This window comes from Rhinolophus hipposideros (assembly GCF_964194185.1).
Source record: "Rhinolophus hipposideros genome assembly, chromosome: 9".
Taxonomy (NCBI): domain Eukaryota; kingdom Metazoa; phylum Chordata; class Mammalia; order Chiroptera; family Rhinolophidae; genus Rhinolophus; species Rhinolophus hipposideros.
In genome coordinates this window covers 29050731-29157872 of record NC_138055.1, presented here as the reverse complement: position 1 = coordinate 29157872, position 107142 = coordinate 29050731, and the positions used below count along the sequence as shown (strand labels likewise).

The 107142-nt window shown below is 38.6% G+C and overlaps 2 protein-coding genes across 2 annotated transcripts; one reads left to right on the top strand and one right to left on the bottom strand.

Annotated features, from left to right (window-relative positions):
- Window positions 1-3372: 3372 nt before the first annotated feature.
- On the bottom strand, window positions 3373-5806 carry H2AJ (H2A.J histone). Its single transcript, XM_081060881.1, has one exon. It carries the CDS (start codon window positions 3930-3932, stop codon window positions 3543-3545), a length of 390 nt encoding a protein of 129 aa, XP_080917007.1. The 5' UTR covers window positions 3933-5806; the 3' UTR covers window positions 3373-3542.
- A 30094-nt stretch (window positions 5807-35900) lies between these two features.
- On the top strand, window positions 35901-106186 carry GUCY2C (guanylate cyclase 2C; the record flags this gene model as incomplete). Its single annotated transcript, XM_081059543.1, has 27 exons — window positions 35901-36120; window positions 41599-41711; window positions 43071-43135; window positions 47630-47845; window positions 48954-49075; window positions 50527-50623; window positions 52823-52940; window positions 54643-54778; window positions 65908-65993; window positions 68106-68217; window positions 74509-74590; window positions 77508-77613; window positions 80842-80904; window positions 81533-81604; window positions 82072-82176; window positions 84635-84721; window positions 85799-85931; window positions 88013-88150; window positions 88897-88985; window positions 91204-91295; window positions 93653-93811; window positions 97209-97401; window positions 98975-99149; window positions 101562-101660; window positions 103121-103215; window positions 104824-104900; window positions 106012-106186. The coding sequence occupies 27 exons, from the start codon at window positions 35901-35903 to the stop codon at window positions 106184-106186; spliced, it is 3225 nt and encodes a 1074-aa protein (XP_080915669.1).
- Window positions 106187-107142: the final 956 nt, after the last annotated feature.

Genomic DNA, 107142 nt, shown 5'->3' with positions numbered 1-107142 from the left:
ATTTGCTCTTATACCTAAACCTATTATCAGGTGCCATTCTTCCCACCAGGCTGAGGGACACAGGTAACTTTATTTGGTTACCGTAATACCCAGGATATCTCCCTTTCTTTACATGTAATCTGCTAGATTATAACCACCTTTTTTTATTATAATCATTTTTCTTGGCAGTGATTATCAATCATAGGTATAACACATAATATATCCTCAATAAATTGCGGAACAAACAGGTTCCATTTTTAATCTGCATGGGTGTACTTAACAAACCATCAATTCCAAACTAGATTGGCTTGGGGGAGAAGTGCAAATTACAGTTCATAAGCATTAACAATTTATTACTCCCTTTTATTATAGATTGAATTGTGGATGTCCTGTAATTAGTAAAACAGCCACTAAATTTGTTTTTATGATTTTCTACCAGAAAAGTCACAGGATTTTTAGAATGCCGTATGTTTAGCTATTTCAATAGGTCCCATAACTACTGATACTTACTCTAAATCCAGTTTCACATAGAAATAAGAATAGTTACTGTTCACTAAGCATGTACCTATATGGGAAACTTAGTGCCGTCATTCACATTATCTCATTGACTCCTCCCCAAAACCCACTGAGGTAAACTCTATTATTATGTCCACTTAATAGATGAAACTGAGGTTGAAAGAGATTTTAGCAACAGTTCCAAAATCACTCAACTAGTAAGGAACAGAGTGGATTTGAACCTGTCTCAGGTTCCAGAGAGCCTGAGTTCTTAAACACCATGGTACATGACCTTTCAACTATTGGAAGGGGATTTGTGAAGAGTTTGCATAAAGTAGACCAGTCATCACCAATTACGAGGCCAGACGAAACCTTTTCATTCCAGGCAGACAAAACTAACCAGCCCAGTTCTCAGAGACACAAAGGCAAGACTGGCCCTGCAGAAAAAAAACCAAAGAATAAATCCTGCCCGAGTGACAGCCGGCCACACTCAATGGCTTATCTCTGCAGGAAAGAATATGCATGTCATAAATACAACTATGGATTATAAATCTATTAAAAATCAGAATTCAGGTCCCACCAATTTTTGTACTGTCTTCTGCCATATGGCTTTGTACTTGAAATATTGGCCTTTTAAATGAACAACCATACACTGACAAGACCGTTTGTCAAGGATCACAGGCTAAATTGATTTTGTAGGAAGGATGCATTTTTCACTGTCACGAATTATTCAGGTTAAAAAAAAAAAACAACCCTCAGAAACAAAAATGGTGAGGGACTATTTGAACCTTGCAGCAGGGGAAGTATCTGAGGGGATACTAAGAACCCCAGGGCAGTGGCTGTGGAGGTGGGGTGGTAATGGGGGCAATCACTGCACTTTTGTGTCCTGTCTGTCTTACCATTCAGGTAACGGGGTTAGATTCTCGTGAATATCAGAGGGAAAAGAAAAAATTTTTTTCTTATAAATGTCTTAATGGCCCTGGTCCTCATTTCTTGACCATTTTGGTAATAAGCCTTAAATCTTTTACGAAAGTAAGACTTAAATGTCAAAACCAACACTTGATATGTAGTTTTTTGGGATTTTTTTTGCTCCACTGCCCACCATGTCCCCAAAGTAGTAACACTGAGAACAATCTTAACAATTTGGCATTAAAAAAAAAAAATCCTATTATTTATTGTTACCTATGCCTTAATCTATAAGGGTAAGCCATATCCTGCAGGAAATACTTCTTTTAATTTATTGAGTGCTTAATATATGTCTAATATGTGTAGTAAATGAACAGTCTCAGTCCTCAAAAGGGGCATTATGACTATTTTATATACGAGGAAGTCTTCTGGATGAAAGGTGAGGACTGGAGTAGAGGAACATCCTGGAACCTGCCCACGGTAATTTTGGGATCTATTCTCTTCAGAAACTAGGGGCAACTATCTGCTTAACAGAGGTGGGTGGGGCCTGACCTTTGTACACCACAAAGATGACCACATGGGCAAAGTAATCCCAACACTCATTCCACAAGCAGCAGACACACAAGTACTAACAGAAACTGAAGGGGAATCTTTTCTCTGATATTACTTTATTTATTTGTTCATTGTCCTGTCTTCAGTCACCAAGAAAAGAAAGTGAGCTCCAAGAGTGAAAATCTAGTTGGCCATATTCATAGCTGCATTCCCAACACCAATCACCTGCTACTGAGTATGGCATATGGAAATGCTCAATAAATACTGAAGAAATAAAGTCTATGTGGGAAAATGGACCAACCACTAACTATTAAGGGTGAAGAATAGCCTATTTCTTTTTTCCAGGAAGCCTTCAAGTCTGACTCACAGGAAAGATGAATTCAAAGACATAAAATCTAAACTAGGATATTTTGGGGGGCCCTTTGGGCCAAGATAAAGCTTGTGGAAAAGGGTGAAGTGGAAGGGTCAAGCCAGGACAGAACAGGATTACTAGTGTTCAACTTTATAATGTGATTCCTGATCTGAAATGTGTTCTTTGCTGCACTTACCTTTTCTTATATCTCACATATTTATTATAGCATTGCTGTGCCATAAAGCAATGTAACCCCTACAGACATTGTTGGAATGAGGTCATTATGGTACTTCAGGCCAGTGGAAGAACATAATGGACATAAAGCTGGTTATTTGTTTGTTGTCATAAAGTAAAATCAAATCTATTACATTTCCACAGGGATATTATGATGAAGACAAGATCATTATGACACTAGAAACTTGAGAAAATCATTTTAAAATCTCATAAACATGCTCATATGTAACTCATGACTAAAGGCACTGCACTGTTATGCAACATGAATGTCTGGAACAAATTTCCAACCTCATGACTCATGCTTCTGTATTACACGTATTACTGGGTGTTTCCTTCATTTTAAAGAAATGTGAACATAAGTGTGTATATAAAACTATCTGATATCCAAAACATGAAAACACAACAGCGATTAGGCTAAGAAAAATTTAAGTTGACACAGTGTCATCAGAGCCACTCCTCCAAGACAGAAAGTTACTCCACCTTTTGAAAAGTACGTCCGGAGAGACAACTTCCTGGCCGAGACCAGCTCGATCCCACCGTCTCTTTCCTAGAACTGGTTCCTGAACCGCCCAGACAGGGCAGGAGAGCTAAGGCCCTGGGAACAGGCCGTAAAAGTAATTCCTGCCGCCGCACCTATTACTGCCTCTCCTTTACCTAAAGGCGAGCAGGGAACGCTCCCAACTCCGCCCACCTCCACGCCAGTGGGTCCCTCGTGGTTTCCCTCATCCGCGCGTAACTCCTCGAGGGTGACCTGCGGACCAAAGCAGCCCAGACAGTAGCTCAAGCCGACCCACCAGTACCTGCTCTAGAGGTCTCCGACAGACCCCCGCGACTACACAGCTCTCTCGACCACACGATTTTCACCGACTTTATTGGCCCCCGACCCCGGTGGCTCCCTCGCAGCCCACCTCCCCACTAGATCGCGCCGGCTCTCCAAGACATCTAGCATAATCAAAAACACTGCGGAGTGGCTATGAAAAGAGCCTTTGCTTGAGAAGCCAGCTCCTCGGTGACGGCGTCAGGGTCACTTGCTCTTTGCCTTCTGGCTCTCCGTCTTTTTGGGCAGCAGCACGGCCTGGATGTTGGGCAGGACGCCGCCCTGAGCGATGGTCACTTTTCCCAGCAGCTTGTTCAGCTCCTCGTCGTTGCGGATGGCGAGCTGCAGGTGGCGAGGAATTATCCTGGTCTTCTTGTTGTCACGCGCTGCGTTGCCAGCCAACTCCAGGATCTCGGCGGTCAGGTACTCCAACACCGCCGCCAGGTACACCGGCGCCCCAGCGCCTACTCGCTCCGCGTAGTTACCTTTGCGCAACAGTCTGTGCACGCGGCCCACCGGGAACTGCAGGCCTGCGCGGGAGGACCGGGACTTGGCCTTTGCTCGCACTTTGCCGCCCTGCTTTCCCCGACCAGACATGTTCACCTCTCGCCCAAAACTCTAGCGAGAGAAACAGAACGCAGCGATTCCGACTCAGGTACAGTATGAGAACGTTGCAACGCACCACACCGGAACTGCCTCTACCAACTTTGCTGCCACTTTGCAGCGCCTTCCCATTGGACGCCGCAACATCCTCTGTCTGAGTAACCAATGATAGGCAGCCTCTCCTCCCAATTAGAGCGCAGGCAGAGGGACCGCCTTCTTCAGCTTTCTCCAATCAAAAAGCAAACTGTTACTTTTCATTTGCATATCTGCCGGTACCAGTTCTCGGCGTTTGGAACTCCTTTGAGTTTATTGGATCCTGAGGTTTCAGCGTCCACGCCGGGTCCCAGGAAAATAAAGTCTTAAGCATGAAGGAACCGTGGTTAGAAACAGAAAGATCCGGAAGAGGAGCTACTCCGTCTCCATAAATACGAACAGCTCAAATCAAGGAAGCAATGGCCCTTGAGGTCGCGGAGGAGGATTTCTTCACGTCGTACAGCCAGGTAGTTCCCTAACTCCAGAGCCCAAGCCTGTGGGCAACACTGCTCCTCCAACGACATCACAAACTCACACCGAATTCTGCCTGCGCAGCACAGAGTACGTTGCCTGTTCTTTGTAGCAAGTGCCTTGCCTCCTGCAAACCTCGAGGCTCCTGCTGATTACCCAACGGTGAAGAGCTGGCTACCAGTGAGCCTTCTCCCATGGAGCTGGCGATCCGAACTTGACCTAGACCAGATGGCGGTGGACTCCCCGCACAGCTCTGCGGCTCACAGGCTGCCGGTCTTGGCTCCTAAGGGACGTGGAACTAGAGTGCTAGACTAGACGTGCATGCTTTCTTCACACAGGGCAGGAATGAGCTGACTCAGCCAAAACTTCACATCTTGTGTCTCTGAGGTTATGAGCCTGAAAAGAGGCTCTAGATTCCAGAAGAGCCGGCAGGCTGAGTTCAGTTGCTGCGGCCGTCTTAGCCTGGGCTTTTAGCCTAGTTGGCCACTGGGCGTCTAGGATCACGTTCTCCACGAAGACTATGAGAGCCTCCTTCTGGACGATCCCAGAGGTGGATAAGGTCTGTAAGACATTCCGGTGTCGCTCAGAGGTCATGAAAAGACTAAAAGGAGAAAGAACGGCAGCAATTTTCCTTGCAGGGCCACAGCATTTGGAACAAAAATAATTTTATTGAAGTAGAAATTTCTACTAATTCAGTGAAATAATTTCATTTACCTCAACATTTTCTATAATTATAAAATTACATGGCTACATGATATGTTAAATACTTATTAAAATAAACAATACTTTATATGGACCGTAGTTTCCACTTAAATGTGAAACAAATTGATCCTCTCGCCATTCTAATGATTTAATTTTACTGAAGTAATGTTTTCAACCGTTTATGTATATGTCCTTACTGCTTAGCATTGTGATTAACCTCGCTATCCTCGGGACTCAATAAATATCTTTGGATCTGAGAAGCAGTATATTGTCATGATTATGGTGGGCATCCCGGATCCAGACTGCTGGGTCCAAATCCTGGCTCTACCGTTTACCAGCTGACCTTGGATGAGTTATCTAACCCCTGTACCTATCCCAAAGTGTTATGAAGATGAAACATATTAGTAAGCATTCAATAACTGTTAGATAAACTGAATAAATGGACATCCAAATCTCTGATGCAGTTTTTAATAAGATGTTCCTGGAAAGTGTTCTGTAACTTTAGCTTAAATGTTTGCCTATATCATGGGAAATTTTAACAGATTATTATTGGCACTGTTTTTCTTTTTATTCTTGTAAGCAAGAGAGATTTCTAACTTGAAAGTGTCCAAATCTTGATTTCTTATAGTAAATATAAATAAAAATAAACCAACCTATTTTACCATTATAAGAATCCTGACTCTTCAAGATTTCATAGACTTTTTTTCTTTCACTGAGTCAAGAATTAAAATCATATAGTACTATTTGACTATTGTCGCGTCCAGCACAACACGTGCAGTGAGGGTGCCAGAAGGGGCGGCTTTGGATTAAGTTTTTAAGAAAGAAACAAACAGAGACTTAATGTAATTAAATCTCTCCGAAGACCAGGGGGCTTCACAGTCTCAGAGGACTGGAGCCCCTAATTGAACTGACTAGAGGCTTTTATTGATACTCATACAAGTAACATTGTTTCTTACACGGTCTGTGAGACTCATACATCATAGCAGAAAATGTTTATTCCAATCACCCTTTGTCTGTAAACAGCCCCGAAGCACAAGGTCCCATGATGTCTTAATTACAGTATGTACCCTCTCAGGGTCAAGTCTCTCATATTGTAACAGTTCTGTTCAGATAAGTGGAGAGAGCTGATCTTTTTTGTCCTCATGACTTCTCTCACAAACAGGTGCGAGAGAAAAGCCAGAGCCAGCTTTTCCTGAGTGGCTTTTCCTAGGCAGGGGGAGGGGAGGCAAAGCCCCTTCCCATATTTTTCTAAGGCATCATGTCGGGGGTCTCCACTCGGTTCCACCTGACTTGGGTTGTATCTCCCGTGAGATATCTTACCCGTCTTTGGCTGCAAACCATCTTTTGGAGACCAGATAGAGAGACATAAGGTGTAAACACAAGGATGGAACAGAGTCCCAGAAAAGCACAGTCTCACAGACTCTTCTTTCCGTAAGGAAAAACACTGGGGGACAGTTGGCTAGGCTGTTGTGTGACTACAGACTATTCAGGATTTTTTTTTTCCAGCCATCTGGTGTTCCAAGGGCTTTTAAAATTCATTTTTAACAACAACAACAAAAAAGTACTTTTTGTGTTACGGTGATGGGTAAATTATAAGCATTTAGATATATAATAAATATTTACCATAAAGCTTTCATGCTAGAAAGGTAGGGACAGCGAGCACAATTTACTCAAGATGTTAAGTACTTGGGAAAGAGTTTTAAATCATCCTCTAAATACTGCCTTTTTTCGCAGTAAAACCTTTTGGGAAGACAGAGTTCTGTCTTCTAGAGCAGTGACACTACCAAGTTTCATCTTCGTTCAGGGATTCTCAAGGAAATGATAGAGAACCTCCTAATTGGGGATTTGTAGTATAAACCGCTGTTTAAAGCCACATCATGGCATCCATTATTTTATAAGAACTTTGAATTTTTAAATGGAAATCAAAACCACAGATTTCAGTGAAATAAGAAATTTACAGTATTTCAACTAAATAACCATAGAAATAGATATTTGATGGAAAAGCATATAGGCACTTGGGGTGAGAGGGAATAGAGGAGGCAGGAAAATCTGCCAATCATGCAGCTAAAGCTGCAAGAGAAAAGTCTGGAGAGGGCCAGAGGGGGAAGTTTAGACCTTTTGAAAGAATTTTAATTCTCCATGGGGCCACAAAAGAGAACCATTTAAAAATTTCCTCTTTCCCCACTAGTGACTTGAAAAGATCCACAGGTGAAAAGCTGTAAAGCAATTGCTTTGAAAGCTAACAAGATGTAAAGCATTGCTAGTTACTATTGATTTTCACATTAGCCTGGGAATGGTTATTATAAGAGTAAGCATTCCATTTGAAAAATAGAATTAAAATTCAAGGGCGATCGGGGCAGTGGGGGACAGAGAGAAGGAAGGAGGGAGGGAAACCAAGCGCGCAAAGGATCTGGCCTACGTTGTTTTAAGTGTTGAGAAATAGCAATATAAATTCTATTGAATTTTATGGCAAAAATAACAAAAAAGTTTCCCCCAAAATGCAAACAAACAAAAAAATCGGTCTAGTTCTGCTTACTGCTTACTCGACTCACTATTGCAGGGAGGGGGTTAAAGTCGCCTAGAGCCTAGAGCTCTGCCCACTTTCTGGATGTTTTAGAATCTGTCGGCTCCAAGGAACTACAAGCCCTGGTCTAATCCCACGGAACAGCTGCTAGCTGTTTGCTATTTTGTTCAGGTGAGACACTGCCACAACAATGTATGGTCCAGGTAAAGGTGGCAAAGGGCTGGGTAAGGGAGGCACCAAGCCTGACCGGAAGGTCTTACTGGAAAACATCCAGGGCATTAGGTAGCCTGCCATTCGCCATCTAGCCTGCGGAGGTGCTGTGAAGCGCATCTCTGGGCTCATCTGTGAGGAAGAGTCTCGGGGAGTGCTCAACGTGTTTGGAGAATGTGATCCACGACGCGGTGACCTACACGGAGCACGCCGAGAGCGAGCGGGGCATGGCGATGTGTGCGTATCCTCTGTAATGCCACGGCTGCAGCCGGGATGGCTTCGCCCGCTGAGCTGGCCCTGCGGCTTACTACCTCCAGATTTTAAAAGGTCCTTTTTACGATCCTCCAAAATCATCAAGAAAAGAGTTGTTAATACTATTTACTGTGTGAATGTTAGATCTAAATGCAGATAGGTCCTCTTTTATATACTTTGTTTTATTAGTTTCAGGTGCACAAGACAAAGTAATACTTAGATGTTTATCTTTTATATCCCTCACACTGTGTGAAACCCCTCCCCCCATGCACTAACCCTCTGACATCACACAGAGCCATTACATTTCCACTGTCTCTATTCCTAATGCTGTACTCCGCTTCTTGTAAGTATACATACATATATATACACACATACATATACATACAAACTTGTAGTTGACATTCATTATTGTTCAGCTTCAGCTTCAGGTGTACAGTGCAGTGATCAGACATCTACATCATCCCTGAGGTGGTCTCCCTAATGAGACAAGTGTCCATCGGATACTCTATAAAATATTTACAACATTATTGATTACATTCCCCAAATTAATTTTCAGAACCCTGTGGCCATCTTGTGGTTACTGACTGTTTTCTAATCCCCTCACCTTCCCCCTTATCCCTACCCCCCCCCATCTAGCAACCCTCAGTTTTTCCTCTATGTCTCCAAAACAATTTCTGATTAATTCATTCACTTATTCTTTTCTTTAGATTCCACATATAAATGAGATCATATGGTATTTGTCTTTCTCTGTCTGACTTATTTCACTTAACATAATGTTCTTTATGTCCATCCATGTTTTTGCAAATGGTCCATCCATGTTTTTGCAAATCTTTCTTCTTTATGGCTACGTAATACTCCATTGTATAAATGTACTACAGTTTCTTAATCCAGTCATCTCCCAATAGGCATTTCGGTTGTTTCCATGTTTTGGCTATTGTGTATAGTACTGCAATAAACATAGGAGTGCATAAAGATTTTTGAATTAGAGTTTTGGGTTTCTCTGGATAGATACCTAGGAGTGGAATTGCTGGATCATAAGGTAGTTCCATTTTCAGATTTTTGAGATACCTCCATATTGTTTTCCATAGTGGCTGCACCAGTCTGCAATCCCACCAACAGTGCACAAGGGTTCCCTTTTCTCCACGTCTGCGCCAACACTTGTTTGTTGATTTATTGATGATAGCCATTTTGACTGGGGTAAGGTGGTATCTCTTTGTGGGTTTTATTTGCATTTCTCTGATGGTTAGTGAGGTTGAGCATTTTTTCATATATCTGTTTGCCATCTGTATGTCCTTTTTAGAAAAATGTCTCTTCATGTCGTCTGCCCATTTTTTAATTGGGTTGTTTGATTTTTGGAGTTGAGTTGAGTGAATTTTTTTATAGATTTGTGATATTAACCCCATATCAGATATATCATTGGCAAATATCTTTTTCCATTCAGTAGGGTCCCTTTTTGTTTTATTGATGGTTTCCTTTGCCGTGAAAAAACTTTTTAGTTTGATGTAATCCCACATGTTTATTTTTTCTCTTACTTCCCTTGCGTGAGGAGACATATCAGTAAAAATCTTACTCGGAATAATGTCTGCGAAGTTTCTTCCTATATTTTCTTCTAGGAATTTTATGGTTTCAGTTCTTACATTTAAGTCTTTAAGCCATTTTGAATTTATTTTTGTATATGGTGTAAGGAGGTTGTGCAGCTTCATTTTTTTGCATGTGTCTGTCCAGGTCTCTCAGCACCATTTATTGAATAGACTATCTTCACCCCACCATACATTCTTGCTTCTATTGTCATAGATTAAATGGCCATATAAGCATGGATCTATTTCTGGACTCTCTATTCTGTTCCATTGATCTATGTGTCTGTTTTTATGCCAGTACCATGCTGTTTTGATTACTGTAGCCTTGTAGTATAATTTGATATCAGGTATTGTTATACCTCCCACTTTGTTCTTATTTCTCAAGATTGCTAAGGCTATCAGGGGTCTTTTATGGTCCCATATAAATTTTAGGATTATATGTTCTATTTCTGTGAAAAATGTCATTGGTAGTTTGATAGGAATTGCGTTGAATATGTATATTGCCTTAGGCAGTATGGATATTTTAACTATATTAATTCTTCCTATCCATGAACATGGTATGTGTTTCCATCTATTTGTATCTTCTTTCATTTCTGTCTTCAGTGTCTTATAATTTTCTGAGTACAGATCTTTTACTTCTTTCGTTAAATTTATTCCCAGGTATTTTATAGTCTTTGAAGCAATTGTAAATGGGATTGTTTTTTTTAATTTCTCCTTCTGACGTTGTATTATGGGTATATACAAATGCAACTGATTTCTGAATATTAATTTTGTATCCTGCTACTTTACTAAATTCATCTATCAGCTCTAATAGTTTCTTGGTGGAGTCTTTAGGGTTCTCTATATATGGTATCATGTTATCTGCATATAATGACAATTTTACTTCCTCCTTACCGACTTGGATGCCTTTTATTTCTTTTTCTTGTCTGATTGCTGTGACTAGAACTTCCAGCACTATGTTGAATAGAAGTGGAGAACGTGGGCAATCTTGCCTTGATCAGGCAATCTTGCCTGATCTTAGGGGGAATGGTTTTAGCTTTTCCCCATTCAGTATGATGTTAGCTGTGGGTTTATCACATAGGGTCTTTATTATGTTGAGATATGATCCCTCTAGTCCCACTTTCTTAAGGGTTTTTATCGTAAATGACTGCTGGACTTTATCAAATGCTTTTTCTGCATCTATCGATATGATCATGTGATTTTTATTTTTCATTTTGTTAATGTGGTGTATCACATTAATTGATTTGCAGATGTTGAACCACCCTTGCATACCAGGGATGAATCCCACTTGATCATGGTGTATGATCTTTTCAATGTATTGCTGAATTCTGTTCAGCAATATTTTGTTGAGGATTTTTGCATCTATGTTCATTAGAGACATCGACCTGTAGTTTTCTTTTTTCATGGTGTCTTTGTCTGATTTTGGGATCAGGGTGATAGTGGCTTCATAAAAAGTGTTTGGGAGTCTTCCCTCCTTCTGGATTTTTTGGAAGAGCTTGTGGAGAATAGGTGATAATTCTTTTTTGAACATTTTGTAAAATTCACCTGTAAATCCATCTGGTCCAGGGCTTTTATTTGTTGGGAGATTGTTGATTACTGATTCAATTTCCCTGGTGGTAATCAGTCTATTCAGATTTTCTGTTTCTTCTTGAGTTAACCTTGGAAGGTTGTACTCCTTTAGAAAATTGTCCATTCTTCCAGATTGTCAAATCTGTTGGCATATAGTTGCTCATAGAAGTTTCTTAAATTTTTTTGTATTTCTGCAGTGTCTTTTGTCACTTCTCCTCTTTCATTTCTGATTTTATTAATTTGGGTCCTCTCTCTTTTTCAGTGAGTCTGGCTAAGGGTTTGTCAATTTTGTTTATCTTCTCTAAGAACCAACTCTTGGATTCATTGATCTTTTGTATTGTTTTTCTGGTTTCTATTTCATTTATTTCCACTCTGATCTTTATTATCTCTTTCTTTGTACTCCCTTTGGGCCTATTTTGCTGTTCTTTTTCCAGATCCCTTAAGTGTGAAGATAAACTGTTGATTAGTGATTTTTCTTGTTTCTTTAGGTAGGCCTGCAATGCTATGAATTTCCCTCTTAGGACTGCTTTCGCGGCATCCCAAAGATTTTGTGTCGTCGTGTTTGCATTTTCGTTTTTCTCGAGATATCTTTTGATTTCTTCCTTGATCTCCTGGTTGACGCATTCATTATTTAGTAACATGTTATTCAGCCTCCACGAATTGGTGTGTTTTCCCGTTTTGGGTTTTTTTTAGATTTTTATTTTTTTTTTTATTGGGAAAGAGAACAGGACTTTATTGGGGAACAGTGTGTACTTCCAGGACTTTTTTTTTTTTTCCAAGTCAAGTTGTTGTCTTTTGAATCTTAGTTGTGGAGGGTGCTGTTCATCTTCAAGTTGTTGTCCTTTCAGTCTTAGTTGTGGAGGGAGCAGTTCAGCTCCAGGTCCAGTTGCCGTTGCTAGTTGCAGGGGGCGCAGACCACCATCCCTTGTGGGAATCGAGGAATTGAACTGGCAACCTTGTGGTTGAGAGCCCACTGGCCCATGTGGGAATTGAACCAGCAGCCTTCGGAGTTAGGAGCATGGAGCTCTAACAGCCTGAGCCACCGGGCCAGCACTGTGTCTTCCAGTTTTTTTTCTGTAGTTCATTTCTAATTTCATAGCACTGTGGTCAGAGAAGACAATTCAATTTTCAATTTCATGATTTCAATTATGATTTCAATTTTCTTAAATTTATCAAGACTTGTTTTGTGGCCTAACATATGGTCTATCTTGGAAAATGTTCCATGTTCGCTAGAGAAGAACGTGTATTCTGTAACATTGGGGTGAAACTCTCTGAAAATATCGATTAAATCCAAGTGTTCCAATGTGTTATTTAAGGCCGTTGTTTCCATATTGATTTTCTGTCTGGAAGACCTGTCCCTTGTTGTGAGAAGTGTGTTGAAGTCCCCTACTGTGATAGTGTTACTGTTGATCTCTGTCTTTATGTCAGTCAATATCTGTTTTATATATTTAGGTGCTCCTATGTTGGGTGCATAGATGTTTACTAGGGTTATGTCCTCTTGTTGGATCAATCCCTTTATTATTATATAGTGCCCATCTTTGTCTTTTAATATGTTCTTAATTTTTAAGTCTATTTTGTCAGATATAAGTATTGCAACTCCATCTTTTTTCTCATTTCCATTTGCATGAAATATCTTACTCCAACCCTTCACTTTCAGCCTGTGTGTGTCTTTTGATCTGAGGTGAGTCTCTTGTATACAACATATACAAGGGTCTTGCTTTCCTATCCACTCAGCCACCCTATGTCTCTTGATTGGAGCATTTAATCCGTTTACACTTAAAGTGATTATTGATAGGCACATAGTTATTGCCATTTTTAAATTTGCCGTTAGATTGTTTTCACCTTTCTTCTATTTACAGAAGTCCTTTTAGTATTTCTTGCAATGCTGGCTTGGTGGTAATAAATTCCTTTAGCTTATTCTTTTCTGGGAAGCTCTTAATCTCTCCATCAACTTTAAAAGATAGCCTTGCTGGATAAAGCAATCTAGGTTGTAGGCCTTTGTTTTCCATCATTTTGAGTATCTCCTGCCACTCCCTCCTGGCCTTCAATGTTTCTGTAGAAAAGATTTGATAGTCTTATAGGAGTTCCCTTGTATGTAACCCTCTGTCTTTCTCTTGCTGCTTTTAGGATTCTCTCTTTGTCTTTAAGCTTTGCCATTTTAACTGTAATGTGTCTTGGTGTGGACCTGTTTGGGTTTATCCTGGTTGGAACTCTCTGCACTTCCTGGGCTTGTATGTTGGTTTCCTTTATCAGGTTAGGGAAGTTTTCGGACATTATTACTTCAAATATGTTCTCAATACTTTGCTTCCTCTCTTCACCTTCTGGTATTCCTATGATGTGCATGTTGTTGTGCTTGATGTTATCCCAGAGGTCTCTTAAACCATCTTCATTGTGGGTGACCTCTGCTAACTTGTCTTCTAAGTCGCTGATTTGATCCTCTGCTTCATCTAACCTGCTGGTAATTCCTTCAAGTGAGTTCTTTATTTCAGTACTTGTGGTTTTTAGTTCTAACTGGTTGTTCATCATGATTTCTCTATCCTTTTTTATGTCATCCCTAAGTTCCTTAAACATTCTTATCATCAGTGTTCTGAACTCTCTCTGATATGTTGGTTACCTCTGTTTCATTTGGTTTCATTTCTGGAGGTTACTTCTGTTCTTTTATTTGGGACATGTTTCTTTGTTTCCCCATTCTGGCTGACTCTCTGTGTTTGCTTCAATGTATTAGGTAGATCCCCTAGCGTTCTTGTTCTTGCTGGGTTATCTTATGTAGTGTGTGTCCTTTATATTTGATTTGCACTACTTCCTTCTTCTCCTCTGTGTGTGCTCCAAAGGTGACTCCTGTGTTGTGTATATTGTCCTGTTAAAGATCTTAATTGCTTTTCGCTTGTGAGTATTTGGGGTTAACTCCTAGGCTGACTAGTTGTGAGATTTGGCTCTGCCCACCACAGGGTGTTCTGCTGCGTGAGGATGGACCACTTAAATGTGGTTTGGCCCCTATGGGCTCTTGTGCCTGTAGAGAATTCCCTCTGGGTGTGTCACTTGTAGGTCAAACCCGGTAGTACTCTGGTTTGGTCCGGAGTTGGCCTCTGGGTGTGTTGAATCTTGTGCCTCTTAAGCTGGCCCCTGGTAGGGCAATTTCAGAACAAAGCAAATCACCAAGCACAACAACAACAACAACAAAAAAAATCAAATACATTCACATGTAAAAACAACCCACAACCCACTCTCAACACAGGCAAATATATCAAAGATATACAGACGCAACAAAACAAAAAACAAAACACAAAAAAAACAAAAAACAAAACAAAAAAAGCAGTGCAAGTCTTGGCTTAAGCCCACCAAGTAATCTCCAGGTTGTCCTCTGCTGTACCAAAGAGTCCTTTGTGTATTGTGCAGGCAGAGCCGATCACCTGGTGCCCAGACTGACGTTGGGACTGCAGATTTAGATGCAAGGGGGTGAGGGGTCTGGGTGATAGTTTCTACAAAGTCAGTGCAATTTCTGCCTTTGCCTGCACCTATGTGCATTGAGAGTAGCACCACCAGCCCTGTGTCCAGTTCTCCTGAGTCTTAGGGCACTTCTTCTGTGTGTATGTGTGTGTGTGTGTGTGTGTGTGTGTGTGTGTGTGTGTGTGTTTGTGTGGCGGGCGGGAGATTTCTGAGTAGCTGAAAGCCCAGAGCTGCGTCTGCCACCTACTGCTGATCCCTGGGTGTGCCTCCACAGTTGTAATTGCCCTGCCCTAGGCAGGCCAGAAAAGGTGGTGGCTGGGGGGTGGAGGAGTCTCTTCCCTCTTAGCCCAGCAAAAATCACACTCTCCCCAGCCTCTTCCCTGGGTCAGAGCTGCACACTGGTCTTCCCAGAGCCTGAGCACTAAGGCTCCTCTGTAATCTGACACTACTCCTCAGCTCAGGGGCCAGTTTAAATCTCTGGAAGGGCAAGGATAGGATTGGAAGAGCGGGAGGAGGGGCCCAGGTATGGAGTTTGTGTCCTTTTTCCGACCTAGGGCCCAACTGGCTGCCCCCTCATCGGGAGAGATCAGCTGTGGGTCGCAGGGAAAGAGCCCACCTCCTGGCTTTTGTGTTCTCTGTTCAGTCCTGGGATCCCCTGCGTCTCTGCAGCTGCAGATGCCGTCAGCGTTGCCACCGCCGCAGATGCGGGATCCAGATAAGTCCTTTTGATGAAGCGTTCCAGATGCCATTAAACGTAGTTAACTTGACATCGCAGCAACGACTCAGGGGGATGGCTCCCCGTTATACGCTTAATATTTGGGGCTTGGGTGGAGGAGAGGTGTGAGCAATCGAGCTCTGAATGGCTAACCCAGCACTACCTGAGATGCCTTATTTCTTTGGACTCTGTTTGGGAGAAGGAAGCTTCTCTACAAAATCCAAGTTTTAGCAGTGGTAGAGGGCTTCTAAGCAGCCCAGGCCTCTGGCTCTGAACTTTACAAAGAGTGGATTCTATGTAAATCAGGGCTAGAGGATTTGCCTCCTCCAATTGGATGGGAGGGCCATGAATCAGAGGCGGCGGTTCTGCACCAGTGCAGCACCCAGGTCTGGCCTCCTAGAGCTGGGGATGTCTCAGCCTGCAGTAGGAAAGCGCCACTGCAGGCAAGTCAGTCAGCGCTAAGTGCAACCCTAGTGTGGCGCACTGGAGCCTTGCTGGATGTGAATATTTTATTTCTTCGCTGACATTTTGAATTAGAGGTGACCAAATTCAGATTCTGAATGCAAGGCAAAGTGCAGGCAAAGACCAAGGCAGGGCCAAGCTCACAGCCCTGCACTATCCGTGGACCATCCACAAAAGCTCCCTGCGCGGAGCGGGTGAGCGTCGGGATCCCAGAGTGCCCGGCAGCGGTGCTCGGACCCCTGACCGTGGTAATGCAGGAGGTAGCCCACTGGGAGGCCAGGGGCGTGGGGCAATGTCCTGCCTAACATCTAGGCCCAGTTTTTGCTCAGAAGACTGTCGTGTGATCTGGTATCAGCCTGGAGACCGAGTATAGGCCCTTTACAGAGCGATCCGCTGGGCTGTGGAAGGGCGATGGGCGGCAGGTTGGCCATCTAGTAAATTTGGTGAAAATGGTGTGTGCGAGGGAGCTGTATAGTCGCGGGGTCCTACCTAGTGACTCCGCTGTGGACCAGACAAAGCACAGCGCAGGGGCGCCCTGTTTGAGGACGTTTTCCAGGGGCAACTGTAGGGGCTGGCGAAGGGGACCCACCTACGGTGGAGGCAGGACTGAACTCAGTTTGATGGCCTTGCTCTGTTCCTGGCTTTGTCACTCACTAGTCTGTTTACGTGCGGATTAGGGAAGGGGCTTAGAACCTCCAAAGGCGGTGTGATCTCATGCAGCTGTGGTAAGCTCATAGCACAAGGCATAGCTCAGGTGTTTGTGGTGATACAGCCGCAAATAAACCTATTGTGCTGCCAGTCATGTAGAAGTATAGGTAGCACGTATCGTTATGTATAGTACATAATACTTGATAACGGTAATAAATGACTCACTGGTTTATATATTTACTATACTATAATTTTTATCATTATTTTAGAATGTACTCTTTCTTACAATGTCTTCTGATTGCATCATTTCTCTTGTGCTTGACGTGACCTCCTGTTGTTTTGTACAGTAACATGCTCCATAGATTTGCAGTCTAGGAAAAAAGGCTGTACCATGTAGCCTAGGTGTGTAATAGGCCATACCACCTAGGTTTGCGTAAGCACGCTGATGTTTGCACAAGGACAAAATTGCCTAAGGATAGATTTCTCAGTGAATGACTATTATTAATTACCATTTTACAGATGAGGAAACTCCTGGGGTGGGGGGGTGAAAGAACTGGAGTCAGGATTTGAACCCAATGCTGTTGGATACCTCACACTTTGACCTTAACCTTTATGTGCCACTGCTTCTGCTGTGGAGGCCCCTGTCTCTATTTGCTGGCATTTTACATCCAAGTACTTTTTCCTATTCCATAAAGACTCAAGTGTATTTATGATGCTGGTGTTAATTAAATTTCTAGGGCAGTGAGACAGTCCCAGAAGCTCAATTTTCTTTAATGCAAGTGGAAAAAAAAAACACAAAAAATGAGTTACTTAAAAGGAACAGCAAAGTCTGGCACACTACTGTGCCTTTATATTTGTTAAGTGTGAATGGGTGAATTTGAGTAGGTGGATAATGTACCTGTTAAATCCCCAATTTGGCATAAATCAAATTATTGAGGATGAAAGATGAAGGTTAGGACCCCAATAGAACATAGAAATAAGTATTCTTATGGCAATTTAAAATGTCTGTTCCTTAAATATTGAAATTACCTGGAATTTAAAAAAAAATTTTTGTTTGTGTTTTTGGTAATGGCCTCAATTCTTTGTACCTGTGTAACCGAACTTATATTCACTCTTACAGCATAGCTTATTTTGTTCATGCCTGATGCTCTTTAAGAAACATAACCAAATTATTTGAGCAAGGAAATATTTATTTTTGTCTGATTATGAGTCCCCAGGTAGTACCTAGTCTTGAAGTAATCATATTTTCCAAACAAAAATTGAGTCACAACAGAATGTCTGAAATTGGAAATGATATTTTCTGGGGTTGACTAATAAAATGCCTTACTACAAAAGTTTGTTAATAAAGAACTTAATTTATAGCTTCTCTATAATGCCTCTTTTACAACGTGAATAGAAGGCTGATGAAATCATTATGGATCCTGTAGCAAAGTCAGCTCTTCTGAATTTTGAATATTTAATGTCTCTTTTGGTCCAAATACTGTTAACTTTTGAAGATTCAGAAAAAAAGCACAGTTCCTGCTATCAATAAGCATCTATTTTCCAAGTAAAGAGAGAGGGAGGGAAAATATATCTATGTAGTTGTACACATGTGATTTGCTCTAATAGAATGGTATGAAGGAAATGCTATTGGTACACAGAACAGATTTTGTCAGGCTTAGGGATATCTTCAAAGATTAGGTAACATTTCTTCTGAGCTAAAGACTAGTTAGAGAAGAAGAAGGCCACACCAGGCTTTGGGAACAAACAGCATAAACAAATGCCAGAATAGTTTCCAGTGTTTGGGGAACCTCCTAATGTTGGCTTTTTAATTTGTCCTGTTGCCCAAGTATAATGCAATACTAGGTAAAGAGTTGGATAAAAATGGAAACCTACTTCAAAGAAGCCAAAAGACAGTGGGAAAATATGGCCAATAAGCATAAGAAGAGATTTTCAGTTTGATTCATCAGGGAATTACTAATCAAGACCACAATGAAATATAATTTTTTACTCTCTAAATTGGTAAGAATTTAAAAGCGACATTAGCAAATGTTGCACAAAATTGCTTACATTGCGGATACGAATATATATTGGTTCAACTGTTTTTGAAACAAAGGCTGTCATTATCTTGTGAGCTTGAAAATAGATTCACATGTATGCTGAACCAGCAATTCCACTCCTGAGTATTTGTCCAAAGGAAATTATAGTACTTATGTACCAGGACACATGATCACTAAAGATCATGGTAGAACAGTTCACAGTAGCAAAAACAAAGAAACCAAAAGCACATTGACAAGAGAGTGGATGAATAAATTATGGTGAAATGTATTTGGCAGTCAGAATGCACTGACATTTGTGAGTTCATGGCAGTCCACATCTAGTGTTCAGTTTCGTTCTTCTGTTGACGTATGTGAAGACTTGTGGCTTCATGTATCTGGCAGATTTTTATTCTAAACTAATATATGGTTGATGACCATCTGTGTGAGTCCTGAGGAGCTAGACTGAGCATGCTGCCCTCCAGAGAAAATTAGCATTTGCTTCTCCCTTGGGCCAGCGGCTATCAAATTGTGACCTCTTCATCCTCTTTTGAGTGGCCCAGCCTGGTGAAAAAGTCTCAGATTCTACATCTTTGCCTCCTTACAGGAGGCCCAAGACTTATTCTCTGTTGCAAACCTAGAGTTGATGCTTGCTTATCCTTCACCCTCAGTTGTTACTTTACTGTCCTTTTATTTTTTATTTTTTGCCCTGTGAAGATTTGCCTTATTTTCTTGTGACCACAGTAATGCAGCATTTGTGCTAGAAGATTCATTCAGATTGTGTAGTTTGCCATATTGCCAGAAGTGGATTTCACCAACTGTATAACATTTGATTTTATATGTCTTCCCTGAGTAGTCTGTGAACTCCTTAAAAGCAAGAATCTGATTCATATTTGTACCCCTAGAACCTCTGACCTATAATTTTGAATACACCTAGGCACTTGTTAATATTTTGGGAAAATTATCTATTTATTTGATAATATGGTAAGATATCTTACTAAAATACATTGAGGTATTTTCCATGTATTTTTATTATCTGAAAAGATTATATACCATGACAATGAAAAAAAGCCACTCCCCAAAGGACACGTACTGTATATTTCCATATATATTACATTTTGGAAATAGCAAATATATAGAAATTGAGAACATATTAGTGGTTGCTAGAGGTTAGCATGGGGTAGGGGTGAGGTGGCAGAAGGGAAGTGGGTATGGCTATAAAAGGGCAGCATAAGATCCTTGTGATAAAAATGTTCTGTATCTTGACTGTATCAGTGTCAATATTCTGGTTGTGATATGTACTATAGTTTTGCAAGATATTACCATTGGGTAAACTGTGTAAAGGGTACGTAGTATCTCTCTCTATTATTTCTTACAACTACATGTGAATCCTCAATTATCTCAAAGTAAATAGTCTAATTTAAAAAAATAAAGTAAGAACATTAAAAATGTTCCAGATTAGTAGTGCCCCTAAGACACCAGGCGCAAAACAATCTCTAGGTTAACACTCTTCATATGTAAGCCTCAAAAAGTCACAGAGATATATTCCTCATGCCCAACCGAAATCAAAGATACCAATAACAAATCACTAACCACACAAGCATACAAACATCATAAACAAGTGTCAGAAGAAACAAATGGCAGAATCAGGCCACAAAGTTTGCAGATACTGGATTTAGCAATTATAGAGCATGCAATAAGTGAATTTGTTACGTTTAAAAAATAAAAGAGAGGTTTAAAGACATAATGAAAAATAAACTACCAAAACTTATTTGGCAGATTAGAAAAAAGCATAAACTTATGGAAACTAAAAATACACTCCTAAATTTCAACTCTTAATGAACAGGTTAAGCATCTTCTTTGGCACAGCTGAAAAAAGAGTAGGGAAGCTGAAAGATAGATCTAAGAAATTTTCCAGAATGCAGCAAAGATAGGGAAAAATAAAACAATATGAAAGAAATACTAAGAAATGTAGAGGATAGAGTAAGAGGGTATACCTGTGTTTAATAGAAGTTTCAAAAAGAAAGACTAGAATGAGAATGAGGCAATATTTGAAGAACTGGTAATTGGCACTATCGAGAAATGATGAAACCAATGCTTATAATCAGAATTATCAGTGAGTCCCAAGGGGAATAAATAAAAATAAATATTAACCTAGAAACTTTGTGGTCGAGCTGTAGAATCCAAAAGACAAAAAGACGACTTTAAAAACAGAAAACACAAAGGAGTCATGATTAGAAAGATGACTTCTTAACAGGAACAATGGAAGCCAGAAGACAGCAGAATACATCTTTCTAAACCATCATCCTAAAATTTTAATACCATCATCCTAAAATTGTATAGTTAATGAAAATTGTCTTTAAACTTATAAAAAGATTCTTAATACAACTCTTAATAAGAGCAATGTAATTAGAACTCCACTGAAATATGATTTCTCACCTCTTAACCAAAAGTCTAAAAGCTTAACAAGACATTCCACATGAGGGACTATAAAGAACCAGGTATTCTTACACATTATAGGTGGGAGTGCCTCAATGCCTCACAGGAAAGGCCAAAATGGGTAATCGAGCAATATCCACTAAAACTATAGCCTGCATTTACTCTTTGATCCAGATATCTCCCTTCTGGGACTCTATTTCTCAGATACACTTATACAGCTGTAATATAACATGTACAAGTTTATTCACTGTAGCAATATTTAGTAGCCCAAAATGGGGAAAATCCATGTTCATAAAATAAGAGACTGTTGAAATAAAATAATTTTAAAAATCTATAAGATTAAATGCTATGCAGCTAGAATGAAGAAGATCTGTAGTTACAAATAAGGAAATATTTCTAAGATTTTTACCATTAAGTGATAACAGTAGATAAGAAGGTGAGATAAGAATAGATTTTCATCTATGCATTTAAAAACTGGAATGATTAAAATGAAATTAATAAAATTATTACCTATATAGGGTAGCTAGAACAATGATTAAAATAAAATTATATAGATCATTTTTTTAAATTACGTTATTGATCTATCAAATTTCACCCTTACACCGGACCCGCCACTGGGCTTGCTGGGACCACCCAGGCAAGTCACGGGACCAGACAGGGAGAGGGAGGGCCGAGGGGGGAGAGAGGTGGGAGGGGGGCGCAGGGGCGGGGGGAGGCAGGGGTCAGGGGGCCTGTCCCACCCAGGCGGGTCCAAGGAACAGCTACCTCCGTTGCCCAGGACTCCCTGGGTGGGTCCCAAGGACCACCCGGTGGTGCCTGGGCCAAACACAGAGCCGGAAAGCCCAGGTTCTACCTGGCAGGGACACATGATGGGGGACGTGAGTCCTGGGCCCCAGGAGTAAGCCCCAAAGTGGGGACGGGAGCCCCAGCTCTCCCTAAAGGGAGAGGGTTCCTCCTCCCCCTCAAGGGGAACAAAGGGCTACCCCCTCAAGAGGGGGGGTACCATCTTTCCCTAGAGATGAGGTCATTTTATTACATGGAAGGGGGAGTGAGCCCCAGTGCTGGACCCCGGTTTGGTCCCGGTGTTACCGAACTTGGGTTCGGTGCCCCTTGCCGCACAAGAGTCCAAAAATCTAGAGCAACAAGGATTGGTGAGGAGAATAGGGTCCTTTATTCTAGATGCCAGCAGCTAGGGAAGATGGCTGATCTACCACTTTCCTATGTAGATCATTTTTATATTTGATTGTTCTTATTGATTTGTAGATGTTTTAAAGTAATCTGCAAATACTAGTCCTTTTAAATAAAGGACTAAATAAATACTGGGCAATTATGCATACTACAATTATTTCTTAGTTATATTTTCACTCTGTATAATGTGCTTCAGGAACAGAACTTCTTAACTCTAATGTAGGAGGGAAAGAAACTTTCCCTTTGTGATGTTTACATTTCTGTGTTTGTTTAAAAAAACATACCACCCTAAACATTCAAGAACAGATAATTCCAATCTCATACAAACTCTTCCAAAGAACAGAAAAAGAAATAACATTCCCCAACTCATGTTATGAGATTAGTACAACCTTGACACCAAAACCTGACAAAGGCAGTTCTTTCTTATATTATAAAGGTAAATTAAAGACCAATAATCACTCAAGACATAAAGGCAAGAAACCAAATGAAATATCAGCAAACCAAATCTAGCAATGTATAAATAAGAAAATATTATGACCAAATGGGGTTTATTCCAGGAATGCAAGTATTTCAGGAATAGTTCAACATGATAAAATATGCTGATGTAATTTGCTTATTAAAAGTAAAAGAAAAAGCATTTGATTATCTCAATAGATGCAGAAAAACAACACAAAGCATAGTTTTACGATTAAAACTTGGAAAACTAGAAATAGAAGAAAATATCACGAATATGATTAAAGAATCTAAAAACATAAAAACTAAATCCTCGCAGTAAGCATCATACTTAAAGGTGAAATATTTTTTTAAAAATATTACCTTTAAAATAAGAAACAAAAGATATATACTGTTAGGTGCAAATAGTGGATAAGAAAAGAGAAGAAATAAGAATACAAAAATTGTCTTACCTTACACCTAGGCAAATTAAGATGCACAATGTTCTCACTCCTATTTAAAATAAAACAATAAAAAGTGGAAAAAAAGAAAAAAATCATTTAGTAAATGATATGTTTTCATTTACAGAAAACTTCTTTTATCTATAAATTATTACTATGTAATAAAAGGGGCTGGCAATGTTGCCAGATACAAAATCAATATAAAAAGTATCGAATTTCTATCCATAAACAATAAGGGATTTTAAAAATACAACCTACAGTTACTTACAAACATACTTAACAAACATATGTAGATATAAATAAATAGTTTTTGTAATTTTCATAAATAACGAACAATATACTTATGTAGATAATAGAAAACTTCATTTAGATACACATTAATGAAGGGATAGACCTACCATGTTCCTGAGTGAGAAGCTCAATATAATAAAGATGTCAACTATCTCCAAATTGATCATGTTCGTAGCTTTTAACTTTTACACTATCCTCTAAAGACGCTATATAAGAAATTATTATTTTTTCACAAGTAAGGAGGATAATATTAACTGCCTTTCTAGCTTCTTCATCTATATCTTAAAACATTCTGCATACCATCCAAGTGTAATAACAAGAAGGGGAAAATAGAAGAATACAGATTCTATATTATTGTGGCGAGAATATTAGTCTATTTATAATAAGGTGAAAAATGGGAAAACAATAGTCAGGAACTAATGGTCATTGGGAGATTAATATTGAAAATTATAATAAGCCACCTTATAAATCTTTGTATTTTTCAAACGACTGCCACATCACCTTTTCTTCTAATTCCTCAAAGTCCTTTTACAAATGTATTTATTCAATAACTATTTATTAAATTTTGAGTGCATTGTTCTTCTAGTAGGAGATGGAGATAGAGAAATGAATAAAAGTTCAATTCCTTGAAATCATAGAGATTAAATTCTAATTGGGGGAGGCAAATTAATTAATAAACAAGATAATATCAAATGATAACTTTCATGAAAAAATAAAGCAGGGTAATCTAACATAACGACTAGTGCAAAGAGGTGTTCCTTAAAGTGCATGATCACAAGAAATGCCTGTAGGAGGTGCCATTTGAGCTGAAATCTCATAACAATGAAGACATAAAGTGGCAGAGTTGCAGGCTGAGAGAACAGCTGAGGCAAATGCCCTTACGTGGGTGGAACTGTGTGAGCAAGGCAGAGAGTGATAGGAGATAAGACCTTCAATGTGACAAGATAATTATCATGTAGAGTAGTTTCAATGCGAGGTCGTCAAGACACTTCAAGGAATCAGCAAAGTCAAACTATTTTCATAAGAATAGTAAACTGTTTGCCTTTCCATCTGTTGGCATGAGTGTTAATACTTTAAAAGCAATGGTGAGTAAAACTACTATAAGCTCGGTACAAACCAAGGCAGTGGTACCAACTATACTAGTCATTGTTTTCTTCACTCACCAAATATCATTTGTATGATTGAGTTGCAAGCTGAACTCGTCACCTTTGTACGGACACTATTTTCACTCGAAAGACAAATTATGATTATTCAGACTTGGGTGTTTGGCAGGTATTTTCTCAAAAAAGTAAACCTAGTGAGCTTTTCATTTCACTCCTGACAGTATTTGTTACCAATGATAAAATTCAAGCATACAAGTGAAACTTATGTTTTGGATCTGCTACCATGAATTTAACATCTTCCTGACTTAGAGACTTTTCCAACGAGATCAATGGTGATATAGCAAATGTGGTATTTTGATATCATATGAATGTGTTAATATTTGAAAGATCTCCATAACTCAGTGAAACAATATATTCAAAATTTATCAATGCATAATATTCAAAATCATGCATGTGGGAAAGATTCATTCCAAGTCCAATAGATTTTTACTATATCAGAATATGAAAGTTCCTTTAGATGGTTCCAGATTTCAAATTGCAACTAATCTTTAAGAAACTACCACTTGTCAAGTTTGGGTATAGAAGCAAAGAATATTTGCCTATGTCTGAAAAGGCTATTAAAATAGTCCTCCCTTTTTTCAGGTACATATCTATATGAGGACAGGTTTTCTTCATATACTTCAACCAAAATAATAAATTAAAACAGATTGAATGCACAAGTAGGTGTAAGAATCCAGCTGTCTTAAAAAAAAAAAAAAAAAAAAGAATCCAGCTGTCTTGTATTTAAGAGACATCAGGATTTGCAAAAATGTAAAACAATGCCATTCTTCTCATCAACACTTTTTGTTTTAGAAAATAAAGTTATTTTTCATAAAAATATATTTATGTTAACATGTAATGGGCTTAATGTTATGTAAGATGAATTAACAAATAAATGTTTTTAATTTTCTATTTTATTTTTAATACAGTAAATATCAATAGTTAAAACCCACTTAAACAAAAGCTCTTGGGGTCCTCAATAATTTTTAAGAAAGGATCCTGAGATCCAAAAGTTTAAGAACTGCTGATGTAAAGTTATGAATGCAGGTTCTACTAAGAGATGGTATAAGCGTACTGCTTAAGAATACAGCTTAGGTTTGAATCCCAGAACTAACACTCAATATATGTATGACCTCAGACAAATTATTTAAGAGTGCTTGCCTTAGTTTCCCCATATGAAAAATAAGGATAATAGTGAAACTGACATCATAGATTTTTATAATATTGACGTTATGTAAAGCACTTAGATTATGCTTGGGCTTTGGTAAATGCTATATGTGTTTATTATCATTATTATACACATACTGGCAAGCCACTGAGAATTTTAGGAAGAAGTACATCATCTGATTTAGTATTAAAATAAAAAATCTGTCGGCTCTTGTGTAGGAAATAGATTGTAAGAGGACAGAAGCTGAAGCAGAGAGACCAGTTAGGAGTCTCTGACAGTATCTGAGGCAAGGGATGATGGTTTGGATTAGGGAGGTAATAATGATGATGGATAGAGTGCACTTTTTTTTAGAAATGTTGTAACAGCAGAGCTGATAGGATTTGCCTACCTATTGGATGCGGACGGTGAGGGAAAGAAAAGAATCAAAGATGACTCTTAAGATTTTGATTGAACAACAGGGAAGATGAGGTCTCCGCGTCCTGGGGGGGAGAAGGCTGGAAGAGGAGCAAGCTATGGGGGATGTAATCCAAGCTCTGTTGTAGACATGCTATATTTGAGATTTCTGGTCTGTATCCCAATAGGAATATTATGATTGTTGGATTTTAGAATCTGGAGTTCAGGAAGAGGTCAGGGTTCAAGATATTAACCATGGATGAGATCCAGGAAGAAAGTGTAGACAGTGATGAGTAACAGAATACACCTTCCCAAAATATGCTGCTTTGGTATATTGATTATTGTGAGCTGTAGGCACTTGAAAAACAGCAAATGCAGGGAGAAGCTCTCTCTGAACTCCCCTTATGTGCCTAAAGACAGATTTTCCAAAAAGAACTCAATTGTCATAAATCTCCTGCCTGGGAGTTTCATCAAGTGGAGAAGATTGACTCTTATCACAGGAGAGGAGACTAGAAGTCAACACCACGTTTAGACAAACTTTGTCACAACTATCCCTATGTCCCACATGCTTTTCCTAGGGCCCACTCATCTTTCCTAAAAAATCATTTACTCCTCCCTAAGTGGTCTACATCCCCCCTCTCCCTTCCCTGTTAGGATGGTATTTAATTGTGAATTCAAAGCCACCTTGAAAATTACTCATTTTTCTCTGGGTATCTCCGGTGTATACATAAGGTGTGCATGTTAATAAACTTCTGTTTGTCTTTCTCTTGTTAATCTGTCTTTGATGGTGGCATTTTAGCTAAAAATTCAGCAGGGTAGAGGGAAAATTATTTCAGACCCAAGTCCCCACCTCCCTCAGAAGGGTAACCACCCTCAAGAGAGCACATCATCTTATTAATTATCCTGTAATCCAATCATAGTGATTGCTCTGCCTTGTTTTCTCCCAGTTCATGTAATCTTTCTTACTTTCCCTCCTTAATTCCAGGTGTACGAGTATAAAAGTCAGTTCCAAACTGCAAAACTGTCATTCTAGAAAGCATATTTGAGATCTTGCTTCCCAGCATGTCGTCTAGTTTGGCTCAAATAAACTCTTATAAAAAGCCTCTATAGGTTTGGATGTTTTTAGGTTGTTGACACTCTGCATCTGAGTACACTGTTTTTAGGAGCCCTTCAACTGGACCAGGGAGAACTTAAATTTGTATCTCAACTGCTGTCATCTTTTCCTCCCTTCCTGAAGTTACACTCAAAAGCATTAAACTGCAAAACTATTTTGTTACTTCTACCATTCTTCTTTCAACACCAGATACATAATCTCTTGTTTTTTTCAAGTCTCCAGTTTTTCTATGGGGGTCCTGCAGACAGTCTCATCAATAGCACCATTCACCCTGGCTGGCAGTTACACAGCAATAACACGCAGGAAAATTGACACAAGAAATTTCTTGCTCTGACTTTCTTCTTTCTCTCATGATAAAATGCAAACGTCATTGTTATCATTCCTGCTAATTTCATGTTTATGTTTCAAGCCACCCTTGCAGCGTTCTCTCTAAATTTTTGCAAGAATTCTCACTGGCCTCCACATTCACATCTTCACTGTAACCGTATTTTCTTTCCTGATGAATTTACAGCTTTGTACTTTGTTTTGTTGACTCTTAGCTTCCACTTCTCTGGCAAACACTTTAATGTAAATCCTCTCGGTTTTTATTTCACAGGGATGTTGTGTATGCCAGCTGTGAATGGGCTTGACTTCTTTCTCACTGTCTATTTTACGTCATTACTTATCAGGTCATTCATTCCATCACTGTCTAGATAGATCTCAGAGTTTAAAAGCCTATAAAGACTTTTGAGACCTAAAAGAAAAAAGTCTTGGTTGCAAAATACAAAAAGACAACTGCAACGTCAAGATGGATATAATATTCCAATAGCAAAACTGTAAAACTCCTTTCCATTTTTAAAGAAAAATGATATGTGTGGAATGTGATTCCGTTTAATACATTTAATATGATGTGTCTTTGGGTAAACAGTTTTTACAATCTTGAAGGATTAAGAAGGCTTTCCTCCCCATTGGTCTTCTTAAAACTAATCCTCTTTTATTAGGCATTTGTTCATCCTTCACATAATTTTGCCAAGTTTTAAACATTTGACAAATTAATTTTTCCTAAAGTATACATAACATGAAAAGAAATATCTACCACTCTACATTTCAGAACTTCTTTCTTTCAAATATATCCTGCTAGCTCACTGTATAAATATATTTCAGATAATAAAAAGCATATCCAAATAAATGTAGTTTAAATTCTTGTTCCTCTGGTAGATTCCAAATATTTGTTTTAGGGGGTAATTTAAAAATTATTTCTTGAATACATCTGAAATTTCTTCCCACTACCAATCTTTTCTAGAATAGTAAAGTGGGCATATACTTAAATTTTTCAATTAAATTAATTTCAATTAAACAAATTCTCCAATAAAGTTAGAGAAGACATACCTACTATGCCGTAAGTGGCACAAAGGAAGGAGTAATCGAGGCTGCTGTTTAGAGAATAGCATCAGGGAATACGAATAACTAAGAGTTGTTAAGTACTTACTAGGTGCCAAGAACTTTAGACTACAATTTGCTATTTTAATTAACCCAAACTTCGCCACATGGGAAACTGCAAAAGTCACAACAACAGTAGTAACTTCATTTTCACTTGTGGCACCTATGAATACATATTTCTAGAAGTTTCTAGGCATGTCTTGAATGTTGTCCATTAAGCTTATTTTTCCTGGGTATTGCTATGGGCCCACTGAGCATGAGGATCTTCAGCAGGTTCTACCCCCGGGCAGGTGCAATTTCTTAATACACTGAAGTCCCACCCTCACCCCCCAGGTGCTGCCACAGTTCCAGCTGCCCTTGACACCACCATGGAGGACCCTCACCGTGCCAGAGCAAGGTGTCAATCTTTGACCAAGTGGGGAACACTCTCCCTTCTCCTTTATGTGATGGAGCATGTTAGAGGGCCCGTAGGCAATGATATCTATGACTAATATTCTACTGAGTACTTTATCAGGTTGTTCTTTGTTTTTCATTCCAGGTGTTTTTCTCCCTTGAACAAAGACTACAGTTCAATGCTTGTCTGTTTCCCTGAGAATGAATTACGTAGCTCTTCAACCCCAGGTAAGTGAATATTGTTTGGGCAAATCCCATTAATCATCTAACACACCTACCCATGTCCAAACTCCACAAGGGTTGTAGCTCAGGCTTATTGGCTAGAACAGAAATTACATTTATTTTAGAAATGAGAAAAACAAAGATCAACAAATTTAGATAATCTGAAGAAGTTCATATGCTTATTAGCAAACAACTAAAACAAGATTCAAATCTAGCTCCAAGTATTGTGAGTTTTTGTTTGTGTTTTGTTTAAGAATATCAAACTGCTTTCTAGAACTCAAAGGAGCTCCCCTTTATCTCAAGATATACCATTCTGTTCTTTAAATGCTTGCCCTGTCTTTCCAACTACCTGCTAAGGATGCATCAATAAACAAAACTGACAATTACTCAGTTCCTGAGGAGTTTACAGTTCAAGGAGCTGATCACTATCTTCTCTCCTTCTTTCTCAAGCTATCATTTTAACCTATATAACTACAGCACGAGGAAGTAATCCTTTAGCCACACCAGGAAACAAAACAACAAAAAACAAAACAAGAGTAATATCTGGCTTCTCTACAGGAAAATGCGAGTTCTTTTTTCGGGATTGAAATATCAGCCAAACTAACCACTCTTTGGCAGCCTAGGGAACGGACTGTGCCTGTTTCCTTCTGTTGTGTTTGAAGAAAAAACAAATAAAGCTATTTCCAGGGCATAGCGAACTTTATTACAGCTAAGACATATTACTAGTGTCTCCCAATACATATTTCTCATAATCTATAAACACAGCCACCCGGACAGAAATGCTAATCCAAGAGTCACTAGGAAACTTCACAGATTTCCAACTACATCTGACAAGTGTGTAATAGTCACCTATTCTTGCCCTTCTGAGCATATAGGACTACTGTACAAAATGGACTTAGGAAGGTGGGAGAGGAAGACATTGCTCAAGGATCAAACAGAGTTGCTCTTGGAATGGTGGAGAAGATTCCAGAAAATAGGTATCATCCAGAAAAGAAATACACCTGTCAGCCCAAAGCCTCCCAGGCACTGGTGTTGGATTTAGATAGACAGGTCTCATCTACTATAGGGATTTGGGTGTCAGGAGAGTCAACCTACCCTGTGATCTAGATAAGATTACATTGAATCTCATTAAATATTTGTGGAAAATCCAAAAACCCTCCCCAATACTTGAAGTCTTGAGTTAGTTACTACGATGATCTCTGGCTTGAAACTCCTGCTTCTGAGAGTCATCTAGCCACCCTGTTCCTGTTCTTATGCCATTGCTCTAGACACAGACCCGAACACCTTTCCATAATTCCCACAGATAGGCAAGTTACATATGGCACAGACTTCACTGAAGGTTTGGGAAGAGTTAACCAGTTTTATCAGTTTTAAATTCCTACTAGAATACAGTTAGCATGAAGGCAGAAATCTGTTCATTTGTGTTGTGACTCCAGTGCTGAGAACAGTCAGAGAGCACTCAGTGAATAGCCGTTGTATGGATGACATAAGGCAACCTTTCCTCAAGTCTTCAGGCCCCATCCCACTAGGCCTTTGTCACTGGCCATTTCTTTCTATGTAGCTTCCAGCCTCTTGCCATCTTGTTGGCCCCTTTTTCCCTTTTTCTCTTTCTACTTCTCCTCCTCACTCTCTTCTTCCTGGATTGGCCCTGGGAACTTCAAACTTTCCTCATTTTATTATGTAAAGCAATTTGTGTTTCTCTACACTTAACTCAGAAGGTTTGCATCTCTAAACCTATTTGCGTGTTCAGGAAAACCAAAGCCTTTTAGTTACAGGAACCCATCTGGCATTATGTTACCCTATTGCAAATAAGACCCGTTCAAGCAGGAATCTTTAAAAATGATATATTTAGACCTTAAAATTTTTATTTTATCTCAAAACATATTTATACTCATTTATTCAGGCCAAGGAGTTTTCTTTGAGTTGAGATTGGAACTCTGAATCAGCTTTGTCAAGTAAGCCACATCCCTTGTGCATCTTGTACTATTTTTAGTGTTTGATATTTTAAGGCAATTGACAAGCTCACTAACGGCAGGATTTTTTAAATGTTTTTTTCATATTCCCCACTGTTTTTTAGCAGACTTGTCCCAGCATATTTCTTAGCAATTTGCCTTTGTTTAAAACTTCTAACAGTTTTCCTATTAAATTACATAACGTTTAATCAAGGACATAATGTAATACATAAATTTAGGCACAAACACAAGGGGCCCCTGGTAAGCAAACGATTGAACCTGAGGGAGCAGCAGTACAGGTGTCTGGTTGTAGGCATTCTGTGATTCAGTGTGTTATCTGTAAGTCTATTAAATAATCAGTTAAGAAATACTTTACTATAGTCATTTTTCCTCAATAAATTCAGATCAGAATCTCTACCTTTGTGCTTAGTGAAAAACACTTTCATGTGTCAGTTCCATTAGTTCTATTAGTTGGTAAAATTCCTTTTGAAAAACTCATTTTTGCATCTCCACTGAGATAAGAGACAACTGTAACCTACCACTGCGACTATTATAGAGTGTAGAGATGCAGTGTGTCCCTACAGGCCCAAAGAAGGTGAGAAGGGGATCTCAGTGGGAAGCACAAAAAAGAGACCCCAATTGTTGACAGAAACAAAGGCGTGTCACATGCAGGCGACTTGTTCAGCAGCTTTTCCCCTTCTTTTCTCATATCATTAGAGGTTTAGTGTTCTATTGAAGAGTGTGTCTCATAAATCTGCCATCTCAGGTGTTCCATTATTTGCTTTTGACCTTTGAAAATCTCCCAGCAGAACCTGCCTCCCTTTAATTATGACCTACATGCTAGTAATTTTACAACATAAAGAAGACCGTCTTAAAGGATCCAGGGAGGACTGTTATCTTGGTCCTTCACATTTGAAAATTGTTTCCTGGTTACATGCTATAATGAGAGGATTCCCAGAACTGCATCTGCCTTCTGATTTTATATCTGAATTAAAAATACCTGGCAGTTGTCTACTTCATCTACCCTCTGACATGACTTCCTTTCATATTTGCAATTTCCAAACCAAATTACAAAACAAAATAAAACAAAAACAGTCCACTCTTTCTCCTACTACAAGAAGTGGGAATAGCAACAGATGAAGAATTAGAAAAACAGATTGAGTCCAAATTTGGCCACCAAATCTGCATAAGGAGTTGAGGGTGGCAGTGTTGTGGGATTGAGCCCTTCACCTGTGGGATCTGATATTATCTCCAGGTACATAGTGCTAGAATTGAGTTAAATTGTGGGACACCCAGCTGGTATCAGAGAATTACTTGATGTGTGGAAACCTCATACACCTGGTATCAGAAGTAAAGTATGAGAGTAGCATGAGAGTCAAGGAGAAACACAAGGAAGTTTTCCTTCTACAGATCCCTTTTCTTTCTTTTTCTTGCCTAATTGCTACAGGTAGGACTTTCAGTGCTATGTTGAAAAGAAGTGGCAAAAATAGGCATTCTTGCCTTGTACTGGATTTTCAAGGACAAGCTTTCCATTTTCTCCCATTGATTACGATGTTAGCTGTAGGATTTTCATAGATGACCTTGACCGTGTTGAGGTAAGTTCCTTCTACACATATTTTGTTAAGAGTTTTAATCATGAATGAGTGTTGAACTTTGTTAAACGCTTTTCCTGCATCTATTGAGATGATAATGTGGGCTTTTTTTGTTTTTAATTTTGTTAGTGTGGTACATCACATTAATTTCAATACCTTGAAGTATCCATCATCTCAGAGATAAATCCCATTTGACCATGGTGTATGGCACTTTTACTGTGCTGTTGAATTCAGTTTGCTAATATTTTATTGAGGATGTTTGCATCTACGTTCACCGGGAATTTTGGCCTATAGATTTCTTTCTTGACCTTTTTATCTGGCTTTGGTATTACGGTGATGCTAGCCTCGTATAATGAATTTGGAAGTGTTTCCTCTTTTTTTATTTTTTGGAAGAGTTTAAGAAGGACTGGTATTAATTCTTCTTTGAATAGTTGGTGGAATTCACCTACGAAGACATCTGGTTCTGGGCTTTCTTGTTGAGAGGTTTTTGATTACTGATTCAATCTCTTTATTTTTGATTGGTCTGTTCAGGCTTTCTATTTTTTTCTTTATTCTGTGAAAGCCTTTATCTCTCCTTCATTTTTAAAGCCTAATTTTGCCAGGCATAGTATTCTTAGTTGCCAGAGTTTTTTCTTTCAGTACTTTGAATATATCATACCACTCTCTTCTGGCCTGCAAGATTATGCTTAGAGATCCTCTGGTAATCTATAGGTGTTCCCTTATATGTGATTAGTCACCTTTCGCTGCTGCTTTCAAAATTCTTTTTCTCCTTGAAGTTCAACTATTTTATTATAAAGGGTCTCAGGGTAGTGTTTTTGGGTGTATCCTTGTTTGGGGCCTTTTGAGTTTCATGAATCTGGATGTACATTTTGTTTCAAAGATTTGGGAAGTTTTCAGCCCTTAATTCTTTACAAAAGCTTTCTGCTCCTTTCTCTCTGTTTTCTCCTCTGGGATTCCATAGTTTATGTATTAGTTCCTTGATGATGTCCCACAAATCCATGGCATTCTTCACTCTTTTTCATTCTATTTCTTTTTTCTCGTTTGACAGGATAACTTCCCCTATCTTCGAGTTCACAGATTCTGTACTTGATAGAGTCTGCTCTTGAAGATTTCTGTTGTGTTTTTCATTTTATTCATTGTATTTTTCAGCTCCAAAAGTTCTGCTTGGTTCTTTTTCCCCATATTTCTACCTCCTTTTTGTGCTTCTCTTCTTGTTCATGTTTTGTTTTTCTGATGTGTTTGAGTTGTCTACCTGTGTTCCCTTGTAGCTTTTTGGGCTCCTTTAAAACAATTATTTTGAATTCTTTGTCAGGCAGTTTATAAAACTCTATTTCTTTGGAATCAGTTACTGAAATTTTATTGTGTTCCTTTGGTGGTGTCATGTTTCTTTGATTTTTCATGTTTCTTGTAACCTGGCATTGATGTCTATGCATTTGAAGGAGCAATCACCTCTTTCAGACTTTATAGATTGCCTTTGGTGGAACCAGCTTGGTTTTTGTGCTCCATTGGCTTGCTGCAGTTTCTTTGCACTGTACTCCAAGACTCTATCAGAGTTGTTTTCATCAATGTGTAATTGTTAATTCATTGTTTTTGTGGAGGAATGAGGGCTGGCACTTCATCTTGTTGATGTCACTCACTTTAAAACAAGAATTTTGCCATAAGTGGTCATCACGTCAATGATGCAGATGATGACATTATTTGATTAATCATGCTCACTTCTGACTCTATTTCCAAACCCCAGTTTAGATCCCAATCCTCTTCCCAACACCCCATGGGAACTATTCTCACACCTGCATAGTTTCCTTAAAATCAGCATGTGCAAAAACAGAAGTCATGATCTTCTTCCTCAAACCTGCTCCTCTTTCAGAATTCTACAACTTGGTCAACAGCTTTCCCATCTACCCAGCTGAGCATATCAGGGGTCACCATTGACTTTTCTCTGTCTCTAATGCCCCAAATCTAATAAAATATCAAGTCTCATTATTATACTTTTTTGATATCTCTTGAACCCATCTCTACTGCCACTGCTCTCATCCAGGCTTCCTTTACCTCTGAATGGGACCACAGAAATAGCCTCCTAACTTGCTCCATGTCCCAAATCCCACCTCTCTCCAGGTCATTCCTTGCTTAGCAGCCTAAGTGATCTTTACAATATTCATTTGATCTTATCCTTTCCTTGATTCCTATAAAGTTCCAAATCCTTAACGGCTTATAGGAAACCCCTTAGCCTACCCTGCCAACTCCTCTGGCATCCTTTATTGCCACTGGACTCCTAGGTACCTCCACTCCAACCATACTGTCTCTCTTTCAGTTCCTGAAACATTCATGCCGCTTTCCATATCTGGACCTTTGCATAAACTGTCCCCCTGCCTCACATGTCCTCGCTCTTTTTTCACTGAGCCTATTTCTGTTCAGTATTCTTTCTCAGGGAAGCTTCCTTTACTTTCTAACATAGGTTATGTTATCTGCCACTTTTTCCTACACACTCTGCACTTTTTCTCTTTGTTGAGTTTGGTTATTCATAATTATTTGTTTAATGTTTGTCTTTCCCACTAGAATGTGTGTTCCATGAGGACATTAATATAATATTGTTCATGACGGTATGCCCCATGCCTTGCCAATGACCAACATATAGTCAAGCCTCAATAAATGGTTGCTGACTGGGTGATTGAAAAACAGCTCTTTGTAGTTAAGGATTCAGTTTCAATGTGCAGCTATAACCTAAACAAAAGTAGTCCCTGTAAGCCCTTTGACCTGATTTTCCATTTTACAAAGCTTTTTATGTATATACTATACTTCCCTTTTCCATCTTCCCAGTGCTGTGTCATAAGTTGATGTATTTTTATTGGGTGAGGCTCAGGTAATCTCCCTGTTTATAACTCTGATCTTTCTGTGAGCAAACACACAAAGTGAACTTTGGTTTATCACCTACAATAATGTAGCTGCTAATTACTGGCAGGCAGGCTTATTGTATTGTCCACGTGACTAGTGGGGCATGACCAGAAAGGAGCGTGGGGAAGAGTGGACTGAGGGACCTAGCTAGAGGTTGTCCAAGTGGAGTTTCTGTCTCCCTAAAAACCCAAAGTAAAACAAGTGAACACAGGGAGTATGATGCTGAGGTGAGCGAGGTCATGAAGATACCACTGTTGGGCTTGGCTTTGTGTTCACTTCTCCTCCTTCCAGGACTCATGTCCTGGACCTCCAATGTGAAACAGAAATGCGAGAATGGCAGCTACGAGATGAGCATCCTAATGATGAAGAACTCGGCCTTCCCAGAGTCGTCCCTGAAGAGCTTGAAAGACACAGTGAATCAGGGAATGGAAATAGTGAGAAAACGTCTGAAAAATGATGGTAAGAATATAGAAACAGAGTCTTCCTCCTCCCTTTTACTTCTGGGGTCAAAGGGGTGCTAATTGAAGACCTAGCATTTCTTGCCTGATCACTCAACCTTCTCTAAGGGCCTGTCCCACACCCGCTGTCTATTTCAAGGGAGAGAGAAGGATTTGAGTCCTACTACAATGAGTTTACTCATAATCCTCCCTGCTCTGGGAACGGCCCCCTGGTATCAGGGAATACCAGGTGATCACAGCGGTGAAATGCCCCAGATTGCATTTCAATAAAAAACGGTCTATTGTTCAGTTTCAAAGAGGCATCATGTTTCCTCCTGCTGCTGCTCAGAGGCAAGATTTGGTCTGGAGCTGAGATTTCACAGGTTACCAGTCGAGAAGATGAATTAAGAGAGTGAAATTCATACCGATGCCAAATCTTTCTCTGGGATTTTTAATCCATCTGTTCACTCTTTACATCTCGGGTGGCCATTATTATAAAACATAGTCAATATATTAAGTTTACAATCAAATTCAGTGTTGCAGTTCTTCATTGTATCTTTTAATTATTAAAGTAAACTTAATAACATTAGATAACATACGTAGAATGAAGAGAAAAATATCATTCCTGATCATTTCTAGCCACCCGGATGTTTCCAGTGTCTTTTCACATGCTTCTCAGTTTCTGTTTTTAAGAACATGGTTGGGATCACTATGCCATAGAAAAAAATTTATATCCTTCTGATTTCACTTTACATTATTTTAGAAGTGACTTTCCTAGAGCTGCATAATCTTCATAGCACCATGTGAATGGATGTATAATATCCCTTGGAGTAGATGTTCTCCCAAATCATTTAATAATTATGTATTGTAGGATATGCTATTATTTTTAATGTCTCATGGTTATTTTAAAATACTGCACCAAACATTTTCATGTTTTTGTTTTTTCCCCATTCTTGAGACTAGATTGCCAAAAGTATCATTACTGAGTCAATGATATTTCATGCATCTTAATGGTTAATTATGGTTTTGAGAAAGGTATCTGTAAATTTTCTCTATTTATAATTCTGTAGTAATAACAACAGGTATCATGCATCACATAAGTGTAATAACTTTCTTTTGTGCAGTATACATTTTTTCAATTTTGTCTGAGACTGAATTCAGATGTAAATAGACAAAGCTAGGAGGTCATTTAATAAAATCCTCTTATTTACTGAGGCAGTATATAATAATGGAAAGAACATTTTGATTTAAAGTCTGACGACCTGGACTCATGTCCCTACCTCAGAACTCTCTGTGGCCCTGGAAGAATGATTTTCCTTGGTCTCTCTGAGCCTTGGTTTCTCTGTTTATCGAATACCTATAAAGTGCTAGGTAAAATATATAATCTCTTTAATCACCCCAGCTCTGTAAGATAGACATTGTTGGCAGCATTTCACAGTGGAGGTTTAATAACTTTGCTGATGTTAATTAAACAGGCTGTCTGTTTCAAATGACATTCAAACTCATACAGTATCTGTCTGATTCAAAACAGTGTATCATATTGCCACTGTAAGATCTTTACTCACCTTTACCCAAACTTTCTCATTAAAATAAGGCAGTGGAACATTATGATTAGAAGTAGTGGTTTGGAATCAGACAGCTCTTGGTTCACATTACAGCCATTTAAGCAACCATTGGGCACCAGTGACCTTGAGGAAATTTCTCAAGATTTCTGAGCTTCAGTACCCTCACCTGTAAAATTACAATAGATAGCAGTTACCTCATGGGGATATGGTGTGAATTAAATGAGGAGGTTCATATAAAGTATGGAATACAGTGATTGAAACATAGTAAGAACTCAATAAATGGCAATTGTTTTTATTGTTGTCACCGTTACTGTTGGTCTTGTTGAGGATGTTAATGTTATAGTTGTTGCTATGCTGTTGCTGCTTTTAGGAAAACAAGTTACCAGGCACATAAAATATACAGTAAAATGTATTGGTAAGATCTTGATCTGTGAACTCATATAACCTGAATTTCAACTCCCGCTTCATCATTTACTCATTGAGTGAGTTATTTATTCTCTCGAAGTTTCACTCATCTCACTTGTAAAATAGAGTCATTAATGGTGAGGGTTGTTGAATGAAATAAATGAGTGGAAGATTTGGGGGGAGTGAAAGAATAAACAATGATACCCAAATTTTTGCACTTGATGCCTTTTGTTGGATGAATGTTCATGCATAATGAATTCTAAAAGGGCAGATTATGAGGGAAGAATAGGTTCATGTCCTAAACATTATTTATTATTTAGAAAAATTTATTAGTAGTAGTATTTGGGGAAAATTCCATGACAATATACTTAAGGGCTACATTGCAGAAAATTAAGAGTTCAAATATTGTGGGTGATGTCCAAATGGAAGAGATCAATGTTTTTTCCTAGTACTTAGGAAACCTTTGTGGATTTTGAAGAATAGATAGGATTTGGTGGAAAATGTGAAAAAATGAAATTCCTTTAACTTTAGGACACCAGCTCCTCTTGCATGTATGTTCCATGGCTAAACACACCTGGTCCATACCCTCCACATTCTCTCATGTGTTGAGGGGGTCCCTTTCCTAGACTCCAGCACCCAAGGCCAGATTTACTTTGATCCAACCCCATCCTCAAAGCCCTAGATAGGAGAGAGAGGGTTCTGAGATCACCCTATATGTTATGGCATTCCACTCATCCTCCCAGGACTGAGATATCATGGTAGGGTGGGAGTGCAGGCAGGCAGGATAGGGATGAGAAACAGCACTTGGAGTAACTGCTTATTTTAAAAGTTAAACTTGGATTCGTCGTTCCATGGAAGTCATTCCATTGCCTGAAAAATGTTCGGTATTTTCTTGAGAAATCATTTAGGATTGGGGAAGATAAAAGGCATATGAAACCAAAACAGTTCACATAACCATAAAATGTTGAGAGGCAGCAGCATACATACTATAGTATGTTCTACAGAAGTGGATGTCAAACTTTTTGATCTCAAGACCTGTTTGTACTCTTACAAATAATTGTGGGCTCTGAAGAATTTTGCTTATGCAGTTACATTTATCAGCATTTACTGTATTGGAAATGAAAACTGAGAAATGTTTTAAATATTTGCTTCTTGATTCATTTAAATAACAATTATAAACACTTCATCTGTTAACATAAAATTTCTTTGTCAAAAAAACCTGTATTTCTCAACCCAAAGAATAAAAATAGGTGAGAAAAATGGTATTGATTTACATTTTTGCAAATCTTTAATGTCAGGCTTAATAGAAAATGGCTGAATTCTCATATCAGCTTCTGCATTTATTTGTTGAAATAATACATATTATATAGCCTCTGGAAAACCCCACTATATGCTCATGAGAGAAGGAGTGTAGAAAAAAACAAAGAATGTCTTAACATAATTATGAGAATAGTTTTGGCCTCCTGGACATCCTGAAAAAGTCTTAAGGTACCACTGGAGTTTATGGCCCACACTTTGAGAACTATTCTACAGCAAATCAGGTTCTAGAATCAGATTGCCCTAGGTTCAAAACCCAGCTCCATTCCAAGCAAGTTAATATACCTCTCTAGACCTCCATTTTCTCATTTTTAAATTAAGAAGATAAAATGTTAACCTCATGGGAGTCAGGAAAGGGTGAAGTGACATGATGCTTGCAAACATCCATAGCCCAATGCTAGTCATACAGTAACAGAGAGCATCCAGCTCTGTTCTATGACTAATGGATGAGAAACGGGCCCAGAAGTGAAGTGGTTTGTCCATGATCACACACAATAGATTTTAGTTCCCCTTCTCCCAGACCTTTAGCGGGATTTATAACTGGGTTTTGCTGTGCCCTTCATGGGCTGCCTCAACCTTAGGATTTTAAAGTGAGTCTTCTTCAGTGTCCCTCATGGTGACAGGAGGTTGAAGGGGAGGCACTAACTTATACAGTAACAGTGGAAGTGTGGCTATGTTCCTGAAGCCCTGTTTCTATCACATGACTGTACACTGGCCTCCACTTCACTTCCTGACTCCTCTTGCTGCTTTCCAAAATCTTCTCCATCCCAATTTTCTACTACTTTCCACATGCACTTTCCGTTGCTCTAGGTCCACTAGAGCCTCACTCATACTAATCCTTTAGCTTCATATATCCTATATTCTCCCTATTGTTATGAGAATTGAATATGATAAAGGGCATGATGTACCATGAGAATTGAATATGATAAAGGGTATAATGTACTGTGGCTGGCACATAACTACACTCAAGCGTTAATTGCTATTCAACCTATCACTGACCCCACCTCTTCCATTAATTTTTTCTGACTGGTCTTATTACATTGACCTCTCCTATTTGGCTAGTCTTACTGAACAAAGTGCTGCCATCTTTATTTATCAGAATAAGTGTTCTTGAATTTACACCCCCCCTCCCCCAAAAAAGAAAAGACAAAACAAAAAGTCAGGAGATAAAATATTCTCTGGTTGGTAGACACCTCTCTGAGGTGGCTATAGAAGTGCAAAGACTTTTCCATTTTCAGAAAGAACAGGTCTCTATCTTTAAAAATATTCTAATTTGGATGTTCAGAAGAACAATAACTTCCGTTCACATCCTTTACTCTTTTGAAGAAATTAAAAACCACCACATTTGACAAACTAGTTTTAATCCTATTTTACATGTGAGTGAATCAAGTGAGAAAAATTTAAATGCAAGAACACCTAGCAAATCACTTATGCCACCAGATTAGCAGCTGCAGTTCTCAGGCTTCCTGTATAAGGGCTTGGCAAAATTAAAGACATCTCTGCTGAGGAATCAGACATTTGTCCTGAACATTTTTTTATTGGAAGGAGAATAAAATGTAAGAGACAGAGCTTGGTCAAATGGTTCTGCGATCTCTCTGTTCCCTTCCAGAATGTGATGCCTAGCAATACCCAATGATATTACCATAGTGCTCTTGCCCTCATCTGAAAGTGATCCATTATCCAAAGACCCTGGGCAAGAATGGGGTGGCACAGTTTGCTTTGGCTTTGAGGACAAACCACACAGGTGCAAATGTGCACACTGGCAGCAAACAGAACCAGCACCTTGGGAACATGAAGGAACAAGTATTATAATGTCTGTGACACTGCTTTCCTATTACTCCTCAGGTCCATAGAGGAGACTTGCTGAGTCTAAAGTTGTGAAAAGAGGATGAAGAGAACAACAATGTTCTAAAATGGAGTGTGAGATGGTTGCACAAATATATATACCAAAAATCATTGAATTGTATACTTAAAGCGGGTGATTTTTAGGGAGGGGAAAATTACACCTCAATAAAGCTGTTCAGAGAGACAGAGGGAGGAAAGAAATGACAAGGAGTAATATAAGAACTCAGAGCTCAAATATTCCTAGGTCTGAAAATGGATATCCATTTTTCCGCAGGATCAATTGGCAGAAAGTAAATCTCATGGCTGGCTGGTATGAACTACTGAAAAATAATACTAGTTTTCTCTTTTCCCTCATTTTTGGATAACAGGCATAAATGTGACTGTGAATGCTAGCTTTATCGATTCGGACAGTGAGTTTTATAAGACAAATGACTGTCGGAGTAGCACCTGTGAAGGCCTCGACATACTCAAGAAAATTTCAGTAAGTATCTGCCTTTGTAGATAGAGCTCACACCCTCATGGCACAGGACCATCACAGTGTGAAACTTGGGTACCTGTCCATGAGCTTCTCTCACGTCACTTCTAGCCACACAGCTGAGTGATTAGAAGACTGGGTACTCTAACTTTATCCCTATATATTTCCCAAGTGACAAGGGCCCTCCAGGAATCCAAAAGACTACGGTGAACCTCAGCTATGTACTACCTGTACACTTTCAGTGGTATTTAGGGAGATTACTTTGTTTAAAAATTTTTTAAATTGAAATATTGACAGTAACTGGTTTGCTTTGTGTCCCTTAAGAAATACCTGAAGTGCCCTGTTAAAAATATATTTGAAAGCTCTACACCAGAGATCTCTGTTTCATGTCATCAACATATATTCGGTCATAGATTAATTGCATAGGGCTGAATCAGAAACCTAATTTGAAGTAGTAACTGTAATGTCAAAGGGTAGAGATGGGAAGAGAGAGATTCTTGCACAGTCCCTCCTCCCAACTCCCAGCCCCAACCAGAGCTTTGTGGAGCTAGAGAGTGTTCCAAGTTCTCTACAGGCAAGTAGGTGTACGAGACACCCCCTTTATGACAGAAAGCTAAGAAAAGACTCTCCACGAAGCAGAGCACTGGTTGCAGAGCCATGGTTTCAAAACTTGAATCGATAACATCACACCAACCAGATAGGCCACACCCATGTCAGGAAGAGTGGTTGATTACAGCAGTCAGTTTCAATCTTGGGAGCTTGAGGAGTGAGCAAGCGTGGTTTAATGAATGTCACTTTACGATTCTAGGAGTGTGCGGTTCTTCCTTGGATCTCTACAGAGGGATGTATGACCTGGTTTTGTAAAACCAAGGACCTTGGTTCCTTATCACGTTCCCCTTGAGAAATAGTAGAAATAAGCTCTATTGTCACCCAACTGGTCATACAGCAATTTGTTCTCTTTAGCCCTGCTTTGTAGCTCTCCCTGAAACTGAAACTTGCCCACTCCGTCCAAAGCATCTCCAAAACTAGTTTTTCCCTAATCTGGCCTACAGATATTACTCATGTGCCCATCTGCCACTCCTTATTCCACCACTGTATATCTCCCTCTTGAAAAAGAATTCAGGTTCACCTGCAGTTAGCTCACTTTATTTTCCCTCCACCCACTGCACCACCTTTCTGTCAGACTTCTTTATCCCTTAGCAGCCCCTTGTCCAGCCTGAGGTACCATATGTTGCTCCTTTCTAACATCTTTATTGGCCCACTTTCTAACCTTCTGGAAGCCTTCCCTTTGCTCCTCCTTTTGCTTTGATTAATTTTTTTTAGTTTTAGGTATTAGTTTTTTATTCCTTTTCTTTCCTTCTACAGACTGAAAAAACAATGGGCTGTGTCCTCATGGGGCCCTCGTGTACATATTCCACGTTCCAGATGTAGTAAGTAGTTTGTTTTGTTGTTGTTGTTTTAATGCCACTGTGAATTGAAGTCAAGATGGGACATCAGTGTTTAAATGATTTATCAGACAATAGTCTAGTCAAGGCAATACAAGGGGTGTTAAGGCCCTCATATTTTGTCACTAGTCCATAACTATCATTCCTCTATCCAGGTAACTCTACCTTTTTCTCAATGTAGGGGGAATGACAGTAACTGTTTAGGTTTAATTACTAACACCTGAGCTTGAGAGGCAACACGGTATAGGTTAAAAAAAATGTCAGAGTCCTGGCAGAACCGGGAAGACACTGACTTTGAATTATCAAGGAAATACTCACAAAATACCGTGTTTCCCCAAAAATAAGACCGGGTCTTATATTAAGGTTTGCTCCAAAAGACGCATTAAGGCTTATGTTCAGGGGATGTCATCCTGAAAAGACGCTTATGTTCAGGAGATGTCATCCTGAAAATGACGCATTAAGACGCAAAAGACACATTAAGGCTTATGTTCTGGGGATGTCATGCTAGGGCTTATTTTCCAGTTAGGTCTTATTTTCAGGGAAACATGGTTTGAACAGAGTATGGAAACACAAAAAAGGGCAGCCTCCTAGGGCATGAGCAGGGCTCTGTTCCAGCTCTCAGTCTGTATGAGTAGAGAAAGTAGCAGGGTTCTTATTTCATAGTGTTATTTAAGGATTATGTAAATAACATATTAAAGTACTTTGCACAGTGCCCTTATCCACTTAGAAAGAAGCTTCCAATATATTCTAGAATTAAAATATTTCTGTCAGAAACAACTATGCTGAAGGACCCCTTGAGATGGATTTCGGAGGGCAAACACTCGACCTCTGAAATTTCTTTTGCAAAGTCTGCTTCTCACACCTGACACCCAGCTGTACAAACGGACTCTGACGCGCTAGCCTATAGCACACTGTAGACACACAGCACAGAAGCACTTTTTAAGCCCATCTTCCATACCAAAATGAGACAAATACAGAATCTTACTCTTCATTGTACTCATTCCCAACTGTCGTTTTGCCTGACCACTTATTATTTTTTATTCCTTTAAAAAATTTTTTAATTAAATGTATTGGGGTGACATTGGTTAGTGAAATTATATAGATTTCAAGTGTCCATTTCTGTAATACATCATCTATATATTGCATTTTGTGTTCACCACCCATAGTCAGTTCCCCTTCCGTCACCATATACTTGACCCCGTTTTTCCTCTTCTACCACCCTCCTCCCCCCTTACCCTCTGGTAACCATTAAACTGTTGTCTGTGTCTGTGAGTTTTTCTTTCTTTCTTTTTTGATCGATTTGCATACGTTGAACCATCCTTGTGCCCCTGGCGTGAACCTCGCTTGACTGTGATGTATAATCTTTTTAATGTATTGTTGTATTTGATTTGCTAGTATTTTGTTTAGGATTTTTACGTCTGCATTCATCAGAAATATTGATCTGTAGTTTTATTTTGTGTGTGTGTTATTCTTTTTCTTTCCAGTAGGCAGTGCTGGAGCGTTTTATTTTCTCTTGTCCTGTTCTGGCTTCTCACACAGTGGGAGATTTCCTGGGGAGGTGGGCGTCTCCTCTGGGACCAGGTGGCCTCAGTCTCAGAGCACCACCCCCCTGGGAGGATGCGGTGGTTGATGGGATGCTGAGCCCCTGAAATCTCACTGCAGCACCTGCAGCCACATGCATAGGTGTCCACCCCAGGAGCTTTGGGTGCCCCTGTCATCAGCCATGAAAGGTGGGGGCAGGGTGGGTGGAGAGAGGTGGCTAGTTTGTTTGTGGCTTTGTTCTCCTCCAAGTAATGGTGACTGCCAGACCACAGCTGCCTCACCCCTAGAACTCCTTCCTTGTCACTGGGATTAGCCTCAGTGTGCGTCTGCTGCTCAGGAACTATCTCTCCCATTCTCAGGGCTGTAGATATTCTGCTCTTTAATCTAACACTGCTACCATTTTTTTCTGGAGCCCGCTGCTAACACTGGGAGGGTGTGGGAGAGGCAAGCTCTGGGAAAGTGTGGGAGGTGGCCAGACTCTGTGGCTTTGTCTTCTGCCTGACAGTACGGCCGTTAGACCGCAGTTGTATTTTCTGTATTTGGTCTTTGTCCCGAGGTCTCTGCCCTGAGATACCATTGCTGGGTCAGTGGTATTATATGCTGATCCCTCATGCAGAATTGCTGAGGCCACAGAAGGTGCACCTATAGTTTCAATCCTCCCCTCTTCTAGGACCACAGTGAGCTCCAGGCTGCATCCCCTAGTCTCCGTCTCTGCACTTCTCCCTTCCCTCCTCCCCTGCTCACCCCAATTCACCCACCTTCAGATGTTTCAATGCACAGGTCTCTCAGATGTGTTTGTGTGTTGCATAGGGAATCCTTTGTTGAATTATAGCTGTTCAACTTGTTGTGACTTCAAGGGGAGACATCAAGGAGCATGCGTGCCACCATGTTTCTGACGTCACTCCTGACCACTTATTGATACTACTATAGAGTGTGCCCAAAAAGAAAGGAGGCTTGAGGAAACCGATTCACCATTCATGAAGACTTGCCATGTGCAAAGAGACACTTTAGTTTTGTTGGTACAGAGAGAATGAAGTAAAACATAGCCCCTGCCTGGTGAAATAAAAAAGGTGACAAGGACACTGGTGACCAATACAAGGCATAGTGAGATAGGTTCCATCAGAGAAGTACAAACAAGATGCTGTGGATGTACAGGAGGAAATGGTCAACTCCGGTTGGGAGAATTAAGCTTCAAGTGAAGAAAGACTTCATGAAGGCAGTGGTATATAAATTGTGTTAAAGAATGGGTAACATTTTAATGTGTAGAGATGAGGGGATCAGCACATCAGCCAGGCAGAGGGAGAAGTATGTGTAAAAGCAAAGAAGCAGGGATGTGCAGAAAATGTGTGAAAGTCTGTATTAACTGGTATGCAAGCAAGGTGTTGGAGAATAATAGAGATAAAACTAGAAAAATTAAGTAGGGCTATATTTGGGAGGTCATGAAAGAGTCATATTTGATTAGATTATTAGTCATGTATGATTTGTTGTATTTAATTAACCACTAAGTTTGAGCAGGGAAGTCCCATAAGAAGCAGCTCAACTTTGGGAAGGATAATTGACAACAGTGTGTAGGAAACACAGGAGCACATAAGAAGAGACTGATGACAGAAAAGTCAGCAGGGGAGAAGGAGGGCCTGTTCAACAAGAAAGCAGCTGACATAACAAGGAGGACAACTTTTAAATATATTTAAAGGTGGAATCGATAGCATTTGATAATGATTGGATATTAGGGGAAGGGGTGGAAAGTAGTCAAAAAGTTTTTGAGATCTCAAAACACTAAAAGAAATGAAAAAATTAGAATAAGGAATAATTTTGAGAGATAAAAATACAAGATAAATATAGCTGTGAATGAGAGAAGTTTGAGATGCAAGCAGGATACCCAGTGAAACCTTTAGTGGAGCACTAAAGATGGAAGGGGATGTTCCTGTCCTTCCTTTGTCAAACACATATTGAGCACCTTCATATGAACCAGGCTGACTGGAGATACTGAGGTAAACAAGCCAGACAGGATCCCTGACTTCATGGAGCTGCGGTCTAGTGGAAGAGACAGATATTAAACAGATGCTCACCCAAATAATTTCCTGGTTTTTGATATCAAGGAAAGTTTTCCTGATGGATAAAGAGATATTTAATCTAGGATCTGATAGATGAGCAAGAGTCAGCCAGGCAAAGGGGCAGGGAACAGCACTCCTAGCATTTGTCAAAACCCTGATGGAGAATAAAGTTTAATACCTTTAAGGAGCTATGAGCATAGACACAGGCAATAGTTTAGTGGTTACCAGAGGGTAAAGGGGGTGGGGGGTGGAAGATGAGGGTACGGGGACTCTGGGTGGTGAACAAACAATGGGATTAATAGATGATGTAATACAGAATTGTACACCTGAAATCTATGTAATTTTACTAACAAATGTCAACCCAATAAATTAAAAATTTAAAAAAAGGAGCTATGAGATGGCCCATATGCTGAGCAGGGGAAGGGAAACTCTAAAATCCTCATCTGATGTCTGTCTCAAAGATAGTCCACCGGAGAGCAGGAAACAAGGCAATACATGTAGGGAAAAGTGTAGAGGGCATCTTTTGGACTTTACAAAGGCCTGCCCTCTATTTTACTAGCCCTACTCCCCAAAGTCCATATGACCCAGCCCGGATGTTATGACAGTCCAAATGACAACTAATTTTAGCATTATTCAGAGTAACCAAGCCACAGATACATGAAGACACCTGAAGACACATGAAGATCATAGCATAAGCTCAATAAATGTCATTTTAAAATTCACCTGTATGAGAAGGACACCTACATAAGTCAGAAACCTACTTGAATGACCCTATTTCATTCTTACCATTTATACCCACATGCTGAAACAGGTTAAACAGGGATCTTATTTGTGCTACTTAAATTAATCCTAATACTGGTTTCTTTCTCACCTCTTGGCATAGCCTTGACACAGATTTGAAGTATCCCATGATTTCAGCCGGAAGTTTTGGATTGTCATGTGACTACAAAGAAACTTTAACCAGGTTGATGTCTCCAGCTAGGAAGTTGATGTACTTCTTGGTTGACTTTTGGAAAAACGATACATTCCCATTTAAACCTTTTTCCTGGAACACTGCATATGTTTTCAAGAATAGTACCGAGACTGAGGACTGTTTCTGGTAAGCAGAATCTTTCATATTCTCTGGCACTTGCCACAGAGAGAAGCCATAGACTCATAGCAGGTTACTATCAGATGCACTTTCTATCTTTAACAGCCTTAAGAGTACATACCAGCCCACTTTCTTACACACAAACAAAAGAAAGGGGCCAAAGGCAACACAGTATCATAAATATAATCAGCACGTTATTGCATTTACAACACTCTTCCTAGTTTTCAAAGTACATTCAGGTTAATTTTTCTTGATTCCTCTCAGTAAACCCTTTGAAGAAAAGAGAATAGGTACCATGATCCCCAATTTAGCCATAAGGAAAATGAAAGCCAGAGTTAATGCTTTCACATTACTGTGAAAGATATGACACCAGAGAATGTACCTTCTGCCTATACCTACAACAAGTAGTTAGAAATCACTTCGCTCACAGCTTTTCAGAGGATAAAGTAGGGGTAGGCAGAGAACAGGATAATGGGTGCCATTGCTAACATAAAATTGCAAGCGTCACTCCACTCCAGAAAAGGTGGCAGAGAGAATCCTTTGATAGGACTCCTGTCTGTATTTCCAGGTTTCTGCTTAGCTCTGTGGTCTCTCTCCACAAAAGTACACAGAAGACTGAGGGATGGCACCATTGGGATTGCACATCTAGGAAACTACAGGAATCAACCCTAAGGCCTCACCCTAGAAACTTTGGGGTGAACTTAGAACACACATAAGTTCATTTCACACAGGAAGAGAAATGATTCCTATCAACTCTGAATTTTTGTACTGTAGATTCAGAGGTTTCAACTGCTCTGTGATAATGGGGCTGATTTATAGAGCCGAGTAGAACCTTTCTTCTGCAAATAGCAGGAAGCCGTTATAAAGGACCCGCCAAGCGTCCACTATCTGTATACATACATTAAGAGTCCCTAAAACTTGCCCTATACTTTCACTAAATTAGATGACCACAATCCTAACCAGTGTTATCACGTGGTGTATTATCTATTGTGTTAATAGTGGAAGTCAATTTTAGATGAACAAGTCCCAGACAGATCGGTAAATAATGAGCAAATGGCATGGAAGGCTGTGAAGAAACTAAGCTGGTTTCTTTGAGTTTCTCTTTTTTCTGTTCTAGGTACCTCAATGCTCTGGAGGCTGGAGTTTCCTATTTTTCTCAGAAACTTAACCTCAAGGAGATGTTGAGGGGAGACATTGAGTTTCAGAATATCTTAATGGACCAGGACAGGAAAAGCAATGGTAAGATGACATGAAAATAATGTTTTGCCCACTTCTTTCTAACAGTTACTGCTTCCTTCTGAGTCATTTTGACAAATCTACCACCACAGTTATCATTATTATCTCAATTTATTTTTTATCTTTTGGGAGATCTGCAGTTGCATGCAACTCCATTATATTGTTGCTTTGTTGATTTAAACCTTATTGTCTGAGAGAAATTAGAAAAGTAGGGTTGAGCTAATATATTAACATCATAAAAGCAATGATGATAAAATCCAGCTTTTAAGAACCACAATGTTATCACTACCCACTATCAGTAAACTGGTTTTTAAGTTTACCTCAATCCAATATATTATTGGATTTGTGACAATTCCTCAAACATGCTGAACCCTGGTCCCCTGGTGACCAAGAAGATATATTTACTGATCTCTAGCCTCAAGCCAAATTACAAGGTAAGCAAAGATTGTATCACTTTCCTTTAATCTCTTCGTATTTCACCTGCCCAATGATCTCCAAGATATAGGCCAAGTGTGAAAGGCTAATAGGATAAAATCATCATCACTAAATCATTATTAGGTGATTTGCCTCAGTTTCCACAGAGTTCTCTTTACAAATAAGAATATATCAGGAGCAAAGGAATCAACTCTGAGAATTTTTCTACAGGAAAATGCTTGCTTGGTAGGATTTCCTGGTATCACTCAAATCATCATCTACCATCATTATTAAGCATTTGCCCAATTAAGAACCTACCATTTGCAAAACATTGACCGACATATGAGAAAGAACTATCAAATTATTCATGTCCTTAAAGAGTTTATGATTCATCTGCACAATACAGTATATAAAAAGATCTAATGAAGTGTCCCCCAACTCCTCTTACTGATAAAATCATGCATTTGTGAAGTGTGGCTGCAATTATAGAATCAGATTGGATGCTATCATTAAAATCACTCATACTGAGTTCTGAGTTAAGAAGCTACAAACAAAACCAAAAGAAAGTCGCTTAGGAAAACTTCATAAATTCTCTTATTAACTTATACTATATCTTTTTCAACCACTTTACAAATGGTGAAGTACACTTCACTTATCAATGAAAATAGTTTTTGTAATGACTCCAGCCTGGTGTGATGGAATAAGCACTGAATTGAACTCATAAAACTTGACTATCAGACCTAGTAATCTCCTAGTCACCTACTAGTTCTTTAACCCTTTGACATCTTGGCTTCGGTCTCCTTCAATCAGTAAAATTAAGTGTATAGACTAGAAAATTCTTTTCAAGTTTCCATGCAGCTCTACTCTGCCCTGACTGTAAATTTTTAAAAGGAGGGGGATAGTAATTTGAGGAATTGGTTTTAATCTTAAAATATAAACATAGCATGGGCATACTGGATTCAGAGTCAGGCACCAGGCTCCCTCCTTGTTTGTGTGGACCATTGTATATTTCTCTCCTTGTCTTGCTCTCTCTCCTCCAGTGATTGTTATGTGTGGTAAACCGCACTTCCTCAACACCATCAAGGGTGACCAGAAAGTGGCTGAAAACACTGTTATTATTCTGGTGGATCTATTCAAGTAAGTATAATATTCAGAATAACTCTTCTTCTTTCAGAAAGAAAATACTTGAAGGATGTCCAGAAGACACATTCTTTTTTCTCTTGCATTACACAACTTCATAAGGAGTTCAATATGATCATAATGTTTTAATTTATGTTTCATTCCTTCTTCATCACACTCTCATTCTTATTAAATTAATTGTAGCGTTAGCAGGATGTATTCCTTTGACCTCATTATCATGTCTAAATACCAAAGTTTGATGAAAACCCTATTAAACCCACCTGTCTATTCATCTGCGAGGATCTGGGTCTCCAGCGTGATTTTAAGGTCTTTTTGCAGGCAGTGATAAGTCCACTTATAACCCAAAGTGTGCCATATCTGTGCCCTTCAATTGCTAATGGCCTTTGGTCCTAGATTATTTTTCATTCAGCCACCTTTGCTATGACGAAAGTTCCATTTAAATGAGTTTCATTCACACAATTATTCTGTGCCCTCTGTGGCATAGTCACTGGGTAGTGATCTTTTCCTCTGCACTTCTCTGGAACTAAGGAGAGAAAATGCTAGAGAACAGAAATCACTCTTAATCACATCTCCTCATTTCACCACTCATCTTCTAATATGGTGGAGACCCACAAACTAACTGTGTCAAGATAGTATTTGAGACAGATTAAGCTTAAAGAAGATATCACTGGTGTGCCTGTGCCTTTTGTCCAAACAGCTAGGTCATATGACTTCACTTATCTGACTGCATCATTAATTATTACCTGTCTGTATTCAGACCAGAAGCGATTACTGCGCTAGATCTTTCCCATATTTGCCTAGTCATTTCACCCACACTAAATGTACTTTTCACAATGAAATGAAGCATAGGAACTGCCAGCCTGTTTGACCCCAAGTTGTTCATGAAGATAATTTAATCAATCAACTTAGCCTTTTAAATGCAGAATACAGGAAGGAGGGCAAGTTATTGACATTCCATTCCTACAATCACATTGATAGCTGCCTTTAATAACTGTTCTTTGCCCTTTGTGAGGCATCCTCAGTATAGCCAGGATGGTGTGATTGTAATTTTACCAAATCCTCCATCGGTTGCCAAAGTCCTCCATCGACTGCCTTTGTCACTATTCCTGAAGGACACCTGGCTAAGTCTTGGGAGAAAATCATGAGATTCATTTGAAACTAGACATAACTTGGGTTTAAATTCTAATTCTGACACTTCTGGTTCATTTTACTGTTAGGTATTACTTAGTATCTTGAGACTAAATCTGCTCATTTGTAAAATGAGAATAAAAATGCCCACTTTTTAAAGATAACTTTTAGGATTAGATGTGATAATATGAGCAAAATATTCAACACAGGTCTCAGTACACAGATGTGTTCACCTACTGAATATTAAATGATGGTTATCTTAGTTATAGCAGTTCAAACATGCTAGATTCTTTGCTCACTAAAACATTCAAATGATTAGGAAACTTAGAAACCATATGATTTGCAGCACAATCTCAGACAGTATTAAGAGTCCACAGTGTGCTAAGTGGTTTTTGGAGCTGAGCATTCAAGTATCAATAAGCGAATGTCAAGAAGTTTACAGTATTAGAGAAAATGTTTAGCTCCTCCATGCTTATATTTTGCCATCTACTAAGTAAATTTAATTCATAATATTTGTCTCTATCATATCCCAATATCTCTCAATTGTTATGAACACTTAAGGAAAAATAGACTTTCTAGGTATAAACCAAGGGTCATTAAGCCTTGAAAGCAAGCACCAACTCGCATGTCCGGAACACCCCCCAAATTACCCTCAAATATATGGTGATGGAAAGAGAACTGACTCTGGGTGGTGAACACACAATGTGATATATAGATGATCTATTACAGAATTGCACACCTGAAATCTATGTAACTTTACTAATCATTGTCACCCCAATAAACTTTAATTTAAAAAAATCTCCCTCAAGGAAGTAACTGTATTCTGATCTTCTTTTCCCTTTATGTATGTTAACCACAGCTGCCTAACTTCTCTTATTCAACTTAGCAGGTATAGAAGAAAATACACCTAGTTCAGAAAAGTAGAAAGTTTTGCAGGTTAGCTACTGGAAAAATAAAACGTTTTCAACTACTTCAAGGCTAATGTTAGAGTTTGTGTGAATTGTAGAAGCTCCATCTCTATTTTTGGAGGAATATAGTTTTCATGAAGCACTTGTGCTTTTATTACAGTGATGACTACTTCAAGGACAATGTTACAGCCCCTGACTATATGACAAATGTCCTTGTTCTGACACTGCCTCCTGAAAATGGCACCTCAAATAGTTCTTTCTCCCGGGATTTATCACCGGTAAGCTTCGTGTGTGTGTGCGTGTGTGTGTTGTTTTCTTTGTCAGGTAAGATATTATTCTACTCTTTGGACCCCAAATTCTGAAATGAACAATTTTTTTCTATTCATTCCAATTCACTCAACGAGTGTTAACTGAGACCAACTATGTGTAATAGCAGGATTCCTGCGATTATAAGTCTTACTATAGATCACTGTGCTAAGCTCCAGACCAGCGCAGCCGTGCACACTTCCGTACCATCAGAATGGAAGTGAGTGTGGGAAGACAGAAGAAGCCCTGCTAACTTAGGGGAGGTTGAAGTTCACCAGTGTCAAAGAAATGAAGCTTCTTATATCCTAAAGCAACTTTCTGCTGGCGTCCACCTCAAAATTCTACCTTTAGAAATATATATTCCTAGGTTAAAACATTGTCATTTATTGTAATTAGGGTAACCATTCTCCAAATTTGTCCAGGAGAGTCCCGGTTGATTCCTCTTGTCACAGCATGCCATCTGTGTTAGCATTTGTCCCTCAAAAAAAGAAGCTCCAATTGGACTTCAATCATGGTCATCTTATTATAATGCAGGACTCGTGACTAATAGCACATCAGGCTTTGTCAGTCACTGCCCCTTAATGTGATTGGATTCGTCAAATGTAGTCTGCCCTCAGAGACAGTGGAAAGCAGGTCTGGCGTGGGAAGAGGGAGGAAGGAGCAGTCCTGAAGACCCCTCGAACAACTTTGTGATGGCAAACAATAGCCAGGCCCATAGAGGTTTAAGGACAGTTGGGTGCCTTTGGGAGCATCATAGTTTTTCCTAGACTAGCAGTTCCAAGCCGTCTGTTTTCCAAGCCTGCCAAAATGAGGAGCTTTTGTGTGGGGCTGGGTCTTAACCAGATTCTTTTCATCTCATGAAATGATGATTTCGGCAAGAGACACCAGAACCAATGAAAGGTGTTTTATTATTTCCTTTTTATATTTTCTAGTATATATACTTTGGGGTGTAATATTCAGATACCACTTGCACAGCCTCTAGACTCTGGCAAATGTGTGATTCTTCACAGGTGGGTGATCCAAAATGCCCTAGCTGACAGAACTCACTTGATCTCAGGGAGGCACAGAAATTTTAATCCATAGCCCAACTCTATGAAGACCAGCATACAACTGTTGCAGAGGAGTTTTGAGGCTCTCCTTTATGTTTTCACCAGCAAACATTTGTGGCCTGAAGTTACACCTACTCAGAACTGTCTTCAAAGCAAGTTCAATGGTATCATCCAATCAAAACTCTTCCTGCCCCTGTCAGGGTATTCAAAGGCAGAGGGCTGTTTTTGTTGTTGTTCTCTTTTACTCTTTGATGAAAACATTAAACTACAAGCCAGCATTATTTTTGTATAAAATCTTACAAGAATTAAGAAAATGCTGTCCTTCCTAGTTGAAATAATATATTTTATCATCATGGGAAGTACAATAGTTTTAGTTATTTCTCTAAAGGCAGTGTTCTCGGCTTATTGATCCCAAGAGAAGACAGAATTGTGACACAGGAATAATAAAGACCCCCATCCCAAGGAAATTTTTTCCGAAAGTCTCCTTTAGTACCGTCTCTTCCATTCCCCTTAATATTCCTTTACCTTTCCAGTTACCCTGCTGATCCCAAGAACAGTTTGCTACAGGCTCAAGACCAAAATCTCTTTTCTGGAACTCGTTTTAAGATTTTCGTTTCTCATTCAGGTTGAAAATGACTTTTCTCTTGCCTACTTGAATGGAGTCTTGCTCTTTGGACATGTGCTGAAGACATTTCTTGAAAATGGAGAAAATGTTACCTCCACCAAATTTGCTCATGCTTTTCGGAACCTCACCTTTGAAGGTACTCGTCACCTAAGAACAAACAACAGCAACACCTAACTAACACTTTCTACAGAAAGCTGAATAAATATTGATCTTGTGGGTGGACTTTGGGAAGCAAATAAGGGGTTTGGCAATAGGTAGATCAATATATGGAGGCAAACATCACTCTATAAACTATGAGGGCATTGTTATTGATGACTGGACTTTAATTTATACTGTAGAATTTAGAATCTTTGGATATCAAAGAAAGAGCACATAGCTTAGGCCCTGTGGTTATGAACAAGCTCGTCACATGGCATTTTACACAGTGATGTCCTGACAGAGCTTGGAGACTAGCAAGAAGAGAAATATCCGTGCTTTGACTGGTCCTTCCATACTTCCGTTTCTATCCTTCAGAGATCAGGGACCCTGTGTTACCCCTCTAACTGTAACTCAAAACCTCTCATGACAATACCCCCCGACAAAATTCTCATAAAAATACCCCTGTTGAGGGACGAAATTTCTCAATGCATGTCCCTCTGAACTACAGGGATCAACACTCCCTTTCCACACAAGCTCCTATTGAAACTCTTTTCATTTCCCAGATCTCATCCAGATACTATGAAGAAATTTCCTTTTAGATTTAATGTCTGTTAAGAACAAGACCAATGATAATTGCGTTCTCTAGTGGGCCTTCAATCCTTACTCTGAAAAGCCTTTATCCTACTGCAGAATGGGTCTTCTCTTGGCTTTGGAGGACAACAGACAGCCAGCACTCAAGCCTGAGGCTGTGTCAATGTAGATGGTGTGTGACAATGATAAGAGAGATCACTTCTGCTCCCCTGAAGAAGCCAGAAAGGAGGGAGAAACAATCATTTATAAATATTCCCGTGTCCCATGTTCTTCTAGGCACTTTATGTACATTCTCTTTTCCCCCCATTTTTTCCCAGTTAATATACACATTATATAAAATGTACTACCTTAAGCATTTTTAGGTGTAGTTTAGTGTCATTAAGTTCATTTGTGTCATGTGCAGCTATCAACCACCATCCATCTCCAGAACTCCTTTCATCTTTTAAACTGAAATTTTATACCATTAAACAATAATTCCCCATTCTCCCCTCCCCCAGACCCTGGCAACCACCATTCTGTCTTTTGTCTCTATAACTTTGAGTACTCTATATATATCATGTAAGTGGAATCATACAGTATTTTTGTTTTTATGACTGCCTTATTTTACTTACTATAACAACCTCAAGGTTCAATCCATGTTGTAACATGTCATAAAGGATTCTTTTTTGATAATTTTTCTTTTTTTCTTTTAGCATTTTAAATATATCAACCCACTGCCTTCTGGCCTTCAGGTCTTCTTTTCTTTTTTTATTTTTATTTATTGGGGTGACAATTGTTAGTAAAATTACATAGATTTCAGGTGTACAATTCTGTATTACATCATCTATAAATCCCATTGTGTGTTCACCACCCAGAGTCAGTTCTCCTTCCATCACCATATATTTGATCCCCTTTACCCTCATCTCTCATCCCGCACCCCCCTTACCCTCTGGCAACCACTAAACTATTGTCTGTGTTTATGAGTTTTTGTTTGTCTTGTTCTTTTGTTGTTTTTGGTTTATATACCACATGTCAGTGAAATCATATGGTTCTCTGCCTTTTCTGTCTGACTTATTTCGCTTAGCATTATACTCGCAAGATCCATCCATGTTGTCACAAATGGTCCTATATCATCTTTTCTTACCACCAAATAGTATTCCATTGTGTATATATACCACAACTTCTTTATCCACTCATCTATCGAAGGACATTTTGGTTGTTTTCATGTCTTGGTGACCGTAAACAAAGCTGCAATGAACATTGGAGCACACGTGTCTTTATGCATAAATGTTTTCAGATTTTTTGGGTAGATACCCAGGAGAGGGATTGCTGGGTCATATGTAATTCTATTCGTAATTTTTTGAGGAGCCTCCACACTGCCTTCCATAATGGCTGCACCAGACTGCATTCCCACCAACAGTGTATGAGGGTTCCTTTTTTTTCCACAGCCTCTCCAATACTTGTTACTATTTGTCTTGTTGATGACAGCCATTCTGACTGGGGTGAGGTGATATCTCATTGTGGTTTTTATTTGCATTTCTCTGATGATTAGTGATGTTGAGCATTTTTTCATATGTCTATTTGCCATTTGTATGTCCTCTTTGGAGAAATGTCTCTTCAGGTCCTCTGCCCATTTTTCAATTGGGTTGTTTGCTTTTTGGTTGTTGAGTTGCATGCGTTCCTTCTATATTTTGGATATTAGCCCCTTATCGGAGGCACTGTTTGCAAAAATCTTCTCCCATTCAACTGGTTTCCTCTTTATTTTGTCAATGGTTTCTTTTGCTGTGCAGAAGCTTTTAAGTTTCATATAGTTCCATTCGTTTATTTTAGCTTTTACTTCCCTTGCCTTTGGAGTCAAATTCATAAAATGCTCTTTGAACCCAAGGTCCACAAGTTTAGTACCTACGTTTTCTTCTATGCAATTTATTGTGTCAGGTCTTATGCTTAAGTCTTTGATCCATTTTGAATTAATTTTGATACATGGTGACAGATAGCAGTCCAGTTTCATTCTTTTGCACGTGGCTTTCCATTTCTCCTAGCACCATTTGTTAAAGAGGCTGTCTTTTCTCCATTGTATGACTTTTGCTTCTTTGTCAAAAATTATCTGTCCATATTTATGTGGTTTTATTTCTGGGTTCTCAATTCTATTCCATTGGTTTATATGTCTGTTTTTCTGCCAATACCATGCTGTTTTTATTATTGTAGCCCTGTAGTACAAGCTAAAGTCAGGGAGTGCGATACCTCCAGTATTGTTCTTTTTCCTTAAGATTGCTTCGGCTATTCGGGGTCTTTTGTGGTTCCAAACAAATCTGATGTTTTTTTTGCACTATTTCTTTAAAAAATGCCATTGGGATTTTGATGGGGATTGTGTTAAATCTGTATATTGCTTTGGGTAATATGGCCATTTTAACTATGTTGATTCTTCCAATCCATGAGCACGGAATGTCTTTCCATTTCTTTGTGTCTTCTTCAATTTCTTTTAAAAATGTCTTATAGTTTTCAGCATATAGGTTTTTCACATCCTTGGTTACGTTTATTCCCAGGTATTTTATTCTTTTTGCTACAATTGCAAAAAGAATTGTTTTTTGTATTTCTTTTTCTGATATTTCATTGTTAGTAGCTGACAACTTTACTGTATTCGTGGATTGTTTCTAATAGCTTTTTGGTGGCGTCTTTAGGGTTTTCTATATATAGCATCATGTCATCTGCAAAGAGTGACAGTTTAACTTCTTTGTTCCCAATTTGGATGCCTTTTATTTCTTTCTCTTGCCTGATGGCTCTGGCAAGGACTTCCAACACTATGTTGAAAAGCAGAGGTGATAGGGGACAGCCCTGTCGTGTTCCTGAACGTAGAGCAAAGGGCTTCAGTTTTTCACCATTAATTATGAGATTAGCTGAGGGCTTGTCATATATGGCCTTTATTATGTTAAGGTATATTCCTTCTATATTCCTTCCACTATTTTACTTAGTGTTTTAATCATAAATGGATGTTGTATCTTGTCAAATGCTTTTTCTGCATCAATTGATATAATCATATGATTTTTGTCCTTTATTTTCTTTATGTGATGTATCACATTAATGGATTTTCATATGTTAAACCATCCTTGTGCCTCTGGGATGAACCCCACTTGGTCATGATAAATAACCTTTTTAATGCATTGTTGCATTCGATTTGCTAGAATTTTGTTTAGGATATTTGCATCTGTATTCATCAGAGATATTGGTCTGTAGTTTTCTTTACTTGTGTTGTCCTTACCAGGTTTTGGTATCAGGGTAATGTTGGCCTCATACAATGAGTTAGGGAGTACTGTCTCTTCTTCAATTTTTTGGAAGAGTTTGAGCAGGATTGGTATTAGATCCTGTTTGAAGGTTTGGTAGAATTCACTAGTGAAGCCATCTGGTCCTGGACTTTTGCTTTTGTGAAGGTTTTGAATGACTGATTCAACTTCGTTACTGGTGATCGGTCTGTTTAGATTTTCCAGTTCTTCATGGTTCAGCCTTGGAAGGCTATATGTTTCTAAGAACTTGTCCATTTCTTCTAGGTTATTGAATTTGGTGGCATATAGTCTTTCATAGTATTCTTGAATGATCCTTTGTATTTCTGTGGTATCCGTGATAACTTCCCCTTTTTCATTTCTGATTTTGTTAATTAGTGTCTTCTCTTTTTTTATCTTAGTGAGTCTAGTCAAGGGTTTGTCAATTTTGTTAATCTTTTCAAAGAACCAGCTCTTTATCACATTAATTTTTTCTATTGTCTTTTTGTTCTCTGTTTCATTTAGTTCTACTCTGATTTTTGTTATTTCCTTTCTTCCGCTGACCTTGGGTTTCACTTGTTCTTCTTTTTCTAGTTCTTTAAGGTGTAACATGAGGTTATTTATTTGGGATTTTTCTTGTTTCTTGAGAGAGGCCTGTAATGATATAAATTTCCCTCATAAAACTGCTTTCGCTGCGTCTCAAAAAATTTGGTAGGATGTATTTTCATTGTCATTTGTTTCTATGTATCTTTTGATCTCTCCCCTAATTTCTTCTTTGATCCGGTCATTCTTTAAAATTATGCTGTTTAATCTCCATGTATTTGTGTTTTTTCCTGCTTTCATTTTGCAGTTGATATCCAATTTTAAAGTCTTGTGATCAAAGAATATGCTTGGTATGATTTCAATCTTCTTAAATTTGCTGAGGCTGATTTAATGACCCAATATATTATCTATCCTTGAGAATGTTCCATGTACACTAGAAAAAAATGTATAGTCTGAGCACTTTTAGGATGAAGTGGTCAATATATGTCAATTATGTCCATTTCATCTAATGTGTCATTTAGGGCTGCTATTTCGTTATTTATTTTCTGTTTGGATGATCTATCCATAGCTGTCAATGAGGTATTTAATTCCCCTAGTATAATTGTGTTTTGGTCAATTTCTCCCTTTAGTTCTGTTAGTAGTTGCTTGGTATATTTCGGTGCTCCCTGATCATAAGTATTGATGACTGCTATGTCTTCTTGTTGTATAGTCCCCTTTACCATTATGAAGTGTCCATCTTTGTCTCTTGTTACCTTTTTCACCCTGAAGTCTGTTTCATCTGATATCAGTATGGCAATACCTGATTTTCTCTGGATACCATTTGCTTAGAGTGTCAATTTCCACCCTTTTACTTTGCGTCTATGCTTGTCCTTGTAGCTGAGATATGTCTCTTGGAGACAGCATATGGTTGGGTTTAGTTTTTTGATCCAATCTGCTACTCTGTGCCTTTTTATTGGTGAGTTCAGTCCATTTACATTTAGGGTGATTATTGATATGTAAGGATTTCCTGTCATTCTATCTTTAATTTTCTGGTAAGGCTGGTAAGTCTGTGTCTCCATTGTTTCTTTGCCTTTTTGTTGTTGTCTATTATTTCTGTGTGGTGGTATTCTATGATGTTTCCCTCTGTTTCTTCTTTTATTACAGTATATATTTCAGTTCTGAATTTTTCTTGTGTGGTTACCCTTAAGTTTGTGTGAAAGAAAGTTTGATATTTAGAGTATTCCATTTTGTTCAACACGCTTACTTTCTCCTTTCCCATATTCCGGTTCAGGCCTTTACTCCCCCCCTTTTTATGTTTTTGTTGCCACAAATTGTCCCTGTTGATGGTGGTCGAATAGCCTCCTTTAGTATTTCTTGTAGTGCAGGTCGTGTATTCCCTCAGCTTCTATATGTCTGGAAAGGTTTTTATTCCTCCTTCATACTTAAAGGATATCTTTGCTGGATATGTTATTCTTGGCTCATAATTTCTCTCTTTCAATAGTATGAATATTTGGTTCCACTCTCTCCTGGTTTGTAGAGTTTCTGCTGAAAAACCTTATGATAATCTAATGGGCTTTACTTTGTAAGTTACCGTCTTCTTTTCCCTGGCTGCCTTGAGGATTCTTTCTTTGTCATTGATTTTAGACAGCTTCAATACAATGTGCCTTGGAGAAGGCCTGTTGGGATTGAGGTAATTAGGTGTTCCATTTACTTCTTGGTTTCAAGGAGCCAGTTCTCTCCACAAGTTTGGGAAGTTCTCATCGACAATTTGAATATATTCTCTGTTCCCTTCTTTCTTTCTTCTCCTTCTGGTATGCCCATTATTCTTATATTGCTCTTTCTGATCGAGTCAGAAAGTTCTTGTAGAGTTCTTTCATTTCTTTTAAGTCTCAAGTCTCTTTCTTCTTCCATTCATGTCATTTCCAGGTTTCTATCTTCCATGTCACTGATTCTTTCCTCCATCTGGTCAACTCTACTACCTAAGCTGGCTATTTCATTCTTAATTTCTTCTATTGAGTTCTTAATCTCCAGATATTCTTTTTGGTTCTTTTTTAAAATTTCAATCTCTTTCATAAAATGCTCATGTTGTTCTTTGTGTTACTGAGTTCATTGAAGTGCTTTTCTGTGTTTTCTTGAATCTCGTTGAGTTTTTTTCAGAACTGCAATCTTGAATTCTCTGTCATTTAAGTCACTTATTTCCATATCTTTAAGTTCCTTTTCTGGAGACTTTTCACTTTCTTTCTGAGCTGTCTTGTTGCCTTGGTTATTCCTGCCAATGACTGATTTATTATTTCTCTTCTAGACATCTACAGGAGTAGCTTCTGGAACAGGTTGATAGGAAGAGGTCTTTCTTTTGTTTTCCAGTACGTGTTGGTAGAATGTTTTATTTTCTCTCTGACTGCAGTCTTTTTTTCTCTCTCACACATGGTAGTGCTATGTTTTCTCTGCACTATTCCAGCTTCTCACAAAATGGGGGGGATTCCCTGGGAGACAGGCTTCTCCTCTGTTAATAGTTCGCCTGGGTCACATGGTGCAGTGTCCATGTGGGTATGCGGAGAGCTTTTGAAGTTCCAAAGCTCTTCCTGCACCAGATTCAAAGCCTGTATGTTTCACAGATTTTCTAATGAGAAATCTGGTAGCGATCTCATTGAGTGGCCTTAGTATGTGACAAATCACTTCTCTTGTGCTGCTTTTAAAATTCTCTCTTTGACTTTGTCTTTTGACAGTTTTATTATAATGTCTTGGTGTGAGTCTCTTTGAATTCACCTTACTTGAAGAAATTCACCTTACTTGAGCTTCTTGCATGTTTCCATTCACGTCTTTGATCAAATTTGGGAAGTTTTGGGACATTATTACTTTCAATATTCTCTCTACCCCTTTCTCTCTCTCTTCTCCTGGGATTTCCACAATGCATATGTTGGTCTGCTTGATGATGTTCCACAAGTCCCTTAGGTTCCTTTCACTTTTCTTCGATCTTTTTTCTTTCCGTTCCTCAGACTCAATAATTGCCATTTTCTTATCTTCATATTTGCTGAGTCTTCTGCAAGATCTTCTACATGGATTTTGAATCCATGTAGTGAATTTTTCATTTCAGCTATTGTACTTTTCATTTCCAGAATTTCTTTTTGGTTTCTATTTTTAGATTTTCTTTCTCTTTCTGTATATTTTTATTTTTTTTATGCATCATTTTCTTGACTTTATCCATGTCTTCTTTTAGTTCTTTGAGCATCTTTAAGACAGTAGTTTTTAAAAAATTTTAAAATTAGTTTCAGGTGTACAAAGCAATGTAATAGTCAGACATTTATTCCCCTCATAAAATGATAACCCACCCCCCAAGCTACTATCTCTCTGACATCTTTTATAGCTGTTACAATACCATTGACTATCTCCCCTACGTTACACTCCATATCCTGTGACTATATCTACCTATATATTTAGTTATAGTTGACATTCAATACTACTTCAGCTCTTCAGGTGTATAGCGCATTGGTCAGGCATCTACACAGTCTATGTCGTGATCCCCCGATAAGTCCAGTGTCCATCTGGCACCTTACATGATCTTTACAACATTATTGATTGTCTTCCCCATACTGTAGTAACTATCAATTTGTATTTCTTAATGCCGTCACCTTTTTCACCCTGCCCCCAACCCCATTCCCATCTAGCACCCTGATAGAGCTAGTACCTATCTGGCACCACACCTTGTTATTACAATATTATTGACTATATCCCTTATGCTATAACCCACATCCCCATGATTACTGTATAACACCCCATTTGTACTTCTTAATCCCTTTCACTTTCACCCATCCTTTACCCCCCTCCCATCTTAAAGACGTCCCTCTAAGATTCCTTATAATACTGGTTCGATGGTGATGAATTCCATCAGCTTTTTCTTGTCTGGGAAGCTCCTTGTCTGTCCTTCAATTGTAAATGACAGACTTGCTGAGTGGAGCAATCTTGGTTGTATGTCGTTGCTTTTCATCACTTTGAATATTTCCTGCCACTCCCTTCTTACCTGCAAAGTTTCTGTTGAGAAATCAGCTGAGAGTCTTATGGGGGCTCCCTTGTAGGTAACTAACTGCTTTTCTCTTGCTGCTTTTAAAATTCTCTCTTTGAATTTAACCTTTGGCATTTTAATTATGATGGTGTTGGTCTTGGTGTTGGCCTCTTTGGGTTTATCTTTTTTGGAACTCTCTGTGCTTCCTGGGCTTGTATGTCTATTTCCTTCACCAGGTTAGGAAAGTTTTCTGTCATTATTTCTTCAAATAAATTTTCAATTCCTTGCTGTCTCTCTTCTCCTTCTGGTACCCCTTTAATGTGAATGTTGGTATGCTTGATATTGTCTGGAGGTCCCTTAAAGTCTCCTCAGCTTTTTGGATTCTTTTTGCTTTTTGCTTTTCTGGTTGGTGTTTTCTGCTACTTTATCTTTCACATCACTGGTTGGATCCTCTGCTTCATCTAATCTACTGTTGATTCTCTGTAATATGTTCTAGTTTCCATTATTGTATCCTTTATTTCTAACTGGTTCTTTTTTATGGTTTCCATCTCCATTTTTATGTTTCCTATCTCTCTGTTGAAGTTCTCCCTGAAATCATTGAGCATTCTTATAAACCGTGGTTGGAACTCTGCGTCTGATAGATTGCTTCGATTGCTTATCTCCATTTCGCTTCGTTCTTTTTTTGGAGCTTTGTTCTATTCATTTATTTAGGACATGTTTCTTTGTCTCCCCACTTTGGCTGCCTCCCTGTGTTTGTTTCTATATATTAGGTACGGCTGCTATGTCTTCCAGTATTAGTAAAGTGCCCTTATGTAGTAGATGTGCTGTGGGGTTCAGTGGCACAGTCTTTCTGGTCACCTGAGCCACGTGCTCCAGCTGTGTCCCTTTTGTGGGTTGTGTGTGCCCTCCTCTTGTAGTTGAGCCTTGGTTGATAATTGCACATCAGTGTGAGGGATTGAACTTTGGGTTCACTTGTTGTGAGGATAAGATAGTAGCTTTAAAGCCTTTGTCTAATAGATCCACCATCAGGTCCTTTTCAGGGATAGTTTCTGTTACCTCATTTTTTCTTTTGAATGGGCCATACTTTCCTGTTTCTGTATGCCTTGTAATTTTTTGTTGTTGTTGAAAACTGGACGTTGAATATAATAATGTGGTAATTCTGGAAATCACATGAGGAATAAGAAATTCTTCCCTGGGAAATTCCCCATTCTCCCCTGGGGAATTTCCCATTCCCCAGAGTTTGTTGTTTTTGTTTTTGTTTTTATTGTTGTAGGCTGTCTCTATGCTGAGGATCAGCCTAAGGTATAAAACATATGGCCTTCTCAGGTCTTTTCTGAGCTTCTGGCCTCCCTGGGCATGTTCCAGGACTTTCTAATTTCCCCCATATTTGCAGTTGCTTGAATGTCCTTCTTGTCAATGTCTGACTCTCATAGAGGTAAAAGAAAAAAATGAATGGGGTGAAATGGGCATTAGCCCTTTACCCCCTGAAAGTCATATCAGCAGAGGGGATAGGGTTTGCAACAATGGGACGCAGATACAACAATGGCTGCCATGTTTTTGTCTGCACCTCTGTAATCATTAGTAAGAATCAGCAATCAGAGCACACAGATCTCCAATATCTGGAGGACAGGTCTCTCTTTTTTGTTCACCCTGGTTCCTGCAAGCTGTGTGTGAGCTGCTCCAGGAACACATGCACAGCTGTCTGCCACAGGACTGAGGGGTGGAGGAATAAGTAGCTGCTGCTCTGCTAAGAGCTGAAATGGACCAAAATGAATCACAATTGACCATCTAAGCCTTCCCCCCCTGGAAGTTGCAAGCCTTCAGTAGAACTCAGAGTTCCATAATATTTACATCAGACAGATTCTGCCAGTGCAATGAGTGTCTAAGTGAGGAGACAGATTTCTGATACTTCCTACTGTACCATCTTTTCAGAATCCCCTTATGTGTATTCTTAATTTTATCATATCCGTAATCATGGTCAAGGATCTTAATGGCCATTCACACAGGCTCAGACCCAGGAGACATTTGTTTATGTCCTAGTTTAGCCACCTACTAGCTGTACAAGCTGGAGCAAGTTACTTAAATCTCAGCCTCAGATTTCTCATCAATAAAATGGAGATAATAGCTTCTGTATCATGGTATTTCAAGAAGAATAAAATGATAAATGCATATAAAGCACTTAGCACAGAGCCTGATATAGTAAACACAAAATAAATATCAGCTATTCTGTTGAACCATATGAAATTGCTGATATTTGATCTTTCTTTTTTTACCTAAAGAGCCATATCATAGGTTTATCCCATACTGCTATTATTTCATAGATGAGAAACTAAGACACAGAAAACTTAGTAATTTTCTCAATGTCTTCACAGCCAGTAAGCGGTAGTGAAGGGATGTTGATCTTCTTACAATCTAAGTTGTGTTATACAGTGACATACACATTGTGATAATAGTTTAATAAATATTCTTAGCAGTTTAATAAATATTCTTAGCAAAAACTTCTCACTAATAATTAGGAGTTGACTGAGTGTATTTAGTGCCACTGTAAATGCAATGAAAAATATGTTTCCTTTCCACTAAATAAGATCTCTCATAAATATCTCCTCAGAGATCTCAGGGCCAAAAACCAATGCAGATACCCTCAGATTAGATGATTTAGGTCAACACTTTTTCAGTAAAATAAAGCATTTTGAACCCATTTCATGTCCTGAATCAGGATCTAACTGGTCTTTCAGTCAAGAAGTTAACAAAGGCCTCTAACTCTTTCTGATTTTGCCCTAGGGTATACGGGTTCTGTGACTTTGGATGACTGTGGGGATATTGACAACACTATGGTACTTCTGTATACCAATGTGGAGACCAAAAAAGTATGTCGATTTCTTATCAGGAACTTGGGGTGAAGTGACTGAATATGGAGGGATAATTGGGAGGCTGGTAATAGTGAAGGAATTAGATAAATTATGTTTAGAAATTGGAAGTTAGTTTAGTTCAGATTCACAATTATGCCCCACTTGGAGCAGTATTCCTTAAACATTTTGACCCATGGAATTTTTATTCAGAATATCACTCTATTTACTATATTAAAAAAAATACCACCTAGAATACATTCATATGAAGACCAGATTATTGATGGGGTACCAATGATAAGATGACACTTCTCTCCTAAGAATTGTTTATTCATTTCCACAACTAAAATTTTCAGTGAAACATTCCCTGTTCTCTCCATCTGAACTCACATGAAAATCATTATCGTAGCTGTATTCCCTTGGCACATATAAACAGCCCTATAATTTATGATTTTATGCACATTAGTATGTCTTTTCTCCTCACCTACAAAGTAGGTTCTTTAAAGAAAAGGAGTGAGTCTTACCTCTACATGTCTCCAGTGCTTAGCTTCTTATCTGGCATATTGTTGATAGCTGATCAGCATTTCATTTTAAAACAAAACATCTGTCTTTATGTCACCCAAAGTTGTACCTATCACAAACTACGAAAGCCACTATTATAGCCAATCAAATGATCAATAGAAGGCTTTTGTATTTATGGGGTTGGGTCCTGACGTAACTAGAAATCTAAGACAAAAATTTATTCATTTTAATGTAATTTTGCAGTGTGAGAATTATGACATCCTTAATCATATATTGAATATATGTATTGACCCAGCTTTGTAAAAGGTAACTGTAGTGGAAAATATGGAAAGGTAGAGAAAAATGCCCAGATTGAGAAAGTTAAACCAGAAATTCAGGTGCAGCATTTCAGAAACATATTCCAAAAATATCAGTTACTATACTGGACCTTTAACATAATGCTATATTTAGCATACAGTCCATGGGAATACCTTAAAATAAGATCCCCTCCATGCATCAGTGACTAGCAGTAACAACAAAGTAACTACACTCCCTTCTAAGTTATTTGCACCTGGGATGAGAGGCAGATACCTGTGGTAAGATCCTATGTCAGCCTCATGACTGTTGTTCAAAATAAAAAAATGTTGTTCTGTGCATTCACTTTTTTGAAGGAAAATCTAGTTGAATTTTTCAATAATCTAATGTCACTAATTGTACTGTATAATATGCGTATATGGGGAAATCAGGTATTAATTTTCAAAACATATGGCTATAGATAAATTATTGTTTCCAGAGTAGGTCTCAGTAGAGAGTCAATGTACCATACCCTAATATATAGCAAATTTCCTTTCAATACATGCAATTATAGATTCTGCTCTCAAGTTAAGAGTGTACTTTTGAGGATGTAAAACTTTTATCCAGAATGTTTTGAAGGAATGATGGTAAATTTAGAAGGATGACTATTTCTCAGATGTCTTTTATAATGCTGATTCATTATATGCAGCAGCAATTTAAGGATATATTAATATTCCCATTGGCAGATTACTTAAAAGTATTTTATCTTAAAAACCTATTGTCGTGTATAAGAAAGCACATTAGAAGAAAGTGATAGAAGAGATTCGAAAATTATGTAATTGATAAACCTTAAGAAATGTAGAATTATATTACAGCCCCTTGATAAGTATAAAAATGGATAATGGATTTTAGCTGTAGCACATTTTCTCAACACATCATTTCAATAGAAACTTAATATTATGGCAGACATTGGCGCTTCACTAGTCATGTGACTTGGAGCTAGTTATTTAATTTTTCTTGGCCTTGATTTTAACCTTTGCAAAATGAAAGACTTGAACCAGTTCTCTAAAGACCCAAGGAATTGGTGTTGGACAAGCATAGTGCATGGTCATAAAAAAAGATAGAAAACGAATTGACTCACATGGAACTTACATTCAAATTTGTTCTGTGAAGAAATAAATGGATCCTAACTAGCTCTCTGGCTGGTTAACATTATCTTGTTGCACTGAGAACTATTACTGTGAAATTCAAATGTCATTGGACGGATGGTCAACTTCATCAGAACTTGTTCTAAAATGTTTTTTTCTGTTCATCCTTCTTCTTCATGCCCGAGCACAGTATCAGCGTCTTTTGTCCTATGACTCTCGCAAGAATGAGACTTTTTATGTGGATATGAACCCCACATTCATCTGGAACAACCAAAAACTTCCTAACGATACTCCAGGCCAGGGTAAGATGTCCGTAGTGAATTTTCTTTGCTTAAAATTGTTTTTCTGAGAAGGAGAGTAAATTCTATAGTTTATGCAATGAGTCTGAGTTTTTTGTTTTGTTTATTGTCTGAATTATATTTGCCAGGTTTGTAAATGAGGATTTCCCTGCACAACAAATGATATTATAGTTCTGATCTAACACTGAAAATATTTCTATTCTAACTTTAGTTATACCTCTTTAATATGTATCCTACTGACCTTTCGACATAAATTATCCTGTAGAAAACTAGGTTTGACAATTGGCAAAAGGAACACAGCGACATATATTCTTACTCCATGTACATGTTATTGTAATCAACTCAAAGAATACATATTTCAGCAAGGAATACTTGATGTCATCAGGCTGAGGGGTGGTCAATAAGCATGGCCTCTGAAGTCTCCCCCCCATTCCTTCATAGGACACATATGTGGGTTATAATGATGGCTACCCACCTATTTAAGATGAGGTACTATCATATCATGGCAAGCCCTAATATGACCAGGCCTTCACCCATGCAGGCTACAGTACAACTATACAACATTGGACATCACTGACAGGGCCGGCCAAGTATGTCCTGGGCAACACAGTCTCAGGACAGTCTGTCTTTGACAGGCTTGGTCAAGGAGTGAACAGTAAGTAACTCCATGTTAACTAATCTATTTTTTAATTTGGACAAACATTTATGCCCAAAGATGGAAAAAAGAAAAAAAAAGTGGAAAAACCCTTAGTAAAATGACTTAGAACAATATAATCATAAATGAAGCATCACACAACCAATGAAAAATAATTATTTACAAAGAGGGAAAAAGACTTATATTGTAAAGTAATAGGAAAATACAGCTTTTTAATTTAAGAATCTAACTTTGCAAAACAATAAATAGAAAAAAGACTAGAAAATATGCTAACGTGTTAATAGTATTTGCCACTGAGTAATAGGATCCTAGAGGATTTTTTGGTTTCTATGTTTTTCTTAGTTTTCCAAATTTTCCATAGTGACTCAGTATTAATTTACCATTTAAAAATATTAAAAATTATAAACTAGAAATATTTCTATCACAGCCCTGCTCTACAGACAGCAACTTTGAAATATTGATCTGACTTAAAGAGAACAGTTCTGGTTTGATGAGTTTGCTTGTGTTAAAGCTATTAGTAGGTTTCCAGTCATATTGAGCTCCATGAGTCAAATTTGGTTCAAAATGACCCCTGTGTTTTTATCCAATAAGCATGAACAGTTGACTGAAGCAAAGAGGGAGATGGGAAGTGAGTATCCCATTCTTCTAAACTATAAGCAGTCCTGAGCTGACTTCAGATTTACTGTTAGCATTGCTTTTTAAAGTTGATTTCTTTTCTATAGCAAACTTTTTTTATATTTCTAGAACAATCTTCAAGCTCCCTAGGTTTCACACCAAACTTGACTTCTGAAATATATCTCCTTTCTCACAGATTTCAGTAACTTTTGTATTTAGAATTATTTTTTCTTTCTCCTTAATTACCACTCTCAGTGACAATATTAGGTTTGGATTTTTAATCTGTTTCTTTAAGAGGTTTAAGATATTTTGGTTACTGAATAGAAGGTCTGTGCTTTGTAAGTACTAAACTTCTCAAAAAGTAATTTCTGAGAGAGTTCTCATTATTTACCTAAAAGAGATCACATTAAATATTCTTATTATATATGACAGGAGCATAGCATCATCCTGGGCAATTTCACTTCGTCCTCAGTTAACTAGAAAATTCAGTTATCCAAAGCTTTTCATTACTCAACTATTACTACATTTAGTTGTAAACTTTACAAATAAAGTAACTCAATCTTTCAAATAGTATGCAAATAAGATAGTCACGTTTGGCCTTTTACCTGTGTACCCAACTGCCAACTGAGTAACAAACTTTCATCTGGAGATTACACTGTCCATCTTTTCATTAATTCAGCAAAGATTTACCTAGTGCCAGGTGATATTCTAAGCACCTAGGAGAGCAATGGACAACACAGATTTGGTTCCTGTTCCCATCCTAGCCTTCATCCTCTGCCTCCTGGATTATAATAGCATCCAGCTGACTTCCTGCTTCAGTCCTGCCTCCAGCGCACCTCCAATCCCCCCAGCACTGCCACCAGAATGACAGTATGATCCCATTCAGATTTCCACACTGTTGCTAATACTTCATTTGACAGCACCACTTTTCCTACAGAGTAAAGTGCAAGTGACTTATTATAGCACAAAACATCCACAATCTTCTGCATCTCCAGCCTTTTTATCTTACCTGAAACCCCTTCCCCACTCTCTCAACTTCTTTCTACTTTCTTAAAGTAAGGTACCTGCAACTTCATGCTCTGTGTCCTTATTGATGCTCCTCCCTCTAACTAAAATTTATCACACTCCCATGCAACAGGTAAACAACCACTCACTCTCGGTATTTAACTTGGAGTTCACCTTTGCTAAGCTTTTTCTTAGAATCTCAGGAGATTATTGAGCTTGCCCTTATCCTACCAGACTTTTAGCATAGTACTTATATCCCACTTATTTGTTTACACATCTTTTTATACCATACACTATATGTGTGCGGTTCATTCTTTACTTATATTTTCTTGTCTCAACACAGTGCCTTGGAAGGAAGGAAGGAAGGAAGGAAGGAAGGAAGGAAGGAAGGAAGGAAGGAAGGAAGGAAGGAAGGAAGGAAGGAAGGAAGGGGAAGGAAGGAAAGAAGGAAGTCAACACTAATCTATGCAGTGTAATTTTAGTCAATTTACTTCTTTAAGTAGGAGTATCTTCCTCTTTTAATTCAGTAGATTTGTTAACTGATCCCAAGTTTCTTTCTAAGTATCATGTCATATGAACTTGGGGTTATACACTCAATCTGCATTCATTGTGAATCACATTAAATAGAATGTGATAACCAGAGCAGCCACCAGAAGGCAGCAGAAGCTTAGCCTTAGAACTAATTTGAGCCTGTGACTTATCTAATAAGCAAAACTAAAAAGTACGTTGAATTCAGAATTACTATATTTATATAGTATATGGTATACTTAAATACCATAATTAGATTTAGTGTAGTGAAATGACTGTGGGAAGCTGATAGGAAATGAGATGGGCTGAGGACCCACAGATAGGAGTCCCCCATATTTCCTCCAATTCATGTTCTAGTCCACAGCATGTGTAATTTTAGAAGATGAATGAGTAGAATCACCCACCTTGTTGAAACTGCATTTCTTACATTCACTTTTGTTTTCTGTGTGGGGTTGGGGGTATGAGAGTGGAGGTAGTAGTGATGGTGGTGGTGATGGAAACGGTGATTATAGTAATAAACAGAATTGATCAAAGTCAGATGTGCCCACAATGGTATTAATGCTATTAATTCCAAGTTAGTAGTAATTTATTTCTGTCCTGATGAGACTAGAAATCTAGAGCTCATGCTTTCACTGTTTCAAGTTTCCCCTTAGCAGAAAACAAGATACTAAGCAGAGGCAAAGTCATATGTTAGCAAAGCATAAATCCTTCCAATTAACCCCTAATAGAAAGGTGTTACAATATTAACCCCAAGCTAAACCCTCTACCTCAAAAAAAAAAAAAGGTTCGTTCATTAGAAGGAAATAATGTGATGAAACAAAAACAGTTTAAAAATACATGTGACGTGTGAGATAAGTCTAAAGGCATAAGAGGTGTTTTGGTTTTTTTTAAATATAAACTCATCTACATATTTTAACATTTGGGCATTTTTTCCTCGCCTCTTCTCAGACAGTGACATTAGCAGGGCCAAATTTTTTTTCAATCATTTATTTATTCAACCATTATTTATTGATACATTACCAGGGATGAGGTCTTCTGCTGGGTGCTAAAGATACCAGGATGAACAAGTAGGACATGGACCATCCCCTCAAGGGTCTATATTTTGGTGCCATGAGAGAGAACAGTGTTAGGTGTTGAGGTGCTATGTTTTTTGTTGTTGTTGTTTTCTTTGTTTTGTTTTTCAGGAGGAAATATTATCTTGCCTGAACCTTCCAGCATTTAGTATCATGGTAAAGGCAGGTGTTTAATAAATATTTGTTAAATGAATTAGTCTGAGAGTGAAGGGTGATTCACACACGAAGGATGAAGGAAGAAGGGAGAGGGGAGACACCTTGCGGAGAGTTGACTAGCTACCATGACGTGCCTAGCATTGTGTTAGATGCAATATGTGTTCATACTCGTATATGCTTTCTGCTTTTAGGAATCCCTTAAAGAGAATATTGCTCGAACTTCATTGCCAAGAACATGTTGAGCTAAATATCCTGAATCACATTCCTTCTAAAACAATAAAAAATGCTAGATTAAAAATTGATTTAAATCTTTTTATTTTTTAAATAATTTGTTTATCTTTCAATTACAATTGACATACAATATTATATTAATTTCAGCTGTACAACAGAGTGATTAGACATTTATATAACTTACTAAGGGATCACCTTGATAAGTCTAGTGCACTTCTGACACCCTGCATAGTTATTACAATATGATTGACTATGTTCCTTACGCTATACTTTACATCCCCATGACTATTTTGTGACTACCAATTTGTACTTCTTAATCCCTTCACCTTTTTATCCAGAGATGGTACTTTAATAAGGAGGTCCTGAAATCTCTCGTCTCTCCAGAGACACCTTTATTAATTACATTTTTAGTGAAGAAAAATTCATGCACATGATTTAAAATCCAATGGTGGAAATATTCATAATAGAAAGTGAATATTTTCTATTATGCCTCTGTGAATCCCTAGTCTCTCAGTCAGTTCTTTGCATATTTTTAAATGGTGTATGTACATTTCTTGATTTATAAGTTTTAGAAGTTATCTGTTTATTTTTTGCATTGTTAAATGGAAATTTAGTTCATCTTCTCTAATGCTACTTTTCTCTAATTTCTTCTTAATTTAGTTATCTCTTTTTGTCAGTACACTCATTGGGTACCTTTGTAATTTTAAGTAATTAATATGTAGGAGATTCTAGTGTTGTTCTATCAACTGTATATGAAACTTCTTGCTTCCCAACTTTGTAAGATGAAGATGTTAGTGTCCCTATCCTTCCTTCTAACTCCTTCCTAACTCCCAAATTATTTTTTTTTTTTGTCAGGGCTGATAATATATGTTTAGTAACCATAATGAAGCTCTCTGTCATTTACCTATAAGTCGATTCTGTCAGTTGGAAACTAATAAATATTTTCACTATTATTATTTGTATGAAGCTCAATAGCATGCCATGATAACAATTTTTTCTATATAACTCTAACATCCCTTTGTACCACACATACCACACAAAAAAAAGAACTTTAAAAAAAACCCTCCAAATTCTCAAAATCAGGCAAATTTTACTTTGTTTCATTTTTAGACTATGCCTTCCTTGAACATTTTCCCCTACAATTTTTGTTTGGGTCTCTTATTTTTTTCTATAAGAAGAAACATGTCTCTTTTACCAAATTGCTATTATCGTCCAGCTTCTTACACACTCTGTCTATTGCTTGGAATTCATTCCATTTTTTCTTCTTGAGCCCACTAACTTCCTGGTCTAATAGAGACCCACTGTGGCTTAAATGAACCATGAGATTCTCGTAGTATTGTTGTGCTTCTCAATCTAGACTTATTCCTCTGCATACTCAGATTCTGCTTCAGTATTTCTTTGGGTTGGATCCACATTTTCCTGGATTCCATTTACTCTTCTGTAAGCCTCTCAAAGTACCCCATCTACAAAACTGCACCCACCTACCAGTATTCTAATAAATAAAATCACTTACATTCTTCATTGACTTCCCACAATGACCTAGTAGAGCTTGAAAAGGACCCGCAGGCAACACTGTAATTTAGCATTCCAATACTGACTTATTTTTCTTCTGATCTGTGCTCTGTTTTAAAAAATCCTTGTCTCTTTCTTCCTCTTTGAATTCACCTTAGATATATTGGTTTCAAGGACACCTGGTAGGCTTCCACGACCAAAATTATTTGTGTGCTGAAAGCTATTTTATGTCTTGTAACATTGGACAATTCCCATAAGAAAGAAATGAGACATACAGACTATAAGAATAGCTGAAATTAAACCACTTCCCCTGGGCACTTTCCACACAGTTTTCTTCAGAGACCAAGGACACCGGACCTATATTTTCAATGAAGAGATGAATGAAGGAGAAAAAAATTTTAAAAGTCTCTCCCTTTCCCCTTCCTCAAATTACATTATATAACTACAATCTTTGAAATGCTTTTAATCTCTTTTCAAAGATCCTTACCAATGCATTTTGCACTGTCTTTTCAGGAGCAGGAACTCAATTCCTGATGATTGCAGTCTTTACTCTCGCAGGAACTATGGTCCTGCTCCTGCTCATTGCTCTCCTGGTGTTCAGGTACCTCTCACGCCCTCTGTCCTGCTGTGCTCATCATTCCGAGATGGGGGGAGGGAGAGAGGGAGAGGGCTAACGTCTGTAGATGATAACGTGTGTTCACCAAGAGGCTCCTAGACAGATCTAAGCTCATGAAAGCATTCTACATCAAAGACGATATCAAGGACAGAGTATTATTGGGCTGATAGATTAGAGCTTTGGAATCAGAGACACCTGAACTCAAATCTCAGTTCTGAGACTTTCAGTTGTGTGGTCTTAAGCTTATTACTTAGCAACTTAAGCGTGTTACTTGGCTTTATTATCATTATCTGGACTGTTGTAAGGAGTTGAAATAAGGTATGTATACCGACTACCGTATAATAGTTATTTTTTAAGTGGAAAAGTTATTTTTGCTGCTTTATTGATATATTGTGGGAAATTTCAAAGTCTCTACATTGCACAATGTTCATGCTGGAAGAGGCTTTAGAAATCATCTATTCCAAACTTCCTATTAACATGGGGAAACAGAGGCCCCGAAAGCCAAAGGGCTGTTCTGGAATCACATCCCTAGGTAGTGTGTCGGGCCAAAACTAGAACTCAGGCCTCCTGACCATCAGTTCCGTGATTCTTCTACTCAACTTGGACATGTGAAGTGTCTAGCACAGTGCCAGAAACATAGTGTATACTCAGAAGTATTTGTTGAAGATATAAATGAATTAATGAATACCACACTACATCCTAATTGTGTATGTTACACACACAGAACTTTCTATCCTATTATATTATCAGGATCTTTTCCTAACCAAACCACACAACAACTTTCTCTATATATCACATGGTTTGATTTATGTCACTATACTTTCTCATAGTGAGTGTCCAGCCTGTTGCATGTCAGTGAAAGTTTTCTCCAGGAAAGGAAGTAGGTTATTCTCTTCAGTCTAAAGGCTCTTGTAATTCTGTGATGCTTAGAAATATAGAAGGCAATCTATAGTGTGTAGTGACCATTTAGGTGAGGGTGAGCAGAAACCAAAACTTGGGGAGAGTAAAGCCAGTCAATAGTAAGGTCACCCATGTGACCTAGAAACCAAGTCTGAATGGGTATCAGCTCAACATGGAATAAATCACAAGGTGAGAGACAGTTACAGGTGGAAATGGGCATTTTCCATATTTTCTAAGCATGGGAAGCAGAGATAGGGCCTCCTAAAGGCCAGAGCAATAGTGTGTGCGTGAGGAGTTCTGGGAGACAGATGTGACTCTCGTGGTTTTCCGTTACAACAGCCTCTATAAGAAAAGCAGTGAATGATTTATGGCATCCCCTAATTCAGTATGAATGACAGTTGGTTCTATTAGGTCCCAAGAGTTTCCTGGGGTACAGAAATGAAAGTCTGGGAGCCTTCAAGGCCTTAACAGTTACCCTACTTTCCTCCAGGTCTTAGGGTCATAATTATTGGCCAATAATGAGCTATTTTATATGTATTTAATAGAGGATTACTCAGTTAGATGGAAGCATAGAAAGAGAATAATCATTTCTGCTAAAGGGACTTTAAGAAAGACATCATGAATAACCTTGAGAAGGCGAGTCGGGATTTGTCAAATGACCACATGCAAAGGCAAACTCCTGGACATGCAAATAGGTCTATGTAAAAGATTATATTAATAGATTCTAGAAGCAGACACAAGCAAACATGAGAACTTAGACTATGATAGAGGTAACAGTACAAATCACTTGGGAAATGATGTTGGGCAGTAAGCTTTCAACATGAAAAAAATGAAATTAAAACCCTACCTGAAACTATACAGAAAGATGAACTCCATTCCATAGGGAGTTTTTAATAGATAAGGACCTAAATGTGAAAACCAAACTTCAAAACTTAGATAAAATGAATAAAAAATGACTTGATGATCTCAGGTTTGGAAAGTATTTCTCACTCAAGATAAAAAAGTCATAAAAGAAAAATATATAACCATGGCCATAATAACATATACCACAAAGTTAGAGTAAACAAACTAGAAGAAGGGATTTCTAACACATAACAGGACAACAGATTTGTTTTGTAGACTATATAAGGAACTGATATAGGTTAATAAGGAAAAGGCAGTGCAGTAGAAAAAAACAGGCAAAATTATGAATAGACAATTCTATATAATTCTATACATTCTATAAAACAGCTAGAAAATATTTGAAAAGATACATAATCTCTCTAGTAATCAAGAAAATAAAGTGCAAAGCAACAATTAAATACCATTTCACACACATCATAATGGTATAGAACATGTTTAACAATACCAAATGTTGTTAAGAATATGGAGGAAACAGGAATTCTCATAATGGGAGGGTACTTGGGGAAGAAATTTGGTAATATCTGTAAATTTGAAAGTATTCATCTTCTACAACCCAAGAATTCTACTTTATTCCCACTTTCTGGTAGAAACAATTACAAAATTTTGACATTTTGAATATGGAATGTATGTTGTTACAATTTCTCTGTGCTTTTGTATTTCCTTTATACATATATTTTAAGGCACAGATGCATTAGAGGAACTGACTTATTTAGGAATCTGGTGTATTTTCTAGTGGTTTAAAAATGAACATTTGTGTCTTTCAAGGTTATCAGTTTAAAATATTTTTCTCTCCTCTTTTTCTCCCTCACTCTTTTCAAGTCATGAGTTCAAGTTCTTTATAACAATGAAGGACTGACTGTCTTAGTGAAGGACCTGAGAAAGTGAAACAAAAAGAAAAAAAATATATAAAAGGCCATCAGAAATCCTTGCCAGTGCACTAATTGCCAGCACCCATCAGAGTGGAGAACATAGAGTTACACTGTTGGACTAGCCTTACTGACCACATATCTACTTGAGAATATCAGAGTTCTAAATTTCTCCCAGCTGAATGGCATGAATACTAATAAAAACCTATTGACTGGTTCTATTCCTTTCACAGAAAATATAAAAAAGAAAACGAACGTCGCCAGAAAAAATGGTCCCACATTCCTCCTGAAAACATCTTTCCTCTGGAGTCCAATGAGACCAACCATGTTAGCCTGAAGGTAAGGCATACCTTACCTGTTGAAGAATTCTATCTAGAGCTGGTGCAACTTGCCAGGTGTCTGACAAGACATTGGTAGTGTGGTAGGAAATGTGCCAAGGCTCAGATGTTTTCTAATTCTCAGCTTCTTGTCTTTCCCTTGATTCTCTATTGCCCTGAGTATCACCTAACTGATCCAAAGAATACTTCAGTGGAGGCTGAGATACGGTGTGTCACTCATTCTTTGCATCTGGCCCAGAAGAGAAATGCACAGAACACTGAGAGTCTGTCACAGAAGGGATGTAGGAATGGGTAGGGCATTTGAGTTCCCCTAAACCTTGGCTACTGATCTACTTATACAAGGACCTATGACTTATCTTGCTCATTGCTGAAGAAGATGCCCCTGCTGGTATTTGCCCACATTCTCCCTCAGCCAGGAAATAGCAGCAGCAGCCAGTAACAGCAACTTACTTTCTCATTTGCCCCCATCTATGCTGTATGTTGTCTCGTCTATTCCTCACAAGGAACTTATGAGTTGACCTTTGTCATCATAACTTTGCTGATGAGAAAACTGAAGGACAAAGGGTTAAGAAACAGCGCAGGGTCACATACAGCTAGTGAGGAATATTACTGCAAATAATAAGAGTTCACACTTACTGAGTGCTTCTTATATGCCGGATGCAGTGACCTCTTTCATCTTCCCCTGAACCCTGTGAGATGACAGGGCTAGAATTTCAGGAACATGGCTGTGATTTGAACCCAGTTTAATATTAAGACTAAGATTTTAACATCTACCATTTACCATATTCTTATCAAAGTTTTATACCAAAGAATACTAAGAGGAGATGGACACCCAGAACCTCCACATGAAGGAATTAGTGGGGCCAAGACAATAAGACAGGACAGTGTGACTTGAGATGCCTCCCTGCCTAAAACCAGCAAAAGTAAAATTGCAGCATGGGTCAAGGTTGCCCTCGGAGCCTCTCTACCAGCTCTCGACACGCCACACCAGGTCCTGCATGCTACACTCTAACGGCTCAGATCCCTCATAGCTGTACATGGACTCCAGAAATGTTCCTTTCCTGTTCCTTTCCTCCAGAAATGCCCCCACGCTCTAAAGTGACCCTCCTGTTGCATTCTGGACCTCACACATAAAAATGCTATTCACAAACACTTCTATCACAGGCAAGTGTCAGCGTGATATTTATCTTTTGGAAATTCACAGTAAGGTGTAAATGACCATAAGACGATTGGATTTCCAAAGGAAGAACTTGTTGAACTAAATGACTAATTGATTGTATCTAGAAAGGGGAGAGGAGAACTTTAGAAAGAGTGAATGCTCTCCACCTCTAGTACACACCAAGCTGGGCTCCCGCGTGGTCCACCTCTCTCCAAGCCCAGCCACGGCTCCATTCTCACATGCTTTCTCCACTACCTCATAAACCCCGTATTTCATATTTGCTCTTCTGGATTAAGCCTAAAACATTGTGTCTCTGTGTGTCTTCTTAAAATATAAACATTCCTAGATATATAACCCATCTATCTCTTGTCAGACATTACAGACTTTGTAATGAGTTAATTCATCAATTAACTACTCACTGGGCTCAGGAATAGGTCTTTGGGACAGTAAATAAAAAGAAGGGAGGCTAGAAGTGATTCAGAATATGAGGAGTCATTGTTCCTCTGAGTGTCAGACAGGCTGGGGAGCAGGCAGGCCAGGAATTGGCTGTAAGGAAGATCTTCAGGAAGGGCAGCTAAAGTCAGCAAGAGACAAAGATGCCAGCCAGCCAGACTCACTGACGGCAGAGACAAGGAAGCAAGACTAAGGGACGAGATGACATAGTCACACATCCCTGTACTCAGACAGAAAGGCTCAGAGAGCCAAAGCAGCCAGACAAAGAAAGAAGTCAAGAAACTAAAGGGATGGAGTTTGACAGAAGAAAATAATAAGGATGATGATAACTCATTTGAGGATAAAACACTGTCGTTGGCAAGAAAATTTCACAAATTTTATGTCAATTGATCCGTAAGTATCCCTATGAGTTAGGGTTACCCAGATAAGGTGCTGAGGTTCAAATAGTGTAAATCACCGGAGGCCTGAGACAATAAAAACAAAACTGGACAAGAAGGCAAGATCAGGTTCTGATACATGCTCATGTGACATTTAGTGTCATTGGTCCCTTTTGTGCCTCATTTGTAAAATGAAAAAAAAAAAAAAAGAAGGGAAGAAAACTGACATTTATTCATCTGCATTCTGCCAGACATCATACTTGCGACTTGACATAATTTATTTCACTCACATTTCAAAGTGTCCCTAAGAGGTAAAATTTAGCCAATATCATCACAGGTTTTTTATGAGAGTCAAATTGAAAGAGACAGTAGTTTTCAACCTTCTTTCTGCATTTTGACCTGAAGTCTGGCAGACCAAAAGCTATTTTTGACCTGTAAGTATGTGTGTGTGTGTCTGTGTGTGTGCGTGTGTGTTTCAATATTTACCAGTGTTTTTGTTTTTTACTGCCATAATTATTCATTTTTCAATAATTATAGACAATAAATATTATTTTATATTAGCTTCAGGAGTACAGCATGGTAATATTTACCATCTTTTAAAATGAACTGCCAAATACAAAAATCTTGGAATGGCACAGAAACATCTGTATTACCAGCTTCTCTTGACACATCAGATGATCCAGCACCTCTAGGCTGCACCCACACTGATGGGGCTTCCCCCCTCAGACATCTGGCCCTGTGTCTTAGCTTGCCTTGCTACTTGGGCCCTTAGGCATGAGTTTGCAATTCAAATGTGCAACATGTTCCCCTAAGAGCATCTGTATGTAGCTACAGGCTACATGAGCTACAGGCTACATACAGATGCTCTTAGGGGAACATGTTGTAAGAGCATCTGTATGATTCCCAATAGAAGGGGAGCAGGAGGAGAAGGAAGCAAAGAGAATCCATGGCTAAAGTAGACCACATGAAGAAGGGAGGAAAAAATGGAACCTAAGAGGAAGGGAGGAAAACCTAGAGTTAAGCATGACAGTGGTAGCTACCTAGAAAGAAGATACTGGTGTAGAGGAAAGACCAGTATTGAGGGAAACAAGTCCATTGTAACAGTTTTTCTGGGAGCGTGCCTACTGTGCTGTGAGCAAACAGCAGATACACCCCACCTGGCAGAGCCTCTCAGTCTTTGACTGGTGGTGGATGGAACAAGATGTGAAGCTTCTGGAATAATTAGTCTTTTCTTGTGCAGATCGATGATGACAAGAGACGAGACACAATTCAGAGACAACGACAGTGCAAGTATGACAAAAAGGTAACTATAGTCTCCCCTGCTTCTCTGAACTCTGAGTTACAGGTATGTCCTGGGCCTTCTGACTCATGGTTGCCTCACTTCTGATGTTGGCAGTGGGAGTGGGTGCCTGGGTTGCTTCCAGAGGCTGTTGTCTGAACCTTTTACAAGGATGGGTAGGGCTCTGCTTCAAGGGTTACAAAACTCACAATCCTGGGAAAATTAAAGGCCACATAGAATTTTTAAGAGGGGTGGAGTATAGAAAACAAAATGAGAAATAAAAGAGATTCAGAGCAGTCCACACAACCCTACTATTATATTTTGGCTCTTTGCAGTGGGAATATGACAACTCTGCATGGGGCTTTGTATTGTATCTCCCTCTCTTCCTCCCTTCCTCTTTTCCCTCCTTCTTTCCTTCCTTTCTTCCTTCCCTTCTTTCCTAACTTCCTTCCTTCCTTTCATGTAGTCATTCTTAAAGAAACATTCAAACCTGAGCCTCTCACATCCCAGGTACTAGGCACCAGAGATATAAACATCAACAAAATACTGTCACTCTCAAGAGCTTACAGTATAGTGGGAAGAGAGATACACAAATTATTACAATATGCACAGTCATGCTACATTATCTTCTTAATTCAATTAATCTTTGCAGAGAGTAATTCTAAAGGATCTCAAGCACAATGATGGCAATTTCACAGAGAAACAGAAGATAGAATTGAACAAGGTATGTGTCCCTTGCTTGAAACTTTTAAGTGAGAAATAGCTTCACTCCATTTTCCCTAAGCACTGAGGTCCATGGTTTAGCAAGGCATTATTGGGGATGCTGACAGAAGAGCCCTCAGGTCAAGAAATGGGTTGCTATATTTCTTGTTGAAAATTCTACCAAAAGATGTTGAAGAGTAATGTTTGATGGTGTAAAACATGTTGCAAATCTACTAGCATGTCCTACAAAATGGTCCTGATATTATTTGAGAGTAGTCAGGTTTGTAATTAAGTCCCCTTGCTGACAAAAGAAAGAGTTTAGTAAGATGTAATACAATGTGTAATAAGAAACGTACTGACATTCCACGGTACAAAGAGCAATACATCTTCCCAAAGATCTAAAATATGGCTTGTTTTAATAGCATATTAATTTTCACTCTGATACTCCTTTCTGGCTGACTTGCTTTATAAATAAACATGTTTTCTTAGTTGCTTCAGATTGACTATTACAACCTAACCAAGTTCTACGGGACAGTGAAGCTTGATACCATGATCTTTGGGGTGATAGAATACTGCGAGAGAGGATCTCTCCGGGTAAGGAACAATGATCATTTCCGATTTCCTGACTGGTCAACCATATGGAAAAAAAATATCTAATAGAAACATTAGATGTTTGCCCAGTGAAATAATATCAGAAAGTTATCAGGAAAAGTTGGTAGTTCCATATGTTACCAAACTAGATCACTCAGGTTTTGTCAATTGGTCCTATTATATCTTAAACCAACCAACCAACAAACAAAAATATTCCAGAGCATAGACTTGAGAAACAGAGAACAGATGTGGAAAAATGATAGATTACACCTAAATTCATTTTATTTTACTTGCACACTTGCATTTGTATTCAAAGAAAAATGAATGGTCATTATGATAGTACCAAATAAACATTAGAAAACTTATTCATGAGTCCTGGTTCTGCTACTGTCTAAATTCCTACTACCCTTTCCTTTGTGAGGGATTGAGGATGGCCCAGGTATTTGCCAGATGGGGTCAGGTATTCTGATTGAGCAAGTCCAAAGCAGAAAGAGAAAGTAAGACAGGACTAAGTCAAGTTCTTGGGAAGACCCAAGCATGGAGCTAGGAATATCAAACAAATCATTAACTAGTTCAGAAGGGCAGGAATATACAAGAAACAATCATATACAAGAAACAAAGTCAGGTGTGAAGCAGAAAGAGGACTGAATGGGGAAAGGATGGGAGGAGGAAGGAATTGAGGACAGTTGCTTCTTCAAGGAGCACTGAAATATTTGAACCTTACCTTGTGCAGTTTCTGGGCATGCGTTATGAGGGCTTTCAACCTTTTAAATACATTTGGGTAGGTGACCATATAATTTATCAGGATACTTTGAGAGTAAAAGAGGGTACTATAATAATTATGTTGGAACAGCAGACATAAACTGCAACTGACCTCAAGCAAACCCAGATGTGTGGGCCCCCTGCCTTTGCGCTTTTTCAGATCCAGTATCTCTTAATAACCTCAATATTCTTTCCCATTACATAGCCAGAATCCTAAGATTGGGGGCAGCAGCAGCTTTAAAGAGGTCCAGCTATTCATAATTCAACAAAATTTAAAAATATTTTTTTAAATGTAAACTAATCACTTAGAAATTTTTCAATAAGTTTCAATAAAAAAACATGAATACTAGCTTCCAAAATGTATGGCATAAACTCAAATCTATCTTCAAAGACGAAGATCATAGCCCTAAATGCTACTCTCTCTTTTACAAAAAAAGTAATCTAAATATTCAATACAAAATTTGGAAGAATAACTATGGCCTAAGGAAAGGAAATTTTCAAAATTCAATCACTATAAAACATGTAGAATTTTAAAATGCACTTATGAGTTTTTTATTTTTTTAAAAAAACTATAAAACATATAAGCCTCTCATACTTATAATAAAGTTTTGAAACTTTGTTATTTTATTACCACACAAAAGTGGTAATAAAACAATAAAGCTATGAAAAAGATGCTTTCAGTTGTGAAAGAATACTTCATGACTATTAAATTATAAAATCAAAAAATGAAAAATTTCAGAAGCAAAATAATCAGGACAATCTGACTCAAATAGTTAAAACAAAAGTAGGCCAATAACAATAGAAAAAATTGTAATGTCATTACAAATAAATCCAGATTTGGCTTAATTCTAAACTTCAATGAATAAATACTCGGTGTCTATATAAATACTGTTCTAAAGTTAAGCAAAAACATGAACGTCAAAATTCATTTAACATTCAAAGCGCACATAAAGTTAATAATAAAACATGATTAAAGACCACATTTATGAATATTGATGGAAAACATATAGAATCCTAGTAACTAGAAGCCAGTTGTATATAAGGAGCACAGTACAATAAGATGTAGTTAATTCTATGAATGGAAAAAATACTACTTTAATGCATCATATCAAAGGTACTAGGAGAAAGACCACAGGAGCATGAAGTGTCTCTTGTTAGAACCATCACCATGTTAAAATAGTGAGTTCAAAATTCTAGGTCATACAGTTCACACAAAATCCAAGAACTCTGTCTTATTGAAAGAGGACTTAGTAAACTTAAAACAAACAAACAAAAAACCTTAGCGTTATAAAGCCAACAGATGCAATTGATCATGTGAGCAAAAACGTAACCTAGTGAATGAATTTCCTAACACTAATTACTTGCTTAAAAACACTAGTGTAATTTTGGTGATATGGGACCTTTAGCCCAAAGACTTGTGAGTCAGGCTCACCAGCCCACTCTCCAGGCAGCTGTCTGCTCATTCCTTCACCCCTGTCAGGTAGGTTACTATGGGTGTTTCCTTGTGGTGAAAGCCGCCTAATGTTTCTTAAGTAAGAGAAAAAAACGTATGTTCAGGAAAGCCAGGACAATGGAGTTCCAGTTTGTTCCTGAGTCCCAGGCCACATGATTCGGAGGTCATTATTTGCCTGTAATAGTCTCTACATAATATCCCTCCTTGTGACAACTCATTTTCTTCCTTTTCTTTTCTCCTGTTCAGGAAGTTTTAAATGACACAATTTCCTACCCTGATGGTACTTTCATGGATTGGGAGTTTAAGATCTCTGTCTTGTATGACATCGCTAAGGTAAGAGACCTATAAACACCAAAGACATTTATGAAAATTAAATATAGGAAAACAGATCTAGCAAACGATTCAACTTGGTGCATTGGTTTCTTCATCTGTAAAATAATAATAAAAATAGTACCTATATCATAGTGTTGTTGTATTTCAAGAAATAATACATATGCTTCACATAAGGCCTGGTGCAAGTAAGTGTTCAATATAGGCTCTTATTATTCTGATTATTATATTCTCTCTACTCTGGGATCGAGGCACACATATTCATAGACTTGCTGGAAATCAAAATCATATAAAGCTGCAAGGAAAAACAACTGAATCTTTGAAGAAAATAGTAAGGACAGGCAACCATCTTGCACGAGGCAATAATAAATTTGGACATTTACATTCCCAGACATGAGGAGAAAGGCTGTGGATACCGGTAACCAGGGCCTCATTCAAGAATGAAGAAGAGTGGGTCCAGAGAATGAGCTCTTTGATACAGCCTTAAATCACCTGAAAGTCATATAGGGTTAGAATCAGTTTGAAAAATGTTACATAACCCTATTTGTAGCCACATTTCACTCCTGCAATCCAAGCTGAAAACAATTTCTGCAATGACACTTCTGGCCACCAGAGGGAAGCACACCAGACAAAAACAGGCTACCCCTTTCAAAATAGGAGGAAAGCCATTAAATTTTAGGAACTAATCTAGCCTAGGCCCTCCCTTCAGAAAGGCAAGGCCTTATTATGCATATTTTTGAATTGAGGTAGCAGAGGACCAGATATACCCAAAATCACAGACCAAATAAGTGGTAAGCAAAAGCACTTAAAAAAAAAAAGGATCAACCCTTTGTTTTATGTAACTACTTAACCAGTCTTTAGACAATTGCCTTTTACTGTGTAACCTAAATAGATGCAGTACTTAGGCAAATATTAGTGCCTTAACAATATTTTTAAAGTAAAATTAATAGAACTAAATTTAAAATTTAATGGTATGATTCTATAGGCATGCCGAAATGATTTCAAAATGTCATTTCTTTAAAATAATCAAGCAGCAGCAGTGTCTTATCTTTTTGTTTTCTTGCCACCTAAAAATTACAGGGGATGTCATATCTACACTCCAGTAAGACAGAACTCCATGGTCGCCTGAAATCCACCAACTGTGTGGTAGACAATAGAATGGTGGTGAAGATCACTGATTTTGGCTGCAATTCCATTTTACCTCCAAAAAAAGGTCTGTAATTAATGACATTTTTACCAGTTTCCTACTATATATCTTTTTAATTTTATCACAAATCCACATAAGGTACTCAGGACATAGTGATATGGATCAGAAAATCAATACTTGGAGCCACAAGAGGCAACAGCTAGCTCATTCTCCAGCACTTCACCCTTGTCAGTTTTCAACCAGTGCTTCTAGAGTTGAACGAATATGGATTTCCGTCATCTATGTGTCTCTTGATATCATTGAGAAATCAGGAAGAACTTATTAGCTTGTGGAAGCAGAACTGGTTGAAAAAGTAGAGTAGAGGAGTAAGAGACCTCAGAAATCATCTCGTCTAACCCTCTTCCTCTCTAAAAGATAGAATTGAGGTTCAGAGAGGTGAAGAGATTTGCCTAAGAAGACAGAGCAAGGCAGAAGACCCATTTCCAAATTGTAGACATCATCCATTTATCTGTGATAATAAGAAATGATAATGATAAGAAAAAACTGTCATCAGTAAAATATACCCTTATCTATTTTAGGATTGTGATAAGGTCCCAAAAAGCAAAGAAAAATGATTTGTAAAGTATAAAGAACTTTTCCTGTTGAACGTTTACCCATTCTTTACTACAATTTGGGGTTAAACAGCCTCAGAAATCTAGCACTCATTTATGCCTCAAAATGCCACCTAGATCCAGACAGTGAATTCTATTTCTATTTTGCAATCCTTTAGTTTTCCTTAATAAAATTAAAAAATACAATTCTGCCCTTGCTTCTTCAGTCATGTCAAGCATGCTAGCTAGATTCAATCCAGTAAATGCTTGTTGAAGAACTACTGTGAGCCAAGCATGATTCATCATGCAGAAAAACAAATCTCCTTCATTAGATGGCTCACCACGACACAAAATCAGATGATTGGCAGGTCAAATTCTATCCTCCTAAACAGCATTCAGTTATACCTACCTATTTGTGCTGTCGGTTACTTGAAATTTTAGCATAAATAGATCTATTTACCTTTCCTACAACCCCAATCCATTAGGATCAGTGGTACATGAATCACAAGTCACATACATTCACAAGGCATAAATTCAAAAAAGCAATGAATTTGGATGGAAAACCAAATGAGGAAAACGTTTCTCATCATAAGCCTATCACTGTACCTAACAACGTGAATCTATAGATTTTTTTTTCATTGAAACTGCTGAAGATAGAAACCTCAAAGTTCACAAGGAGCTAGGTGATCGTGGAAAACTTCCAAGGGATGTTGGAGGAAAATCAGCTGTATGGCCCTGTTATTACTAAAGGGAATCTGTGCTAGGGGTCCGAAACCCAAGTGTCTAGAGGAGCCAAACACAGAACCGCTTACTTCACTTGTGAGAAGTGGACTAGCAGGAAAGCTAGGGGAGTAGCAGACATAGCAGTAAAATGGGAGTAAATTGTATGCATTATTCTTAAAAGAATACTGTGGGAACCAAAGAAAACATATTTGTGAGCAATCGCTATCTTGGAGGCTGCCAGTATGTCACACCTGAAAAATGTCAACTGATAGTCTCTTGGTTTAAATGTGCCGTCTTTATTTTCAGTAAATATATATAATATATTTTATATTATATAAAAATATGTATTTTATGGTATGTAAAATATATATAAATATAGTTTATATTATATAAAACTATAGAAATATTTTTAGTATTTATCAAGGCTTTCATAGTTTACACTGTATGTCCCATAGCTGTTAAATCCTCAGCCTCACATATTCTACTGTATTCATCCCACAAATTTTTAAGAGCTCTTCTATACACGAGGTGCTATTCCAGGCAGACCTTGAGAGTGTTCAGGGCTATGATTTGCGTCATTTTAGAAAAGACATTGCCCTATGGCCTCACCCAGATCCTGGCATTGCATAGTCAGCTTAAACGGTAAGTGTGTGTTTTAAGTGTTCTACACTTATCACCATTATTAGCATGAACTCCTCAAAAGCCTGGGACCGTATCAATTCAAGGCCACTCCTATTCAGAGTGCCTGGGGTAGGGACTTAAAGAAAGAAAGCAGGTTGGAGACCTATGGGCGTCTCACCCCTGAACTTGGCCATCTCGACACTATGTGCACAGACCTGTGGACAGCCCCAGAGCATCTCCGCCAAGCCAGCATCTCTCAGAAAGGAGATGTATACAGCTACGGGATCATCGCACAGGAGATCATCCTGCGGAAAGAGACCTTCTACACGCTGAGCTGCCGGGACCAGAATGGTAAGAGTCTGACTCCTTCACATGCCCCCTCCGGAGCCAGCCAACCTGCATCCTAGGCTGATGGAGACCCTAATCGGTGTCACCACATCTCCGTCCTTCATCTGCAAAAGTGATGGGATATCTACATTACACGTTTCACAGGGGGTTCGGAAGGATTAAACTACAGTGTGAATGTTAGAGTGTTCTGAAAAGCATTAGACAATATGCCATTGCCAGGTGGCCCTACGGTCAGTGTTATCGTGAAAGGATTTTCCCCTTAATATTTCACTCTTTCCTTCTGATTCCAGGCATGTATCAGTTTAACACCTGAACTAGATCAATCAAGTGGGACAACATGCGTATTTTAGTCTTACTACGATCTATAGGTTTTGTCACATGTCCTGGGATTGGGGTGGGGGGGAATATTTCATTCCATTCATTCAATCCTGGCTTACTTAGCTCTTGTGCCAGAAGGGACTAAGGGATGTAGGGAGAGCGGGCCAGAGTCTTGGTCAGAGGAAGCCTGCTGAAGGCAGTGGTATCTGAGTTGAGTTTTATAGGGTTCATAGCCTCATCTTAAGGTCACCTCCTGGGTATAAGTGGCTATGAGACCCCTTAACCTGGTGGCTCATTCATTCAGCGTGCATCTGTGGAGTGCTGGCGAAGCTTTGCAACAGTGGGCACCCATCCAAGGTCAGTGAACCAGGTCAGAGTCCAGCTGCTGCTAACATTCCTTCTCATAATTTGAATTCTTCTCATCCCATCAGAGAAGATTTTCAGAGTAGAGAATTCCAACGGAATGAAACCCTTCCGCCCAGATCTGTTCCTGGAAACAGCAGAGGAAAAAGAGCTGGAAGTGAGTTTCTTTGGGCTCCTGTAACAAATTACCCCAAAATTGGTTAAAACAACAGAAATTTATTTGCTTACAGTTCTGGAGGCCAGAAGTCTGAAATAAGATGTCAGCAAGGTCACACACCCCCTCCAGGGCTCTCTGGGAAATCTATTTCTTGTTTCTTCCAGAAGCGTCTTTGGTGGCTGACATTTCTTCGCTTCTGTCCACAACACTCCACTCTTTGCCTCCGTGGTCACATTCTCTGCTCCTCTTCTGTCTGTCTAATCTCTCTCTACTTCCCTTATATAAGGATATATATGATTGCATTCAGGCCCACAAGATAATCCAGAATAATTTCTCCATCTCAAGATCCTTAACTACATCTGCAAAGACCCTTTTTCCAAGTAAGATAACATCCACAGGTTCCAGGGGTTAGGACACGGACATACCTTTGGGAGCCATTATCAACTGCCACCCTCCCCTGTCCTTTTCCACGTCTCCCAACTTAAGAAAGTTCTGGCTCCTTAAATACACATCACATTTTCAATTTTTAGGAGCAAAAAGAGCAAGATGTCCATGTGATACACTTATTGGCCTTAAAAATACTACCTACTGATTAAAACAATAAATATGCTGACATCTAGAAACCATAGGGAAGTGTACCTTCACTCGTTTTATCCTTCCTCTGAAGGAAATGGAGCCTTTCTTTCTGCATTGGCTTAATTTTTTTTTTTTTTTTTTTTTGTAATCCCTCACAAAGGCCTTTAAAGCCAATGGGCCATTTTCACCTCTCCTCTTTTCTCTCTCTTTGTTCCAACATTAAAGGCACATGGTAGTCCCATGATTCTGAAATAGAACTGCTCCTGCACTTCTCTTCTCCTCATTCCTTTTTTCTCCCTGGCTTTTCTGGATCCTGAGGTTCCTCCCCACACTTCAGCATATCCCTTCTCAAACGCTCCTTTCTTGTCTGAGTATATCCACATGTTGCTTAAAACTTTTTCACTCCTGTAGTTGGATGATTCTGGAACTGGAAATCAGGAGTAAGATCACCAGTAGCTGGTTCCAATAGGATACAGGACTGACATGAGTTGACTTGGAAATGCCACACAAGCACCTTCTGTTCCACTCGGAGGTGCTGTATCAGCCCATTTGTCAGTTGCTCCTGCCCTCTCCTCCCTAAGGCTATCAGCACATCGTGTTCCAAAGCAGGGGCGTCCTGCAGTGGTCAATACAGGCAACTAGTAGCTAGACCACTTGTCTAGTCTTCCCCAGGGACTCAGCTTGTTAAGTCAAAGAACGGGGGCAGGGATGACATCTTGTACCATTTGTGACCCTATTTTGGGCCAGAGTGAAGAACAAACTTTATATAAAACAAATGGTTTTCACCATGCTTTTTGATCCAACAAAAGCTGCAAACAAGTGGTAGCAAATGAGATGATGTTTCTACGGGCTCCCTCGTGTCTCTCTCTTCCTCTGAACCTCCCCTTCCTCACTTCTCTTATATATTCGTATTAATTATAGACATAGATATAATTATCATTATTTTATGTACTTTTATATCATAATATAATTATAATTATAATTGTATTGTTATATGTTATATATTATAATAAATATTACGTACGGATATATAATAATTATTATATATTATTGTCCTTTACCCATGCAATATTTGGGGCATATTTACGGTAAAGCAATTATTCATTGTTTATCTGAAATTCAAGTTTAACTGGGAGTCCTGTAATTTCATTTGCTAAATCTGGGAGCCCTGCTAAGGCCCCTTCACAAACCAATTAAATCAGAATTGGTCCTGGGGTGGGGCCTCTGGCAAGAGAAATTTTGTAAAGGGACCCCAGGCAATTCTGCTATTAGTCACGGTTAGGAATTGCTGCCGAAAAGCCTTCCTCGCGTTTATGGTCACTGTCTCATAGTCATGGAAGCCAACTATTTCTTGCCCTCCCCAACATACATCCTGCACATGCCTGTGAAGTATTTTATCTCTCCCATCAGTCCAGCCTTGTCCAAATCAATATTACCTTTTTTATTATTTTAGGGCCCAAGGTAAGGACTTAGGCAAGGCAGTGCATGTGGTAAGACACGCTGCAGACAACTGGGGCATCTCACCCTCATTGTCAGAGTTGAGATGTTTTAAAAATGTTCCCTGCCTTAATTACTCCCATCATGGAAGATATTAGGATAGGACACCACCACCCTTAGCTTATTTACCCCTTCTTTTTTCCAGGTGTATCTACTTGTAAAATCCTGCTGGGAGGAAGATCCAGAAAAGAGACCAGATTTCAAGAAAATTGAGACTACACTGGCCAAGATATTTGGGTATTGCTGAAATTTTCACTTTTTCTGATTTCAGATTTTTCTAATAACAGTTGACATTCAGTGGCACCTAAGAGTGAGAGTGCCTATTCTAATGAAACCCTCCCCCAGACTACAACACCTGTTCCCCCCCCCCAAAAAAATTAAATGATATGGAGACTAACAGACCATTTTCTCAGGGAAATTATCACTTGAAAAAGTTAAATACTCAAGGGCAAAACTTGCCTGACTAAAAACTATATTCTAACTAATCATAAATGTGTTAAAAATATAGTTCACTGACACTTCTGCAGGTAATTAGGATTTAGAAGTCTAGCATGGGGTCTGGGAATCTGTAAAGTCCCTGGATAATTCCTAAGATCAGTAAGTTTCTTAAAATTCTTAAATCTTAAAAAGATCAGCAACTTTGGCCCTAGGTACTTAAGACTTGAGCCATGAATCAGATTATAATTCAGGATAAAAAAAAGTAACACAATTATCCAGTAAGATTGAATTCTAGATTTCTCATGTTTTCTGTTAGCTATAGCACAGAGTGAGAAAAGTAACACTGGAGTAAGAGTTAGGAGATCCAGTTTCTAGACTAGAATCTAATAGTAGTTTGCTGTGGGGGCCTTTGGCGAAACTCTTACCCTAATTGGGTGTCAATTGTCTTATTAGTGAAATTGGACTGAATAAGATCATTTCTACAATTCCTTCCAGCTCTAATTTTTTGTAGTTCTCATGTAGTCATAAAGAGGCTAAAAGCCCAGGGCTGGAGATGAGGTAGAGTGACGTTAATGAAAGTGTGGTCATTGATTTGGTAGATCTAAACTGTCATTTGGGGGAAAGGAACAGGAAATAATAAGCAATTGAATTCTTGCCTATTTTTCATTCCTTCACAAACCTGTTACTAAGAGCAGATGAGATTGTAAGTGACAGATGAAATGTAAACTCTTGAAGATAAACTGGGCCCCTGATATTCTACCCTAGAAAGTCTGATGTAATTGATCTGGGGAGCAGGCTGGCATCAGGAGTTTTAATAGCTCTTTGGGTGATTAAAATATGCAAGCTACGGTTGAGGAAACAGTTTTAACTGAATCAATTCATCATGAATTCATCCTCCCTTACACCTGCTCCCTCACCCGTTCTCCCAACTACACTCTATACTAGTGGTTTCAAGTAAGAATCTCCTGAGGAACTTGTTTAAAAATTCTGTTTCTTAATCCTAAATCTAGCAGTTTCCAGTCATATAAGTCTGTGATACGACTCAGAATTGTACTGAATTTTTAACAGAAAACCCCTCCCCACTCCAGGGGATTATGACTAGTCCATCTTCTTGAGCACAGAGGTGGTAATTTATAAGCGTTGTTGTGGTAATGAAATGCTAAGATTCGTTCAGCCCCTTCAATTGTGCCATATAGCTCATGAATATTATCTTGGATCCTCACGACTCTACAGGACGTCATTGTGCCTCTGACCCAGCTCTGCACCAAGCCCTGTCCTATGCCCCAGTGTTACAGAAAGCTGGCATCTCATCTAACACAATAATCCAGAGTTACGTTTTTTGCTTCAGGACCCTGGCTCTCCATTGTTAGGAGATAATATAAGACTCTACTTTGCTTTTCTTGGTCCTGCTCTTCCGCTTCCGCTTACCACCTCTAGAGCCTTTTTTAACAACATATTTTCCCCTTTATTGCAAATTATTATTAAAATTTTGGAAAATGAATAAACAAACAAGAAAGTAAAAACATCACATATTTGTTAGTAAATGACCACCAGTTTTCAAAAACTAAAAATGAGATTATAATTTTTTCTGTTTTATGAACTGATTTTTTTCACTGAGTGATATAAAGGTAGTATCTTTCTGTATGTTCAACTATTCTAATTCATATTTAATGATACATTGCTATTCCATTGTATCATAATATTTTCACTACTTTTTTGTAATGAGTTTAGATTATTTTCAAATGTTTGCTGTTGTAAAGAATGCTGTGACTTTCTTTGTAGTTAACTTTCAGCATATTTATGATAGTTTCCTTAGGATAATTCTTAGAAGTAGAATTGATGGGCTGATTGATACATGTATTCTTAAAGTATATGACACATTTTACCAGGCTGCCCTCCAGGAAGGTTGTACTGTATGTTTTTCTTCCTTCTTACCTACATTGCTTGCTATTGTTCTAACATTTATTTTACTTTTTTTAAATTAATCGTATTTCTATTTCTTTGATCTTCCCTGGGGTTAAATTGTTTTTTGTTATGTTTTCAGCCATTTTTATTTTTTCATTAATTGCCTGTTTATCATATTTGCCTATTGTTTTAATGGATGTTCGTGTTTTCTTAACAATGTGGAAGGATTCTTTATCTATTTCTACATACAGACTTTTTCATGACCAAAAAAGTGAAAGTTATATGGATACCTTGATCCGACGTCTACAACTGTATTCTCGAAACCTAGAACATCTGGTGGAGGAAAGGACACAGCTGTACAAGGCCGAGAGGGACAGAGCTGACAGACTTAACTTTATGTTGCTCCCAAGGTAAGACAAGTTGGTCAGCTGACGTGCTTTCCCACAATTCCACAGCTATGCCTCATACCCTAAGAGCGTAAAGCTTTAGCATTTGTCTAGCATTGTTTTTCTTTGTATCTACTTAGGTTACATATTCCTTTTTTGCATATTCTTTAACAGACTGAGTTTAAAAATGCATATACTTGCTAAGCCTTATTCTGGTTTGCACTCTAAATACCCAGAAGACAGAGGTTATTTTTAGATGGCTAAGTGGTGCCACAGAAAGAGCTTGGAATGAGGAGTTAGAACGACCTGGGTTATAACACCTCTGTGCCTCTTTTATCATCTGGGTCCTTCAGCATGTCACTGCGTCTCCTCAGTCTCAAAAAGGAAATTAAAGTTTTCCTAAGGAATCTATGAACTATAAGGCACTTTTAGGCACTAAGTGTTAGTTTCTTTGCTTTCTTCTTTCTACCTCAAAGTAGAAGACAAATTACAAGAAGTATAGACATCTTTAGCAGAGGAGGTGAGGCAACGCATCAGATGTCTCATCTCAGAGGCATGTATAGGCTGATCTCCAATTTGTGAAATCATGTAATAGTCATGACAGAAGAGAAAGGAAGTAAGGGGGAAATCCCCAAACAGTTTAAAGTTTTGCCAAGTGTTGGTATTCAGGTAATAACTAAGAAATGTTAAGATAAGCAATAAACTAAAATGTGAAGAGCTAGGAAATAGGCGTAGGCCAAGGTGCCCACAACTGTCACAAGAGAGAAGCAATATTCTCTTCCCATTAAAGTATAATGAACTATCCTATTAGATTAAGCATAAACTAGGTAGTCTAGCATTGGATGAAATCATGGAACTTGAAGTCAGCCAGACCTGACTTCAAATCATGGTTCTACCACCTACTACGGATGTGCAGTCTTGCGCAAGTTACCTAAATGCTCCAAGCCTCAGTTTCCCATCTGCCTCCCAGGCTGGCTCCAAGAATCCCCTGAAATAATGTTCAGGATTTAAGGTACTTAGCACAGTGCCTGGAATGTCCATGGTTGCTATTATTATACATAGTAGCTATGACTTTTATATATGACTTGTATTAGTTATTATTTTATTTGTACCAATGCTTAATTTAGAATATCAGCTCTACATTAGTAAAGGAATGATTCTGAGATTGTATGAGCTGTTTTCTAAATAAAGAAATAGTTTCTCTTCTACAAGTCTGAGTGAAGAGGTAAACGTTAACACACATGATCTATTGAGTCATCCAGGTCTCACCAGAGCCTAACGTAGCACCCACGTACCCTAGGAGAGCTTAGGAATAGCCTGGGAATGGTATTTTCTTGGAATAGGAGGGAACCCTATTAGGCAATTTCTGTCAACACTCCATAAATGTTAGTTACATAATGCATAATTCCTTGTTTGGCCTTTAAGGCTGAGTTGTGACCAAAACAATAACCTGATTATCTGGCTGCCTTCTCAGGATGTCATCATCAGTGGTTTCAACTAAGAATGCACTCAAATGATTTCAAACAGATGCTTCATCACCCCAGATTATTTTTCTTCCCTTTGGGTCAGTGTGCCACTATGACCACTAGATGGCAGGTATTTTTCTTGGATTGCCAAAGGTTACAGAACACAAATCTCTATAAAGGCTGCAATACACCGTGACTCCAGTGCCACTCACTTTGATAATTTATGTAAAAATTTTTTGTATTTGTAAAAGAAAACTAAAACGTACATGGACAATAACTAGGAGAATAAAAAAAATATTCACAGCAAAATTATTAAATTTAAGACTGCACGTAGGAACCAGATACTATTCAAACACTTAACTTGAACATTTCTACTTGGGGTTTCTCAACAGATTCACATAGAAGTTCTTCCTTCTTGGGAAGCCCATGTGAGACATGTAATCTGTACAGTAATTCTGTCTGTATCAGCAACAACCTGTTATGAAATTTCACCATGTTCATTAGTTCATTAGTTTCTCTCTCTGGGTAATGCACTATTTTTCAAGTTCATATGACTTTTCAGATGTAAGCAGTAAAATGAAGGGGAAAGATGGTGAAATACCCAATTTTATCATTACATCTATGTAGTCTCCAAAATAATCTGCACCCTTAAACTGGGTGTGTTACAACTACCACCCCAGAAGTGCCCCTGCCAATCCAAACAGCCACACCACAGGGGGGATTTTCAAAGGTCCAGAGTTCCATCACTGCACCAGTTGAAAAGATTTCTTCCCTCGATGCTGTGGAGGTTCTCTAAATGGGTATTGTGAATTTTCGTGGTTGATTGGCTGTTTTCGGGGAGAATACCAACCATTCTTCCTTAGCCAGAGTCGGCACACCTCCAGATGGTCCCTATCTTCCTGACTAGCCAAGGCTTGGGTTGTGGGGACAATGTGGTGCAATAAATGACCAACAGAAGGATTGGACATTGCTGAGTTCTAGGACTGGCTATGCTCTTCCTGGCTGTGGGAACTTGTGAAAGTCATACTTCCTTTTAAGCTTGAGTTTCCTCTTCTGTAAAAATAAAGGATTTATTCTCGATGACCTCTTTGGTACCTCCCAGCTTCCAGGTTTTGTCTGTAGTAGTTCCATACTCGGGTCCTTTACAAAGTGATTCCAAGGGCAGAAAAATGGAGCATGCAGCCTCAAATCATCAGCCATCCCATTTTTCCAATGGAAAGGCAACTTGGCGCATAAAGGAATATGGAGTTCTTTCCTGTGGCTCTTCTCTCTTAATTCTGAGTCTGATATGCTGCTCTTCAGATCTCTTCAGCACACGTATTCTAAGTTCTTCATTTGACTTCTTCAGTTTTAGCATAATTTTAACATGTTTACATGGTAACTGATGTTGCTTTTTTAAGGACTCAATTCGGATTAAAAATATATCAAATAAATTATGGTTCAGATTATATCAAAATTAATTTTTAAATGCATATTCCTTCATTGTGATAATAAACAATGCCGTGGTAAATATGTCAGGAGGTAAAACAATTGACTCTGATGAGAAAAGATCTGATCGGTATTGTCATTCAAGCTCTTACATTAATGACACACTCTCCTCAGCTTCTGGATATAGAGCTATCTCTAGAAGACTCTGACTGTCAAAAGAGAGGTAAAAAGTGGGCAAGTGTGTATATATATTAGGGTTATATGTCTGTGTATTAGGGTCCATAGTCAATTACTACGTTAATGCTGAACCTGCTTATAATCATCTGAGTTCAAATACATATATGTGTATCTATGTAATATGTTCATATATACAGTATAAGCAACTTATCTTTGCTTCCTAGCCACCCAGTTGACTGGAAATCCCAAACTCTCAAATTCCTGGTAAACAATTGCTACTGTCTCAAAGATTTATGTAAGAGAAGAAAAACTTTACTGTCGTTGAAGGCATTCTGTTTCCTTCCATCTAGGCTAGTGGTAAAGTCTCTGAAGGAGAAAGGCATTGTGGAGCCTGAACTATATGAGGAAGTTACAATCTACTTCAGTGACATTGTAGGTTTCACCACTATCTGCAAATACAGCACCCCCATGGAAGTGGTGGACATGCTCAACGACATCTATAAGAGTTTTGACCACATTCTTGATCACCATGATGTGTACAAGGTAACCACTTCACCTAATAGGCTGAAATGATCATACGGCCGCAGGTCAGCAGAGCCAGAATGGGTTGTTCCTGTTATTACTCAGGTCTTGTACTCTCGAACTTAAGATTTAATCAATTTTGGTGGTAGAATCTGAGCTAAAAGTGAAGGGAAATGGAAGAATAAGCAGGGCCTTAAGTCAAAATGACCATGTGATCTTAAGAAGCAGTATGAAAGAAACAACATAAAGTTCAGCAGGAATGAATTTGGGGTACTAAATTTAGAGAAAATGGCATAATCTCAAATCACCTTCAAGCAATGGATTGTGTTTAAGTTGACTGCAAATTAATCAGAGAAGACACCAGAGTTATAATAAGTAAAGTAGGAATATCTTGTTGTTGTTGTTTGTTGTTGAAATAGCAAGCATGACTGAAACATTCTGTAAGCTCAGAACTGGATCTATTACCTGACTAGAGTGCTGATCTGTTCTTGACTAGTAATGTCTGAGTCAGAAGAGTAAAGGAGAGTTGAATTCCTACATTTTCATGTTGGAAAAGCAGCAGACCATATGGAACAAGTAACTTGAGAAACAGAGCCCTTCATTAAAATCCCAATTTGCCCCTTAACCATGTGATGTATTTAAAATATGTTTAATTTCCTCAAGTTTTCAATTTACCTATCTGTAAAATGGGATGATAATAATACCTAACTCAATGGATTATTTTTAAGGTTATTGAGTTAAACAATATGCCTGAAACACTGTATCCTTAAGGAAAGTTTAGCGGTAACTCATGTAACACTGTCATAGTGGTTGTTATTCACTGAGGACACTTTCCTCTGAGGGTTTCTCTTAGCCCAGTTCTCACTCTATGTAGGTCAGAAAGCCATGGTAACAACAGTTCTTATTGGATAGAAAGTGATTATGCATTTTAGAGATAGTTGGCAAAAAGAAGTTACCTAACCAATAAATGTGAACTATGCATATGATTATGAAAATAAAATTAAAAGGGAGGACATTTTATCAAAGAATTATATTTATAGAATACTGTTAATACAAAAATACTACTTATTACAAGAAAAGTGTTTGGTGTCACCATACTATAAAAATGTGTATTATATGTTGGAGGAACCTACAATTATTTTTTTCAAATAGTATGTGAAAAATGATAAGTGCCAAAGATGACTTTTCTGGTAATTAAAGGTATTCCTAAAATTATATAAAACTAGTCAGATTATTTAAACAGTCACAGAATTGTCACAACATCCAGATGATTTATATTATTATGAAGTACTTTCACATGGTTAAAATTTTTTATAACTGTTTTATCATCCATTTAACTAGACTATTATGTTGGTGCAAAAGTAATTGCGGTTTTTGCAATTATTTTTAACCTTTTAAACTGCAGTTAGTTTTGCACCAACTTAATATAAAAACCCTGAAGAAATTAGCATGGAACTGGTCTTGAACTAGTCCCGGGAAAAGTATACAGGGCTAGGCTCACACCAAGTTCTGAAAAACTTTTGTATTTGAAATGTGTTTAATTACTTGTGCCTTTTGAAGGGGCAGATTCACTGATGAGGAACTATCTCCACAGGTGGAAACCATTGGTGATGCCTACATGGTAGCTAGTGGTTTGCCTAAGAGAAATGGCAATCGGCATGCAATAGACATTGCCAAGATGGCCTTGGATATCCTCAGCTTCATGGGGACCTTCGAGCTGGAGCATCTTCCTGGCCTCCCAATATGGATTCGTATTGGAGTTCACTCTGGTATGGAGTTCAGCCTTGTGGCAAATGGGAACTCTTGGTTCTGTGCAACTAAATCAGAATGGATAAAGGGTCTTCACATGTGACCAGATTTCACATGCGGCTTACTCTTGAATCTCTCTGCCAAAAATGAGGTCTCATGACACATCCTAACATAATTTGACCCAGTCTCTAGAAAGTTCTAGGAAACATCTTTTTAGCAACTTTGATGAACACCAAACATGTAATAAAATAACAAGCTCCAGATTTCCTATTTAAATTACTATATTTAGTGTTTCATTTATCTTCTCCCCATGCCTTCCCTCTCCCCCATCCCCAATTTCTGTATTTTTTTCCACTAAAATATTATAGTATCTTAAATAGATTATCTATGGAGGGGGAAGAGGGGTGAAGCTATAATTCCTATAATAAATGGGCATTTATATTCCCCCCCACCCCCTCATGTGACCCAGGGAAAGGAGGTGGGTCACTTCAAAGATCATGATAGTTAATCCAGCCTTGAATGTAGAGATTTGAGAAGATGTGTTATAAATATAGTTGGAAAGGAACTCATAAGTCATCTAGATTAATCCTTTACAGAGCATAAACTACCTTTAAGTTCTAAGATAAGTAATAACACAACCACTTTTAGAATAATCCCAGGATTCCCTGAAAACTCACTATTTCCAAAGTCAATTCACTCCATTATTAAATAGTTCTAATTGTTAGACAGACTTTCCTTACGTTAAATTAAATCACATCTTCCTATAATTTCTGGTCATTGCTCCTTTTTGTGCCATCCGAGCCTCACAGAAGACCCAGAGTACAGAAAACCCAAAAGACCACTCCAAACTTCGTGGCAAGGACCAGACAACTACATTTGCAAAAGTCATCTTGTATGCACAATGCCTAGCACAGAGCCTGGCACGAAATATTTATTGAGTAATGAACCGGTGACATTCTCTAAGTGACAGTAAATAGAAGTTAAAAACTGCTGCCACATCTCTGACGCCCAGGAGCATAGCTGTGGACTGTCCCAATCGTGTCCACAGCCAGATGTCACCAATGTTTCCATACACATATGAGGGAACTCTTTGAGTATCTCCCTAGTCAGTAACAGTCTCTTTTGTGATCCATCACAAATGACCAGGCCTGGAGGAAGGGACAGCAACAGGTCTAACTGAACCAAGTCAGAGAGAATGGATCTCAGGGGTCCTGGCCCAGTCTCTGTCCCCTGTGAACCTACTCAGTGCCTGAGCTGACCACCACGGCCCAGGCGCTACCATACTGGGCTGGAATGAGAATAGATATTAGGCACACATACCTAATATCTAGGTATTATCTTAGGGTTTAGCCTGAAGAAATTTAAAGGTTGCTGTTAAATATTAATAGTTGAAAATGAGACATAGTATCAGCACTTCTAGGCCCTTCCCAGGTTTATCATCCATTTTTGAAGTGAAGAGTCACTTGTGATTAGACCTAAGGCACAGATCAGAGATCTTCTGATCAAGTAGCTGCCTCTACTGTGCCTGCTTTTGTTTATCGTTTGTTTCTTTTTTATTTTGTGTTGTTTTGCCTTGAACCTAATAGGGAAGGGCTCAGCACTCAGGAGAACATCCCGCGTTTTGATTTTTTGTGTGTTCATAAACACAGAATATTTGTAGGATAAATCTATAAAGAAACTCATATAGATCAAAACCCAATCAACCAACTAGAAAATCAGTACTTACCTCTATCCAAAACGAGTTTTGCAGTTCCCGAGTTAAATTGAACTTCTAAAATCTTTAACTCCTTGCAGTCAGTCGTTCCACACAAATACTTGATTAAACAACCTTTTCTCCCTGCCTAATATGCTACTGTGCGGTTTTCCTTTGGCTTTTGTTCTTCCTGTTAGAATGTCCCTGTGCCACAGGCTCCCCCATCCCTCTGCATTCAATGGTGCATGCAATGCTCAGGGAAGATAATGCAAAGTCCTTGGCTTCTGCACCTTCCATCATCATCCAATCAATCTCAGAATGCCACTCGGACTACAATAAAATTAAATAAAACAAATTTGGCCATTGAGTCTTTGAGGGTACTGTGCCGTCCAACAGTTCAGAGCTCAGGGCTGTGTGGCTCAACAGAGTACACAAGCAGTGGGGTCGTCTTCATCCTTCCTGAGAGTTTCTATTTAAAAATACTAGGAAGGACTTCCCATCTTTGCAGTCTGAATCTCTGATGCCTTCTTGGTTTGTGCAAGTGTATTTTTCTGTGCCAGAGCAAAATACTTTCTGAAAGCACACATCGAATAATGATGCTTCCCTCACTGAATATATTCACTCTAAGCAAAAAAATCAAAGTTCGCTTTTTACACCCTCAAACACTGCTCCATAAAATGAAGCTTTATGGAAGAGGCTGACCCATCTAAACTTCACTCCTGCTTTCTGTCCATTTCAGGTCCCTGTGCCGCTGGAGTTGTAGGGATCAAGATGCCTCGGTATTGCCTGTTTGGAGATACCGTCAACACAGCCTCTAGGATGGAATCCACTGGCCTGCGTAAGAAGGGAAATGGTCGTCTTAGAAAACAAAGATTCTGTGTTCTAGCAGAAGGGAGCTGTAGGGTAAAATGCATAAGTGCCTGTGAGATCAGGGTACCCTTTACATTGACTGAACGTGAGCCTGTGTCAATGCAGTCCTTGCTACATTTGCTTTTGTTGTTGCTGTTTACTGATAATTATTCCATTGCTCCTTTTTGGCTCAGTTTTAGACTGCTTCTATTAGTTTTTGTTCATTTGCAATGCATGCAGGCATGGTCTACCTGGAATAGTCACAAAATTTAGCATAGATGCATTTAAGTTAAAAAATATTCAGTGGGCTAGGTATGGAACATACACTGTGATTCACTTTCCCATTTTGTTTGGTTTCCCTGGGAATTGGTTCTAGGAAAGAAAAATATAAGTATTTGTTATATGCAAAAACCTGTATTGCGTTTGCCTGGCAAGGTAGAGGTATTGTGTGCTACCTGTAGTAGATGCCCAGTAAATATTGATGGTAGTAATACCAGTAGAAATATATACTGGAGAGAATGAAAGCATTGGTAGATATGGGTGGGGCTTCCAAAAACACAGGTGATAGAATGTTATTTTGGCAGTCTACTGACAACCTGATTCTAGTTTATACTGAAAAATCATGATGTAAAGGAAAGAATAAGATTGCGACCAGACTTAAAAATCAAAACCATGTAAATCATTGTCTGTGTAAGTTAGGGGGGAAAGTTACCTCATTTTTAGGCATCAAAAGTTAAAGTTATAAATTGAGGATGGGATACCAATTTTACTGGAAGGTTTCTGGAAGGCTTTGAGATGATGTATGTTAAGCATTTAGCAATCCTCTGATACATGGTAGGCATACAACATGGGGTTGCCATTATCCTTACTATTGTTAATGTCTGTGGCATCCAAAACAGGAAAAGGTAACTGATGTACAGCAATGGACCTAAGAATGGGAATATACCCTCACCACTTATTTGTGAGAAGGATAAGAATGTCCCAGAAGAGTAAAATTTGAAAAAATCAAGACCCAATAACTCTCTCCTGAATCTTCACCCTGCTGCCAACACTTAGGCTGCTTATTAGAACTTTTACACAGGGACCCAAAATTAAAGTCCAACTCTTAAGCTCAGCATTACAAGCTAAATCCAAAACCAGACCTACATGGCTACCTCTCTGAGCTGGAATGAAAATCTGTAGAGCAAAACCTGGGAAGCCCCATCACTCAGGACCCTGAAAGACCATGCTAGACTCTCTTTCTTCCCATGTGTGATAATTCTTCTTAGATCACTGATTGTTATTTTCAAGTGTTCTTTCATTAAAATATCTAAGCTGTCAAGAACACCTGAAATAAATGTCCTGAATCAAGGGGAAGCAAACGTGACCATATAACAGATTTCAAAATGAAGAGGATTTTCATTGATCTAATGAAAATTTATATCTAATGATCTACATTTGCGTCTCCAGCCTTGAGGATTCATGTGAGTGGCTCCACGATAGCCATTCTCAGGAGAACTGAGTGCCAGTTCCTGTATGAAATGAGAGGAGAAACATACTTAAAGGTAAGCGATCCACAGGGACAGTACCCAGAAAAGGCACTCCACGACACATATGGGCCACCTCCTTTAAGACTGGACACCCAGTGGTCAAGCAGTGCTGAGGAGCATGAGATGGAGAATCCTTTTCTGTACTCCCCACATTTATTACCCACCATCCTGCAATGATCAGCCTTTGTCCCTTGTAGGAGAAGCCACCACTGAAGAGTGTGAACTCAGAACTTTCCTTTATTTCAAAGAACCCTTTTGATATTTTGAACTATGACCACTATGTTATAAAATGCTGCCATTTCTTCCACATGTATCCAAATTTTACCCCCAATTCCTTCTTTGTACCCGAGAGCTACATCTGGTCCAGGACTAACTTCAGTCAAAGTCCCATCTCCTTACATCCTTGCTCTTACTGCAAGATGCTACCACTCTCTTAAGACCACCTCTCTTGCTAATTGCTTTATCATTCTGAATGAAGCTCTGGACCAGAAAATCGCAAGGTGTGGCCCCAGACTTCTGACTCAGCATCATCTGTGTGCTTGTTAAAATGCAGACGCCTGGACTCTCCACTAGGTCTACTAAGACTCTGCGAGTGTAGATCTGGAATTTATAGTTTTAACAAGGATTCAAAATGATTGTTTGAGAATCACTGCTCTAGACTGTGCATGCTATTCCTCACATGTAGAACAGCCGCCCTCCAAAACCACCAAATGCTTCCACTTGGCTCTCAGGCTGCTTTTCAAAAGTCATTATAATCTTCTCACAACTGGTCTGAGCCAACTATTGACTATAAGATTATCTGTCTCCAGTAGCCTTTTTTCTTCTGCTTCTGGCCTTTATACTATGATTGCAATTTGAAAAAACCTCTTTTTTTATAGTAGGGTCCTACATCACACTCGCTTTTTCAATCCTCCATAAATACATTTTTTGCACAGAGTATTTCCCCTCAAACAAAAGTGATTTATGGGTTACTACAGTTCAAACATAACCAAAAAAACCCCACAATTTTAAAAAATGAGTGGTTTTTTAAAATATGTAACCATCAATCTCCTTTTCAAATACCAGCTCCAGCAAAAACAGGATTTCCAGTAAGTTTACATTCATTTTATAGCCTCCAGACAGGCTCAGCAAATATCTCTTAATGAGTGTTTATTATGATACACATGTGTTTATAATTTAAACACTTAAGGTAGGGAAACTGTGGCAGAGTTTTGTGGCAAACTTTGTGGCAAAAAGGGCTGGAAGAAAAGATGGACAATGAAAATCAGTTGGATTTGTTGGTATAGCAAAACTGTAGATGAATTTTCTTCCTTTTTAATTTAGAGTTCTTGTGATTTTTCTATAGTGATATTTTGAAATGCCTTTTGGAAAAAAAGAAAACTACTTTGAAGGAAACATGTCTGGTGAATGAGAGCCTTGTTTTTAAAAAGTCTCTTGGAAATAAATATTTGTCTAGAGATAATGCAGATCATATCAGGAGCATGTGCTATACTGAAACATAGGCACTGATGAGAAATGCAGAGGTGAATGTCTCTTGGAAAAGGACATTTGTCAGAGCAGTGGGCTAGAAATGAATAGTCTTATTGGCCTTCATGAGTACACATACCTTTCTTGTCTCACTAGGGAAAAGGAACTGAGACCACCTACTGGCTGACGGGGGTGAAGGACCAGCAGTACAACCTGCCAACTCCTCCCACTGTGTAAGCTGCTGGGTGTGGTGGGGACATACAGAGGTGTAGAGGTCTTGGCTTTGTCAGTTCTGCTACATACAGCCAATTTAATTGTTGGCAACTGCTTTACCAGTGGCAATGATATACTATATTGAGTACGAAACCAGGGACTACATGCATGAGTTTAGAAGCCTCCCTTCCCTAGCTGCTAGAACCTGGGCGTTCCAGGCATGCTCAGGAGAACAGAGGACAGTTGAGAGAGCTCACCTCTTGCATGTCTGGTTCCCACAGGAGTACAGAATGCTGGAGGCAAAGAGGCATTTCCACCCCTGCCTACAGCTCTCTACTGTGCCACCTGTTGAACATGGGAACTCCCTCAACCCCAGAACTACAGTTCTGGGTCTTCCCACAGAGTTTGTGTTCTCCCTGAGATGAGGAAGACAAGGTTTCAGGACTAACTGGCAGCTTTCAGTTCCCCAAACATGACTCAAATGGTCAACGAGTTGCATTGGTTGTTGCAGTCAGTTATGTGAGTGTTATTGTGGCTTTTGCTATGGTAGAGAAACCCTGTCTTGCATACTCCTAGAGCCTGAATCCTGATAGGTGGGAAGCCTGTAGAGATGTCAAAACAACCCACATCTTCCCAGGGGCGAGGGGCAGGGTACTGGGCCCCTTAGGAGGAGTGCCCCAGGTCTATTCCAAACTCTTGAAACCTACCATCCATTTTGAGTCCTCCCCAAACAAGATCCACACTCCTAGGAATGTGTGGGACCAACAAATTTTCAGGGTTGTGTTGCAGGGGCCTTGCATTGTCCGGGCTTCTTTCCCCTCCCTACAGTGGCATATGTAAACTTAACAGCATTTCCAAATTCTGGCAGCATGGTGTTTCACTTTGAAACTGAAATATAATTTTTTGCTTGACATATGTTCTGCTTTTTCTACAATTACTACACAGAGCAGGATGACAGGGTGTTAAGCTCATCCAAAGCAAGGCTCATTTTGTATTCTGCAGACTTCCTGTGTTTAGCACAGAGCAAGTCTTCAATAAGTATTTGGTAAACTGAACTGATTGTCTGGAGCTAAGGAATATTCTGCATGAATTGCTGAGAAGTTCCATTTTCCTTCTCCACTCATTTTCCAGGGAGAATCAACAGCGTTTGCAAGCTGAATTTTCAGATATGATTGCCAACTCTTTACAGAAAAGACAGGCCACGGGGATAAGAAACCGAAAACCCACACGGGTAGCCAGCTACAAAAAAGGCAGCCTGGAATACATGCAACTGAACACGACAGATAACAACAGTACCCATTTTTAAAAACCTAAATGAGGTCAGAGGACTCAGGCAAATGAAGTACAGCTGTACTTAGGCAGTGGCCTCAAGGTTCCTGAACACCTCCATTTCCGTAATACCTCAGTGGAACAGAAGAAGGGTCAGATGTATTCTACGGAGACTTGGCTGCCCTGTCTGGAACACTTTTGGAGAATATTCTGGAACATTCTGGAAAAGTAAATTACCTTTTACTCTGGAGCCTGATCTCAATATTTGCTCCAGGGAACTTCAACGTGGGGAAGAAGAGAAATGAATGTACTATCTCAAAATTGAGGAGATTTTGTTCTCATTTCATTTATTTTGTTTTTGTTTTGTTTACTGGCTTTTTCCTTCTGTATTCATGATAGAATTTTTTAAATTGTCACAATTATATTTTAAGTACCTTATCCATTAAATTATATTTAACTCATAATTTTTGCAGGAAAACATGCTGTATGTAAGTCAGGACTAAAAGTCAAAAGTTTACTGAGGCTGTGTATGTGTTTCCACCTATTCCATCCATTTTCCTGAAATGCACCAGCCATCATCTTGTGCTCGCTGAAAAGCTGACTGAATTCCCCCACACTGAAGCAGGGCAAAGCTAGCGCTGTTGCTCAGGGCTCAGAACCTTGACATTCAGTATCTCCTGTAGCATATGAAGGGATTTTGTGTCTAGCCCTCTACTGTGGGAGGCAGGGCTTGCAACTGTCTCAGATCTGGGATAAAGTCAAATCCTATTTATCTGTAAAGCCAGTAGTACTTCCAAGTACAAATATCCCCTTCCAGCAGCCATCTCCTACCCCTTCTCGTGGTACCCCAGCATGACTCATTTGCGTGAAATCTATGGGGAAATGGCAAAAGTCAACTAACTGGTGTTGAGTAGACTAGACTCAACAAAGGCAAAACAAGCATGTAAAATTTCTGGCACTACCTGCAGAACTAAAACAACTGCTTCAAACATA

Bases quoted from the DNA above. Each gene is read 5' to 3' on its own strand.
- H2AJ (XM_081060881.1), bottom strand. From the start codon at position 3,932: ATGTCTGGTCGGGGAAAGCAGGGCGGCAAAGTGCGAGCAAAGGCCAAG.